General features: G+C 43.7%; 2 protein-coding genes and 1 long non-coding RNA gene across 3 annotated transcripts; all 3 read right to left on the reverse strand.

Moving 5' to 3' along the window:
• Positions 1-39,198: 39,198 nt before the first annotated feature.
• MRPS6 (mitochondrial ribosomal protein S6) lies at positions 39,199-106,297 on the reverse strand. The gene is made up of 4 exons (XM_052644526.1): positions 106,181-106,297; positions 105,292-105,510; positions 57,135-57,274; positions 39,199-39,763 (listed from the first exon to the last, which is right to left on the reverse strand). The coding sequence occupies exons 1-4, from the start codon at positions 106,295-106,297 to the stop codon at positions 39,574-39,576; spliced, it is 666 nt and encodes a 221-aa protein (XP_052500486.1). The 3' UTR covers positions 39,199-39,573.
• Positions 57,342-67,843, reverse strand: LOC128043749 (uncharacterized). The gene is made up of 3 exons (XR_008198973.1): positions 67,638-67,843; positions 66,440-66,532; positions 57,342-57,759 (listed from the first exon to the last, which is right to left on the reverse strand). It is a non-coding gene; the product is annotated as an uncharacterized LOC128043749 (long non-coding RNA).
• On the reverse strand, positions 80,358-82,514 carry SLC5A3 (solute carrier family 5 member 3). Its single transcript, XM_052636136.1, has one exon. The coding sequence runs from the start codon at positions 82,512-82,514 to the stop codon at positions 80,358-80,360; it is 2,157 nt and encodes a 718-aa protein (XP_052492096.1).
• Positions 106,298-144,179: the final 37,882 nt, after the last annotated feature.

Below are 144,179 nucleotides of genomic sequence, written 5' to 3' on the forward strand. Positions count from 1 at the left end.
GCATCAGAGTCTTTTCCAGTGAGTCAACCCTTCGCATGAGGTGGCCAAAATACTGGAGTTTCAGCTTTAGCATCATTCCTTCCAAAGAAATCCCAGGGCTGATCTCCTTCAGAATGGACTGGTTGGATCTCCTTGCAGTCCAAGGGACTCTAAAGAGTCTTCCCCAACACCACAGTTCAAAAGCATCAATTCTTCAGCGCTCAGCTTTCTTCACAGTCCAACTCTCACATCCATACATGACCACTGGAAAACCCATAGCCTTGACTAGACGGACCTTAGTTGGCAAAGTAATGTCTCTGCTTTTGAATATGCTATCTAGGTTGGTCATAACTTTTCTTCCAAGGAGTAAGCGTCTTTTAATTTCATGGCTGCAATCACCATCTGCAGTGATTTTGGAGCCCCAACAAATAAAGTCTGACACTGTTTCCACTGTTTCCCCATCTATTTCCCATGAAGTGATGGGACCGGATGCCATGATCTTCATTTTCTGAATGTTGAGCTTTAAGCCAACTTTTTCACTCTCCTCTTTCACTTTCATCAAGAGGCTTTTTAGCACCTCTTCACTTTCTGCCATAAGGGTGGTGTCATCTGCATATCTGAGGTTATTGATATTTCTCCTGGCAATCTTGATTCCAGCTTGTGTTTCTTCCAGCCCAGTGTTTCTCATGATGTACTCTGCATAGAAGTTAAATAAGCAGGGTAACAATATACAGCCTTGACATACTCCTTTTCCTATTTGGAACCAGTCTGTTGTTCCATGCCCAGTTCTAACTGTTGCTTCCTGACCTGCATACAGATTTCTCAAGAGGCAGGTCAGGTGGTCTGGTATTCCCATCTCTCTCAGAATTTTCCACAGTTTATTGTGATCCACACAGTCAAAGGCTTTGGCATAGTCAATAAAGCAGAAATAGATGTTGTTCTGGAACTCTCTTGCTTTTTCCATGATCCAGCAGATGTTAGCAATTTGATCTCTGGTTCCTCTGCCTTTTCTAAAACCAGCTTGAACATCTGGAAGTTCACAGTTCACGTATTGCTGAAGCCTGGCTTGGAGAATTTTGAGCATTACTTTACTAGCATGTGAGATGAGTGCAATTGTGCAGTAGTTTGAGCATTCTTTGGCATTGCCTTTCTTTGGGATTGGAATGAAAACTGACATTTTCCAGTCCTGTGGCCACTGCTGAGTTTTCCAAATTTGCTGGCATATTGAGTTCAGCACTTTCACAGCATCATCTTTCAGGATTTGAAATAGCTCCACTGGAATTCCATCACCTCCACTAGCTTTGTTCATAATGATGCTTTCTAAGGCTCACTTGACTTCACATTCCAGGATGTCTGGTTCTCGATGAGTGATCACATCATCATGATTATCTGGGTCATGAAGATCTTTTTTGTACAGTTCTTCTGTGTATTCTTGCCACCTCTTCTTAATATCTTCTGCTTCTCTTAGGTCCCTCCCATTTCTGTCCTTTATCAAGCCCATCTTTGCATGAAATGTTCCCTTGGTATCTCTAATTTTCTTGAAGAGATCTCTAGTCTTTTCCATTCTGTTGTTTTCCTCTATTTCTTTGCATCGATCGCTGAAGAAGGCTTTCTTATCTCTTCTTGCTATTCTTTGGAACTCTGCATTCAGATGCTTATATCTTTCCTTTCTCCTTTGCTTTTCGCCTCTCTTCTTTTCACAGCTATTTGTAAGGCCTCCCCAGACAGGCATTTTGCTTTTTTGCATTTCTTTTCCATGGGGATGGTCTAGATCCCTGTCTCCTGTACAATGTCACGAACCTCCTTCCATAGTTCATCAGGCACTCTATCTATCAGATCTAGGCCCTTAAATCTATTTCTCACTTCCACTGTATAATCATAAGGGATACAACCAAGCAACAAACACACTAGCGGATGGAAACAGGAGATGCTCCAAAATAAGGCAGGTACTACAACACAAGACAGTTAAGACAGTCATTTGAGTCCAGTTCATAGTTATCAACAGTGAGCACATGTTGGGTTAAACAAAATGTGTCCATTTTTCTTAAAGTCTTTAGAGTCTCTCAACACATTGGTTCCTGTTTAAGTCATTTCATAGTTCATTCACTAATTATAGGCAGAGAACATACTTTGCATGATTTCAGCTCTTTAAGTTTTTTTTGAGAATTATCTTACAACACAGGATCTGGTTTATTTTGGCAAAGGTTCCATGAGCACTTGAGAAGAATGTATATTCTGTCATTTTGGAGTGGAGCGTTGTATAAATGGGCTTCCCTGGTAACTCAGACCATAAGGAATCTGCCTGCAATGCAGGAGACCTGAGTTCGATCCCTGGGCTTGGAAGATCCCCTGGAGAAGGGAAAAGCTACCCACTTCAGTAGTCTGGCCTGGAGAAGCCCGTGGAAAGGGGAGCCTGGCAGGCTACAGTGTTCTACAAATGGCCATTAGAATCAGTGGTTCACAGTATGATTCAGTTTTGTATACTATACCCTTGCTTGTCTTCTGTCTGCCAGCTCCGTTGATCACGGCAAGAGGAATGCTGAAGTCTCCAGCTATTACTGTACATTTATCTGTTTCTTTTTTCAGATCAGTTAGTTTTTGCTTCATACGTTTCCAGACTCGTTTATTCGGTACATATCCGTTTAGGGTTGTGTGTCTTCCTGTGAACTGACCCTATTATCACGACATATTGTCTCTTTTTATCTCTGGTAGTTGGCTTTGCTGTGAAATCTGCTTTGTCCCATATTACTCTAGCCACTCCAGTTTTCTTCTGAATGTGCGTGCGTGCTAAATCGCTCCATCATGTCTGACTCTTTGCGACCCCATGGACTGTAGCCCACCAGGCTCCTCTACCCATGAGGATTTTCCACACAAGAATACTGGAGCGGGTTCCCATGCCCTCCTCCAGGGGATCTTCCCAACCCAGGGATCAAACCCGAATCTCTTATGTCTCCCGCTTTGGCAGGCGGGTTCTTTACCACCATTGCTACCTGGGAAGTCCTTTTTTTCTGGATAGTGAGATACATACATACATATATATATATATATATTTCCATCTTTTACTTTTAGGCTACTGAGGTCATTATATTTAAAATGAGTTTCTTGTAACAGTATATAATTAAGTCATTTTTGAAATCTGTTCTGATAACCTGTCTTTTTGTTATGTTCAGTCCACTTGCATTTTATGTAATTATTGGTATTTAGCATTTAGGTATACCATTTTATTATTTGTTTTCTCTTTGTCTCTTTATTTTTAGTTTCTGTATTTTCCCTTTTCTTCTTTTATTTTAGGTTCTTTAAACTTTTTTATTTTTGATTTTATCTATTGCAATTTTACTATTTTGTATAACTTTTAAGCTGCTATTGTAGGGATTAAAATATACACACTCAACTTTTCATAGTCTATGTAAAATCAATATTTACCACTCTAAGTGATACATAATCACTATATAGGTACCTTTACCCTCCCTTCTTTATGTTGCCATTGTTGTGTTTGTTATATCAATATACATTGAAATCATACTAGACAATGTTATCACTTTTGTTTTTCACCATCAAAGTTAAGGAACCCAAGAGGAGAAGAATCGTCTATCACATTTACCTAGGTATGTGCCTTTTCTGCTGCTTTTCCTTCACTTTTGATGTTTCAGCTTTCCTTCTGGTGTCATTTCTCATCCAGAAACCACAGAACTGGTGACAGTGAAGTCTCTTGTGTGTTTTTCACATAAGAATGTCCTTATTTCATCTTCATTCCTGAAGGATTTTTTTTACTGGACATAGAATTGTGTGTTGACAGTTTTTTTAAAATATTTCATTTCCTTCTGGAGAGATCTGTGACTCTTTGAATCATGTTCTCCTATAAGTAAAGTGTTGTTTTTCTCTGGTTGCTTTAAATGTTGCTTTTTCTTCCTTACTTTTCATCAGTTTAATAACGATGTGTCTGGGCATGTATTCTTTGGGTTTATCTTATTTGGGGTTTCTTGGACTTTTTGTGTCTGTGGGATTATGCCTTTTTACAAATTTGGCAGGGTTTTTAGCCATTGTTTCTTCATACATTTTCTATGCACCGTATCCTTTCTAAGACTTCTATGATAAGATTGTCAGACTATTTGGTATTTTCCCACCAGCTGATGATATTCTGTTCTTTTTCACCTTTAATTTTTTTCTCTGTGAAGGAAATGGCAAACCACTCCAGTATTCTGGCCTGGAGAATCCCATGGACGGAGGAGCCTGGTGGGCCACAGTCCACGGGTCACAAAGAGTCGGACATGACTGAAAGACTTCACTTCCTTATTTTTCAGATTTTATAATTTCTATTGATTTATACTGAAGTTCACTGACTCTTTCCTCTGTCATCTCCATTCTGCTATTGAGTCCTATCCTGTGACGTTTTTACACTGGTTGTAGTCTTTTTTCCATTCTAAGATTTCCTTTTGGTTCTTCTTTATATCTTTTACTTCTTTTCTGAGACTTTTAATCTCCTCATTCATTTTAAGAATATTTCCTCTTATGTATTGGGGTTCTTTTATAATAGTTGCTTTAAATTCTGTGTCATCTAAGTATTGGCTTCTGTTAGCTGTCTTCTCCCGTACAAATCGAGATTTTCCCAATTCTCCATATGTGTTGAGTAATTTTTAATTGTTTCATGAACATTTAGATGATTATAAGACTTTAGATTTTGTCTATTTTTTTTTTTAAATCGGAGCCTACCAGATTGAGTTCCACCCAGTCTTCCATGGGTTATGGTTCTAAAATAAGTCTTGTTTTCCAAGATTTCAGATATGAGCCTATGTACGCCACCCAATAACCAGTCTGAAACCTGGGCAATGGTCTATTTTGTAGTTCTCAGAATTTATGGTGTGCTATTTGAGGTCAGATCTATTCTTGTGCATCTCAGGGGTGAGTCCAGAAGTTCACAAACAACTTTACGGTTGCTTTCCCTAGCGCTTCCTTCTCTCTGGTACTTTCCAGTTCCCAGGGGCTTCAACTTTCTGGCCCCTTAGCCAAAAAGCTGGTGCTCTACTTAGCCTGCTCTTCTATGCATTTCCCACAGCTGCATGTGTGTCCAGGCACAGAAATGGGAGGGCAAAAAGGACAAAATGCATTGGGAGTTTGCTCCACTCTTGGGCCCACAGCTCTTCTGATCAAAGGGAAGATCCTTCTCCCTCAGTTTTAGGATCCTTTGAGCTTTCATGCCCCTGGCATGACAGGATAGCTGGAGGTCTGGGGCACAAGAGAAAGGAGAAAAGAAAAACAAAACAGGGGATTTCTCCACCACTTCTCAGTACTAGGAGACATGCTTCCTGCTCCCTAAGGCAGGACCTGAATGGGACTCTATAGGTGTGTGTGCACGCTCAGTCACTTGTCTGACTCTTTGTGACGCTATGGACTGAAGCCCACCAGGCTCCTCGGTCCCTGGCATTTCCCAGGCAAGAATACTGGAGTGGGTAGCTTCCTGACCTAGGGATCAAACCCGTGTCTCCTGCATCTCCTGCACAGCAGTAGGGTCTTTACCACTGAGTCACTGGGGAAGCCCCCTCTATTGGTACCAATGCCCATCTCTGGGTTTAGAGCTGTACTGAATCTAGGCTGGGGGTGTTCCGGAGGGGGGAAAAATGGTAACTCATCAAGAGTTTGGGGATATTTCAGATTCTGTCTTTTTATAGTCTCTAAACTACCATTTGCTTTTCAGACAGAGTAGAATGTGCTTCATTCCACACTGCCCCCAAGTTGGAGCCCAACTTGTTTTATCTCATGCACTTACTTACAACTTAAGATCCATAGGCCTCTTCAGCTTCCAAAGAGGTGCCTGGCTTAGTAAGGACTTTTAGTCAAAAGGGACAGACATATCAACAATGACTTGCAAATCAGCATTGTGCATGCTCAAGGGGAGTGGCCAGGACCTTTGGGAGCCCTTGGAGAGCACCTAGGCTAGTTTGGGACCAGGAAAAGCTTCCAGTGAGCAGGGGAAGAACAGTGTTCTCAGCAGATGGAAAGTCACACTCATGAGCCAAAAAAGAATCAGAGCGTGGAAAGTGTCAGTCATGGTGAGTAGTTTCGGATGGCCAGGACCTGAACTTCGCTTGGCTTTTGAGACCACGGCAGAAGAAAATCACATTGTTTCATTAAACAGCATTGGTAGACTATTAAATTCAATGAAACTCTAAGTCCATTGGAAGCTGTCATCTTAATAATATCCATGAGAGAGGCCAGTTCTACGTCTCCATCGCAGCTCTATACATAGACTCTGCTGTGTAGGCATTTCACATTTCAATAAAGAATCCATTCATTTTGTATGCTTGGCAACAAACTCTGTGGTGGGTATGTATACCTTTGGATAGCTATTTTAAGTTGCTGTTTCAGAGATCAAAAATTTGGTGAGGGAAAGCAAAATAGAAAAATTAAGAATGCAAAAGAACAAAAGGAGCCAAAGGAGAAAATTCCATCTTTTCATTACTATAAACTAGAAGAACAACCACAAATAACAGATACAATCAGTATAATACATTTCTCTGAGCTTTTTGAAAAATTCATATTTGTCGGAGCTGAGGATAGAGAAAGGAAATAAATATGATGAAACAGAGGAAGTGTGCTAAGAAATAAAAAAGGAACTAAATTCCCAAGGTAGGTAAATCCAGTATGCAATAACATGGATTCAAATCCCAAGAAAAACATAACACAGGCCTGTGATACGATGTTCAGCGAGTTTGCCACAGAGACTGGGCTGAATCTGACCTCAGGCTTAGAGTTCATTTCACTACCATGCAACAGCAGGATATATTTGGGGGGAGGGCAGAGAAAGGACCTCTATTCATACTAGAGAGTTTGCTTTTTAACACAAGCTATGTCAAACCTAGACAGCGTATTAAAAAGCAGAGACATCACTTTGCCGACAAAGGTCCATCTACTCAAAGCTATGGTTTTTCCAGCAGTCATGTATTGATGTGAGAGCTGGATCATAAAGAAGGCTGAGGGCAGAAGAATCGATGTCCTCAAACTGTGGTGTTGGAGAAGACCCTTGAGTGTCCCTTGGATAGCAAGGAGATCAAATCAGTCAATCCTAAAGGAAATCAACCCTGAGTATTCATTGGAAGTGTTAGAGGAAACCCACTGACTGAAACCGCCCATGCTGACCAGGCACCATAGTTACCATTTGCATGAGTTGTTTTATGACAGGAGGTGCTGGTAAGGGGCATGGAACTAATAAGCTACCACCCACCAGAAGAGTTCAGGAAAAGTCAAAAGGTGACACCAATGTGTCCAATCACCTCCCAGAATCCTTCTTGCTGGCGTCCATTTTGGCTGAGCAATGCGTGGGCCACCAGGAAGGACTTTGAATCAGAATACTTGGCCAAAGACAACCCAGAAACTAATCCCATCACCATAAAACCCGAGACTGTGAGCCACATGGCAGAGCAGTTCACCTGGGTTCCCTTACCCTGCTGCTCTCTGTCCGGGCGCCCCTTTCCAATAAAATATCTTGCTTTGTCAGTGTCTCCTCGGACAATTCATTTCTGAGTGTTAGATGAGAGCCCACTTTTGGGCCCTAGAAGGGATCCCCCTTCCTGCAACAAATGGTGACTCTGACGGGGACTCTTCTTCACTATGACTGACATCCTGATCACTCAGGGTACTCAGGGACCAGCTTGCCTGCTGATGGACCAGACCCAGTGACTGCAACTGGGACCCTTTTGTCCCTGGTCTCCTCCTGATGCAGACAACTGGCCAGAATGCCCTGACTGGGTAAGGAACAAGAGATTTTATTGACCTCTCTCCCCTCCTCTTTCTTTTCCTTAACCCTTCCTATCCTTCCCCTTTTTTCTAGGCCCCCAGTCCTGGACGCAGGAATCTGGTCAAAGGGCCTCAGCTGAGCTGAGGATTGGAGACTAATCACCTCCTCTTGGCAGAGAACTCGAATTTTGGTTCTGTTCTGGTTTCTCTTAGGATTGAGTTCCAGTCCTCCCTTCTCTGGAGGCCTAGAGTAAAGTTCCATAATGCCTGGGTTCTGCAGCTGGCAGGAGATGCCTGTAACACGCCTTTTGCCCCCCTCTCCCATCTCCTCCCCCTTCTTCTTTCAACCTGACTTCCTTTCCTCGCTTTGAAATCTTTGAAGACCTGAAATGTTTTCATTTACTCCGTTAGTACTTGAATCTGAAGTTCTGTGTCTCTTAGGTTTTCTCAGAGACTGTAATCTTGTATTAAGAGAGGCTCTGATGAGGACTGCCAGGTCTATGTGTGTGTTTATACTCTGTGTTCTGTGTTGTGATTTGCGATGGCCATTTTGCTTTGTGTGGCCACCATTTGGTTTAGACCTGCTGCCATTTTGTTAGAGCTTGATTTTCTTTCCCTGTGCCTTGAGACCAGGGCCCTCAGGAACACTTATCTAGCCCATCTCTAACTGCTGAGACTGAGGAAAAATGGAAAGCAGGCTTAAAAAATTTTATTGATTCCAACTGTTATTTATAAACTAATGAATTTTACATTGTAATATCTAATTCATGACTAAGCTTAGAAAATGAAGCTAGATCTTCATTGTGTCTGTCTATATACGTGTATGTCTCAGTATTTCTTTGTCTCTGGATGATATTTTTGAGATTAATTTGTAAATGAGCTCTATTTAATTGGCTTAAAGAAAAGTAAGTGCTTACAAATCAAATAATTCTAAATTAAACAATGAATTCCAGGTTCATGTGAACTGGGAAATATTCAGTATTAAATTAAACCTGGTAACATAGACATGTCTTTAGAACCATCAATAAATATAATACTTCTGTTGTACCTAGGTTTACTGGAGGTCAAATAAGACTGTATTCTGTTACAAATCTGTCAACAAGAAATGTACCTCATTGTAGAAAATACTTTAGGGAAACTAAGATGTGTTTTCAGTAGAAGAAGGTATGGAAAAAATACCGAAAAGAGTTATGCATGATAAGGATTTTCTAAAATTGGATTACAATTAGTAGGATAAATGGATTTTCTTAGGAATGACACAACCATAGGAAAACTAGTTAGAGCTAACTAGGTCAAAGATGGTAGAGTCATTTTCACTAGACATTAAGCCTCAGTATATACACTCATTGTGACATAACAGCAAGCTAAATGATATACCCATATACTAAATCTAACTAAATTGACTAAATGGTCTAAACCCTTTTGATTGATTTTTTTGACAAAACTTCCTAAATCGAATTCTGTTGAAGTTCTTTTGACCTCTAGCTAACTTTGGGATACTTCAGAGGGCCCCTGAAACATCCCAAAGAGAGATATTAAGCTAATTATGCTTATTTGGTTGGTTAAATTACATGGGAATTATTATCAAATGAGTGATAAGTCCTCTCAGGTTATAATATATGGTAAATATTACTAATATAGACATCCTAAAAATTTTATGGAATTCCTAACATTCTAATATGTCCTAGTATTCTAATGGGAAACCTGATGACTTCACAAAAGGTAACAAAAGGACTGAATGAACCAGTGAATATGCTTATAATTTTAATAGTTTCTATCTGAAAAAAATTACAGGTTTGAATCTGTGTTTTCCAAGAGTAGGGAAAACCTTCCCATCAAACTAATTTTGAGAGTAATTTGGTAAACATACACTATAAACAAATTAAAACAATTATATTTTCTATCTGACTCCTCCAGAGACTGGAAACTCTTAGGTTTCCAGTAACTTTGTCAGATGAGTTAGGAAGGTTATTTCATTAACAGGTACAGAAATCTCAAGGAATTTTTGAGAACTTGAAAAGGGAGGAATTCACTCTGTTAGGCAAAATCTGTGATAAGCCTTGGCATGACTTTCCTAGCCCTGGAAGGTTTTATTCTCAAAGTTCAGTCTGTGACTCTATAAAAGTTTCAGCAAAGCAAAAAGATCTATGATCAATTATGGTTATATAAAAGAGGAGATAAAAAGTTAGCTTAAAGCTCAACATTCAGTAAACTAAGATCATGGCATCCGGTCCCATCACCTCATGGCAAATAGATGGCGAAACAGTGGAAACAGTGGCTGACTTTATTTTTGGGGGTTACAAAATCACTGCAGACGGTGATTGCAGCCATGAAATTAAAAGATGCTTACTCCTTGGAAGGAAAGTTATGACCAACCTAGAAAGCATATTAAAAAACAGAGACATTACTTTGTCAGCAAAGGTCCATCTAGTCAAGGCTATGGTTTTTCCAGTGGTCATGTATGGATGTGAGAGTTGGACTATAAAGAAAGCCGAGCACCAAAGAATTGATGCTTTTGAACTGTGGTGTTGGAGAAGACTCTTGAGAGTCCTTTGGACTGCAAGGAGATCCAACCAGTCCATCCTAAAGGACATCAGTCCTGGGTGTTCACTGGAAGGCCTGATGCTGAAGCTGAAACTCCAATACTTTGGCCACCTGATGTGAAGAGCTGACTCATTGGAAAAGACCCTGATGCTGGGAAAGACTGGGGGCAGGAGAAGGGGATGACAGAGGATGAGATGGATGGATGGCATCACATACTCAACAGACATGGGTTTGGGTGGACTCTGGGAGCTGGTGATGGACAGGGAGACCTGGTGTGCTGCAGTTCATGGGGTTGCAAAGAGTTGGACATGACTGTGACTGAACTGAACTGAACTGAAATCATCAGGCCAAGTTTATTGAGACCAGACCTATATCACAAACAGTCTTAATTTGGTTATATTTGGTAAAAATGACAGTGATTTTAGGGAGAAAAGGGTGTTTCAATGAATGTTAAATCCCAGTTTGTTAATGGAGGTCTGTATCTAGTAAGACTCATTTCCTGGATAGTTCTTTGCTGTTATGTGATATTAATGCAAAATTTAATCGAATTCTTAAAGAACACCCTAAGTTTGTTTCTGAAGCTTATCAGTAATCTATCTTTGGATAAAGATCAGATGCCTCATGACCTGCAACCAGGACTGGAAAAAGACACAATTTAAGGAACTGTCTCCAACCTGGATGGAAGGACCTTTTTATCAAGTACTCTTAAGTGGTTCATGCACAGTGAAATTGAAGGGAAACTGACTCATAGATTAATTCCAACTTCCAAAGGCCCCTACACTGGACTGGTCTATAGAGAGGACAGCTGACCTGATCTCATCTTAAAATGGTGCTCAAACAGAGAAGAAATTGCACTACACCAGGATGAGAAGGATCTGACATTAGAGGCAGACGGCTTGCCCAAGATGCTGGACCTGCTTTGTATGATCACTTATAATGTTTTCTTTACTTCTTAGACCTTTGCATATAAATCAAATGCTTTTCTATCATAGGCCTGATCCTATGCTAGTTTTAGAAATCAATCCAGTTGTTGGGTCTGTGGCCAATTACCTGTGTCTAGTTCAGGGTTACCTTGGTAAGTTTCTCTACTACAAGGCTCTAACTGGTTGGCCCTGAGAAAATTTATTTTAAACAAAAATATATATAGTCATATTCAGGTCACTGTTGATATTACTAGACGGGATCCCCTCACCTGGACAATTGATAATGCCTGTTCTGGCCCTGGTCGTAAATTTGAGTTTTCTTCTAGTACTCAAACTCAATCAGAGCAACAAGCAAAGTTTCAGCAAAGGAAAAAATCTTCCACAGTTATGGGATGGATTTATATAAACACCAGGCTATGGTAATTTAAAGTCTCCTCTATGTTGGAAACAATTAAATCACACTAAGGATAATCAGTCTAATAACACTAGGAAACTGGGCTATGTGCCTTATAGACAGTGCCAATATATAATTTCTCTGGAAGATAAAGATTTGTACAGAATAGACTAAGTCAGATAAACTGGGATATACTGGGCTACGTCTAATGGAATTTCTTAGCTTAAGTCTTACTTATGACTTTACTAATACTGTTGGCTATGTTATTTGTATTTTGCCTGTTTTACAGAATTGCTGTTTCTTACACTGCCAAATGTGTGACTGAGGCCTCTGATAAAATAATATATAGTTCCATATGAGATCAATGATGGTAGCAGTGTAACTCCAGATATGGGAAGAAACAACAAGAGGGAATGTTTTCCTGGACCAAGAAGCTAGTAAGACAGGTTGTCCAAATAATTTTGGGTACTGGGTACTATTTTATGGCCTAGTGCAGTAATAGTACATTGCGTGGCCTGTCAACAAAATCTTTGCCTGACCTGAGAATGAACATTCTCAGCACTGTGGGATGAAATGGTCATGAAATGAGCCCCCACCCCCCACCCCGCACCCCCTGCCTCAAAATCATGGTCAGATTTATGACCAAGAAGGGGCCCTGTCAACTGAAAAGTGACACTTGCCATCTACGTCTACAAAGATTAAATCATGGCCGCTGCAGCTGCTGACCTTCAACACCCCTGAAAGGAGTTCAGGATTTAAATCAGGAATGAGGCACTCTGTACTCTGGGAAAAACGGGCAGAATAGGCCTTCAGATAGTTAGATCTTTTCAGGAGACAATTTTATGAGTCCCAATTCTTGCATCTTCTCATACCTAGAAAAACATTGACATTGTTAATGGTGACATCTGCTTTGGCTATTAAAAAGAATTTTACAATTAAAAGTCAAAAGAGTAACTATGGTTCAGACATCCAAGGAAATAACTAGGTGATACTATGGGTGCAATTTCAGACTAGACCTTGTATTGCTAAACACTTGAGTTTTCTGAGTTGTGTCAGGTTTGGATGCCACCAGACATTCTCAAAACAATGTCTGCTGGCAGCTAGTAACTGCAACCTTGCTTTTTATAAAACTAGGCAACTGCTACGTGGCTACAAGTCTCCCCGAAGTGCCAGGTCCAGACTGAGTTTCAGGACTATTCCTCTGAAAGGAAATGAGATTTATTTTGTCTATTAAAATGCCAGTTGTCACTCATCCAACTACTTCTAATTGGGTCTGTTACACCAAAATGGCAGACCAAGAGATTGAGATTTTAATCATAGAAGATTTAGATCTAGGACTTGGCACTGAGAAATACTTCCAATTCAGAGTCTATTCTCCAAGCTGAGCCAGTCCTATGCCCCATTTTGGCAGGAAGTTATCACAGTCATAGCTACCCAGTTCCCGGAATTAAAAATGTGCACGACTCTGTGGGGCTCTGGAGTAGAGATCTGTTCTGTGTTCTCCATTTCTCATCTGTAGGATATAGGCTTCTTTCAGCCTCCTTGACCTTCCCTGAGTTCCAAAGGGTGGATTCAAACAATTGCTAATCAGGGAAGGGAGGGGATACAGAAACAGAGGAGAACAATCAGATGGTGGTACAGCCTTGAGAGAGGGTCCTGGTTCCCACTCAGATAGATATTCATAATGATGTCTTTGAGTTCTTCTACAGAACTGGGGCCCCCACCCAGGCGGAGGATGGTAACATCAGAATGAGCACAAGATTCTGGAGCACAGCTCTGATGGCTCACCACCAACTAATCAGAACAAATTCACACACCCTACAACCCTCACCCCAAATGTTTCCTTCTGTTTCTGGGGCCTAGGGATGACCATGCTTTTAGGCCTCCTATTTGGCCCTTTCCATTTCATCTCTGACAGGGGCCAACACTTTCAAGCTAAACTGCATTCTTACAAGGGTGAATGCTGGTTTCAGGCACAGAATACCTCGACTTAGATCAGGTAGAGAGAGACTTCTGCTCTGCTAGGCAGGCCTAAGCCCAAGCACTATACAGTCAACAAAAACAAGACCAGGAGCTGACTGTGGCTCAGATCATCAACTCCTTATTACCAAAGAAAGTAGGGAAAACCGCTAGACCATTCAGGTATGACCTAAATCAAATCCCTTATGATTATACAGTGGAAGGGAGAAATAGATTTAAGGGCCTAGATCTGATAGATAGAGTGCCTGATGAACTATGGAAGGAGGTTTGTGACATTGTACAGAAGACAGGGATCAAGACCATCCCCATGGAAAAGAAATGCAAAAAAGCAAAATGGCTGTCTGGGGAAGCCTTACAAATAGCTGTGAAAAGAAGAGAGGCGAAAAGCAAAGGAGAAAGGAAAGATATAAGCGTCTGAATGCAGAGTTCCAAAGAATAGCAAGAAGAGATAAGAAAGCCTTCTTCAGCGATCAATGCAAAGAAATAGAGGAAAACAACAGAATGGGAAAGACTAGAGATCTCTTCAAGAATATTAGAGATACCAAGGGAACATTTCATGAAAGATGGGCTTGATAAAGGACAGAAATGGGAGGGACCTAAGAGAAGCAGAAGATATTAAGAAGAGGTGGCAAGAATACACAGAAGAACTGTACAAAAAAGATCTTCACAACCAAGATAATCATGATGATGTGATCACTAATCTAGACCCAGACATCCTGGAATGTGAAGTCAAGTGGGCCTTAGAAAGCGTCACTACAAACAAAGCTAGTGGAGGTGATGGAATTCCAGTGGAGCTGTTTCAAATGCTTAAAGATGATACTGTGAAAGTGCTCCACTCAATATGCCAGCAAATTTGGAAAACTCAGCAGTGGCCACAGGACTGGAAAACGTCCGTTTTCATTCTAATTCCAAAGAAAGACAATACCAAAGAATGCTCAAACTACTGCACAATTGCACTCATCTCACATGCTAGTAAAGTAATGCTCAAAATTCTCCAAGCCAGGCTTCAGCAATACGTGAACCATGAACTTCCTGATATTCAAGCTGGTTTTAGAAAAGGCAGAGGAACCAGAGATCAAATTGCTAACATCCGCTGGATCATGGAAAAAGCAAGAGAGTTCCAGAACAACATCTATTTCTGCTTTATTGACTATGCCAAAGCCTTTGACTGTGTGGATCACAATAAACTGTGGAAAATTCTGAGAGAGATGGGAATACCAGACCACCTGACCTGCCTCTTGAGAAATCTGTATGCAAGTCAGGAAGCAACAGTTAGAACTGGATATGGAACAACAGACTGGTTCCAAATAGGAAAAGGAGTGCGTCAAGGCTGTATATTGTCACCCTGCTTATTTAACTTCTGTGCAGAGTACATCATGAGAAACACTGGACTGGAAGAAACACAAGCTGGAATCAAGATTGCCAGGAGAAATATCAATAACCTCAGATATGCAGATGACACCACCCTTATGGCAGAAAGTGAAGAGGTGCTAAAAAGCCTCTTGATGAAAGTGAAAGAGGAGAGCGGAAAAGTTGGCTTAAAGCTCAACATTCAGAAAATGAGGATCATGGCATCCGGTCCCATCACTTCATGGGAAATAGATGGGGAAACAGTGGAAACAGTGTCAGACTTTATTTTTTGGGGCTCCAAAATCACTGCAGATGGTGACTGCAGCCACGAAGGTAAAAGACGCTTACTCCTTGGAAGAAAAGTTATGACCAACCTAGAAAGGATATTCAAAAGCAAAGACATTACTTTGCTGACTAAGGTCCTTCTAGTCAAGGCTATGGTTTTTCCAGTGGTCATGTATGGATGTGAGAGTTGGACTGTGAAGAAGGCTGAGCACTGAAGAATTGATACTTTTGAACTGTGGTGTTGGAGAAGACTCTTGAGAGTCCCTTGGACTGCAAGGAGATCCAACCAGTCCATTCTGAAAGAGATCAGCCCTGGGATTTCTTTGGAAGGAATGATGCTAAAGCTGAAACTCCAGTACTTTGGCCACCTCATGTGAAGAGTTGACTCATTGGAAAAGACTCTGATGCTGGGAGAGACTGGGGGCAGGAGGAGAAGGGGACGACAGAGGATGAGATGGCTGGATGGCATCATGGCCTCAATGGACGTCTGAGTGAACTCTGGGAGTTGGTGATGGACAGGGAGGCCTGGCGTGCTGCGATTCATGGGGTCGCAAAGAGTCAGACACGACTGAGCGGCTGAACTGAACTGAGAGAGAGACTTCTGCTCTGTTAGGCAGGCCTAAGCCCAAGCACAGCAGGAAGAATTTACGGAAGAAAGAGACCTCTGCCCTAATTCTCAAGTAGTATCTTTAGCATGAAGTCTCTCGGGGGGAGTCGTTAGGGGGAACACACTGACTGAAGCCACCCACGCTAACCAGGCACCACAGTTACCATCTGCATGAGTTATTTTATGACAGGAGGTCCTGGTAAGGAACATGGAACTAATAAGCCACCACCAACCGGAAGAGTTCAGGAAAGGTCAAAAGGTGACAACACGTGTCTGACAACCTCCCAGAATCCTTGCTGGGGTCCATCTTGACTGAGTAACGGGTGTGCCACCAGGAAGGGCTCTGAATCAGAACAACTGGCCAAAGACAACCTGGAAATTAATCCCATCACCGTAAAACCCGAGACTGTGAGCCACATGGCAAAGCAGTTCCCCTGGGTTCCCTTACCCTACTGCTCTCCACCAGGGCTCCCCTTTCCAATAAAATCTCTTGCTTTGTCAGCACATGTGTCTCCTCGGACAATTCATTTCTGAGTGTTAGACAAGAGCCCACTTTGGGGCCCTGGAAGGGGTCCCTCTTCCTGCAACAGAAGGATTGACGCTGAAGTTGAATTTCCAATACTTTGGCCACCTGATGCGAAGAGCCAACTCATTGCAAAAAACCCTGATGCTGGGAAAGATTGAGGGCAGGAGGAGAAGGGGACAACAGAGGATAAGATAGTTGGATGGCATCAGTGACTCAATGAACATGAGTTTGAGCAAAGTCCAGGAAATAGTGAAGGACAGGGAAGCACAGGCGTGCTGCAGTTATGGGGTCGCAAAGAGTCAGACACTACTTAGCGACTGAACAGCAACAAAAAAGACAATAAAGAGATAGTTCGTTTAATTTATCTTAGGAAAGCATTTGCTGTCTCTTGCATTACAATCTGCTTGAAAATGAATATAGGGAAAGAGAACACATTGGGAAACTTTCATTTAGCTACTCAACACACTTTTACTGAGCATCTACTACACAGCAAGCCTGCACTAAGCTCCAGGGGTATGTGAAGGACTGAACTGTGTGCTCCAAACTCATGTTACAGCCTCAGTATTCAATATGTCAGAATGTGACTCTTTAAGGAGGTAAGTGAGGTCATTAGGGTGGGCCCTGGTCCAATCTGATTGGTTCTTTAGAAGAAGAGCTGATTTGGACCCAGAGAGACACTAGGAGCACGCACACATGGGGGCAAGGTCATGCGAGGGTACAGCAAGAAGACGCCGTCTGCAAGCCAAGCAGACAGGCCCCCAAACCAGTCCTGCCAACACTCGATCTTGGACTTCCAGCCTCCATTTGTGAGAAGGTTCTGTTGTTTAAGCCACCCTGTTTGTGGTACTTTTGGAGAAGGAAATGGCAACCCACTCCCGTACTCTTACCTGGAAAATCCCATGGACGGAGGAGCCTGGTAGGCTACAGTCCATGGGGTCACAAAGAGTCGGACACGACTGAGTGACTAATACAGGTGGGAGGTGAATAGAGGTTACAGGATCAAGAGGAAGCTGGCCCTGGGACAAAGGATCAGAACACCCAGAATATAGGGCGAGGTGATGACCAAGCCCATGGACCCATAAACAGAGCACACAGGGAGACAAAACATGATTCCAGGAAATAACTAAGAGAATCAGAGAATAAACTCAACTTCAAAACTGTCAACACCACTACCTCCTCTAGAAACTGGATCCATCCTGGGCTTGGTCAGACTGAAAAATGCCATCTGAACCTGGAACTGTCCCCTTGCTGACATAAGTCTCCCAGTCAAGGGGTTTGAGATCCTCTTGCCTTCCAGGTGTAAACCATCCCCAAGCAAGTACTGTAAAAACTGCTAACAGTTTCTATCCCTCCTCAGCCTTGAACTTTCTCATGGTGGTGCCAGTAAACAAGTTGATCTGCATGCTCAATAATCTGACTGACCCCAGAACATAGAGCACAAATTCAATAAAATGAAAATCATGAATAAAATACGAGAGCTAGGGAGTACATCCTCAAGAATATTACGTACTGGGAGAATATTGGCAATTGAATACTGGGAATTCCAAAAAAGCAGAGAACAATAATATGGAGAAGCAAACTTGAAAAACAATTAGAAGAAAACAACTAAATAAAGACCAACTTTTGGACCAGAATGTAAGTAAACTCTAAGTACCAACTAAGAAAGATAAATAAAAATCACTTGAAAAGCAAAAACAAGAAAGAAAAGAAAGAATCAAACCTGGGGAAATCTGGTAAATTCCCAAACTCCAACTACTAGAGAACAAAAATAAATTATTAACATAAGGGATGTTATGATGCTAAAGCTGAAATTCCAATACTTTGCCCACATGATGCGAAGAGCTGACTCACTGGAAAAGACCCTGATGCTGGGAAAAATTGAGGACAGGAGGAGAAGGGATGAGATGGTGGGATGGCATCATCAACTCAATGGATATGAGTCTGAGCAAATTCTGGGAGACAGTGAAGGACAGGGATGACCGGCGTGCTGCAGCCAATGGGGTTCCAAAGAGTCAGAAACTACTTAGTGACTAAACACATAGGGAAGGGAATTTGAATGGTACTGGATCCTCCTGGAAGCAGCTGGAGCCCCCGATAGTGGAGCCAGGCTTACAGCTTTTGAGAGATAAGACTGATCCAGGATCCCTCTGCTGGCTAATATCACACACACAGGAAGCCAAGAAAAGAGACTTTGGCACTTTGCAAGGACTTAACAAATTTCTACCCATGTCCCATTTTTAAGAAAAGATTACAAGGACTCGGGATTAGGGGAAATCAAATTATCAAAAATGATACACAGGTGAGCTTCTGATTACCAATGAGGATGGTGGCAAAATGGGTAGAAGAGCTAAAGAGAAAAGAAACAAAAAAACTTGATTCATCCAGGAAAAATAAGGAGAGTAAAAATACACAAGAAGCTTTAGCATATGGTTTAAAAAAAACAGAGAGATAAGATGAAAAATAAGACCAAAGATATCAGACATCTTAATAAATGTGACTAAATCCTCCACTAAATGAAAAATATTCTGAAATAGTTTTTTAAGACAATTTTATTGACCTATTTACCATTATTTTTTGGCTTACTGATTCTCTGTTGCTGCGTGAGCTTTTCTCTACTTGCAGCTCCCAGGCTCCAGAGCACAGGATCAATAGTTGTGGTGCTCAGGTTTTTAGTTGCTCTGCAGCACGTGGGATCTTCCTGGATCAGGGGTTGAACCTGGGTCTCCTGCATTGGCAGGCAGCTACCTGAGCTACCAGGGAGGCCCTGAAATAGTTTTAAAACACTATTTTTTATATGCTCTTTGAGAAACAGCCAAACAAAATTACAAAGAAAACTTGAAAAGAAAGAGATGGGAAAATACACCAGTCAAGACTAAACAAAAGACGGAGACAACCTGAAGTTCAGATAAAGTGGAATTTAAGACCAGCAGCTTTAAATACGACAAAAAGCAATGTTTTATAATGATAATAGGTACAACTCAGAATGTTATAAGCCATTATATATTCTTTATGACATTATTTCTAAATATATAGGCCAAAACTTTCCCAAAATTAAAAAAAAAAATAAAGTAGGATATTTTAATGGCTCTCTTCAAAATTACCAGATCAAGTTGTCTAAGTGAAGACATGGAGACACTGGGTAACCAATAAGCTGCCTGTCATCTGCAGAGAAGTTCAGACTAAATTTAGAAAACTTCTTATAAATGATTTGACAAAAACGGACTGATGAGCGTATTAGTTCAGGCTGCTATAACAGACTGGGCAGCTTAAACAACAAGCATTCATCTCTCAGTGCTCTGGAGGCTGAAGTCCAAGATCAGAGGGCCAGATGGTCAGGCTCTTGGTAAGAGCTGATTTCTCCTTGTAGGAGGGGGAGAGAGACGCCAGGGGCTGTAGCGGGGGAGGAATACAGAGGGAGGCCTTTTGTCTCTTATAGAGGCACTAACGCTGTTCATGAAGGCTCCATCCTCATGACCTAATCACCTCCCAAACCCCCCTCCCCGCCCCTCCCCAGCCAATTAATAGCATCACACTGGAGATGAGAGCTTCAACATATGAACTTTGGGGGGACGCAGACATTCAGTCCATAACAATTAGGCCACAAAGGAAAAGGTAAAAATAGATAAAAACATCCTGTTCAGTGTGGAAGACCGAGATGATAAGAAAGGATGACCTGCTCCAAATGGATGGAAACACAACTGTATTTTATTACATAGCTGAGCTCAAAACCGAACAGAGACCAGAACAAAAGAGGGGTGACATAGAGCAGTGAGCAGTAGCTAAAATATTAAAGCAGTCCAAGGCCTCACAGAGTCAAACATGGGTCTGGACATCCGGGCTGGGATTGGGGGGCCATGCTGGAGGGTCAGGCGAGGTGGGGAGCCAGAGGAGGCACCAGCATGGAGCCACAAGTTACCAAGAGTGATCTGTCTCCAGAGACCAAACTATTAATAGAAGAACTCTCTACCCATGGATCCAGGAAGCTTATCTCAGGCCCAGACCAGGCCATGGCTGGAAAAAGAATGACCCATGAGTAACTGGAATAAATGAATGTATGACAGTTTCCTCCTGTCACGAGATCAGAACTGTCCCCACACTCATTATCAGGGTGCAGGAGCAAGACTACTTCTTGGTGCCTAAATCTTTTACCTAATTATCAACTTCAACGTGTCTATGTGTCCTGCTTCTTCACCCAAGGACGTAGTTGTTGGAGAAGGTGAAGCCACACTGTAACAGGTTCTTTTCATCATCACTCCCCACCCTGCTCTGCTAGCTGGGGGTCAAGCGCACCCTTCAGGAGATGGTATCTAAAGATGCCACCACTCCTGCCACTTCTGTGCTCGGCATCTCACGTTTTGGAAACTCTCAGGAGGCAGGGCTTTGGGGACAGAAGAGCTGGGGGCTGCAGAATATATTCTTTGAACCTCAGTTTCCTCATTTGAAAATGGGAATGATAAGAGCTATTTTCGAAGATTATCACGAGAATCAAATGAGATACGTAGAATAACTATAATAAACAAATGAATGCTATCATTATTATTATTTAGATATAAATAGTTTCCTTGACTTGAAGTAAAAATTGCCCCCGATGATTTATTTTTGGTTTACATAGCTTGTTAAAATTCTTTTTTACTGCCAAATTTTATTCCATTGTATGGATGTATCACATGATATTTATTCATTCATTAGTTGAAGGACATTTGGGTTGTTTCTACTTTTTGGTTATTATGACTAATGCTGCTATGAACATTTGTGTACAAGTTTCTGTGTGGACATAAGTTTTTCAGTTCTCTTGGGTAGATTCCTACAGATAGGGTTGCTGAGTTATATGTATGTATGTATATGGTATATGGTATGCTATGGGGCTCCCCTGATAGCTCAGTTGGTAAAGAATCCACCTGCAATGCAGGAGACCCTGGTTCGATTCCTGGGTCGGGAAGATCCCCTGGAGAAGGGATAGGCTACCCACTCCAGTATTCTTGGGCTTCCCTTGTGGCTCATATGGTAAAGAATCTGCCTGCAATGCGAGAGACCTGGGTTCAATCCCTGGGTTGTGAAGATCCCCTGGAGAAGGGAAAGGCTACCCACTCCAGTATTGTGGCCTGGAGAATTCTATGGACTATGGCTACTTTTTGAGGAACTGCCAGACTCTTTTCCAAAGCAGCTGCAGCAGCTTAAATTCCCACCAGCAGTGTATGAGGGTTCCAATTTCTCCATGTCAGTAGGACACTTTAACCAAGGCACAGCTGAACTACAGAAAAATGGGATATTCAGCATCCCCAACTCTTTCCTGGAGAGCATCACAAGTTGATAAGGATCTGCTTCCCTTTTATTTGTATAAATTGAAGCAGAAACAGTAAAGTTCGATCAAAGTCTTCCTCCTAAATTGTGCAGATTCCAGGCAAGGCAAGCACCCTCCTCTGTGATTCCATTTTCTCTCCCAGAAATGAAGACAGAGGCAGAAGCAGCTCATTAAAGTACCTGTTTAGTCCAACACAGCAGAAAATATGGTAAGAAAACGGTAGAAAACAGTTAAGAAATGCAGGTTCAAACCTAAGATTAGAACATGTTAACAAGGCTTCCTGTGACATACAGCCAGATCTTCTGCAAGTCTGCTTGAGCAACGAAGGAAGCTTCTTGGTTCCCAGGAGAGAGGTTTTTCTTATTCCCTTTCTAGGACTAAGAAAGCAAACACCAGGGAAATAAGCTGGAGAGCCAAGGTGGCTATAACCAAAGGGTGGTAGCAAAATGCCTAGTTAAGTGATGTCTTCAACTGGTTTCACTAGAAAGAAAAGCAAAAGGAATAGCAGGTCCAGACTTCTCTTAGCCAAAAACAAACAAACAAAAAAAACCACGCTTCATGCTCTAAACACTGTGCATCCTCAGAGACTATCACCAACCAAGGAAGAAATGGACTTTGTATGTGATGCATGAGGTCAGCCATACTTTGAACCGTATCTCTACTTGCATTGAATTGAAAGGGTTCATACAGAGAATTCTTTTGAGTGTAAAATGTAATTCCGTTGGTCACAGGCAAAAAACCATCCCAGTACAGAATGACTAATCAGATGCTACACTTTTTTTCTACAGTCAACTACAGGAGGGGGAATAAAAAAAAGACACAATGGAGTATTCTTTGATGCGTTCCTTCCTCTGTGCAATTCAAAACACAAGGTGGCAGAGTAATAAAATTACAGATGCCGTAATGGAAAAAGACATGTCACTATCACAAAGCTGTATTATTCCATCCAAGAAAGAAAATAGGGGGCTAGAGAGCCTGTGCCTCTTCCTTTCAAAACCGAACCGTCATCAAAAGCAAACAGGTTCCAAAACACAACAGAGATAAAACTGGAATTTGCAGCTGTGAAGAGGGATGCCCCTGGGGGTGAAAGAGCCCCCCCACAACGGGTGTGCAGAAGTGTGGCGTTTTGTTTTATTCGAGACACGACTACGAGGGGCTCGGACCCCAAACACTCCACAGTTGGGACCCACCGTGTGACAGGGCATCTGAGCCTTGGACCGGGGTCAGGTGAGCAGCCCCATCGTGGCGGAGGAGGAGTGTGTGGAGTCACTGAATCCTGTGTGACACCCAGGCCTGCAAGTCCGAAGCCCTCAGGAGCTGTGTGTTACCTTCTAAGGCCTGAAAGGGTGGGTCAGTGTCTCCTTGAGAGAGGGAGGATGTTGCTTTCTTTTTATAATTTTCTTTACTTTTAAATTTATTTATTTCAGTTGGAGGATAATTACTCTACAAAATTATGATGATTTTTGCCATACATGCGTGTCCTCTCTCCTGATCCCTCCCCCACCTCCCTCCCCAAACATTCCTCCAGGCTGCCACAGAGCACCGCCCTTGGGTTCCCTGCGTCACACATCAGACTCCCACTCAGAGAGGCCTTGGTTCAGCTCAGTCGCTCAATCATGTCCGACTCTTTGCGACCCCGTGGACTGCAGCACACCAGGCCTCCCTGCCCATCACCAACTCCCGGAATTTACTCAAACTCATGTCCATTGAGTCAGTGATCCATCCAACGATCTCATCCTCTGTCGCCCCCTTCTCCTCCCACCCTCAATCTTTCCCAGCATCACAGTCTTTTCAAATGAGTCAGTTATTCGCATCAGGTGGCCAAAGTATTGGAGTTTCAGCTTGAACATCAGTCCTTCCAATGAATATTCAGAACTGATTTCCTTTAGGATGGACTCATTGGATTTCCTTGCAATCCTAGGGACTCTCAAGAGTCTTCTCCAACATCACAGTTCAAAAGCATCAATTCTTCGGTGCTCAGCTTTCTTTACAGTCCAACTCTCACATCCATAAGTGACCACTGAAAAAACCATAGCTTTGACTAGACGGACCTTTGTTGACAAAGTAATGTCTCTGCTTTTTAATATGCTGTCTAGGTTGGCCATTGCTTTTCTTCCAAGGAGCAAGTGTCTTTTAACTTCATGGCTGCAGTCACCATCTGCAGTGATTTTGGAGCCCAAGAAAATAGAGGCCTAGAAAGTGAAAATGAATGTGTTAACTGCTCAGTCCTGTCCACTGTTTTGTGACCCCGTGGACTATAGCCCGCCAGGCTCCTCTGTCCATGGCTGCAGAGGCCAAGCTGGAGAATAGGATTTCAGAGGCAGAGGGGTCCAGGGGAGGTTAAGGTCCTCGTGTGAATGTGGGGGAAGGTGGCTACCGCCCACTGGGGTGAGGGGGGAGAGCAGAGGGTGGCCAGGAGCCACGCCTCTGTCTCCTCCAGGCATGATACTGGAGTGGGTGGCCATTCCCTTCTCCAGGGATCTTCCCGACCCAGGGATGGAGCCCATGTCTCCTGCATTGCAGGAAGACTCTTCACTGTCTGAGCCACCAGGGAAGCCTGCTGGCTGTTTCCTGAGAGAGGCCTAGAAGGAGATGTCAATGCCACACGAGGCGGGCCCTAGGTTTGCCTGTGTCTGTGCCTCGGGGCAGGGCAGACAGGGACCTTCCTCGGACACCCTGCCCCTTGGGTCACCTGCATAATTCGTATGATGCTTAAGCCTCTCAGGGCTCACCTCCTTCCCTCCTGCCCTCACCCTGGAGGCTGTTGGCACAGCCTGAGTTGTTGGTTCCTCGGCTCACCTGTTCTCTCCTAGACCCTCGGTGGCTCCCCTACAGAGCTCTGCCGCGACCCTGCCCCCACGCCGGCCCCACTCTGTTTAAAGGGGCCTTTCCTTGGCCCCCCCACGAAGTCATTCTCTGGCCATGGCCGAGGCCTGGCCCTCCTCCAGCCCGGTCCCCTCCAGCATCCCAGGACCGGTGCTCCTGTCGCCACTGCCAGGCTCTGTCACCGTCAGGGAGGAGCCGTCACTGGTAGCTTCTTTGGCTCCTGGGCACCCTCTGCCTTAACCCCTCACCCCAGTGAGCGGCAGCCACCTTCTCCCACATCAGGACCTTAACCTCCCTTGAACCCTTCTGCCTCTGAAATCTTATTCTCCAGTTTGGCCTCTGCATCCACCAGGGTTCTCACTCCAGGATCCTATTCGTCCTGTCACTTGGAATTCCCTCCTTTTGATTCCAGCAGCACCAACTTCACCCACACCCAGTCCTACAGACCTCGCTCTCAGGTAGCCTCAGTTAAAGCTGGAAAAAATCCAGTCATCTTTTGCTCACCAAGTATTGGCTCATCATCAGTTACACAAGAACTGATGAATCCTTCTCCTTCCGAGAATGACCAGAGAAAGCTCTATTCAGAGAGAATCAGCGTTATGCTCTTAAAGTTGTTCTCCTAGCGGGACTTCATCTCTTTCCTCTCGAAGTATTCATCTTCAAAAAGCAAAGCCTGGGTTCCCACAAAGACGTGAAAAGAACACGTGTCCAAGATGTATTTAACTTGTGAAAATGAGCCAATCAGAAGGATAGGAAAGATGGTGCAAAGGTCATTGGTGGAATTTCCTGACCTTTAAAAACAAAACAGAATGTCAGAAGGATGGCTGGATCATTTGATAGCTACTCTACCAAACTGGTGAATGCCCTAGATGCGAATAAAACCATAACCTTTGTGATTTTCGTTTCTAAGGGACAGAAATTGACAAGTTAACATGTCCCGCTACTGTGTCTGGGTTTCTCAACTAGTAAATAGTGACAGAAGACACAGGTAAATTCCCTCAAGTGATCCCTGGGTGAGCCTGTCCAACAATGCCCCTAGTTGACACGGGGAGGGCATGCCCTCTTGCCTTATTTCTGAGTGTTGGGTAATTTTTCTAGACCATCTCTAAAAGAAATTCTGAACTAGTTATCTCAAAATCTCCACATTTATTCCTTCTCGAATATAAGAAAAGGAAAAAGGAAAAAAAAATCCTAAGTGCATCACTCACACTCCATTGGGCTCTTGATGACCAAACAATGGTTGTCACTTGGTGGAGTTTCCGACAGCGTGGCTCAGCAGGGGACTGGCATGCTGGCAGCACTGGCATCACACAGATGGCCAGCAGCTCCCCCAAGACCAGTCCTGGCCAAGAGCACAGACACTGTGCGTCCCAGGGCAGGTTGTTCAGGAATGGACTCGGTAAGCTTATACTTTCATGGAGACATCATAGGATTGGAAATTCAAGGAACCTTCTGGAAAGTCTCCCCCAGATTTTCGAGGATGGATGGTGTTTCCTATATTTAGTTCTCCCAGGACTGAGCGAGCCCACAGTCAGGTCAGCCCAGGCCAGGCTCTCAACAGCCTCCCTAGCAAGGATCTCTTCTGCAAACTCTCAACCAATTCCAGGCCATTTCTTCTGCCCTCTGTGCAAATGATTTAGAAGTGATCAGTGGCTTCATCTAAAACCTCTTCACTTACTTAAGCTTTTTAAGCCCCAATTTCTTTTATGCTAAATAATCCAAACTGTTATGATCTTCTTAATTCTGTTATTAGCTGTGTTTTGCTGAGCCCTCTTGGGTCTCTCCTAAGACCTGGAAGAGCCTAATAAAGCTCCCAGGGACCATGACTTCCCAAACCAGGTCTACTATCCCGTGATGTACGAGCTTTCTCTAAATCACACGTTTGCAGAAAACACGGGAAAGTTGCTGTGATGACCCCTGGGGTTGTTTCTCCGGCTGTTTTGCTTGCTCTTTGTTGTTATTGGTAATATTTCTACTGTGTGCTTCAGCACATAACGACGGTTTTGTTTTGTTTTGTTTTAATTAGCAATTATAGTTGGCAGAAAGAAGAAAATTAGAAATACCATCATGACACTTCTCAGAGGCAACTGCTGCCGGGAGGTTGCTGCCGGGAGGTTGGTACTTCGCACTTCAATCTTTGCTGTTCAGTCACTTGTCAGACTCTCTGCGACCCCGTGGACTGCAGCACGCCAGGCTGCCCTATCCCCCACTGTCTCCCGGGGTGTGCTCAAATTCATGTCCACTGAGTCAGTGACACCATCTCACCATCGCATCCTCTGCTGCCCCCCTCTCCTTTTGCTGTCAATCTTCCCCAGCCTCAGGGTCTTTTCCAACGAATCAGCTCTTCGCATCAGTGACCAAAATACTGGAGCTTCAGCTTCAGCATCAGTCCTTCCAGTGAACAGTCAGGTCTTTCATCCTGATTTCTTAAGACGAGATCAGACTGGACTAGACTGCTCTAAAGCACCTTTTTTCATCCAGTAACAGCCGGGGTCCCATGCTCTCCTCCTGGTTGGGGCGGTCTCACTTATTTAGGGCTGTTGAGTCACCATTGCTACAACTCAACTTAAAACAAAAGCAGCTCCTAGTCTCGGAATCAGTCATAGCAGCAGTTCAAATTGGCTTAGGGGTCAAAATAAAATGAATCTACCAACACTGATTTATTTAACCTGAAGAAGAGCCAGCCCAGTAAGTGGGGAGAAACACCAGCAAACACTCAAGAAGACCTGGGCTGACATATTTATTCAAAGCCCAAACTCTCCTTAGTTCTGTCTTCTGAGTCCACCCAGGTTTACATGAGAGACCGTCTCTGGGGCACTGTGGCCCCACAGTGGGTGTTCTAGGCCGTCATGTAAGGGCCCCAACGCGAGCACCAGCAGGTCACTGCTGCTGTCCTAGACAAGCTTGCCAAATGCCTACCTGGTCCTTCTTTATGGATGACCCCCATGCTGGTTGCCCTTCTTCCAAATTGGTGCCAATCTAATGCCCTTTCTGTGCTCAGAATTAAACCAGACACTGATTTTCTATTATATCCATGAGCTCTCACTGATATTATTAATCCTGGCCCATCCATGTATTTTTTGCTATCTTTGTAAAGCTGTGTCTCTTTTTTGCTACAATTCTTCTTTCATGTTAAGTTTCTGTATCTAAGACACCATTTCATTTTACCTTCATTGAGATATCACTAATATTTTCTCATGCTGTTATATGTTTTTAATGGCAGCATAGTAAGTTGATAGGGCCTCCCTGGTGGCTCAGGGGTAAAGAATCCACCTGCAATACAGGAAACCCATGCAGGAGACAGAGGCTGAGATGGTTGGATGGCGTCACTGACTGGATGGACACGAGTTTGAGTACGCTTGGGGAGTTGGGGATGGACAGGGAGGCCAGGTGTGCTGCAGTCCATGGGGTCGCAAAGAGTCGGACACAGCTGAACAACTGAACTGAACTGATGCAGGACGTGCGGGTTCAGTCCCTGGGTCAAGAAGATCCACTGGAGAAGGAAACAGCCACCCACTCCAGTATCCTTGCCTGAAAAATCCCATGGACAGAGGAGCCTGTCGGGCTACAGTCCATGGGGTCGCAAAAAGTCAGACACGAGTTAGCAACTAACTAAGCTGATACACAATTTCTACAGTATCCTACTGTAGAACATTCAGGTGATTTTCAACATTTTGATTTTATCAAAGAACAATGTGGTGTCTCTGTGCCAAGCGTGATTCAAAGCAAATGCTCACAAGTGGAATTGCTGGACCACAAGCCACGCATTTATTGGTGGTTTTTGTAACCTACTGCCAACTCACCCTTGGTAGGTCACGATTTCACATCTAACAGCTATTTTGCTGGACTCATCCTTATGCAGTTTTGACCAATCCGTTCTTCCCCTGAGACATATGGGCGACAGGGCCGTTGAAGCTGGCTCTCGGGATGGGAGGTTTCAAAGTCCAGGACACTAACTTTAGATTCACATGTTCTCTTGGAAAATTCCTCTTCGTTCATCCAACTGCAACGTTCCAGGCACCACTCCATGAGCCAGCCAGATAAAATTCACACCCCAACAGAGCTTACATTCCATCTGGGAGGAGACAGTATGTGTGTGCTCGGTTGCTAGGACTCTTTGCGACCCCATGGACTGTAGCCCACCAGGCTCCTCTGTCCATGGGATTCTCCAGGCAAGAATACTGGAGTGGGTGGCCATTCTCTTCTTCTGGGGATCTTCCTGACCCAGGGATCGAACCTGGGTCTCCTACATTGGCAGGCAGATTCTTTACCATCTGAGCCACCAGGGAAGCCCAAACAAGGTGTGTATCAGATGGCAAAGTAAACACAGTGGTGAAACATAGAGCAGGGGAAGGAGGAGGGGAAAGCAGGCGTGGGAGCTGCATTTCAAAGAGAGGTGGTCAGGAAGGAGCCCACGGGGAAGGTGATGCTCGGCCAAGGCCTCCAGGAGAGGAGGTGCGATGCCCCCATCAGGACTGGGCACTCCGATCGTGCACACAAGACGTGCGGTCTTGAGACAGTGGCTTCACTCCCCTGTACCTGCATTTTCTCTACATGGCGTGAGGATGTTAAGAGATCGAAAAGAATGAAGTAAGTCAATGTTCATAAAATACTTAGAACTGGCATATAATGGGGCTTCCCTGGTGGGCCAGACAGTAAGAATCTGCCTGCCAGTGCAGGAGACCTGGGTTCTATCCCTGGGTCAGGAAGATCCCTTGGAGAAGGAAACGGCTATCCACTCGAGTGTTCTTGCCTGCCAGCAATTTCACGACAGCTTTGCTTGAAACACTGTAAATTCAGACACGCCCATTAAGAGGCGAGTGGCCACAGTTCTCTGCAGTCACACAAGGCACCTGATATAACATAAGAGATCAATGAACTAGAGCTCCATGGCAGGGCACAAGATGATACTGTTGAAGGAAAAAAAAACATGTTGCTGAAGCCTCCATATCCAGTCAGTTCGTTAAAAATCTAGTTGGTTCATTCAAAATCCACAAAGAAGTATTATGAAATTATGATAATATATATGTACATATGGGATTCCCTGGTGGCTCAGAGGGTAAAGACTTCACCTGCAATGCAGGAGACCAGGGTTCAATCCCTGGGTCAGAAAGATACCCTGGAGAAGTGAATGGCTACCCATTCCACTATTCTTGCCCGGAAAATCCCACTGACAGAGGGTCCTGGCAGGCTACAGTCCACGGGGTCACAGAGTCGGACAAACTGAGCAACTGTGTACATATACATATATATATAGTAAAACATAAAAGATGGATATAACTGATACACACTGACTTGAGAATGATGGCTACTTCTCGGGAAGGAAGGAATAGATGAAAAGAGATACAAAAAAAAAAAAAAGGACTTCAACTACATCTAATATTTTATTTCTTGAAAATAAAAGACCTGAAAGAAATATAGCAAAAATACATCTGTTCAATCTGAGTGATAAGGACCTCAAGTCTGTTATAGTATCTTCTGTTCCTTTAGGGATGTTTGAATTTTTTAAAGTAGATTATTTCTAGTGTATCTGTCCATGTACAAGTTTTAAGAAAGCAAGCAGCATATGGATGGTGCCATAAAGTGAGGGCAATCATGATTAGAGCATCATGTTTCATGGCAATGGAGATGCAACCCAGAACCATCACGGGATGAGGAGGGGTGAGGGAGCGTTAAGTAAACAGAGACTCCCTAGCCGTTTTGCAGATGAGACTATGTAACTCATTCCACATTATTATATTTACACTTGGAAAGAAATAAGTGGAAGGGCTTCTCTGGTGGTCTGGTGGTTAAGAATCCACCTGCCGATGCAGGAGGCACAGGTTTGATCCCTGGTCCGGGAAGATCCCACATGCCTCTGAGCAACTAAGCCTGTGCACCCCAACTACTGAGCCTGCGCTCCAGGGCCCAGGAGCCGTGGCTGCTGAGCCTGCGCTCCAGGGCCTGGGAGCCACGGCTGCTGAAGCCGTCACAATCTAGAGCCTGCGCTCCACAATAAGAGAAGCCACCACAATGAGAGGCCTGTGCACCACAGCGAGAGAGGAGGTATCAGGGGGGATAAGGGATAAGGGATAAGGCAAGCTCCCTGCTTGCCACAAGTAGAGCAAACCTGCACACAGCCACAAAGACCCAGTGCAGCCATAAATAAATAAATAAATAAATATATATATATATATATATTTTTTTTTTTAATAAAGAAATAAACAGAAGAGGAACAAGCTTTCACAACACTGGCTATAATTGCCTACTTTACAAAATCAGCACCTTTAAAACTTGTGCTGTTGCTTTGTGAACAAATTTTTGCAATTGTTTCAAAGGTAATTAAAACGTATTTGATTCGGAGCATGTGATGAAAACCCTTGAGATATCATAGAGCCCAAGGAAGGGGGCAGGGGCTGCTCTACTGCCGATCTAATTATCCCTTTTCATGGCCTTAACTAAACCCACCAAATTGCCTGCTTCTAAGGCTGAGACACAAATGGACAGTGTCCAGGCTCTTGCTGGCCACATTGCCAAACCCTTCTGCCAAGGTTCTTTTCTAAGTGTTCCTTTCAAAGAGCAGGTCCCTGGCACACGTAGATGTGTGGCACTCTAGTGGATGGAGGCTGGTGAAGGAGAATGCGAGTGTAACGAGAAGGGAAGGAAGGACAGTGAAAGACGAGCCAGACACACAGAATAAGGACAAGGGTGGGAATAAAAATCTTCAGTGCAGATAAAAGTTGGAGAATTACTGGACGACCGAAGAGGTGCTCAGCAGAAAAAGCACAAACCCGCATCAAATACAGTCCATTCTCATCGTCCATGCTGATTTAGAGACTTGGAAACCTCTGTCCCTAGGGCAAATGCAGGGCTAGGCTCCTGTGAGCCTTTGGTCACAACAGCTGTGTCACCCACCCAATAAATAACCTTGCTTTATGTGTGTTTCTTTTTAATGGCATCTTCATAGGAGTAGTGTTCATCATTCAATCGTATTGCAACCCCACTTACTGTAGCCCGCCAGGCTCCTCTGTCCATGGGATTCTCCAGGCAAGAATACTGGAGTGGGTTGCCATGCCCTTCTCCAGAGGACCTTCCTGACCCAGGGATCAAACCTTGGTCTCCTGAATTGCAGGTACATTCTTTACTGTCTGAGCTACAAGGAAGTCCCTTAATGACATCTTACTTAATATATGTTGTTGATCCACATATAGGAAAAGAATTCCCCCCTAAAAAAGTGGATATACAGATACGTATAACTGACTCACTTTGTTGTATACCTGAAACTAATACAACATTGTAAGTCAACTATATGCCAATAAAAGTTAAAAATATTAGACAAAGCCAACAGCACCATAATTTGGGCCTGAGCAAAGCCACCCTAACACATACATTTTTTACTATAAGGCACATCCCAGCCTTTTTGTGCTTAGGGACACTAGACAGCATTTCTGCATTAATGGTGGATGGAGGGGACATTTGACACAGCAAAAGCACCAACAAAAAGCAGGTAAACGCAAGAATCACAACACTAAATTGACTGAGGAAGACACTTATTCACAGCATAAGAGCTGAAACAAGAAGTCACTTGTTCATCCTTGCCTGGGAACAGACACACTGGGAGACTCAAAATTTAAATTCACAAACAGAATCTTTGAATAATGAACCCCCTTCTCACCTCCCTCCCCGTCCATTCCTCCAGGTTGTCACAGAGCACCATCTCTGGGTTCCCTGTGTCATACATCAAACTCCCACTCAGAGAGGCCTCGGTTCAGTTCAGTTGCTCAGTCATGTCTGACTCTTTGCGACACCATGGACTGCAACACGCCAGGCCTCCCTGTCCATCACCAACTCCCGGAGTTCACTCAGACTCACGTCCATTGAGTCAGTGATGCCATCCAGCCATCTCATCCTCTGTCGTCCCCTTCATCTCCTGCCTTCAATCTTTCCCAGCATCAGGGTCTTTTCCAAGGAGTCAGTTATTCGCATCAGGTAGCCAAAGTATTGGAGCTTCAGCTTCAGCATTGGTCCTATAAATGAATATTCAGGATTGATTTCCTTCAGGATTGACTGGTTTGATCTCCTTGCAGTCCAAGGGACTCTCAAGAGTCTTCTCCAACACAATAGTTCAAAAAGTATCAATTCTTTGGCACTCAGCTTTCTAGGGAGAAGGCAATGGCAACCCACTCTAGTACTCTTACCTGGAGAATCCCAGGGACGGAGGAGCCTGGTGGGCTGTCGTCTATGGGGTTGCACAGAGTTGGACATGACTGAAGTGACTTAGCAGCAGCAGCTTTCTTCATGGTCCAACTCTCACATCCATACATGACTACTGGAAAAACCATAGCTTTGACTAGACAGACCTTGGGTGGCAGTTAATAGTAGCAGTTACCCTCCATCCAAAAAGCAAAATCTCATCTTCCACAGAGGTATGTACACTTTGGGACCCACAGGGACACACAGTGCTCCATCCAAGTCAGATCAATACGAGTTTATGGACACAGTGGAGTCTCCCACTTGGCATGGAGAGCTCAAGAACCCATTTTGTATTAATACAATCCTCACTTCTGGCATTATCCACTGGACAATGCATCCTTATCTTTTCCACTCACAAGGCAACCACAGCTTAGGGTGAAATCTCCAGGAAATGAAGTGAAATCACAATTCCTGCCTCAGAAGGGGCAAGCTTAGCCCCAAGTGTTCTGGAGAAAGCAGTTCAATTGCAACATGCAGATGACAACTCTGCTCCCTTGCAGCACCCGAAAGGTCTTGAGGACTCTGGACACTTGGTCTGGCTTCAGGAGCTCAACTTTTGCTAATCTTCCTGTTGGGTCAAGAGGAGCTGGAAGCATACGAGGTTATCAAGCTATTGCTGCTGGTACTATAAACAAGAAATCAACCCTGTATTCATTGGAAGGACTGATGCTGAAGCTGAAGTTCCAATACTTTGGCCACCTGATGCGAAGAGCTGACTCACTGGAAGAGACTCTGATGCTGGGAAAGGCTGAAGGCAAAAGGAGACGGGGGCGGCAGAGGATGAGATGGTTCGATAGCATCACTGACTCAGTGGACGTGAATCTGAGCAAACTCCGAGATAGTGAAGGAGACAGGAGCCTGGTGGGCTGCAATCCGTGGGGTCACAGAGAGTTGGACACGACTTAGTGACTGAACAACTATCAATTTAGAGGCTGATTTAGGTAGTCATGGGGCAGCTCTCCCCAAACCAGACCTCACCACCACCCAGGGACTTGCTGGTCACACCATTTTCCTCCCATGGACTAACGGGATGTCTCATATTTGTGTTTGGGTCTAAGTCACATGCCTTAAAGCTTTGTTCTCAGAGCAAAAAAGAATGCTGGCAATTTAAGTGCAGCCAACGGCCTTGCTGGCCTCGGAGTCTCCGTTGGCTGTTTCCCCGTGGTCAGGTACAGCTCCTATTCTGTCTAGAACTAGAGCGACAGCCCTACTGAACCCCCTGGCAGGCTACGGGAACAACAGTCATCCTTACCCGAAGACGAACAGTGTGCAAAGAGGCCTCTGAGAAACTCTCCCCATCTCTGCAACCCACCAGTCAGCAGGTTGTCCAGTTGCAGACCGAACACCCCAAGCCCCAGCAGACTGGGCAGTGGGACCTGGGCCGGGGCTGGACAGACTTGGAAAGACTCTTCAAAAGCAGCTCACGCAATGGAGGCTGGAAGAAGAGACGGTCTGTGATCACACAGCGCGTGCGGGTCTCTAAGCCCAAGTGCTCTGCTCATGCCACTACTGCGTTTGCGTTTTCTCCACAGTGACAAAAGTCTCGCCAACAGGCCTGGACACGTGCCGCCACCGGCGCACCAGCCTGTTCCCAGGCCCACTGTCCACTGCTGAAGGACATCCGGAAACCTTGGTCAGCCCTCCTGGCACTTCTCCGTGAGGAACTGGTAGAATCATTCGTTTCTCACCGAAGTGTGGGCGGGGGACTGGCCCATCGGGAGGCTCATTGCCTAAGAATACGCGCAGGACTCATTCGTGGCTCTTGGAAGTGGTCCCTCAGTTCGAGAGACCCTTGGCATCCATGAAAGGCCTCTCCACCAGCTGATGGCAACTCGGAGCCTCCCTCAATCTGCAGGGTGTCCCGCACCCCACGCCTCTCTTGCCATCACACCACACCTGCCCACTCCCACGTGTTTCCAAAACACATTTTTGGCACCTCCCATCTCCACCACCCCTGCTCCACACGAGACGTCCCCTGCCTGCTCAAAGGCCATCTTTGCTGGAACCACCCCCACCACCGGCCCCCCGCCCCACCACCCACACTGCCACCCAGGACTAAGGAATCCAGTTCTTTAGCACTGTTTGCATCTCATATCAGGGTGGAATAATTTCCACCTTCCCCAATCTGTGAGAGCCTCAAGGTTAGGGTCACGGCCCACTCATCTTTGTATCCTGCCCAGGGCAGCGCCTGCCCTGCGCGTCGCCCATACACACACCCCTCAGGGAATGTGGAGAGGAAAAAGCTCTGTGGGAAATGACAGACCAGTTTGGAAAAAACAGGACAAAGGGAGGCCTGGTCTCCAGGGTATGCACTAACTTGCTTCCAGTGTTCTCAGGACTTCCCTTTGAAGACCTGAGATTAAAACCAGGTCGCTGGAGTCCCAGCTCCACTCTCCCCTCCTGCAGTGATGAAGCCAGGGGCCCTGGTCTGGTGGTGGGTTGAGAAGGGCCCGGGGCGGAGGTCATTCAGAGCACAGTCTGGGCTGCAGGGACTGGCAGTGTCCACCTCTGGACGGGTGTGGTGTGCCCAAAATGGACGTTCAAATGACCAGCCCCAACTCTAGTACTAATCACCTCAGGGTGTGCGTGTGCGCGCGCTTAGCTGCTCAGTTGTCTGACCCCATGGACTGTAGCCCACCAGGCTCCTCTGTCCATGGAATCTTTCAGGCAAGAATACTGGAGTGGGTTGCTATTTCTTCTCCAGGGGATCTTCCCCACCCAGGTAATGAACCTGCGTCTCTTGTATTGCAGGCAGATTCTTAACCTGCTGAGCCTTCGGGTCGCCTCGGAGTCACCTATCTTAGCACTTGGGTGCCCCATCTGCAAAATGGGTATAATATGCACGTTAGGGCGTTGAGGAGGGTAAGGGAATAATACCCACACTAGGCTTTTGCTGAAACTGTGTGTTGTGTCCCTCAGGTGTGTCAGGATGGATGGATCACTGCTCTTCTGGAGTAGCTCATGCTTCCAACACTCCTCTTATCATCAGCATTTCACCTTAATCAACACAAACCTGGTCTTTCGGCAAAAGGCTCGCTTGGGCCCAGTGGTTCTTCCTTGCGGACACTTCAGGGTACAGGACTTGATTGTCTCAAGCTCAGATGCTTGCCCAGTGCTTCCCTGACTCGTGTCTCTGCGAAGCAGCTTCCAGGGCACAGCTGGGACTAGCTTTCTGGCCTACCGTCTCCCTCTCATTCTCCACCTTCCTGAGCCCACCTCGTGCAAAGAAAACAAAAAACAGTGCTTCTAGAAGTTCGATCCTGTTCAAAGTGGACCACGAATAGGGTGACAAGTGTGAGAAAGAGGCCCCCAGAGGCAGCGCTCCAGAACTGTGGAGTCACCCCCAGGCCTGGCTTCTTTGGCTTCTGTGGTTCACTTCAGATGGCAGACTCCTATCCCTTTGCGTTTATTCTCGAGGGTGTGCTGTCAGCCTCCCAGATCTGGCCCCTGACTCCTCATCACACCCCCTCAGCTCAGAGGTCCAAGTGTCTGCAGGCGCTGTGCCCTCTGCCAGAACCACCACATCACGCGACTAGCTCCATATGCCGCGGGTCTCAGTGCCCCCCGCCCCCTCCCACCCACATCCTCTGCCTTTCCCTTCACGGCAGCACCCACAGTTCTCTGCCTTCCCAACTATCAGCCCCCCAGGACTGTCTTTTTCACTGCTCCGTCCCCAGCACGCTCCAAGTCACCATCCACTGAAGGGGGTGGGCCACTCAAATATCGCCCTCACCCACCACCCACCTGAACAAGAGGACCCCCCACCCCCAGCCCGGGGACAACCTGCACACAAGCCCTGCTGCAACAGGCAAGGGTCGCCCTCAGCGCTGAGGGTCCAGCTATGAATCAGCGCCTGGGGGGCAGGGGGGCGGCGGCGGGGAAGGGACAGTGGCTTCATTCTGGAGCTTCCCAGGAGGGGAACTGGCACGCGCACAGCTGTCCTACTTAGCCACCCTCCTTCCGAACACTCTCTAAACTGTGCCACGAGATTCCACACACCCGATGACCTGGAATGCCCAACAGCATCCATCCATCTTCCTGGGGACCAGCAAGGGCAGGAAAAGGAAGTGGCAGTGCCACCCCCAGGCCCCGAGGGTGGCCGCTTACCACCTGCATGGCGCGTAGCATACGCTCAGCCCAGACACCCAGGTGCCTTGTTTATAACCAGAGAGGACAACCTCCACGCTACCAGAGGGATAAGACGACACGGTGTCAGGGTCCCCAGCTCAAGATCTGAGCAGTCACTTGAAGTTGTGGGGGTCAAGGTCAAACCTCTTGGGAGTCTTGTTTCCTCATCCAGATAACAAGGGTACTGCTCCTCTATCACCGAGTTGAAGAGGCTAAATGAGGTACACACTGTGTGTGTGCAGCATGAAGCACACACGTAACAAACACACTCTAGGAAAATGCAAGCTTGCACCTCGGTCATTAGCATCTGAGCAAAACTGCATCGAGACCCAGATGGTTTGGTAGAGAATCTGTGCTCTCTCCAGCCTTGGCTGAGCGCCTGCGCTTTCAGGAAATTCCTAATAAAACAGGAAGTAGCCCATTTTTCCAGATAATCTCTACTTTATCCCTTTTATTTCCAGTGTCCAGTTCTTAATGACCCTTTTTACTGAACTATTGCTCTTCAAAGAGACTTTCTTATAGCTTTTTATGCCTCTGGAGGAAGTGGAAGCTGGATGCCGTCAGGACCCTTAAGAGAAAGCCACGTGAGGAATCCGATGATCCAGGGCGGCATCACTGAGGGCGGCAGCCCCAGGCGAGTTCAGAGCTGGGCGAGTCAGGCACCTGTTTGCTCATCTGCCAGTGCTTCAGCGTCACTGCGGTCAGAAGAGGCAGAGGCCCAGTTCCCGCCCTCTCCACCCCTAACAGGATCTGTCTGTATAATCAGTACAACTGGAAATCTACCTTGGTAACTGGCGCTTCTCCCAACAACCTAGGTGCAGAAGCTTTGGGTTGCGGGCAGACACCCTGTGCAGGGCCCTGCTCTGTGAAGATCGAAAGGCTGGGCAACTTCTTCCAATGCACCAGCCGCTGGGAGGAGATAAGAGAGACTCTTTCATCTTCACCCATCCTCACTCGCCACGGAAGGTATCCCACTGCCAGGGAACCTGGGGCTTCAGCTTGCCAGGCCTGGGGCAGAGACCAAGGAAGTCAAAGTGTGAGTTGCTCATACATGTTCCACTCTTTGCGTCCCCAGTGACTCTAGCCGGCCAGGCCCCTCAGTCCATGGGATTCTCCAGGCAAGAATACTGGAGTGGGTCGCCATTTCCTTCTCCAGGGGATCCTTCCTGACCCAGGGCTTGAACCTGGTCTCCTGCGTTGCAAGTGAATTTTTTGCCGTCTGAGTCACCAGGGACGTACGTGCAACTTGGTGAAGGAGAATTCTCACACTGGGGTGTAAATCCAGGCTCAGAGAACAGATTCTCTGGGACTGGCCAGACGTGAAATCTCAGTTGGTCTCCTGATCGGTTTTCTGGTGGGTTCAGAGAAGCGGTTGAGGCGAATTAGAGCACGCCTGCTGTGTTCTCGCCTGTCATTTGCCTCCCTGCCAGAGAAGTCAGAATGCTGGACGCTGACTTCATTTGCTTCTGAGTTCTACTAAAGCTAACCACATAGAATATACAGGACACCCAGGTAAATCTGAACGTCGAATAGACACAAATAGACAATGCATCATTTTTTTTGGTATAAGTGTATTACCATGTAATATTGGGGGCATACTTAATGTGAAAGCTGACTTGTCATTTAGCCGAAATTCACGTTTAATTGGCCATCCTGCTTTTTTATTTGCTAAGTAAATTAATTTAATCAATTTCAAGCAAAGACTGGTTGCTTCTAAGTCTCAAAGTATAACATTTCAAAAACCCAACTTCTCCTCTGCCAACACAGAGAAACTCTTCAAGCTTGTGTTTTTATTTCCAGGATTTTTTTTTTTTAAAGGTCTATAAAGTATCAAATAAAAACAACAACAACGAAAAAGATGCATCTTCTAATAAATGCCCCAGAATTAAGAGTTCAGCGTGCCATACCACAGGCACTGGCACCAGCTAGCACTTCAGGCATCTCCAACTCAACAGCAATCAGCCTCCAGGTCATCAGAGCGGCGGGGAAAAGCAATGGGGTGCAGAACTCAGAGGTGACGACTTCCCCAAAGAGGTCTGCAGTGCTGAGGGGTGGGGAGCGGGCAGTGCTAGTGGCAGAGGAATGACAGGACGCAGTGCCACCGCCAACTGCCACACGGCACGTGCCCCTTCACCAAGAGCAGCGCCCACCGCAAGGACGAGGAGAGGAGCAGGCACTGCCCAGGGGTCAAGGAGCAGACGCACCCCACCTGCCCACACCCTGGCTTCTCCCAGGCTTGAACCTGGGCTCCTCCCAACACTGCCAGCAGTCTGGGCAGACTGGAGCTGTGTGTGAGGCCTCAGCTGGTGCATGGTGCCGTGGAGGGCCAAGAAGCCAAGGGTCTTTTAAAAAATCACACAATTTCACTCAGATCGAAAGTGACGCATATAATACAGTGGTCTTAAATTTTTATTTTGCATGGGTGTATACAGTGTGAATAACGACCATGCAATCCAAAGTAGTTTTTATAAGCTTTGCTCTTCAAACTGGGGTTAGTGTTGCTGTTGGGCAGGAAGTCCTCACTGACAAATTATACTCATGAAGTGCAAGCGAGGAGGACGTGCTGGTGCCAAAGATTACCAAGTGGCCCTAAGGAAGTCAGCCCCCAGTTCTCACAGCAAAGAGGACCAAGAGCTAAAAGTACCTCGGGAAAATCCAACAGCGCCAATAGCATCCTCAGATATAAAGATCAAGCCTGTAAATTATCTATCTGTGGTGCTCAAAAGTGAGAGAATTAAACAGAAGGCTGAAGTGTGGTGTGCCTTCTCACTTCCTCTTCTTGGTGGAATACAGCTTTTCTTCGAGTGGCACCGGGACGATCCCTTCACATTCTCCCACTTCCCGGGTCAGAGGGTGTTTCACAACATTTGGGCGAATCACGTCAATGTCTCGAGACAAGTGCTCCATTATGCTTTCAACAGTCGCTGTTGGCGCATAAAAGTCCACCAAGAAGTACCTGCAATAAAACAAGCATGCGTGAACGGGCTGCATTCCGAAATACAGCGATTTCACTATCTTGGTCGATGTTCTCATTTTACTTTTCCCCACATGAAGACATCAACTACCCACAAACACAAATATCCATCTTTGTCACAACAGAAACTGCCAGCAGACCAGTTAAACACAAGTGCAGCAGCATGCCAGACCTCCCTTTCCCATTCACTCTACTGAATTTTCCAAACCGTGAGTTGACACTTTCTTTGAAAACATCTACAAGTCTTCTAATTTTCCAAAGAATTTTACAAGTGACTTGATGCACCTATGAGAACCATGAGCCATATTCACAAACAAGGAGAATGATTAAGAGAGGCGTAGGACTCATCATTCGGTACCTTCAAGAACTGACAAGGAACAAAAAGAAAATAACTTGAATCTTGTGGTGAGACAAAAGAATTTAACATTTATCTACTCAGACCAGACTAACACAGATAAGGATCTCTTACAGCTCACTGGTCTTAAGACATCAATAAAACTTTATCAGTGGTTGTCTGTACTCGGACACAAAGGAAGACACGTCTCTATTCCCTGCCCACCCCACCCCTCAGTTCTAAAAATTTATGCCTCCCTTGTGCTGTTTAGTTTGGACCACAGTGCTGTTAAAGGGACAGTTTTCAGGGCGGTATTTCAGAATTCTTCAGTGTTCCAGCTGGCTAAGATCACCTCTGACATCACTTACTTGGTTCCGGCCACACTCTCCTCCCAGGCATATTCCTATCAGAGGTCTCTGCAGGTGCTGTGCCTCTGCCGGAAATGCTCTTCACCCAGGTCCACACGGCCCGTCCCTCACTTTCATCGCATCTCGGTCCAAGAGTCACCTTGGCAGAGAGGCCTGCTGCCCCACCCGCCGGCCTCGGTCGCTCTCCCCTCCCTTTCTTGAGGCTGTGGTTCTGTTACCCCCGCTGACTGTGTGTGTTTACAGTCGGCCTCACTGCACTAAAACAGAATGGCCCTAGGAAGGACTTTGTCACTATACCCCCAGCACCCTGAACACAGGCTAACACTCATCAGATCCACAGAAATATCTCACTGTGATGTGTGAGCCTGAAGGGTGGAATTCTCACAGAAAGCAGGAAAGACCAAACTGAAAATGAACAAACTCAGCAAGGAAGAAAGTTATTAGACAAACTATGGCACTTTGTGTAATTTTACAAACTCAGCATTCAAAACTCCTAAGAAAACTTCCTAACTTCGCGTGTGACCATTCACAAGCCTAGTGGGAAAGTCAATCAAGTAAAAATAATTAAAAGTTAGAGGACAGAAAAACATATATCATGCAAAAACACTAATCAAAAGAAAGTTCAAGTGGCTACAGTAATATCAGACCAAGGAGACCTCTGAACAACAACAAAAAATTATCAGGGGAAAAAGGAGACAATACAGAAAGACGGGTACACCAATAAGACACAACAATCCTACACGTGCACGTGGAGATAACAGCTTCCACACAGTGAGCAAAAACTAACAGACGAAGAAAAGAGACAAACCCACAACTAGAGCTGAAAACTGCTACCATGCATCTCAGTGACTGACAGATCGAGTCAGATACAGAAAGAGCGAGCGCACCCTCAACCAACTGGATCTGATATTTATTGAACCCTCCACCCAACAACAACAAGATATTACACATACTTGTTCTCAGGGTGTATAAAACATTTACTAAGGATGACCATTTTCTGGGCCATAAAATGAGTCTCAGTAAATCTAAAGGGACTTGAGTCATGCAGAAGATCTTGAGAAAAATCCCCCAAATACTTGGAAACTAAACACACATCTAAACAACCTATGGGTCAACGAAGAAATCAAAAGGAAAATTACCAAGTACTTTGACTGAATGAAAATAAAACAACACATGAAAATTTGGAGAATGCCACTAAAGTAGTGTTAGCAATAAATTTACAGCACTAAACATCTAGCCAAGAAAAGAATAAAGATCGCAAATTAATGACTTCAGCTTCCACCTTGAGAAAATGGAAAAAGAAGAGCAAATTGAATACAAAGTAGGACCAAAAAAGAAAATAAAAATAAAATAAAAATCAGAGCAGAAACCTCTGAAACACGAAAGAGAACATTAGTGAAACCAAACACTAGCTCACTGAGAAGATCGATAAAACTGATACAACTCCAATCAGATTGATTAGGAAAAAGAGTTAAGATACAAATCACTGATATTTGGGAATAAGAAAGGTAAAATAACTACAAAGTTTACAGATACTGAAAGGATGATAAATGAATATCATAAAAAAATTTTACAATAAACTTGATGACCTAGCTGAAATTTCTTGAAGAAATACTATCAAAACTCACTCAAGAAGAAACAGATGACCTGTCCAGCCCTATATCTATCAAATAAATTAAATTTGTAGTTTAAAATCTTCCCATAAAGATTACAGGCACAAATGGTTTCACTGGTGAGCTCCACCAAATATTTAAGAAAAAAATATCAATTCAAACACAAACTTATCTGTGAAGTAGGAAAACACTTTTGAACTTGTCCTAAGAAGTCAGCATTACCCTGGAACCAAGATCAGACATACACTTTTTTAAAAGAAAAGAAAAACAGACCAGTGTCTCTCATAAACATAAATGAAAAAGTTCTAAATAAAACTCTAGTAAATTGACTACTATAATAAATAAAAAGAACAATATATCCCAACCAAGTAGGATTTAGTCCAAGGCAAGATTGGCTTAAACATCTGAACATGAATGAAATCAATCATATTAACAAGCCAAAAAGCCATGTGATCATTCCAACAGATGCAAAAAGGATTTAGCAAAACCCTATATCCATTCCTGATAAAACCATCAGCATACTACGGAAAGATGGAATCTTCTACGACCTTCTACAGAGCATCTGTGGAAAACCCCACATCCACACCATACTAACTGGTCAAAGTCTAGGTGCCTTCCCCCTAAGAAAGAGAACAAGCAAAAGTGCCCACTCCCAGTGCTTCCGTCCCGCATTTTACTGAAGTGCAGAAGAGCGAAAGGCATCTAGATCAATAAGGAAAAAGTGAAACCACCTTTTTGCAGATGTCACAACTGTGTATACAGAAAAATCTGAAGCTTATAAAAAAGATGTCAAAACTCCAGTTTAGCAAGACACAAGATCAATAAACAAAAATGAACTGTATTTCTCTATTCTAGCAACAAATAACCAGACCTTGAAATTATAAATGAAATATTTACCAATAAATCTGACAAAAGATGTGCAAGACTTCTACACTAAAATTACAAAACACTGCTGAAAGAAGTTAAAGAAAATCTACATAAATGGAGAGGTATACTTCGCTCATAGGTAGTCAGTTCAGTTCAGTTCAGTCGCTAAGTGGTGTCCAACTCTTTGCAACCCCGTGAATTGCAGCACCCCAAGGCCTCCGACTCTCCATCACCAACTCCAGGAGTTCACTCAAACTCAGGTCCATCGACTCGGTGATGCCATCCAGACATCTCATCCTCTGTTGTCCCCTTCTCCTCCTGCCCCCAATCCCTCCCAGCATCAGAGTCTTTTCCAATGAGTCAACTCTTCACATGAGGTGGCCAAAGTACTGGAGTTTCAGCTTTAGCATCAGTCCTACCAAAGAACACCCAGGGCTGATCTCCCTCAGAATGGACTGGTTGGATCTCCTTGCAGTCCAAGGGACTCTCAAGAGTCTTCTCCAACACCACAGTGAAAAAGCATCAATTCTTTGGCACTCAGCTTTCTTCACAGTCCAACTCTCACATCCATATATGACCACTGGAAAAACCATAGCCTTGACTAGAAGGACCTTAGTTGGCAAAGTAATGTCTCTGCTTTTGAATATGCTATCTAGGTTGGTCATAACTTTCCAAGGAGTAAGTGTCTTTTACTGTCATGGCTGCAATCACCATCTGCAGAGATTCTGGAGCCCCCAAAAATAAAGTCTGACACTGTTTCCACTGTTTCCCCATCTATTTCCCATGAAGTGATGGGACCAGATACCATGATCTTAGTCTTCTGAATGTTGAGCTTTAAGCCAACTTTTTCACTCTCCTCTTTCACTTTCATCAAGAAGCTTTTTAGTTCCTCTTCACTTTCTGCCATAAGGGTGGTGTCATCTGCATATCTGAGGTTATTGATATTTCTCCCGGCAATCTTGATTCCAGCTTGTGCTTCTTCCAGCCCAGCATTTCTCATGATGTACTCTGCACAGAAGTTAAATAAGCAGGGTAACAATATACAGCCTTGACATACTCCTTTTTCTATTTGGAACCAGTCTGTTGTTCCATGTCCAGTTCTAACTGTTGCTTCCTGACCTGCATACAGATTTTCTCAAGAGGCAGGTTAGGTAGTCCGGTATTCCCATCTCTTTCAGAATTTTCCAGTTTATTGTGATCCACACAGTCAAAGGCTTTGGCATAGTCAATAAAGATGTTTTTCTGGAACTCTCTTGCTTTTTCAATGATCCAGCGGATGCTGGCAATTTTGCCTTTCTTAAAATCAGCTTGAGTATCTGGAAGTTCAGGGTTCATGTATTGCTGAAGCCTGGCTTGGAGAATTTTGAGCATTACTTTACTAGCATGTGAGATGAGTGCAATTGTGCGGTAGTTTGGGCATTCTTTGGCATTGCCTTTCTTCGGGATTGGAATGAAAACTGACCTTTTTCAGTCCTGTGGCCACTGCTGAGTTTTCCAAATTTGCTGGCATATTGAGTGGAGCACTTTCACAGCATCATCTTTCAGCATTTGAAATAGCTCAACTGGAATTCCATCACCTCCACTAGCTTTGTTCGTAGTGATGCTTCCTAAGGCCAGTTTGACTTCACATTCCAGGATGTCTGGCTCTAGGTGAGTGATCACACCATCGTGATTATCTTGGTCATGAAGATCTTTTTTGTACAGTTCTTCTGTGTATTCTTGCCACCTCTTCTTAATATCTTCTGCTTCTGTTAGGTCCCTGCCATTTCTGTCCTTCATCAAGCCCATCTTTGCATGAAATGTCCCCTTGGTATCTCTAATTTTCTTGAAGAGATCTCTAGTCTTTTCCATTCTGTTACTTTCCTCTATTTCTTTGCATTGATTGCTGAAGAGAGCTTTCTTATCTCTTCTTGCTATTCTTTGGAACTCTGCATTCAGATGCTTATACCTTTCCTTTTCTCCTTTGCTTTTTGCTTCTCTTCTTTTCACAGCTACTTCTAAGGCCTCCCCAGATAGCCATTTTGCTTTTTTGCATTTCTTTTCCATGGGGATGGTCTTGATCCCTGTCTCCTGTACAACGCATGATCCTCAGTCCATAGTTCATCAGGCACTCTATCTATCAGATCTAGGACCTTAAATCTATTTCTCCCTTCCACTGTATAATCATAAGCGATTTGATTTAGGTCACACCTGAATGGTTTAGTGGTTTTCCCTACTTTCTTCAATTTAAGTCTGAATTTGGCAATAAGGAGTTCATGATCTGAGCCACAGTCAGCTCCCGATCTTGTTTTTGTTGACTGTATAGAGCTTCTCCATCTTTGGCTGCAAAGAATATGATCAATCTGATTTCGGTGTTGACCGTCTGGTGACGTCCATGTGTAGAGTCTTCTCTTGTGTTGTTGGAAGAGGGTGTTTGCTAAGGCCAGTGCGTTCTCTTGGCAAAACTCTGTTAGCCTTTGACCTGCTTCATTCTGTATTCCAAGGCCAAATTTGCCTGTTACTCCAGGTGTTTCTTGACTTCCTACTTTTGCATTCCAGTCCCCTATAATGAAAAGGACATCTTTTTTGGGTGCTAGTTCTAAAAGATTCAATTTATTTAGATGTCTATTCTCCCAAACTGATCTAAAGAGCCAAATATATCCCAGTCAAAATCCTAAGACATTTTTGTTAGAAATTTACAACTGATTCTTAAGTTCATACGGAAATTCAAAAGACCAAGAACAGCCAACACAACTTTGATAAAGAATAAAGTTGAAGGACTAACATTACCTGATTTCAAGACTTACTATGAAGCTATGGTAATCAAGGCAGTATGGTATCTGCATACAGATAAGACAAACAGATCAACAGAAAAGAGTTCGGAATTAGATCTATACACATAAGTATATAGATTTGTGACAAAGGTGCCAAGGCAACTCGAAAAATAAAGGACAGTCCCTTTCAACAAAAGGTACAGGAACAACTTGATATTCACAGGCCAAAAAATGAACTCTTTGATCCATACTTGTACCATATACAAAAATTAACTCAAAACAGAACACAGATCTAAACATAAAACATAACATTATAAAACTAGAAGAGAACCTGAGACAAAATCCTTGTGATCCTGCATTAAGCAAAGATTATTTAGACAAGACACCAAAAGCACAATTTCCATAAAAGAAAAATTTGACATTTTAGGCCTTGTCAAAATTAAAAACTGCTCTTTGAAAGAGACTCTTTAAGAGAGTAGAAAGATAAGCCATACACTGGGACTTGCAAATCTCATATTTGATAGAGGGCTTATCTCTAGAATATTAAAACCTCTCCAAGTTTAATTTAAACCTATTTCTAAAACTATTCTAAAAATGCACCAAAAATTTGAAGAAGCATTTCGCTGAAGATATACAATGGCAAAGAAGTGCATGAAAAGATGCTTAACATCACTACTCATCAGAGAAATACAAACGAGAATGGCCCAATGGACAAACCACAAAGAATGACCTATTAGAATGACCACAGCAAGTGCTGGTGAGCATACAGAAGAACTGACACTTTCATACACTGCCAGTGGGAATGCAGAAGGCTATGACTGACTTCGGAAAACAGTTTGGCATTCTCTTAAAAAATACAACATTTATCTGCCATTATGATCAAGCTATTCCATTCCGAGATTTGCATTCCTAGATAAGCCCAAAGAACAACTTGTATATCGATGTTTATAGCAGCTTAACTTTTAACAACCCCAAGCTAGAAATAACACAAATATTCATTAACATGTAAACTGATAAGCAAAGTGTGGTATATCCATAAAATGGCATACTACTCAGCAATAAAAAGGAATAAACTGTAAATAAATACCCGTGATGAATCTCATAATAATTCTGCAGAGTAAAAAAAACTACATCTTGATTGTGGAGATTTCATGGGTTTATACGTACGTGCAGTCCACTGTGTGTCATTTCTCTCTCTATAAAGCTGTTGAGTCAAGATTTGTTGAATGACTTGATGCAGAGTGGTGGGGGAGTGATTACAGCTGATGAAGATACCAAGTGTTTTTCAAGAAATGAAATATTAATAAAAACACCAATTCCTCCACTACCTGGGCAAACTTCTTGAAGCACTGCGTTGCACATTTGCTCAATGAGGAGACCCCCATTTGGGCTTACTCTGAACGTTACACACCAACCTGGCCACACTTTCCAAGGTTTAGCTCTACTTGGTTATTTCTACTACACATAGCAGGCACTAGTACTGCAATCACCCAACTAAAGAACTGCTCGTTTGTTCAACGGCTAATTACAGATTACTTATCTTGGTAAACCTCTGAATTAGAGCCTAAAAAATAAGCGCGGAAAGAGTTAGTCGCTCAGTCGTGTCCAACTCTCTGCGACCCCATAGTCTGTAGCCCACCAGGCTCCTCTGTCCATGGGATTCCCCAGGCAAGAATACTGGAGTGGGGGGCCATTTCCTTCTCGAGGGGATCTTCCTGACCCAGGGATCGAAGCTGGATCTCTTGCATCGCAGGTGGATCCGTTACCATCTGAGCCACCAGGGAAGCCCAAAGTGTAATCGACCTTAAACTACCTTCTCCTTGTCCACCCCCAGCACATCACCCACTCCTCCAACCCCCAAATAATTATGCCACCTGGAGGCCAGGGCTGGGAACTCACTCACTCGGCGTGGCCTCCAGCATCTCTTCCCTTGTAATCCATTCGTTCTTTCATCCTGTAGTCATTAGAATGACATGGGTGAGCTGTGACCTCACCCTCTGTCTGTCAATATCCCACCGTGCTTAATTCTACAGTGGGGAGTTTTACTTTAAATACATACGCATCCTCTCTGAGCTCCCTTTTGCTCAGGGTCCCCTAGAAGTGTCCTCTTTTTGCTTTGCTCCACTTAAAGCCCTGATGGCCTGCTAAGTGCACTGTGAACTGCCATCTCCTATACGGGGGTAATCTATGGAGGGAAATGCTTATGAGCAAGGGACTGACAGGCTCTGAGCACACAGCAACCCCCACAGCTACCACAACCAGATCCCTAGTGTCCCAAGTTCCCTCCCTCCAGAAAAGTACACAGGGGTCTCTTGCGCTTGTGAGTTAAGCCTACCCTTCCTTATGGTCAAGTCATTCAAATACCATATCTGGGGTTTGGAAGTATTGTTTTCTTCCGTTTTCCATTCTACTAGGCATTTCTGTGGGCTTGCCTCCAAGTCTAAACAGTTTCTGAGAGAGAGTGTGTTTACGACAGCCAGCAACCAGCCCAGCCGCCACCAGTCACTTCTCATGCAGGCTTCCTGGGCAGGGCTCCCCGTCCACCGGCACTCGTCAGATAATGCCGAGAAATAACCCCAGCCTTTGGATGCCACTCTGTGATAAGGGGAAAGAGGATCCCCAAGGTTGGAAACCAGAGGCCAGATGGATCAGAAACCTCTCATTTCACAAACGGAAAGGAAAATGTCTCAGGTAGAACTTTCTTTTGAACAGCTCCTGAAGAAGAGGGAGGAAGGAGACGCTCCACTCGGCGTGGCAACTCAGGGAGTGGGAGGAGCGGAAGCGTGCTTGTGCTGGCTGGGGCCCACGAGCCTCTCCCCAGCAACAACCGGCGCTCCAGCCGCTTTCAACATGGTTTCCTACGCCATACCCTCCTTTGAATTTCACACCAATTAAGTCATTCGTTCAAAGTCACTCGGCTTACTAAGTGGCCACTGCCAGAATTCTAACAGCCACTGAGAGCTTTGGAACCTGAGGGTTACAGAATCAGAGGACGGAAGGGCTGGAGGGGACCACGGAGACGATGCAGTCCAACCCCTGCCGCTGCTTTCCAGAGAGCTGAGCTGCACTGGGCCACAGGGTGAGAGGCAGGCTCCAGAGCCCCACGGCTCCCCCTCAGTCCAAACTACAGCAGCCAGCCTTTTGGAGGGTTCTCAAGGATAAAGAAAAGCCCAAGAAAAAGGCCTGGAGAGCCTAAGCTTGGCTTTGTGGGGCAGGGGGGAGGCTCTGTGACTTCCAAACCCCCAGCCTTCACCTTCTTTTTACCTATTCTGCCTTCCCTCTCCCGGTCACACGCACCCAGCAATCAACTCGACAAAAGCACTGGCCAAGATGCAAATGGGCTTGTGCCCACAACCACAGCTGTGACACTCATTTCACGCTTATCACCCTGCTGATCTACGCCCGGGGCCCACGTGGGCAAAAGACAGCTTCCACTCCCATGCTCCTTATTACATCATGGAAATTTCCACTAAAAGGAAACACCACCACCACAGGGAAGGGGAAGCGTGGCTCACAGATAGGCAGGTCTTACTGTAGTCAACACTCCTGGGCCAGAGCTGAACCTCTGATCTCCACCGTCTCCCCCTGACCCCACACCCTGGGAACCAAGGTGCCCCTCCCCACCACAAGGGAACCAAGCCAGGGTCCAGAACAATCTCTGTCTGTCTTAGCGGTCCAAGCTCATAAATCAACAGCCTAACATGGCTTCTCCACACAGGGGTGTCCTGACCAGTTCTTGGTGGCTGCCAGGACACACTCTTTTTCTCACTGATTTGTCTCAGGCAAACTTAACCTATCAGTAACCATCGATGATGGGCAAAGCTCAGCAGACTAAAAGATGAGGCAATCATGGCCTCGACCTGAGTCCACCTGGGGACAGAAGTCACAGGACAGAAGACCCAGTCTTCCACAGCCCGTGCATGTATTCCTGTCCTGCCGAAGGCTGTGGAAGGAGCGCAGCGGTCATGGACACTGAATCCTGGCTGCTGGGGTTTCTAACCACAGGGCACCTGAGGAATGACCGTGGGACTTTCCATCCGTGAGGACGTGAGGCTCAGCAACAGCCTACTCGGGCTTGTAGGCCTGGGCCGCTTCTGATGCCTGCAAGGATCCTTCTCCCATGAAAGCACAGGTCCAGGACAGACCTGTAGAGATGGGAGTGTGGCTGACAAAATGACCTCAGCACGCCCTACCTCCCACTGAAATCCGCCATGGAGAGGCCATTCTGAAATTCAGATGAGAAGCTGTTCTCGTTGTTCAGTTGTTTAGTCATATCCATCTCTTTGCGACCCCATGGACTGTAGCATGCCAGGCTTCCCTGCCCTTCACCATCTCCCAGAGTTTGCTCACACTCATGGCCATTGAGTCAACGATGCCATCCAACCATCTCATCCCCTGTCATCCTCTTCTGCCCTAATCTTTCCCAGCATCAGAGTCTTTTCCAATGTGCTGGGGTGTTTGCATCAGGTGGCCAAAGTACTGGAGCTTCAGCTTCAGGGCTGTTCTGAGGAAGGCACCAAAAGAGGGGCTCCGTGTCTCCAGAGAATCTTTGCCCCTCCTTTACCCACAATGAGATTATCCACGTGGGCTGCCTGCCCTAAACCAGCTAGGCAGAGTCAGAACGCAGACCCCCAACGTCACATCACGTGGTGACTCTTTCGTCACCTCCATCCTCACGATAAGCTCCTCACTCAAGGAAGTTCAGAATTATGACTGTAACTGCCCAGCCTAGATGGGCCCCAAAGCTGACATTTCACTAAGGGGGAAAAAGAGAAATCAAGATCTCCAAATAGCTAGTTCTCCCTTCTCCCCATTTACTCCAATCAGTGATTAAATCAATAAAATGAACGGATCACTTTGGAAAAATCCAGTGTAGTAATCTGAAGTCTAATCATAGTGCATAGTCCCAGCATCTTCAACCATGCGTTCAGTGGCACCAGGGAAATGGTTCTGTGTATCAGGGAGGCAGGTAAGTACTGCCCTTGCCTTCAACACGAAACCCGGTGGTGCTGGCACTTCAACGTGTGTTTTTCCCACGTGTGGTTCTACTTATAGGATCACTTTATCCGCGAGGCAGACACGAGCTTCATCCCAGCATCTTGCCTTTCTACAGAAAAGCACTAGGGTTTTATGCGGCACCAACTCTGCAGACGTAGAAGCCAGGAGATGACTGATATCAGGCAGGGAGAGAAAGGGGCTTCACTGGTGGCTCAGACGGTAGAGAATCTGTCTGAAATGCAGGAGACCTGGGTTCAATCTCTGGGTTGGGAAGATCCCCTGGAGAAGGGAATGGCTACCCACTCCAGGATTCTGGCCTGGAGAATCCCATGGACAGAGGAGCCTGGTGGGCTAGAGTCTATGGGGTCATAAAGAGTCAGATATGAGTGAATGACTAACACTTTCACTTTCAAGGAGAGAAAAAGCAAAAAAAAAGTCCAGTACAAGAGTGCATTTCTCATCACAGAGTCCCATGTTCCAAAGCTGGAGAAACGGGGGAGCTGTCTCGTGGGCAGAACTGCCCACGTCGTCTTGAAGGTGGTAATTCACCCTCTTGTGTATTTCTGAAGACACTCACTACAAAGCTCTCCACTACGAAACCCCACAGAGACCGGAGAAGACCCCATCAACAAGGGCTTCCCCAGGACGGGCTGAGCCCAGTGCCACCAGGACACTCCAGCCCAGCCCAGTTTCTCGAGGGAGCCAGCAGCCCCAAGCATGGTTTCGGCTCCTCCTCTCTATGCCACGAGCCCGGGGACCACTCATTCGTCTCCTCACACAAGGCTCAGCTGGCAGCCAGGCCCCGGCCTACCCAAGGGGCGCAGGGAAGAAACATGCCTTCCTGCCATGTCCTGGTATGGAAAGGGTGTATTTGGTTTTCATTTCACTTTTGTCTTCACCCTGCATTTACAAGTTTTCCATAAAAAGTGCCTGCTTGAATGTGAGTTACGTTCTTTGTCTGTCTCTCTCAGACACAGCCACACACGCGCTCACTGCCTCCCCGCCTCCACCCCCGGCAGACGAGTGGAAATTTCCACTGAAGCGCGCAGCCGCTCACAGCAAGTGGGGTGGGCAAGGGGGCGGGGGGAGGAGAGGGCTCTGCAGCCTAGCCGTGCAGCATCGTAAAGCCTTTCTGAAGAGAAGAAACAGATCCAAGTGAACAGCACTGCCTAGACTGCACGGGTTAAACCTTGCCGGATTCAGGCTTCCCTGAGGCAGTGGACTATTCGCCTTCAAACGACCCTCTGCGTGGAAAAGCCCCCATTTCTTTTGATGTCTATTGAGTCTCGTACATTTGAAAAACCACTAAACCTGCTGCAGAGCGCTTACACATCTTGGGACACTGCCACAGAAAAAGAGAGCGAGACCAGAGCAGTCCTGCCTTGAAACCCCGTCATGAAGCACCTACACGCAAGAACGGGGTCAGGATGCTGGCCTGGGCCTGATGCTGGCAGCAAAGCGCAAGAGCAGGGAAACATTAGCGAGCGGGAAAACTACAGGGGAGAATCAATCTCGAGAGAGAGAGGGTGCCGGCGCTCCTGAAGGACGCTGCAGACACATCTGGGGAGCGAGTCAGTAAAATTCCACTGATTCACCATAGAGCCAGTTATTTTTATCGTTCTGCTTACCCGTAAATAGAAGGGCATCTTATATGTAGGCCAGCAGATCTCTGCTGTAAGCACCTACTCACCTTTTACAGCAGATGAGAACAGAGAAAGAAGAGACAAAACAGGCCAGAAAAACCTCCTTCACTACTTAAGCATTCATATACACACGTGTTCTGGAGTCAGCCCAGTGGCACTGCAGGAAAATCAGACGCGGTAGAAAACAGTCAAAGCCGGCAGGGGCGTTGTGGGGAGGGGGGTTCTTTAACACACGAGCTGAGGCCCGATGCTGCCATACGGACCAGGGTTTCTTCTAAGGTTCCCTCTCCTGCATGAGGAATCGCTCTGAGTCTCAGTCCAGCCCCATCTAGTGGAAAGAGAGCCTTAGGCCAGGCCATGTGGCCCGGGAGGAAGACGCCGTGAGGCTGCAGGCGGAGGGTGGCGGGCGCACGCTACACCTCGGTGTGGGGCCTGCCTCTTCTGAACAAGGGTCTAAACGAGCAAGTACGCCCGTGGCTCCCTTCCGAGCATGTCACGCTGGACCCTTTTAGACACCAAGAAACACGGGTAAGAATTTTCTACAACACCAAATTTGCATTTCCCAGAAAGTCGACACGGGTACGAAAGTGAGCGTGTGAAGGCACGAAGCAAAGAGAATCTGCGCCCCCCGCCCCCACCCCCCGAGACCCAGGCAAAGCCCGAGCTGGGACTAAATCCCAGGCCTTCTTGGACCTTCCCCACCCAGCTCCTAACCACGCTCCCTCCAGGGGTTTCCAGACACTGCCTGGTGAAACAGGGCTGGGGGGCTGGGGGCTGGTGACTGAGGCTGGAAGCGGCCATCTAGAAAGCTGGTCCAGGAGACCCCAACTCCCCAACCATCCCAACCTGCCCAAACAGCAACAGGGTGTCTAGTCAACACCTCCCAGCTCCTAATTTCACATCACCAGGAGACAAAACGGATGCGTCCAACTCTACTGACCCTCAGACATGATGAGTTTAAAAGTTAAGTTCCTATGGATCAGCCTAGGGAACTTAACCATCAAGTTGTTCCAGTGAGAAAACAGGTCCCCAGTTATAAACAAAAAACACAAATTCCTGGAATGTAACCTGCTCCCAAAGTCAGGACTAAGTTAGTATTTGGAAAACAATGATTACATTTTGGGCATAAACTGGTAACAGATTTGATATAATAATAAACACTGGGTACCAGCTCCTCCTTTTGGAACACTTTCGAAATCACCTACAAAAGCCTACCTCTCCCACCTAAGCACTCTCTCATTCTTCTTTCAGGCCTACTTGGCATGTGTGTAGCAGGGGTGCGGATCTGGGGGAAGGAGGTGAGGGTGGCAGGCGATCACTCAGCATGAGGGAAGTAACTGGAAGAGGGACGGCTGGCAGGCAGCCTGGCCGGGAGGACCCTTCCATGCCGAGCCCCTGCCCTAAGGCAACGCTGGTGCCCAGGTTAGCAAGAGGCAGGCAAGTCCTCAATTCAACTGAAAACTCCCTGAGATGGGGAACCATGACAATCACAAGAACCATCCTGAGACCTAGGAAGACCACCAGGATGTATCACTTCTCCCCACAAAATGTAAAGGCAACAAGCCCTAAGACCCGCAGCACCACAACACAAAGTGGATCCTCGGGGGCATCAGGGCTAACTCGTCAACCAGCCAAAAACCTGGCTCTCACACACCAACTTCAGGGTTCAAATCAGCACGTGCGTGCTCCATTGTGCCTGACTCTTTGTGACCCCATGGACTGTAGCCTGCTCGGCTCCTCTGTCCATGCGATTTCCCAAGCAAGAATGCTGGAGTGGGTGCCACGGCTTCCTCCTGGAGATCTTCCCAACCCAGGATCAAACCTGTGTCTCCTGCACCTCCTGCACTGGCAGGCAGATTCCTTACCACCGCGCCACAGGGCCCCACGAAAGCTACAGACACCTTTCACAGCCTCCAGGGCTGTCTGGAGAGAAAAACTTAGGCTGATAAAACGTGTAACCAACAAGTCTGCTCTGTCTCTTCTCAACCACATCCTAAAAGCGAGCCTTGACTGTACCTAACACACCCTGGCACAAGGTCTACTAAGCACACATCTGTAACGCCTCCTCTGGCTACGCCAGTGCACAGAAAGAACTCTCCAAGTGAACACCGTGCCCACTACAAGTGTCGCTGGGGTCAAGCACTATGGTAGGGCTGGCTGCAGCAAAGAGCACAGCAGACCGAAATGAAGCTCCCCACTACAGACATCTGGCACGTCGCTCAATTCTAAATCACTGACCCGGGGACTCCAGACTACACGAGCCCCCCATCTCATTACTAAGAGCCACTGTGAAGAGTATCAGTGAGTGTTACAAAAACAAAAGAGACGCGGTCAAGTAAAACTGACACACGGAGGCACCTAACGGAGGAGACTCTTGCCATTTACACACTAAGGTATGCTGTCAGCCTCCAGGAGGATTAGATCATGCGAGGCTTCCCCTCTTTTTTTAAACAAACAAACAAACCTAGTGACATGTGGAATCTCGGCTCCCCGACCAGGGATCACACCCTTGCCCCCTGCACTAGAGACACTGTCTTAACCACCGGACCAGCAGGGAAGCCCCCGCCTCCCCCACCCCCTTTCTTTAAGGCTCCCCATATCTGACTGATCACACACAGCCTCCATTTTTTGGTGGAGTTTATCTGTATCACTAGAATTTCAGAGACCACACTTTGGAAAATATTACATCAGACAATTAAACCCCACATACTGCTTTATCCTCAGCAAAGCAATCTTAAAAAACATGAACCACCCCGCCTTCCCCTGACTGGAGCTGGACAACGCCTTTCTGTGGAGATGGGAAACAGACACAGTCTGATACACGTTAAGGATGCTACTTCTCCTTTCCTGAGGAGTTTGAAAGTAAAAACAAACAAACACCCCCACCCCCAACCCCCACCCCCAGAAATAAAGTCCTTAACTGTAAATGACCATGTGACCCCAGAGTCCTCAGGGGGCACAGGCACCTTGACAGGAACCCGGGATGTGGAGCCGCTGTTGTCAGCAGCTCTGGCTTAATTTCAGGTGAGCTCTTTTCAGAGCTGAATTTATTATACCCATGAAGGAGACAGAGAACCACCCTACCCCAGCACGGCACACAGAGGCCAGGAAACTGAGTCAGTGCCGTGGTTCTCAGAGCGTGCTCCGCAGCACCCTGAGAAATGCAAATTCTAGGATGCTGGCTGCACCAGCCCTCAACAAGGTCAGAATCCTCTACGTGGCAAGGGGTTTGTGCTGTGCTTAGCTGCTCAGTCTTGTTAAGACTCTTTGCGACCCCATGGACTCTAGCCCACCAGGCTCCTCTGTCCATGGGAACTCTCCAGGCAAGAATACTGGAATGGGTTGCCATGCCCTCCTCAACAAGGTCAGAATCCTCTACGTGGAAAGGGGTCGGAGGAAAGCATTCCTACTGTACATTCCTGCAAGTAAATAAGAAGGAAACTGGCTTCTCTCCCTGTTCAGTACCTCTCACCACAGAACCTTGCTAGTAAGTCTTGGCAAAGTTTTATCGGCTTCTCTTAAAAAAAAGTGGGGGGTGGGGTGGCAGCAATAGGCAAAAGGATTCATAGCCTGGCTATTAAGACCAAACTCCTTTTCGGTTAAGCTAAAAAAAAATTCACATACACAATCTCCATCGCTCACTGCTGTTATGATGGTGGAGAGGAATAAGCCACCGTGCATTTCCTGTTGCCTAGCAACGCCTCAGGCGCGCTCTTCAGAGGTGCTCTCCAGAAGCTGAACACTAGCACAGAACAAGGGGAAGCAATCAAAATATGGCACATGCCGTCCGTGCCACATCTTGGCAGAAGGTTTACAGGTGAGGAAGAACACCCGGGGAGAGATGAGGCTCCGCCTGGGCCCGTCACACGCAGCGCACCTGCACAAGGCCACGACATGATGCGCAGCGTGTCCCACAGAGCGAATCTTTCGAGGTCATCTCGTTCCACCCCTATGGCAGCGTGGACGGGAGAACGACCACCTGAGTTCCTTCCAGAGAAGCTGTGTGGCCTGGTCTAGGCCACACAGCTGGGAGAGCCAGAATCAGGTCTAGTCCAGAGCAGCTAAAAACTGATTCCCATGTCTCCGTCAACCTACTTCTAGGAAACACAACAATGTAAGATTCCTCCTCCAAACCAGAAACCAGGGGCATAACTTTAGAGACGCGTCAAAGCAATCCAACAAACAAATTGACCTCAGACAATTTCTCCAAGATAGTTACTGCTGCAAAATCGAATCCTTGACATGTTTGAGGAACTTGCTATATACTATAAGGAAAAAAAAAAAATTCCGTTACAAAATATTGTGATTAAAATTGGTTGGAGTAGGTAAGACCATTCTTCTATTGGGGATTTTAAGCTCTGGTTATATACATCGGTATTAAGAAGCGCATCTTGCTTGTTATCTGCAACCTTCGTAATTACAAAGGAAGCACTGAGTAGGTAGACAGCACATCACTCAACGAGGTGTTTTAAAGGCAAAAATTAAAGACCTGTCTGGGGAAGACAGTGCTTACGCTGACAACAAAGGGGTCCCACAATCAAAAGCTTATGAACGTCTTTTCCCTGGCATGGCCTCTTTTGGGGCTCTGGTTAGTTCATTGTGGGTGAGCGTACATGCATCCCATTTGCAACAGAACACTTCTGGGGTACACAACCTGCATGCCACCCAGCACAATGGGGTGGGACTGTGAGCGTCTGGTCACCTCTGAGATGAGCTCCACAGTGCTCCTGACGGGGCCCGTCAGAAGCATGGGTCTAGTGGCCCGCGGAGGACTTACCCTCCCCTGGTGTGTTGCTGACTGTGGGCCGACATCTTATACGGGAGCGTGCGCTCGCCCAGGCTCTCCAGGCTCCTCACCACAGCCCCTCTGTCCATCAGGGCTTCCAGAGTCCGCTTCAAGGCCACAGCGGTCTCAGGCTGGGTTTTGTTTTGGTTTTTAAAAAGAAGAAGGAAAAAAAAACACATGAGAATCAGTGTAAGGAGCAGAATGATTAAAGTCTGGTCAGTTCCGATCATAACAGCTCTATTGGAAGGGATCTTTGGGTAAAATCAACAGAAACTATTTCTGGCTAACTTAAAGATTTTTTGTTTTTTTTTAAAAAGAGAGACAGAGAGAAAGACACATTTATTGGAAGGATACGAATAGCTCACAGATACGGAGGAAAATCTGGAGAGGCAGGCCTCGGAGAGTTCAGGGACCACAGCAGCTCCAGGGGTCTGGGAGGCAGGGACTAACCAGTGGCTTCTTCAGAGCACCTTGGCCAGGGTGAGTCAGCACCAGTCACTGCCAGTCCTTGCAGCCCAGGACTCAATATTCAAACTCCGGGGAAAGGGCATCCTCTCGGCAGGACGCTTGGACTGGCTGTCCCACCAGAACCATAGACAGCCAGTGGGGAAAGGGGCTGTCTCCCAAAGAAAAAGTAAGAGACTGTAAACCAAAATGGGGAATGGACGAGTAAGACACAATCTCTGCCCACATGGAGCTTACAATCTAATGAAGACAAGAACACCAAAAACCCACGTTAAGAAGGCCAGAGGGCAAGACGCAGGAAGTGACACGGGGCCCAAAGAGCTCGTGAAAAGAGAAGACACACTCGGCTGGAAGAAGGGCTCCACTGAGGAAGGAGCTCTGGACGGAAGCCCTGAGAGACGGCCACGGGGGACGCAGGAGCACACCACGCGGGCACTAAGGAAAGCAGCAGAGACAGAAAGGAGCGAGGAGACAGCTCAGAGCCCCACCAGACAAGGCTCAGGACGAGGGCAGGTTGAAAGGCGGAGACTGCCGGCTGCGTCCAAGCACAGAAACAACTGAGACCTGCGGCCGGGACCCAAAACTGCAGCGATGGGAAGCTCCAGCATCCAGAGACAAAGAGCTTCAACACTGCGGTGAATTTCTTTTCAGGTTTCTATGCACATGTATATACCAAAAGCTTTTGAAAGAAGAGACACTTCACAGGGGTAAACTTAGGAAGGCACAACTAAATAAAGGAAGGTGGAGAATGGGGGAGAGATGAGGCCAAAGAGAGGCCCCAAACACAGTAGCTGGGAGAACGGGGTTACTGTTAACAGCTAAGGAAACAGCTGACCTCTCAAGATGCGAGTGTTCAGCTGAAAACCTCAGGGCAGGCTCTAAGGTTACATTTCAGCGTCATCAGCAGAGAAGGGCTACCCAGGAGCAGGGAGGGCACAAGAGAGGGCATGGGGCGAGCAGGAGAGACCAACAGCACCTTGGGAAGCAGAGACACTCAGGGGCCAAGACGAGGGTTCCAAGTGAGAGAAGCAAAGAGCAGCAGGAAAACCAGACCAGCCTTGCCGCAGAAACTAAGACAACAGGCCGCTGCCAGAGAAACAGCATGGAGAAGGAAAGGCCACAGTACGGGGCCCACACAGTCACTCGACAGTCTTGCCAGAAGCTGGACTGCCAAGGGTGAGACATGACGGAAAGAGAAAACACCAGAGTCTGAGGGGCAGACAAATTTGAGCAGTGTCTGAGGAGAGAAAGCAACGAGCAAGTCAGCAGTTAAAGGGGAATGAACCAGCCAAAGGATAACAAGATGGATGTTTTCATACACTGCCAACACGATGTGCTGCATAACTGCTGTACGACCTGTCCAGTGTTTTACTGTTACATATATTTAATCTTCATCAGGACCAAAAAAAAAGGAAGCAAAGAAGGTTTACAGATTTGGCAATTGGGCCTTTGAGAGATGCCATGACTTGGAGACCATGTGGCCATTAACAACTGAAAGAGCCTGAGGCGAAGAAAAGGAACACTGAGAAAGCTGAGTCAGAGGAAGAAGGTCCGAGGACGCGGACATGACAGTCAGACGTGAGTGAAGGAATGCAAGCAAAGAAATCTTGAAACGCAGGAGGGAACTTCAGAAAAGACTACCTTCCGGTGGCTTGTTTTGGATCAAATGAAAAGAAAACTGCAGAAAAAGTTTAAAGTGTACATCCTAGTAACTGAAGAAAACCCACCACGTACCTGTGTAATTTCTTTCTGACAAATACTGCTAAAAAGCTGTGAAAACACTGTTAATTCAAGGTTTAGAAATAAAATTTCTACTTGAATTTCGTATTGTAGCCCACTAGGGATTTTTTTTAAAATTCCTACTAATGAAAATTATGTGTATTTACATATTTTACCAACCTTATGATAAACAGAAATTTCCTGGAAAAAAAAAAGGGGGCCAAAATCTCCTTGTATTAATTAACACTGGGTAAAAATCTATGGCAATTTCTCCATAGACACTTTTGTATAGCTCTAATCAAGCAGAGCCTAAATTCTTCTCACATTTCATTAGTTCACAGACATTTCCATGTTCTGCGGAAACCTCATATCGAACAGGAGGGGAATATTTCATTTCATTAAAAATGCTATTTCTTGACTTGGTATTATATCAATTAACTTATGATAAGACAGATGAACAGTCTATACAAATTAAGAATGGGTAAGGGAAACACACACACACACTCTGACTAATTAGTCTTCTGACTAGCTCCTCAAATCATAAATTTTAATTCAGCTTTTCCTGATTAGAAAGGAATATATCTCAATGCCTCTTGCCTTGTTTAAACTCCAACTGAAGAGTTTACAGTATGAAACATGGAGCACCTCTTCTGAAGTAAGAGCTTGTAAAATCAAAGATTTTCTTCTGTCCAAAAAAGGGGAAAGGCTACCTAACAAGAATGTAGCTCGGGAAAACATCAAAACACACTCTAACTTTGGCACGTCAAGGTCAAATGGCCAAATGGCAGACTGCTTGAATGGCCACATTCATTTCACTGTAATTCATGTTACCAAAAGTTTAAAAAAAAAAAAAAGATGAAGGAGGGGTTAAAAGTCTTCTTGTTTGTGAAGAGAGTTGCTCAATTTGTCCTATATACCTGCCTCATCAACTGGAAGTCAACGGTCAGCAAACCAGGGCCTGAGGGCTAAATCTTAGCACGCAGAATTGCAAATAAAGTTTTAGTGGCCCATAGCCAGCTCAGGCATTTTACATAGTGCCCATGGCTGCTTCCAAGCTAAAGCAGCCTTGAAGTTACAGCCAAGACTGTATGGCCTGCAAAGTGGACGCTAATCTGGCTGACCTCTGCTCCACAGTGCTACTGGGCTGAGGGGAAGTGGGTAAGACCTCAACCCGCTCTCCCTAAAATGTGCGGCAGCCAGTATAGTGAGCCTGGGCCGCTGAGCTCCAGACCGCGGGTTCCCCGGGCCAGGTCCTCAGGTGGACACGCTAGGCACCAACGTGCTGAGGGACATCAGCCTCACCGCACAAGCACACCGGAATGCAGACGGGTTTCTACAAAATCCACCACTCTCCATCCACCGGCTCCTTATCTAAGCAACCCATGAGCCCAGGCATCCAACTTGCCTCATTTGGTGAAACTCAGGAGTCTATTAAAATAAAAATGTTAGGATTCTTAAAAAAAAAAAAAAAGTTCTGTTCAACAAAGCACAATGTTCAATTTGTAAAACAACAACAACAACAACAACAACAACAAAAACATGGTCTACAGGAAGCACGGGACCTTGCTGGCGTAATTCTCATTTCCAAGGCTTCTGAACCATTTAATTCCAACTATTCTGAGGGAGGTTGTGCGCACGCGCTTCTTGCGGCTTCTCTCACCCTATCTGTGAAGCAGCTCCTTAAGACTTTCCTCCAACCCACCATATGTCAGCGAGACACGGCTCTGTTACGGCACAGATTGGGGAGCCGAAAACGTTCACTTGAGAAAAAAAAAATATGGAAAAGAAACAGTGAATGAATGTGAATGGGAACTAGAAAAACTGAATTCCAGTCACAATTCCTTCACTAATGCTATGCAGCTCTGGATAAATGACTGAAATCTATCCATTTTAAAGCTGTGCGTCAGTCTCCCAGGTGCTAAGTTAGTGGTTCTCAACCACTTTTCTGTCTCTGTTGAGTTTCACACAAACAGTATTTCTGCCACAATTCTCAAAATATCCTGGGGGCACATAAAAGTTTCGTGTGTACGTGTGTGTTTTTACCAAGTCTTTTCTCCCAGTGTTCCTCCTTCTGATATCCTATCATCCAGAGGTGCCCATCCCAACCCCAGGCTCTCTATGTCATTCTCCTTCTTGCCTGGAGAATCGCATGGACAGAGAAGCCTGGCAGGCTACAGCCCACGGGGTAGCAAAGAGGAGGACACAACTGAACGACTCTCACTCACTCCGCTCATTGATTCAATACAGCAATGCAAGATTCAGGAGAGCACGCACATTTGTCCATCCTGTACACGACTGTTAACAACAGTCCGTATCGCTAGAACAGGCGCTAGAAACGGGCTGTTAAATAAATTAGCGCACCTCCTCCCAAGGGGGCCTCTTGCTTACCTATTCCCAGTTTTACCCCGCAGGGACACGAAGCTTCCTCTTTCTCTAAGACAGTCTGAAGCCGCTTTTCACACACAGCACAGCTCACTGTCAGGGCAGTGACTGTAACAGCGAGGCAACATGTCAGTGTTGGTGTTTTCTGCACCTGCCTCACGTAGCGCCAAAGTGCTGCTCACACTAATACTACAGCTTAAAAGAACCCAGGGTTCACTTAATAGAAGTGAAACTAAATAGCTCACGTACTTCAGGAATAGGAAGTTCACACGGACATACTCATAAATGTTAAACTTGGACTGTTCTAACAATCTGCTGGTAAGATATAGGATTATCCAAAAAACTTACACTAAACAATACTTTTTAAAAAGAAAGTTCATCCTAGACAAAATTAAAACTTAATTAAGTTAGAATTTTGAACTATTATTAATTACCGGAACTACTGGTGTTCAAGCTACTGAAAAAGACATAGGGAGAAACTTCAAATATTTACAGGGCTACTATGTAAAAGATAAGACATGTTTTGATTGGGCCCTAAGATTTAGACTGGAATCAAAAGATAAAAATTACAGAGAAACAGAGCCCTGATGTATAACAAGAACACATTTCTGAAAATTACAGCTCCATGAAAGTGAAACAGGCTGCCTTGTGAAGCACTGACCTTTCCATCACTCAAAATGCAAAGACATCAGGTGACCATCAGATCACTCCTTGGGCCAGGTGGAAGGCTAGACCTGTCCCAGGCAAGAATCCTGGAGTGGGTTGTCATTTCCTCTTCCAGGGGATCTTCCTGACCCAGGGATGGAACTTGCGTCTCCTGCTTCGCCCGGCTGACTCTCTAGCACTGTTGTCACCTGGGAAGCCCCCTAAAGCCCCTGCTGAGATTAAATTCCAATACTGCTCTGGCACCACTAATCATTCTGAAGGACACTATGAAGTAAAATGGCATTTTTAAAACACTCCAATTGCATGGTGATAAGGAATACATTGACTACGAGAAAAGTCTGGTGGTGGTGCCTAGATTTATACTAAGGCAACAGCTGTTTTACCCACTGTTGTCTTTGCACCGATCCCCTGAAAAGGTCCCTGGGATGCCCAAGGCTCCTCAGATCACAATTTGAAACCTGCAGCTCTAAGGACTCTGATGGGCAATGTTGCTATAATAAACAAAGAGCAAGGAGATGAGGAAAACAAAGGAAGGGCATCTCCACTTGCCATTCAGCAGCATTTTTTAAGCTAAGAATTCACGGGAGTACCATGAGCAACACCACCAGTCAATGGCCAGTGTTTAACCGGTTAATGGCCAGTGGGATGAACATATTTTCATCCCAAAAGAGAAGCCTGTCAAAAAAACCATCTCATAAATTAGACTCTCCGGCAAACACAGCTTTGAATCCGTGGCATACGCAGCTATCACTACAACACCCTCACGCCCCACCGGAAAACCATACAGAATATACAGTATTTTTTTAATAACATTTATTTATTTTGCTGCACCAGGTCTTAGTGGCAGCATGTGGGATCCCGTTCCCTGACCAGGAATGGAACCTGAGCGGTCTGCACCAGGAGAGTGGAGTCTTAGCCACTGGACCACCAGAGAAATCCCCGGGAATTCACAACATTTAATGGCGTACAGCACCCACTCATATCTCACCTTTCTCACTCTACAAAGAGTAGCCCAATTCCTGGGAGCAAGGAGGATTTAGGGAAGGCAGAGCCAAGTCAGAAAACTGGCAAAACCTGTGAAAATGTAAATGTAAAAGCCTTTCCCATCTTTGTTGCACCTTAATTCCAAGGTTTGTCTCCTTAAAATAAGTTCCTTGAAATTTACATTTCCAAGTAGAGAGACTTGTGCCTGGAAATTCTGCATTGAGATTCTCACAACAGTTGGAAAAACAAAATCTGTGAGCACCCTCCAACAGAAGAGCCAGGTTCCAAGGAAGCTCTGTCACTGGCAGTCCTGGGTTAGAAAAGAGAGCAGACGCCACTTACCTCCAGTGGGTGTGAAGGGCCAGCCCTGCCTAGCATCCACAGAGCCCAACTGTGGGTATGAGTCCATGCGAACTGTTTCATCAAATATTTTTTATGACTCAAGAAAATCTCTTTGCCCCACAATTTACTGCATCAAGAGCTGCAGTCCTCCCAGTAATTAAGGATTAAAACTGTTAAGTACAAAAGCTATTTTAAAAATCTGAATAAAATTCAGTAAGGACAAATGTAAACACTAAAAAAAAATTTTTTTAATGTAAAAATATATAAATACATGCTGAAACATGATTATACGTATCTCTAATGGACTATTATACACTATATAACTTGTAAGTTAAGTGGCTAGAAAAGTAACTCTTAGAGAACTTTTAAAGGTCAAAGACAGAAAACACTTTAGAGATCTTAACTGCTCTACTACTTTGTCCATGAATCATATTTAATAGACCATTTTTTTAAAATGTAAAATAACTATGAACAAAGACTCAACCAACTTTAAAAGGCAGAGGAAAGGATGGGAGAAGAGACGGGAACCAAAACACATCAAGTGTAAGAAAGTAACAAATACTGCAACGCTGTGAAAAACGATTTCTTTTCCTATGCCTCTGCTGTGTACTTCACAAAACCGAAAATACCTCAGAATTTTAAAATATTGTTAAATACATTCACAGTTCAGACATTCCAAGTGGTCATTTAGCCATTAAAGCAAAAGCGCCCTAAGAGCTGCTGAAGAATGCGCTAAGTGCAAAAGCCTTCATGATTACAAGATTCAATGTTTCACATAATCATCTTTTATGGGAAACAATTATTGTGGAGGGGGACATCTAGAGATCTCTACTGGGGAACAACTTTAAAATAATCTTAATGGCATAAATCAGCTGTAGAAGGTGCAGACATTCACATCTGGAAATGGAGTGAGAATAAATTGGATAGATCTCCCATACATACAACACTCTGTGGGTATCAGAAATATAGGTTGAACCTTGTGAAACTGCCGTCTGGGGAGGATCAAGCAGTCCAAATAGTGACTATTTCCTAAGGTTCAACCTCATATCTACCCACCCACATTCCTCTCCAAGTGTCTCCCTCAGGACAAGGATTTCCAAGTCACTCATCAGGTAATCCACCTCCAAAAGAAATGCCACAGGATAAGAGACACAGAGCCCCCGCCCTTCAGAGGGCTGTGAGGGGGATGTGCAGACACACACGAGTAACTAAAAGGGAAGGGGAAACACTTCTGGCGTGGCGGGGGGGGGCGCATGGTTTGAGCTGGCAGACTTCACCCAGACTCTGATGGCTGAGCACCTCTTCAAGAAGTGGGTGGAGGGTTAGCTAGGGTCCTCTCAGAGCACGTGTGGGATAACAGTTCAACAAGCAGCAGGTTCTGATGGAATCTGCATCTGGGACGGAATCCATGTGGGCACTTTACTCAGTACAGGTGGAAGCCTTGCTTTTGTCCACTCACAGCCGTTTTTTGCCTAGAACAATTAAGACTTCAGTTTCTTTGAACACACTTTTGGTAAAAACGTAAACTTTCTGGAGGGCCATTTGGCAATATATTATTAGTTTAAAATGTGTACACCTTCAATCCTACAGTCACTCCAAGGAAATTAAGAAAACTACGATACCCATGCACAAGAATTTAGCTACCAAAATACCACAAAATTATTAGGACAGTGAATAGATGGAAACATAGTTGTCCATTAATAGGAGTCTGGTTCAATAAACTATTTTCACTGACTGAACAAGTACTATGCAGCCATTTAAAAAGTGCTGACCCTAATATCCTTAAATACTGACATAAAATCATTTTAATAAAATAAAGAAAAAAATCAGCATGCAGGGTCAATACACAGCTTTTTCCAGAAGAAAAAAGTACTAAAATATACATATATAGCTTCTGGATGAATATAAACCTAAATTCTATTACTTTTCCTTAAGTAGTACGATAAGAGTATTCCAGTCTCTTCTTTTAACACTTCATTATATTACCTAATTTCTCTTAAAATGAAAATGAAAAGGTGTTTTAAAAACAAACTTTTAGGATGGGGGTGAAGGGCAAATTCAGTTTTAAGAAGAATTTCTTCCCCTTAGCCTATGCCAACTGCTGTCTTCTTAGATGTCATAGTTTGTGAATTCTGTGTCAAAGCCTTGAAACTATGCCTCAACACTGGGAACTCCACCGACTCCATATCCATACACATTTTAAATATTTTAACAATCAGGCTGGTACAGATAGCTTTTCCAGGTTTACTGGAAGAGTCTTGCAAACTGTACTTCAAGCATCACGAGTGCTTACAACTGGCTGCTCCGTCTTTGGGGAATGAGAGGGAAAACTGGATCTCTGAGATCTCTGAGTCTAGAATCAGGGCAGACGGAAGAGATGCGATGGGGAAAGACCAAGTGTCTTGAAAAAGACAACAGCCAAGGAAAGCGAGAGAATGACAACAGTTAAGACGAGCTGCCCATTCGACAGCCAGGCAGCCAGGACTGAGAATCTTGAGGATGTGAGGAATATAGAAAGAACCCAGGGAAGAATGGAAGAAAAAAAAAATCAGAGGGGTCAGTGTCCAACGACTGCCAAGTTCAGCACAGATGAACGCTGTGCCGACAGCAGAGCGCAAACAGTGAAGTCGGGTCACGGTCCGCGGCACAGTCCAACATGCGGCACAGGCGAACATGCGGGTGTAAAAGGGTGAGCCACAAGACTGGCACCATGCCTTTAAATCACAAACTGGACTTACCTTAAATGCAGCGGGCGTCCAAAGGACCCCTGCAGCTAGTCTGTGCAGAGACATCAATACCGGCACTGGTGTCAAAGGTTATAAATGAATAAACTTAAAGAACAAGCAAGAAGGAACCCATGATTACAAGAGAGCCAGAGAATGGCTACCCACTCCAATATTCCTGCCTGGAGAATCCCATGGACAGAGGAGCCTGGTGGGCTACAGTCCATGGGGTCGCAAAGAATCGGACACGACTGAGCGAAACACACGAAATGACGAGCTGTCGGCTATGTATGTGCCTGGGTTATCAGTAAACATGGGCTTCCCTGGTGTCTCTGACGGTAAAGAAATCTGCCTGTAATGCAGGAGACCCAAGTTCGATCCCTGGGTTGAGAAGACCCCCTGGAGAAGAGAATAGCTACCCACTCCAGAATCCCTGCCTGGAGAATCTGAACAGAGGAGCCTGGCAGGCCCCAGCCCATGGTGTCAGAGTTGAACACGATTAAGCAACTAACACTTTTCATTTCATTTACCAGTAAACGTGAATAGTTCAACCGCAATGTAGTTTTTGTTCCTTAATAAACCTACTTGTGTCCAAGGTCTCAACTCAAAAAAGAATGTCATTCAGAGGTCACTTTAGGGCCAAAGTGGGGGCTCATTTGCCCATAACCAACCATTCCCTTTGTGATTCGGGTAAGTCAAAGGAAAAGGGTGGAATCCCCAAGGCATTGCTCTAGATCTCATCAGAATCATCTGGGGAGTCTTTAAAGGGCACTCCATCTCACCCGCAGATATGCTGATTCAGTTAGACTGGGGGTTCAAAAACCTTGGGCATTACAATTCTTCAGAGCGCCCCAGGTGTGAACAAAGGTGAGAATTACATTCTAGTAGCAAGCTGGCTGGCTTCTCATCACTCCAAAGATGAATGATCCTGGCTGAACTATAGTTAACAGAGGATTTTCAGCAATGCTCTCCTCCAACTTTAAGAAGCATAAAAGCTCCACTTTCCTCACAGTAATAATGGAACCCTCCCTGAATGTGAAATGACAATTTTAATAGGTGACTACTTGTGGTTAATACTACCTGAAAAGGTAGGAAAATGCCAAAATTGAAGTATCCATGTTTGCTATTCTGAGAACATTCAAAACCCACAACCCTTTTAAAACTGGGAGATTTCCATTTTGGTCCTCCTCATTCCCCCTCCAGACGCACTTACAGATGAATAAAAGATGGGAATCAAGAAGACTGGCAGGAGTCCTGGTTACCATGGCAGCAAGCAGATGAAATGCCACAGCTCATGAAACTGATAGTAAGGGCAGGCATCAGGTGGACAGCATGGAGCGGCACCTGGCTTACTGACTGCTCTCCTTCATGCACAATTCAGTGCACGGCCTTCGCCTTATATTTCAACCCGTTCAGGGAGCAGGAGGGGATGCAGCACTGGAATGACAGGGAGATCAGGGAGGTAAGAATCAGCAAAGGGCTTTGACAGTAGAGAACAAGGGTTATCAGCAGAGTCAGTTTAGCTTCTGTGAATCTTCTAAGTGTCACTGTACGTATGGGTTTAGCAAAAATATCAGCCGACTGGTTTAAGGGAAATTTTTTAAAAATACACCTCGAGAAGAGGCGGAAATGCGGGCTTTGGCAAGAGAGTCACATCTGCGTTATCTTGGTGAACAACAGACCCAAACCGTGACTATCCTGCAGTGGTGCTTAATTCAAGCAGTGGGAGGAAGGTTCTTACAGGACTACATTGCTCTAAAGAGAAGACAAAGGGCTTACAAGCATGGAGGAATTCAAGAAATCAAAATACCCTTCAAGAGTCAGCTACTTCCAAGGAAAAGTGTGCCTCCCCTTCCCTAATCCTGCGTGTGTGTCTCACTCCACACGCATCTTGAGAGTGCCATCATTCAGGACACCCTCTTCCCCAGCCACGCCTCTCCAAGTGGCTTTCTGTTCCATCGTCACCAGATGCTGGAGATCCAAACAACCTGGCGTACAGGATGCAGTCAACAAATGTCTGATGAATAAGTGCTTCAGAGAATATGTGGAAAGACAGACGGAAGTTACCAACTGTACTTAATTCAACTAGAACGGAAAAATGGCTTCAACTAAAAAATGAAATAAAATTCAGGAGAAATAAGATCTTCATTGCAAAAAGGCAGACAGCACACACATACACATATATACAAATGCACATTATATATATAATGTATGTATATAAAGGTAGAGACGCATAAGAAAGTTAAGTATATCTTGTTAGTCAAAATCAGAGATGTACAGTCAAGGAACTAGGAACAAACAGGGGGAGGGTGGAAATAAAGACACAGTGGGAGACTCAGAAAGGTGCCTCCAAACTTCTGAAGATTCTTGGGATGCAATAAAACCAGTGGACATTTGACTCTTACAGTGTACCAGAGAAGATTACAACAAAACTGAGACTCCAAACACCTAAGAAAACGTCTGTTAATGAGTCAGCAAGGCCCATGTAGAGACAATAGTATTTTACAGCATGACAATAAAATCTCAAATGAGAGCCAGAAGGAGTAAAATCCAAAGTTAACGGCAGACCTCATTCTGTTCTACTTCCTTTTCCTGTCAGTCTAAAATCAGCAGCATCTACCCTGGAGCACTGCATTCAAACTTGGAGGTCACGTATAGAAGCTGTAACTCCCAAGGTAAGCAGAATTCCTCAGTTCCCACTGTGCTGCTGGTTGGCAACATGTTCTTTTAGGATAAGGCAGAAATAGGCAACAGGCCCTGAAATTTCGAGCTTCCAAAGCTAAGTGAAGAGTGGATACCAGGATTCCCCAGCAAGTTGGGAGGATTCAACAGCAGCATATTTCTCGCCCTCTTAAAAACCTACGAGAACTCCTGTTAGTGTTGCTGTTAACACACAAGTCTACAAGAATGAGGGAGAGGAGGGAAAACAGCAATATGATTTCAGGAAAAAAAAGAAAGCAGGTGGAGAAAAAGCACCAGTGGGGAAACCAAGAGTCAACCATATTTACACTGTAGAATTCCCAAGACCTGGGGACCGGCAACACTGAGTGCACCTCTGAAAATGCGGGTGAGTCAGGAACTAAAATACAGCTGCCTCAGAGTTTATGGAGTAGCTGGACCCCTAGATGCGTGTTTGGAGGCTGAGTCTCTGGAGTGGATAAAACAGAAAAATACAGGGACTGGAGGGCACAGACACAGCTGTAAGAGGCGATATCACGCACACTCAGTCGTGTCTGACTCTGCGACTGTGGCGTGGACTGCAGCTCTCCAGGCACCTCTGTCCATGGGATTTTCCAGGCAAGAATACTGGAGTGGGTTGCCATTTCCTCCTCTAAGGGATCTTCCCAACCCAGGGATTGAACCCACATCTCGTGTCTCCTGTACTGTCAGGCGGATTCTTTTACCACTGTGCCAGTAAGTACTCAAGAAACAATGAAACGTGCCACAGAGAACCCAAACTAGCCTGAAGGGACACCTGTTAGCTAAATCTGGAAACATCTGAGCAAAACAATGACAATAATGAATCATAACCTACTAAATAAGGCAGTACATGAGTTCAAACTGATAGACAAACGGGGAGAAGAGGAAATTCTTGATTTCAGTATAGTAAAAAAAGAAAGAAAAATCACTGTTTTACACCACCAAAGGAATAACTTGCTAAGGCAAGAAGTATCAATGGATGCCAAAACTATGGGCTAGTTTGATGAGGAATAATGAGTTATTTATGTGAACTCTGTGAAAGCCACTCAGTCGTGTCCAACTCTTTGCAACCCCGTGGTCTATACAGTCCACGGAATCCTCCAGGCCAGAATACTGAAGCGGGTAGCCTTTCCCTTGTCCAGGGGATGTTCTCAACCCAGGGATCAAACCCAGGTCTCCCACACTGCAGGCAGATTCTTTACCAGCTGAGCCACAAGGGAAGCCCAAGAATACTGGAGTGGACAGCCTATTCCTTCGCCAGCAAATCTTTCCAACCCAGGAATTGAACTGGGGTCTCCTGCACTGCAGGTGATTCTTTACCAACTGAGCTATCAGGGAAGCCCAAATTAGAGTTTATCAGGGAAAGTGAAAGTTAAGTCGCTCAGTTGTGTCCAACTCTTTGCAGGCCCATGGACTGTAGCCCACCAGGCTTCTCTGTCCATGGGACTTTCCAAGCAAGAATACTGGAGTGGGTTGCCATTTCCTTCTTCAGGGGATCTTCCAGACCCAGGGATGGAACCCAGGTCTCCCACACTGCAGACAAGACACTTTAACCTCTGTGCCACCAGGGAAACCCAGGGAGATAAACTCAATTATCTCCCCCACAACTTACTTATTACCAAAAGGGAAGATGTTAACTAGACAGTGGAGAGACACAGTAGGTACCACTTGAATCAAGTATCAAAGTCAATGTCAGCAATAATGAGACAACACATCACACACCTCCCGATGTGAGGCTTTGTGGACCTATTATTATTGCTTATGTTGTAGTCAAAACGTAACCAAAAATGCATAGTGAGTCAAGTCATGAGAAGAACAATCCTAAATAGGAGTGGAATTCACAAAATGACTGGCATCTAAACTTCAAAAATATCAGTACTACGAAAGACAAAAAGAACACTGAGAAACTACTGCAGATTAAAAGAGACAGACATTAAAGCTAAATGCAATGAACTGGTTTCCAAACTTAAAAATTAAAAAAAGTTGCTATAAAAGGACATTTCACAGAGTAACATTTGAATCAAAGCTTTAAATTAAAATATTGTACTACTGTTTTCAGATTTCGATAATTATTTTATGCTTATATGGGTGACTGTCCTTGTTTTAAGAACTATACCCCCAAGAACCTATACTTAAGAGGGTTAAAGGGGAGTGAGGTCTGCAACTTATGTTTTCAAATGGTTCACGAAAGCGTCTGATGAGAGAAATGACCAAGAAGCTGCGGCCAAATGTTAACTACTATAAACCTGGATGAAAATGTTTCCTGGGTTCTTCACACTATCCTCACAATTGTCCTACAATCTGCAATTATTTCAGAATTAGAAGTGAAAACACTGAGCACATTTTTATTCACTCTGTTTTATATTCTCAGTTAATACTTGCGACTCCATGCTTACCAAGGTGAAGAGCAATGAACGGTAGGGGAACGCACTGGAACTCTTCATGAGCCAAGAGAAAAGGAACTGAGGCACAACCTCGAAGACGGACGTGTGTTCGTACTGAAAATACTCAGCCACAGAAATGTAAATTTTTCATTTTATTCAAAGTTGGTACAGAAGTGCTAACGTTTCCATAAAATAATTACTATACTTCAGTTACAGGACAAAATACCACAGAAAGGAATATACTTTGCAAGAAATGTAGTTCATCTTAAGTTTCCAAATACTTTTAAAGGCTAATGCAGCAGCTGGCAAAATAACACACAGTACACAAAGAACAGTGTATTTTACAGAGTCAGTAATGAAAACTGACAGCTCTTTAGCAGATTTGCTTCATTTTTTTAAAATAATAACACTTTTAAAAACACATTAAACCAAGATCATACATGTCTACAATTTAAAAAATCAGATTGTATACAATAGGTTAGAAGAGTCAAGTTAGAACTGTCATGTATGGTTAACAATCCTAAATCTACAATTTCAATTGTATTCCTTTCAATATGGAAGTTACCTGGTTTATACCAAATTCTACTTTCTGTTCGGAACTAAAACGTTATACAATGAGATGGACTTGGTAAGTCAAACCTTAAAAAAAGAAAAACACACACGGCAGACAATGAAGGGTACACTGGAAATCAGTTTACAATTCAAAAAACTCACCAGTAACTCAACAACTTCATTTAACATCACGTTTGGTCTACAATGCATAACTGACAAAACAACCCATGTACACAATACACAGCCCAGCGCAGACTGGTCTCTCACAGAACGTGTGCACAAAGCTTTAAGAGGCAGGACACTGGGAAAGACAGTCTTCAATGCAGACATCTGTTAAAAATGCACTAATACTTACGTATCAAAATTACTAGACAGAAGGCAGCAGTACTCTGCTGACATTTGGCTTAAAAGTAAAGGAATGAATGAAGCAATTTCACAGGATATTAGAGAAGGAATTGGTTTTCTTCTTGAAGAAGACTACTAACTTTTGCACAGCAACTATTTTTGATATCCACCTTATCAAAAGAAAAAAAAAAAAGGAGAAGCAGCAGCAGCAGCACTGAGAACATAGTTCATATGTGATTGCCAACATAGGTCCGGGCAACAAAAATGGAACATTCAAGCAAAGAAAGGGTAAATCCTTGCTTTCATTTCTGAACTCTGTTGGCAATCCATCAACTGAAGCAATCGTGGTGGGGAGAAGCAGGGCAACAGATTCCATACCATCATCTGACACTAATGTAATATGTCATTATTTAAAAAGAAAATAATAAAGCTTTTGCATTTTAACAACCCCACAGAAAAGTCCATGAGCAAAAAAGACTAGCTGATCTGTTTGCCACTCAAAAGAGATCTCACAGTGAAATGAGAAGGTTCTGATTGTACGTATTTACACCGTGACAGCCACGTGCACCTAGACTAACTAAAGCAATCATTCATGGAAATTAGAAAGATATTCTGAAAGATATATCAGTGAAAGATATTCTGCCAAAGGAATCTTCAAAAGCATCCTTTAAGTTCTTAAAAAAATTGTAGATTTAAAAACAAAATTTAAAGGTACAGAGCACATTCTATATAGTATATAGAACTAACAGGTTACTACTGCTTTGCCTTATCACACATGGCTAAGCCAAAGATTTCCTCAAACCTCTCCTTTTCCCTGTATTTCTTGTTCCTCTCAACTCCACCAAAGCCTGAGGTGCTACATTCTTAAAAACTGCTGTAGGGACACAACTGCTGGCTTTTTGCTGTAGGCCATACTCTCTCCCTCAAAGTGCTCAGGTTAATTCTTCTAAACCATGTTGTAGTCTACACCAGCTTGAATCTTCATTCCACATTATTATTAAAGTTGACTATCCCTAAGATAAATATATGAAACAAAGGAGAGTGGGAAAAAGGTAGTCACTTCTCTTCATTCTTAGAGTTTTCCTATCTTTTGATGTATAGGCAAGATCCAAGAGAGAGATGTATTTATTCATTGCCGATAAACAGGGACTAACTATTCAGATGAAGAAAGTGAGGAGTAAAATAAGGGCAATGCCGAGTGCAAGAAAACACATTATTTTTTCTTCTTTTGCAGGCATATTCATAGATTTCATCTAACCTAGTCTTGTAACACCACAGGCAAAAGAATACAATCAATGTGAAAAGCAAAGAATAGTTCATTTGGCAGATGTCTCACTCTGTTTGATGCTTGTGATCCCTGGATCGAATTCTGCTCTATTAAAATGAAGGGTAGTCAGGCATATGAAAAAATAACTTCATTAAGATTATTAAACTTACACGAAGATTAAAGATTAGTATTTGCCCTATTAAAATGTGAGATTTCTCCATGCTCTCAGGGTGCTATTGACAGGAGGTAAAATTTCATACAGATTATGATTTAAAAAAATAACCCAAAGGCTCTACAGCTTAAAGCAGAAGTTTGTCAAAATGTTCCACCCACCAGAAACCTGGAAGCCTGTTCCTGTTTCTCCAGTTCAATGGTAGGGAAGAGCCCACAGGCCCCGCTGCAGCTGGTAACCCCCCAGTACAATTGCAGCAGTCTTGACACTAGTATTCTCTCCTCCACCAAAGCAGAACACAGGTCCTCAGACTAGAACACTGACTCTCATGACAGGAGCCCCAATTCAGGTACCTCTCCCTGTCCAGGGCTTGCAACACTGCGGTGCTCATCCTGACAACTCCAGAGACGACCCATGGTGGGCTTTTTAGGCCGGGCACTTGTGGGATACTGAGAACACTGTTAGCCTTGTGCTTTCCACACGTGGACTTACACACACGAGGGAACGTGGTTTGTGCTTTCTATAAAACTTACTTTAAGCTTTTTTATCATGGAATGTGAAACACTGTCACATATATGTTCTCAGACATGCCTACCCAACCTACACTGGAAAATGATAAAAGTTAAAACATACTCACAGATAAGTAACCTTAATCTTTAAATAAGGACATAAAGAAAGCAAACACAGATGAATAAATAACATTTAAGCTGCAACATAAGCTAGACCTACCTGGTTCTTTGAACCTAAATAAAGGCTACATGTAAAATATGTAAATATAAATGTATTTTCTTTACTAGTCATAGCAAAATTTAAAAAGAGGGATTATGTAAGAGTTATGTATCAAGAAAGGGAAAGGTGTGAACTAGCAGATATATCAGCAACCAAAAGGCACTAATCAAAACATAAATTTCAGAAGCTGATTATATTAAGGAATACCCTACAGAATGGCCTGTGCCAGTTTGGGTACTAAAACAAAAAAGTGAGTTATTAGTGAACACTCCACTTACAGAGGTACAGGCGACACTGATATACTGAAAAATTACCCAGACAAGTTTGCCCAGAGGCAATAAAAAAAGTAAACACTCCTTTATCCAGCAGCACTAGGGTACAAGGTGAATTTACCAGGGCAAATACAAGTCTCCAATAAAGATGCGGTTATCTACTCTCGCTCTGTGCTGTTGCCGAGACCACTGACAACTGTACTTCCCTCACTGAGAGGGTTCACTCTCTGTAAACTGTCTGGGGGGCGGGGGGCGCGTGGCTCCATTATCGGGGAAACAATTACAATCCAGGGCTTCTCTGAGGAGAAGGCACTGCACCTACACTAGCAAGAATCTGAGGCCACTGTGCTTTGTCGGATTTATTCTAGCATCCCTCTACCCAAACACACTATAAATCCAGGTAGCCAAATCGAACCTCAGAAGTCATTACGTAAATTAAGGTTACTGGTTTAAGTCAGGTCTCAGATTATGGTCCTCCCTCCAAAAAATAAAGTGCATGAGATGAGAAATGATGCAGACATACCAAACCTTTGTGTTTACTTCTGAACAAAAGCCTACATGCCAATGGTTAAGGCTATTAGTTACCAGACAAATGGGGTGCTTAACCCAAAACAAAAGGCTAAACCCTATCTTTTATAAAGGATCTGAGAAGGAAACAAATACATAAAATTATATCAATTCACATAACATTCCTTTAAAGGTGAATCAGTAGTTTAAAGCCTTATTCCCAGCATTGGAGAGAGAAGTTTAAATAAAAACATTTATATGACAACATGAATAATGGTGTGAGACTCAGCACTGGCAAAGTCTATCAATAATTTTGAACCTTAGCTAAATTCTGTTCTGCAGTCAAAGTAACTGAAAGTAACTCTTCCATCAGAGGTGAGAGTTTGACCAAAAAAACACACCAAATTAGGAGAAGTTAGCTTAATGGAGAAAAAGGGGGTTTGCAGCCCTGAGTTAAGCCAACCAAGAAAACCAAGCATAGTGATTAAAAGATTACTTCTTACATAATCCAGCTTCACACCTAACTAGTACAGAAGAGTTTCTCTATATGCCAACAGACTAGGTTCCAGCTTTTTACCTTTAATTGCTGCAACAAGGCTTTTTAGCATCAAAACAAACTCCATTCCTCTCTACATTGCGATACCATCATTTCCAAGGGACTGGTGTGAATTTTAACTACTTCTGCCGAGTTTTTGAAAAATGAGCTTCGAGAATAAAATTCTGATGAATTATTAGTATTAGGGCTTTTGTTATTAGTGAACACAAAGTCTGAAAATAAAACTCTGGAGCATTTACAGTTTAAGCTAATAGATATTTTAGTATATTTAAACACAACTACTATTTAGTGAATCATTCTCTGGATCCAGGCCTTCAAATCTGGGGCACAGCACCACTTGTGCACACCATGGCAATAAGCCTGAAAGTGAATTAAGCTGACAAAAGATCAAAATAGGAATATGTTAAGTGTTCAAACAAAGAATAGGTGAATAATTAAAGCAATGGGAGAGAAGACAAATCAAGGGGAAAACCAGTCTCTCTGAATGGTAGGTGGGCCAACACACAAACAGGAGTAAGTCCTATCTCTGACGTCTGCTCAGGCTAATGTCAACATTAAAAGGACAAGCAACTTAACACCCAGCTAATGAGAAATCTTATGAATACTGAAGCCTAGGGCTGCTACACCCAGGTACTTCTCAGCATCTCATCTAGTAGTTTTTCCGACTTCTTCAGAAAATCTTGTCCTGGCGGGTCTCTGTAGTCACATAATTTAACAGCAATGGTCTTTAAACATCTCTCAACCCAAAGTGGGAAATGCAGAGGTGTCACTGCTAAATACCTGTGTGGTCATTTTCAGCCATCATACCTCAGATGAAAATGACACAGGGGAGTACAGCGTAAACAAAGTAGTGCCTAACTTTTTAACAGCTAATAATATAGCAGGTCTACAGGGTGGTGAAGAATGAAAGTAACCTGTACCGCGTGATCTCTACAGAGAGAGGATCCACAAAACTCAATATAGAGAAGATAACAATGGACCGAGAAATGTAGAGACTTAAAGGTTCTAACCACCCTGGACAAGACTTTCAAGCCCCTACTCAGCCTCAGGTTAGAGAACTGAGTAGCAACTTTCCTCCTCAATTCTTAAAATGTGAAATTTCATCAAGCAACAGGCCCCTGTTAATTACTTCATGTGCCATCCCTAAGAGTTAGGGCTTTGTGACCCAGGCCAGCCTCTTTCTGCAAAAAGACAATGGCGCCTTTGAGCCAAGTGAAAAAGAAGCCTTGGGAGATCAGATCTGCTGGACCGAGGCCAAAGGACACAGCAGCACGGCTACTGCTTGATGCTGCTCTAACCAGAAGATAAGAGTGATAACCTCACTAGGAAAGACAGGCTGGGGAAAAGATTGGCTCTGCTGTTTCAAAAGCCACTTACTATCTCAGGGTAGAAGGACAAAATATTCTTCAACAGGGAAATGAGACGTCCCACAAAGGAACCCATAATCATTCTGCATGCCTGGGCAACAAGCTCTTCTCATCAGATCTTGAGACTAAGACTGCCCGAGAGGACAAAATCTAAGAACTGGGGATACCAGATGAGACAGTATTTTTCTCCACCTTTGAACACCAGTGTCCTCACTTCATTCTGACTCTTAGCTAACTATTTCAGTCAATCACTCTTAGCCAGTTCTCAACCTTAGCTTGAGCCAATAAGAAAATATATACATGTTAACATCTAGGTATCAATGTCATCACTTAGGACCCATTTAGTGTAAAGTATGACTATTTTGCTAGCTTTACGAGAGACTATGTATCATTCCATGATCATTCTAACGAAGTAAAGACTGAAGAATGGTCCCTTGAAATGAAGCGGCAATCAGGAATTCACATACAAGCACATTATCTATTACTGGGAAGCAATAAGAAGGGCAAGCTTCAGGGACCTCAGTCTAAATAAAGTGATGTTTACACTGGCAAGAATAAACAATCCTAATGGATATGCTAATAACCATTCCTTATTTACAAACATTAGTACTCTAAACTTGGCCTACTGCTATATACACACAAGTAAGACACAAGATGATGTATGTTATGTACCATACTAAGACAACAGCAGAGAGAAGGCAGGGGGATGCTAAGACCCCAACTACTAGGAGTCAACATTAAACAAAGGTGGGGGGGGGGGGGGGAAATCCACTTAGACACCACCTATTCATTTATGCTTTTAACAGAAGGGATGAGAAGGCTGCTCAGCCAATATGTCAAACCTCACTGCTGAGTTACACAGCAATGTGTTCAAAGAAAAATTTTAATTTCTACAACTTAATGGCAATTTGAAAAATCTAAGATCCTATTATTTCCCCAAATACCAAAAGGCTGTCTCAAAAGAAGAACAGTTCCTTTGAGAAAAGAAGAGGACAAACCACAAGTCCAGATTTGGACACCTGGCTTTCTGTTCTTCCCAACAGACTTGGTAACCTTGGATATGTCACAGCCTCGGCCTCCACTCGAGGACGGTCCTTACTCTCATTTGGCCCCCAGCTTATAAACCTTAAGAATGAAACTAAAAAAATTCCGCAAGGCACTCTAATAAGCTCTCAGAAATCATACTATTCAAACACAAATTATTTTTTCAACTACAGACTCAGCCCCTCACAAAGCCTCCTGGAGATGGGGAGACATTATGCTGCCTGATAATTTCTAAAAATCAACTCTGAACTAATCAAGTCCATCATAATGAACTTAGTTTACAAATACAAAAAATTTAAAGTCATCATGACTGAGTTTTGATTCAAAATCTACAAAAGTTTCTAAAAAAGTAATAATTTTCCCCTAAAGAATACAAGGTTAATAAAATCATGCAATTTTAAAAATATCAGAGGTTACAGAAAAGTCAAAGAAAGTAGATACAAAATTATTTTCCTTCATCTGCCATGGAGGAAAAAGGACAGCATGCACAAAGAAGGACATCATGTGGAGAGCTTTTCTCAAACGTCTTTTGTACCCTGTGCTCATGAAGGGGAATCCACCCGGGAAAAATGGATTCTCTTCCAGGAACGCTGAAACTGGATACAAAGCCATGCCAAGACAGAGGACCCTACAATTACACAAGTCCTGGACTCTCCATAGGACACACTACTAAATCTGTAGAAGTTCTCTTGAATATGCTATCCACTCTACAGAGAGACTATACTGCAACCCACCAGTGGCAAAGCATGCACTCTTTTTGAGTTTTCTGTTACTGATGGCCTGTTTGCAATGAAATATCCTCATGCTCTAAGTCACTGTAACTGTTTAAACAAAAATGCAGAGGCTGTGTACATATGTTGTCTTAAAAAAAAAATTGGAAAAAAACTTATGAAGGATATACATTATGATCTCAGAATGAATTTTCACTCTAAAAACTCAACTTCAATATATCACCATCTAATCAAGCGGGGCAAACCAACACAAAAGCAGAGTTAATTTTTCTTCAAATTTCTGGACATATTTTCCAAATGGATCCACTCAGGAAGGTTAACTAGTTAATAAAGAATGTTACCAAATGAAAAGAACAAAACTAGAGAATTAATGGTGTACAAGGAATCACCTGTTCAGCTTAGCTGATCAAACACTGCTTTAGAGGATGCTAATTTTCAAACTATATAAACAATCTTAACTTGGTCAGGAAATCTGGGGATCATCAGCAACGTTAACTTCATTTTCTCCCCCCCATAATCATTTACAATACAGTCATGACATACAACTTTATAAAGAAAAGACTACTTGGTGATCATTTGAGTGTGGTTCACTTAAACTTCAGAGAAGGAAAAAAAAGAAAAGAGAAAACAAAAAACAGCTGGAACTTTCTCCCAACATTCCATATACTGGTGGTACAGGAACAGCTACAAGAAACATTCCTCTTCCTTTCTTCCAGCATACAGAATCCATAGGCTCATGCTAACAAAACGAACCTGGCAAACAAACTTGCCCTGAAACAAGTACTCCACAAGCACATGTTAGATTTTCAGTACATAATGGATTATACAATGTACAAATTCAGTTCTTTAAAATGGGAGTAGGGATTACAGAGACAGAGAAAACGTTAAAATGAGCAAGTCTTCTATTTCAGGGTAAGAAGGCCTACCAAGATTTGGCAGTGTGGACAGTGTATCTTACTCATGATACCTTAGCATATAACTCTGCTCTAAGTGCTCTATGAGAATAATTGGTCTCTCCTTACTTTGGTATGCAAAATTTTAAACCACATTTGCACAATTCAGTCTGTTTAAACAAGTTTTACTTCATTTAGGTTGAAAATTTACTTTCATCCATCTCTGGGAAAATAAAAGTCTTGCAAATAGATGATTTTTCTGCTAAGTAAAATTTGGCTAAAACCTACAGCGTAAACAATGCCTGAGAGATGCAACAGTTACATAAGTTTGCAGGGTTTTTGTTGTTGTTGTTGTTGTTGTTTTCCAAAGACCAGTATTTTCCTAAGTTAGTGTCTCATCATATCCTTAAAAGTTCATAAGGAGAAATAAACAAACATGAAAATTCCAAGTGAACACACAGCAAAAAGTCCAATATTGAGTATTACTTTAACTTGTGGAGGTTCTTCCAACATTTGTAAACAAACAGCCTCCTCCTCCATCAGGTCTCTGAGACTCCTCTTGCTGAGGCTCTTACTTTTAAAGCCACAAAACCAATCGATGAACTTCCAGTACCGGCTTCCGTTCTCTGCTTCTTTCTTTCTCTCTTTCTCACCCATGAGAGCTGCCTGCCCGTTGGAATACGCATCCACGGGTGTTTCTGCCTCCGAATGACCTAAGGAAGCCACTGGGTTGCCCTCCTCTCTGCAGGTCACCAACAGATTAACATCTTCCGGCTGCAGGCCCTTGATGCTGTCCTCAGACTTTCCGTTGGGGATGGCGTGGTTGATGGCCTCGCTATTCTCACTGCATCTCAGAATGCTCTTCTCTTGCATTTTGTATGGTTCATCTTTCGGGGAGCAGCTCTCCTTGACCACCAGGCTCTTCTTAGACCAAAAGGTGGTGGTGCGAATCTGTTCCTTCGTAGGAGGTGGTGTGAGAAGGCTAACAATTACAGTAATGAGTCCTGTGATCCAAAACAATGCTGTGGCCACATACATGTAATGGATGTCTTTAATGAAGACTGGCCTGTTATCAGGTTGGTCACATTCCGGGGCACGGTAGGCAAAGGCCAGTGTCAAGCGGACTGCTCCAAGGATAAAGCCCGCCATTCCACCATAGAAAGCCCCTTGTTCATTGCAGCGCTTCCAGAAAATCGCCAGAAGGAACAGGGCTGCAACTGGGGGCGTCAGGTAGTCAGCTACCTCCTGGATGTAAAGGTACATCTGGCCTCCTTGCATCTCCACGATGATGGGCACCCACGCGATGCTGATCACCACCATGAAGGCCACAAATATCCTGCCCACGATCATTAGTTCCCGGGAGCTGGCGCTCTTGCGGATGAGTTTGTACACGTCGAGGGTGAATATGGTGCTGGCGCTGTTGAAGATGGAGTCCAAGTCACTCATCAGAGCGGCGATCATCACGGCCATCATCAGGCCCCGGAGGCCCACGGGAACCAGCTTCATCACCAAGCGCGGGTAGGCAATGTTAGAGCACCCGGCTCTGCTCCCACACACCTGCATGCAGTGCTCGGGGTTGATGCAAGCTATGTCATCGGCAAACAGTATCCGGGAAATCATTCCGGGGACCACTATGATAAACATTGGCAGAAGCTTCAGGAAGCCGGCCATCAGGGTAGAGCCTTTGGCGTGAGCAATGTTTTTGGCTGCTAGGACCCTCTGCACGATGACCTGGTCGGCACACCAGTACCAGACTGAAGCAGGGGTCTGCCCGAGGATGAATCCAGGCCAAGGAACGTCTTCATCTGTTGGGTTCCGCAACATTTTCAGTGCGTCTTTCTTGGGGTGGACATTACAAGAATTTGTGTTCGAAAGGTTGTACGTCAGCAGGATGGAAGTGACATTGGGTGAGGCCAACATGTACCTTCTCTTAACTTCCTCAAACCCACCAATCTCCATCATGCTAATCACCATAAGTGTGAGTGCCCCAACGATCATGAGCAGAGCCTGCAAGGTGTCTGTGTAGATTACTGCGACAAGGCCTCCGGTGACGGTCAGCAAAGCGGTCATGCCAATGAGCAGGATGACAGACACATAGAGGTTCCAACCCAAAGACTCCTGGATAAAGAGGGCACCCGAATACAGATCCACTGAGAGCTTGGTGAAGATATAGAGAATCAGAGACAGTGCTGCGAAATAGACCTGAATCCTATGGCCACCAAATCGCTTGGACAAGTATTCAGGCATGGTGTATACCCCCGACCGGATGTAAATCGGGATGAAAACCCATCCCAGAAGTTGCAAAAGCAGCAAGGCATTGAACTCCCATGCGCCCACTGCAAATCCACTTGCCGCTCCAGATCCTGCCAGCCCAATGAAGTGCTCACTCCCAATATTGCTCACAAACAGAGAGGCACCAATTGCTACCCAGGTCATAGAGCGCCCCGCCAAGAAGTATCCACTCACGGTGCTCCTATTAGATTTCCACATGGCAAAAAACCCAATGCACATGACCAGGATAAAATACAGGGCCACTATGGCAATGTCTGCTGTCTCCAGGACAGCCCTCATGTTTGGTAACTTTGCGAATAAAAGCGTCCAATGACAGAAGTGTCCGACTTTTTATTTACTCATGAGTAACCCCAGCCAAGTCTGGAAACCATACGTGAACTGGACTACACAGAGCAACACAGCAGGTCAAAGTCTTTGTCCTTTGGTTTGCTGTCTTGATGGTGGTGGTTGTGATAAACTTTGAAGGAGACAGTTTAAATTTTCCTCCGCTTCTTAATTGGGATTGAGAACTTAGCTCGTCCTCTTAATCCACTCTCCACAAGACCATCAGCATTTACTCAGGGGCTGGAGGAGACATTCTGAGTTGCAGCTAAGTCTAGTGAAGCCTACTGTACCAACCCTGCAAGGCAGCAAAGACAAAAGACAAAGATTGAATTAGAGGAGGGGCTCACCAAGCGATGAGGAAACTTTCAGTCTAACAAAACGGCGCAACAAGACATTATTTAAAAAAAAAAAAAAATTTTAATATATATACTTCAGTTCCACAGGAAAGAGCAATCCATGCTATCACTTAATTGCAGGGAGAATATTTATCATTTTGAACTGAAAACAAAAATATACTGTCCTAAGTAAGTAGTCTAACTTCCCTGGCAACCGACAACTGCCCACCGTGACACTGCCCTTTCTTCTTTTACTGTGGTAGTCTCAGACTGGAAAAGCACCGAGGTCGTAAAGCAACCTGGGGGAGGGGGACTCTAATCATTCATAATAAATAAGGTCACCTAAATGAATCTTCAGTCTTCCCAGGTGGCTCAGTGGTAAATAATCCGTCTGCCAGTGCAGGAGACACAGGTTCGATCCTTGCGTCGGGAAGATCCTCTGGAGGAGGAAATGGCAACCCACTCCAGTATTCTTGCCTAGAAAATCCCATGGACAGAGGAATCTGATGGGCTACAATCCACGGGGTCGCACAGAGTTGGACACAACTTAATGACAACAAAATGAATCTTCAGACACTGCTGCGTTCTAAGAGTAATATATTTTGTAGCTAAGTTAGGGTCCTAGATAGAACAGGTATCTACTAGGTAGTATCATCCACTCCCACACGCAGTATCAAGTACTGCTTACCCTAGGTAGACTACTGTCACAAAATCTCCCTGAGTTCCTACTACAAAGGTCCATCTGTGCTAGTCATCACACATTACCCTAGAAACTTGACGTGGCTCCTGCCTCAAAGGGAAACCAGATGTTCCATACAAAGACAGGAACATACAATTTATAAACAACCCTAAATTTTTATTCTGCTAGCTAGAAGGAAGACACTGAAAAAAGTATTTTTTCTTGTTGAACGGTATACAAGGCAAGGAGAGGAGGGAAAAAGAGAAAAATTTTCTGGAAGACTGAAAAACAACATCATTATTGTTGTATCTCCCAAACCTAAACAAAATAGACATCTGTAAGCCATTAGGGAACAAATTATTGTCAATATTAATCAGATTTTTTTCAGTCCTGGATTAAGAAAATCACCAAAAAACCGACATTTAAATTTACCTAAAATTGAGTTTATGAATATGACAGGTTTTCTCCTGGAAAAAGAGATAAATTCTGAACCTTCAAAGTAATTATAATTGGAGCTGAGGAACAATATGAAAAACATTTTGTTATTCAACCTAACGCCTTCCACATGTTAACTCCTAAAGTGATTTCTCCTTTTGAGGTAAGGCAACCTCAGAGTGAAATGTTTTTATATGCTTGACAAAGCAGATGCTTTTTGATGAACCTAGATTATTTTCCTGTAAAAATTAGTAGCAAAGTCATCAAGTCCTATAAATGATACTAAAGCCATCTCTCTTTTCAAAACAGACCACGGTACTAGTCACTTGGCAGCACACCGCTTAAGGAGCTAGAAAAAAAAGCTGAAATATAAATGCTCTACCATATTAGTTATTCAGTCTAACTAATAATAGTGCCACACAGAAATGTCTTAAACCCTTCTCTATGCCTTTTTGAAGCTTAACACACTAGAACAATTATACTTTAAAAAAAAAAACTGACTAAAATCCTTCGTCCTAAAACGCGGTGTCAGTAATGACTGGCATGAGTAAAACTGCCACAAACAAAAACAAAAATACGCTAAAAGCTGGGACTTGTATCACTTTATTCTTGCCAAATCCTGAAACTGGTAGTATTTCTATGACTACTGTCTCTGACCCTGAAACATTCAAGTTATTAAAAAAAAAAAAAAACTGGATATTATTTAGGAAGAATTACCTAAATTTCAAACAAAATCTAATCAAATAACTAATAAGCAATTATCTATAAACGGCACCTTTAGTGTTTCAGTGTAAGAATTAGGTCCTCAAATACAAACAAAACTGTAGCTGGCAGTTATGAGAGTCTTCCCTGTCGTCAACAGAGCTCCCACTGCCGCCCAACACCCAGCCATACCCCCGCCATTCTCTTCCAGCTGCACACAGGTAACCCTAGCTCACTGGTCCGAGGGCCCTTTCAAGTGCCTCTCTTCTCAACAGCAGTCACTGGCCATCTCCTCAAGAAGAGACAAACACCCAGTGTGTTTATTTTTGTTTGGAGGGAAGGTGGAGTTGGGTACGCATTGTAGTGGCCACTACAGCAGCTTATTCGTTCAAAGAACAAAGCGCTCAGACACAAAATAAGCCCTTCCTTCTCCGATCACTAGGAAGCACTGCAAATCGACCACACTGTTTCCCGTTGTCAAACATGATGCAAGTCAGACATCTAACCCATACTCCGCTCCCTGATGAACGCTTAGGCTGGTCTAACCCCTAACTTCCCGAGAACAGCAAGCGGGTCAGCTAGAGAAAAGATGTTCTTTCTGCCCAGAGCAGGAGTGGAAGGAAGAGGTAAACCCTAGCTCAGGGCTTGAGTTCTCAACACTTTCTGCCTCCTCAGATCCTTCAAAAGCCACTGCCGGCAGCCCCCATGTCACAGGACACTGTGACAGTCTGTGGACGGATTTAAGATTTCTCCAATTTAAACAAAAAACATCCAGAAATCAGCACCTAGTAAAGACTGGAAAAGGAAAATAAAAATAGGTCAAATCAGTTTATAGAAAGATGTAAAATAGGACCCCCTAGACTTTAGGACTTTAGACTTTAGGACCCCATAGACTTTAGACTTTAGGACCCTATACAATGCAGCCAAATTCATATCTAGTCATTTAGAGATTATCACAGGCTTGAACTTCAGCCTTTCAGAAAATGAACTGTGCAATTCCTAAAAATGGTCTCAAATAAAACATACAGTATGTTTTGCATATTTTTTTCTCACTCTTTTTAAAAACCAAACATTTCTACAATAAAAATATAATGAACACTATCCAGAGTTCCTTTACTGTTAGAGAGAAGCCACATGGAAAAATTTTTTCTCCAGCTGCTAAAAGATGCCTTTAAATTTATGTTTTCGTATTTCTAGGACTAAGCTGGTTCACAGTTGAGATAAATCCCTTAAGTGAGAAATGTAGGACAAGGAATAAAGTAGGTACAGTGATGATAAGCATGTGAGCTGGGTCCTTTGTAGTGCATTTTTAAGAAAACAATCATAATGTAAGTAATAGTCACAGAATGTATAAAGAAATAGTCCCCTAGTTATAATGGCCACTGTAATAAATTTAGCCAATTTCAATCAAACACAAGGGTGTCGTGAAACAGAGAAACTCCTGCCAACAGGAGGGGGTTTCCTTCTCAGAAAGCAGTGTTTTATTGGAAGTTCTGCACAAAATTAGAATACAATCTTGGTACATGAAAGCACTATTTCATGTACTTGGATGAACTAAATTACAACTGAAGAATTAATCCAGATAGAGAAGCATACATAAATATTTGCTGTTTGAACTAGAAAGAGTCAAATAGGAAAGACCAAATTAACATCAGCTATTAAACTTCTTCATAATATATCAAAACATAATGACCAAATCTAACATCTCTCTTCTATTATCTAGGGAGACCATACAATTTATCTTCCAAACTAGGAAGTTATTCTGGGACACTCTGTCCAGAATAGGATGTATGGTCACTCTAGAAAGAAAATCATCTGCCATAGAAACCAAAGAACAACTAAAACAATTCCTAAAGCGGTCAGGGCTCCAAGTCACAATCAACTCAATGAGGCCTGTGGACTGACAAGGAGTAGAACACAATGACTCTCAAAGTGACCAAACCACAATCTTTTTAGCTTTGGGCTCAAAAAGGACAATCTGGCAGAATCCAGCACTGTCAAAAGTAGGCGTGCCAAGTCTTGTGCGTTTTCTGACCCAACGGTTTGATAAAGAGTAAGTAACACCTAGAACGTATGTCACCTTGCCCAGTGCAACAGACAGACAGGTGTTCAGTAAATGTCACTTCACCATCTACAACTTGCATAGACTGGAGGTGGTGCTGTAAGCCTCTTTCAAAGTAAACTGCCAACGATACCCCGGGCATCTTAGCAGCTTCTCCTGCTGCGCCTGCCACATGTTCAGGCGCTCAGTTGTGTCCGCCTCTGGCAACCCCGTGGACTGCGGCCCGCCAGGCTCCTCTGTCCATGGGGTTCTCCAGGCAGGAACACTGGGGTGGGGTGCCATTTCATCCTCCAGGCCAACTCTTTAGGACCCCATAGACTGTAGCCCTCCAGGCTGTTCTGTCCATGGAATTTTCTAGGCAAGAATACTGGAGTGGGTTGCCATTCCCTTCTCCACAGGAGCATCTTAGAAGTTATTTATTGATAAAAAGAAATAGATGAAATAATGTATTAAATATGCAGTTCTCTCACAAATATTTTAAACTGACTCCCAACCACCTCATCAACTATTAGTGCCTATCTGCATCACTTCATTCAAATAAAACTCACTCAAGTAAAAGTCAAGAAAAAAAAGCTCACTAAATTAATATAAAAATCTACTTTCCAAACATATTTTTCACTTTTGTCATCTTGATTAGAAGTCCAATAAAGCCAATTCCACTAGTGGAATAGGTTACTCATGCTTGGTATGTAAATACTTGTAACAGGACCTTCTGTTGCCCAACCCCTGCTTACCTTAAAAACGTAGAGCTTGGCTATGAGAGCAGTTTATCAGTGACACCAAAACGAAAGTTGAGTGCTTCTAATACAACTTAGATCAACTCCAGCCAATTCAAAATTACAAGTGGAGCTGGAGATATTATATGTAGTCCTATGCTGCTGCTGCTGCTGCTAAGTCGCTTCAGTCGTGTCCAACTCTGTGCGACTCCATAGACGGTAGCCTACCAGGCTCCCCTGCCCCTGGGATTCTCCAGGCAAGAACACTGGAGTGGGTTGCCATTTCCTTCTCCAGTGCATGAAAGTGAGAGGGAAGTCACTCAGTCGGGTCCAACTCTTTGCGACCCCATGGACTGCAGCCTACCAGGCTCCTCTGCCCATGGGATTTTCCAGGAAAGAGTACTACAGTGGGGTGCCACTGCCTTCTTCGATGTAGTCCTATAACAGTCCCTAAAACTTTTAAGGAGTCTGCCCTTAAATTTCTTTGGCAAAGTATTTCAACTATGCCTACAATCTCGCTGAGCTTTTGGAAGTATATAAGAAATGTTCGAAGCCCTGAATTAAACTCAAATGGCTTATTCTGAGGGTTTATATTCTGAGGGTTCCTAGTCCCCGTGTCCCATCACAGGGGAGGGAGGTGAGGCAGAATGAGCAGGGATTAAAGCCCCACTCCAGCAGCCTCAACCAAGCAGAACAGCTCTACTTTCAGCAAAGTACTGGTGGGAAGGGGATTAGGAGGTACAGCTTCCCAAGTAAGTAAACGAATTCTTCAAATAAAATCTTCTTCACCTAGCAAAGTTCATAAACCACCAAACGTATCACTTGATCCATATACAAAAATCCCCTGAGATGTAGTCATTTTAATTTGCTTCTACCACTGCAGAAGTGTGGCTCACAATGGGTCTTTTTGGTTTTGTTTGTTCTTCTAAAGAAGTCTCAGAGAATGAAGGCCTTTTGGGTATGGGAGCAACTTTGAAACTACCACTGGTTTCAACCTTTATTGGATGATACTAGAACATGTGTATGGAGCAAACTCCAATAACCTATTTCTTTGAGAGAAATGAAAACGTAAAATAACAGAGTTGTAGTGCCTATGGTACCATATCATGTAATCCCAATGACTAAACATTGGTGTTAACTTTGAATGGGGAAGAGTTCAAGAGGCTCAGCGTGGTTTGCTTATGAAAAAAAAAAAGACTGATTATCATGTAAGTTATACATAATGGAGATTAAAAAATAAAAACTTGGCACTAAGTCCTGACACCTTGCAGGTACTGTGCTTAAAGTGCTGTCGGCATTACTTTAATCCTCACAGTAACTGTCAGAGAAGTACAATTATTACGATATTACACACAAGAAGCCTGAAACCAGTGAGGCAGTTTAACCCCCAGATACAGTTATTCATGTTTACATCTGGATTTGCACTCCCGTCTGTGTCTAAACTGCTTCTTTCGCTTAATCACTACACAGTACTACCTTTAATGAAAAAGAACAATTTATTAACAGAAACAATATTAATAAAAGATCATTCAACATCATCATCAAAAAGTTTTAAAATATTTGAGCTTGCAGAGAAAACACCTGAGGTGTATAAATAACAAATGCTAACAGAAGAGACTGCAAAAAGTGCATAGGATAAAGTCCAACTTAAATATCTATGTCTGATCATACGTGATGGATATATATACAAAGAAAATAAAGAGATTAAAACAAAAAGAAGTCCCAGGTACAGGCTTCCTATGTAAGTAAAAACGTGCAGATCAGAAAATCCAGCTAGAAGACCAAGGTTTAACCAGTTTCTCGTCCAAGACAAAGGCTTTTGCCTCTATTCTCTTTTTCAGTGTTAGAATTTAAAAATTAAGTCTCAAAGTCTGTTCTACACCTGACCTTGTTACCATGGCTATATGAGTCTCAGTCATCCTTCTTCTGCTAACTTCCTTCCTCTGCTAACTTCCATCTTTAAGACATTAGATTGAAAGAGTCAGCTCTATGATCTATAAACATGAGTTCTCATAGTAAAACCTACGGACCACTTTTCTTACTGAATGAACTGTTTGTAACCACCTATCCTTTTCCCAGGGAGTATATATAATTTGGCTCATCGACTCTGAAACTATTCCACTGAATTCTTCCTCATCTCAGAGACTGTCAATTCCATCCTTACTCTTATTGCTCCAGTCAAGAATTAACAGCAATCCTTGAAGGCTTGGGCTTCCCTTGTGGCTCAGATGGTAAAGAATTCAGCTGCAATGCAGGTGATCCAGGTTCAATCCCTGGGTTGGGGAGATCCCCTGGAGAAGGGAAAGGCTCCCCACTCCAGTATTCTGGCCTGGAGAATCCTATGAACTGCAAAGACCACGGGGTTGCAAAGAGTCGGACATGACTGAGCCACTTTCACTTGAAGGCTTGCTCACTTTCCCTCCACCCACACACAATCAATCCATCAGCAAAATCTGCTGACTTTATCTCAAAAGTTGACCCACAATCAAAACAAATAATCTCAACTGCTAGCACCCTGACCATTTCCCTAACCATCTCCATCTCTCCTTATCCTGATTTATTTCTTCCCCCACAGCACGCATCACCTCCTAACGTACTTTAATAAATCTTCCTTATGTTTACTGTCACCTCACTCAGTTTAGTTCAGTCGCTCAGTCGTGTCCGACTCTTTGTGACCCCATGGATCGCAGCACGCCAGGCCTCCCTGTCCATCACCAACTCCCGGAGTTCACTCAGACTCACGTCCATCGAGTCCGTGATGCCATCCAGCCATCTCATCCTCTGTCGTCCCCTTCTCCTCCTGCCCCCAATCCCTCCCAGCATCGGAGTCTTTTCCAATGAGTCAACTCTTCGCATGAGGTGGCCAAAGTACTGGAGTTTCAGCTTTAGCATCATTCCTTCCAAAGAAATCCCAGGGCTGATCTCCTTCAGAATGGGCTGGTTGGATCACCTTGCAGTCCACTCACTACCAGAATGTAAATTCCATGACAGCAGAGACTAGTCTCTCAGGTTCACAGATGTGGCTGGTCTGTGTCGAACATCATCTTACACACTATACGGCTCAAATGTTTGTTAAATGAATCCAATATTAATGAGTAAGCACCTGATCAAGAGTGTTAAACTTCCAATAGTCTATACAGTCATCAACAACTGGGTTTTAAAGCAGTAACAGAAGGTAGATTAAAAGGCCAAGAAGTAGGTGAGCATTTTCTCCTTGAGCAAAGTGATTTGCAATCTCAAACAGCACTGGTTGAGAGTGTACAGAATGACAAGGTAAATCAGACTAGGCAAGCATGCTGCCCTTTGTTCAGATAAAAACCTCAATGGGCCATGACACAATAGAAATCTGTCTGGAGTCACCATCTCATCTACCTACCTACATTCCTTCATTGTGCTAACTCCACTTCAGAACGTGTCCCAGATCTCACCTCTGCAGCCATCAACGGCCACTTCACCGAGAGCAGTGACATGTGCTTCGTGTGTTACAGCTGTTTCCATGCTGGCGTGGGCAAGCAGCACCTCCCTCAGCTCCCTCGACACAGGCCCCAGCGTCCTGCTGATGTCAACGCAGGAAGAATCTTTCCCATCTCTGCCTCTCCACTAACACTTGAAGGGTTCATTAAAAACTTACTTTAATAACTAGCACTTCCCAACTCGAGTGCCAGGCACCACTTTTATACAACATGCACCCAGATCATTTAATCCTCACAAAATCCCCCAAGAGGTAAGCATGATAACTGCTCCCAATTTACAGATGAGAAAATTTGAGGACACAGTAAAAGAATTACTAAGGAAGTCCAGAATCATCCTCTGTGAAGTAAAGATGAAGAATGTATCCTTTCACAACATTCCCCAGGAAGATATACATAAAAAGTAGAAATAAATACAACTCAGAAAAAAAAAAAATCTGCTAATCAATTCAGAGGAAATGATGCAATCTGGGAATCATCTTCTGTAATCCCTAATGAAATAATGTCCTGAGGCAATGGTTATGGTTGATGCTAACAGGTGAAAACGTCTGACGGGGACTTCAGAATGGATGGATGAAGTTGACAACAGCTGCCTCCTGACATGATGCTATACCCCAGAATTCTTGCAAAAACATCAAGTAAATACAACCTGTCGACTCTGCTGGGATTCAGATTTAAGCAAGTCAATTGTAGTGACACATCTAAGACAATTTAGGACATCCATATATGGATATCAGATGTTAAGGAATTACAGTTAGGTGGCAAAAAGGCACTGGTTTTTGTTTTTAAGCCCTTACCTTTTAGATATATACTAAATATTTACAGGTGAATTTTTATATCTGCATTTGCTTTCAAGGACTCCAGCAAAAACTGATTTAGTATTTGCATGCACATACACACGTGTGTGTGTGAGTTGCTCAGTTGTGTCCAACTCTTCGTAACCCCAACTGATTCAGAATGATCAATAAATGCTAAATCCAATGGAAGACTGCTGGAGAAAAGAATATTCAGTCTCAAGTTTGTCACTCCATAAACCACTTAATGATTTCTAAAGGAAGAAAAGTACATTAATAATAGAACAATCTGGTGGATATCACCCATACCAAATGATTGTGTGACATCCTCAGAGTGGGACAAACTGACCTGTCTCCTGGTATAATACTTTGATATCCCTGTGTAAAATTCCTGCCAACAACGTTTAACCTATCTCTAATCATGAGAAAGCAACTAGACAAATTCAAATCGAGGGACTCTCCAGGCCAGAGGGCCTGGACTCTTCAAAGTGACAATGTCTTTAATGACAAAGAATGGTTCAAGATCTATTCAAGACCAAGGAGACTACATAACCAAATGCATGAACCTTGATTGAATACTGAATTAAAGACGTAAAGGCTAACACTGGAATAAGGTAAACTTGAACACAAACTGAACATTCTGCAATTGCATTGTAGTAATGTCAAACCTGATTGTAATGGTCATGCTATGGTTAGAAAGTCCTTACTCCTAAGAAAGGCATGTCAACAATACCTGCAACAAATGGTACAGATAAAGAGCCAATAGGGCAAATTTTAATCCCTAGTGATCTAGGGGAAAAGCATGCAAGTGTTAACTGAATGGTTCTTATAACTCTTCTAAATGTGTAAAATTTTAAGATGAAAAAATATTAAGTACTCCAGCAAAAATAAACGAATAAAAGGAAGGGGTGGTGGAGATAAAGCAAGAGTGGTAAACATTGATAACTGTTGAAGCTGGGTGATAGGTACAATACAGAGATTCGTTAAACGAGTTACTTCTGTGTATGAGCCCAGGTCTTAATTCTCACTTCTACAAAACGGAAAAAAACATGTACTTCAAGTCAACATCATCAAAACAGATTACTAATCAAGGTAGATTACTAGGTAAAAGTCCTGTGAGAGAGAAGTAAGCATTCAACAACCATCATATACTGTCAATTCTCTCGGGAAAGGCTTGGAGACGACCTATAGAATAGAAGCCTGCTAGACTGAATGCATGTTAATATAATCACTCCAACACGTGTGCACTCATCTCTGCTCTTCTGCCCACAGCTAGTGGCCAAGGCTCGCTCCCCCACTGAAGTCTCAGCCTTGCCTGAGCACTGGAACAGAAATACCTTACGCCACACTTTGTCCCTTTATCTTGATGTTTCTCTTCACAGCACCTACTCCTCCGTCTCCCTCATTAGAATGCAAGCCCCAGGAAAGCTGCAACTTTTTCCTATAGTTTACAACACATGGTAGATAACACATGGTAGGCACTCAAAATAGATGTGAAACACTTCCTTTGGTCTAAAGCAACTTTTTAGCTCTAATACTATTACAATGGATGCAGTGATCAAAAGTTTAGCTTCTAGCTTTGAGACTGCCTTTAGAATCCTAACTTGGCACCTTACTGAGCTGTGTGGTCACGAGTACCTTTCTGCTTCAGTGTTTTCGTGTGTAAAATGGAGAATACACACGCATACACACACATATAACACACACACACACACACAATACACACACCTTGCTTAAACCAGCCACTGAGGATTAGGTATTACAAGCCATAAGTTTGATAGATGTGGGGCATCCAACCATGTCAACTTGTGGTGGTTTACCTTCATGCTTTCCGTTCGTATCTTACTTGGTTTCAATTTTACATTCCTAGAAAAACTGTTCCTAGAAGAAGAGAGGCCAAGAAGTTTCTCATTTTTCCATGAGACTGAGGCCAGAAAATGTAAACACAAGAGTCTTCCTGGTAAACCAGATTCTAACTCCCAGGAGGCCAAGTCATAAAACAGAAGATCCTGAAATTGGGATGATTCCTCAGGCAGATGCTTTTGGTTAGAAAACTTTTAAATCTTCTAATCTTCTCAAAGGTTTGGGGAATACAGGATTTTCAAGAAATAAACAACAGGACCACATTAACAGTTTTTGGAAGGAATGGTCGAGATCATGCCCTGAACAGAACCTAATAAGTGAACATAAAACTGAGGCATGGTTTTGTAGATTACAAATCCAGCTGATTTTTCTCTTACATTTCAAAGACAGAACAAGTAAAATACAGAGAAATAAGATCAGAAATGCTTTCCTTGGATGTCAGAAGGCAGGAGATTTTGAAATTGTAAGTAGCTTCCAATTATTTCATCCAAATCAGGTAAAATATTTAATAAAGGAAAGGGTATTAGGAGGAATTTCTTCACTTTAATCTTCTTAAACTGGACTTGCACAAACTCCTGGTCCTCAGAGAACGCCTCATAAGAACGGCATTCCTGAAACCAACGAGGCTACTCGAGTCAATGTCACAAAACTGCACTCTCATGTCACTGCCAACAAAACAGAAAACAAACAGTATACCGGCACGAAAGGATGCGAATCGAACCACCTACTACTGGGCCATGTATTTACCTTGGTCGAAGCCAACTTTTTTAAATCCACGCTTAAGTGCACCTTCCCTGTAATATATGCCTGACAAAGATCCTACCTCCAAACTTAGTTGACCACCACACAGCCAAGGTGTTCTCGTACTAAACTGCTGCTGCTGCTGCTAAGTCGCTTCCGTTTCCAACTCTGTGCGACCCCATAGACGGCAGCCCACCAGGCTCATAGCAATCTGGCTGTTATAGCTGCCCTCAGGTTTCTACACCTGACAAAATCAAAGCATTTTAATGGCCAAGGAGACATTTTAAACATCGAAGTCTAAACAAAGACAAAACCAGGAATTTTTTATTTTTTTGGCAGCACCATTGGGCTTGTAGGATCTTCATTCCCTGGCCAGGCATAAAACCCGCACACTCGGCAGTGATAGCTCGGAGTCCTAACAACTGGATCGCCAGGGAATTCAAAACCAGGAATTCTTGATGCTAGGGCAGAAACGGGCAAATGCCACTTTATGAGCATTGAGTGCTTCAGATGGAGGTTTTAAGAAGCCTCTGCTTTCACCTGCGATTCCATTTTTAAGCTCTCATCCATGTCAATCTCTACTGAAATGTTCCCAAAGTGGGTAGGGATTCCCTTAACTAGGGCACTGTAATCGCAATAAAAATGATGAGGGAGATGAGTGGGAACAAGTCAATTGGACCCTGGACTTGAAAGGTAGGGAAGAACCAACTGGACCCGAGTTTATTTGCAACCTGCTGTAGAGTACCTGGAGTGGGAGTGGGGAAGCTACAAAGACACAGAGGGAAAGTCAGTCAGGGTAACGACTTGGCTTCCGTTCTATGGAAACATGAAGACTGGCCAAACATTGTAACGTCACATCATCCCCTGATCTACACTCTGACTAGAGGAAACACCTAATTTTTTTTCATAGTGATACTATATTCCAAGGGTCATGTGTCATATAAGCTAACGTGAATTTCACAGACATACCCTGAGGAAAAATGTCATCTTCTAGATAAAGCAGACTCTTTCAAGTAGCATTATTTCAAACCTGTAGGACTTCAGTACAGCAGTTGTAAACCAAACTGTACTAAAGCATCCTTAAAATAAGCAATCACCCAGCTGTCTAAAGACAAAGTGGACTATGAATACCAATTTCTGACAGTTCACACTAAGTCATACCTCAGTCTTTGTGTGACTCTGAAGTCTGTACGCTTGGCCGAAATGGGCATACATAATCCACTAGTCCAAATAAACTGATCCTCCTTTTAAAGACCTGGATGTGTTTGCCATTTACTATTAGTCCTATTTTAAATCAATGGTCAATTAACTAGATGGGTTCTGTCAATGTGAGCGGCAATTTCTGTAGCCTAAATCCTGAAAGAGGTCCAAAGGCAATTAAGGATGTCTTTAAAGAACATCTAAAACCCATTATCTAAATCAGAAATTATAAGATGTTAGCCAAACCTGACCAACAGACACATTTCCTTAGATCCATGGTGCTTCAATACCATGGTGCAAACATCTAAAAATGTAACAAAGACAAAAAGTAACCCCCAAAAATCAACTTCCTGTAAATGGAGTTGTGGCTAAGAACAGGATAGAAAAAGACAAGCTGGCACAACCAGGCCCGCACTCCCCATGGCAATAATACACAGTGGTGGTAGGCATCAGCACCACCAGCATGAGCAAGCATGCACACACACGTGCATGCGTGCACACACCCCTGTAGCAGCTCCACCATTTTGCCACAGGCCCACTAACCCCTTTCAGTCTTTGAATTACAACATTACAAACTCCAACAAAATAATCTAAGCCTAATTCATACTTACCAGTTTTAACATACCGAAGTCAAGAGAATTCAACACATAACCTTTCTATTTCTCAGACAACTTTGTTAACAGTTTTTTTTCATTGACTCATGGACATATTTACTTCACACTGCCATCTCCAAACACAATGAAAATGATTTTTAAATTACCAGCATTACTATTCAATCTTAGTCACATTCTTCTCTCTTCATCCACTATTATACACTCACACACATTTCTCAAATCTGCTTCATAAGTGCTCGATATTCTGTATCATCTAGTATCTCATTATGGAGCTTCAGAATAAAATAATCCAGTACAAAAAAAGTCACAAATTAAGTCTGAAACAAAGTTGGGCTTAAGAGGCTGATAGTTAAATATACATCAAAATAAAATGTGCATTCTCTTGTAAATGGTCTTGACGATTTGGATCATAGGTACCTCTGGCTTACAAGATAATTATTTAAAATTCAATCATGTTAATGACATATATACATTCCAGCAACATATACTATAATGCAAAATATTGTTTTAATTCCTTTATAAAATCTGTACCAATAGGAATGGAAAAAAAAACTCTTTAAAAAATCAACTATTAAATGGAAAGATGTAGTCTTATGATACATTGCTCCATCAAAAATTAAAAGTTAGAAAAAAAATAAATGAAAAGAAAAATACTAACTTAAGGTATCACATGGCAACAGAAATCGATTAGGCTATGATCCACCAGCTCCATGTGTCGATTTTACTGAAACAGGGTCATCCCTGAAGTTTCAGCAGCAATTCAGCAAACAGCAATCAAAATTTACTTGAAGATTAAGATACTAAGCTTTCCCCTCACCTGCCTCAAATCATTTTGAGACTTACGAGCCTATCTAAAGTAATTCTTCTCTTTAGATTTTCTTTGCTTTCTCCAACCTTTTCCTCACTTAAAATACACCTAAGTCTAACTAAGTTCTAGTTATGCAAGGTCAGATGAGAGACAGAGATGAAACAACGTCCAGCTTCAAATAGTTTAGTTCTTGATGAGGAATCCCAGCGCACTCAGCCTGGCAAAGGCTGGCAGCTGCTGAATCAACACTGCACATCTGTCTGACAGAGAGGCTGTTCCATGCAGTGGAGTTCATTCACCGGACGCCTCACATACAGTCTACATTTCACGGATGCAAAAGCTCAACCTTACTTAATTAGCATGCAAGCTATTAGGAAGCATGGCTCATGTTCACTTCTAAAACTTTCATGTTCAATTCAAAAACTTTTGAGCAAGTGCTATATGTCAGGTTTGACTCAAGTCTTGGATTCTGGTAGCTTACACAAAATTTATCTTCTGGAGTCTCTTCATTAATAAAGTGGGAATAATGGAAAATTACAATAAAGTTTAATACCTTGCCTGAGAGCACAAAGGTACCTTAATGACATACTGAACACCTACTGCCTCCAAGGTTATGTTACCAACTTATCTTCAAAGACCCTCCAACTGACAGATCACTCCCATTTCACAGACAGAAATGAGGATCCAAGAGGGTTACGATTCCTTATAGGCAGGTGCCAGGAACCAAATCCAGGTTCATTGTCTAAAGCTCTTTCTGCTGCCCCACTGTCAGTTCTTTGTTTATTCCAACATAACACAACCAGGACCTTCATTTCGGATCTTTTGCTCTTCTATTTATTGAGAAAACAAAAACTGGAGCACTGACTGAAGCGGAAGCATCTGTATCCAAAACAATCATACACAAAAGTATTAAGTAAAAAAGGGATTAAAGCTGCAAGAGGAAATTTAAAAAAAAAAATCATACATACCTTAAACATTTTACCTACATTTAATACATAAGTGTATTTCCCAATCTTAGTATGAAGTCAAGCCCTTGAGAGAATGGGACTGATGACGTAGAGCTCCTTGCTGAAGTTCCTTCTGCTTGATCTAAACCGTTATCTATAAATCCATCATCTACCATCTCCATTCCAGTTTCACCAAAGTGCAAAGCTTTAAGGAGTCCTTGTAACACAGTCTACATACAGAATCATCCTGGACTATTGTTATCTTCTCTCCACCACTTTATGACAGCTACATCTGATTCTACAGCCATTATTTTAGGGACTCACCTTCAGCTTGTTTTTCCAAAGAATCCAACTTGGTTTTCAGGAGAGGGAAAAAAAAAGTTTGTACTCATTTCATCAGTTTACATATTTAAATTATTATAAGAGCAAGATTACCTGCCATGAAATAGTTGTGGAAACCAATACAACTTCTGGTAAGCATACAACTCCCTCAGTGCAACGTGCACTGATCCGAAAGCAACTTACTAGCACCAGAGGTCAGCATGCTGTCTCATAGTCAAGAACTGCTTTAGACTCATGGGAACAGGAAGCCCCAAGGCAGCTCAGTAAGCATCAACCTTGTGGGTAAAGCAGAGCAGACGTGAAACAGACCTGTCCCTCAAGCACATGTAACCTACCAAAGGGGATGTGAAACATTCACCAATAAACTGTAACACTAACAAGAAAGCTGTCCACAGGATAAGACACAGAGAAACACCATGCAAATTCAAAGGAAAGATTACAATTCATAACAGTGCAGGTCCACAGTATTTGTTTCATACACCAACTGAGTCAAAATGAACTTGAGGTACGTTTTCTTGGAGATGATCATTCCAAGAAAAGCAGTGTCACATAGGCACCAAAGGAAATTAAAGGGAATGATATTTACAGGGATATACAGCAATTTTCTTTACTCAGTACTGTACAAAAATGGAGAATGAAAGAAACTAAAGGATAAGGTTAAAATAAAAGACTAGAGTCGTATCACAGGTGGCCTTGGATGCCAGACTTCATTCCGAATATCTCTGAGAAAGAGCACATTTCTGAACGTGCTGTAATTTGGCAATGGTGTTGACACAGTCAACTGATATGGGAAGGTGATGAAGTAATCAAAAAGGCATCACCACAATGCTCTGTAACAATGGTTTGTATTATTTCTCTAAAAATGCATCCCAATTTAACTCTTTCAAAGTATTTCAAGAACTTGTATCTCTGCACCCCAGAAAGCATATTTATAGGCATGGATTACCCTCCCCTCAGCAGTATGTTAGAGATCATCTAAGAAACTGCAAGAACCCAAGCAAGAAACCTAAGTAGCTCAGCTAGGGCAGAGAAGAGACTATATGGGAATGAGACTGCAGGAACAAAGAGTTGGATTGGTTTAGCCCCATGTGACAGAAAACAGGAGCCACAAACAGAAACAACTCAGGCAAGTTTGGGGGTAGGTGACTCATTAAGTTTGAACCAAACTGAGTTAGCAGCGCCATGGGAATATACCAGCACAGAAAAGCACCAAATGCCAGAGTTCTTGGCTTGTTACCAAAGAAAAGCAAACCATATGAAGGTCAAACCATACGAAGGCAAAGGTACAGTATAGAAAGAGGAGGGAAAGGAAGGGATCAAAGCAGAAATCCCAGGATATAGCACCGTAAGAAGTTAAGACAAATGGTCAACCTAGGAAATCATGTCTGTTTCCTCTAAATCAGGGGTCAGCAAGCTTTGTTGTTGTTGTTGTAAAGGACCAGATAATAAATATAAACAAATGAATAGGGTTATGTTCCAACACACCTGTATTTATGGACTCTGATATTTGAATTTCATATAACTTCCATAAAAACTTTTAATTTTTTCCCAACTACTTAAAAATGTAAAATCCTTCGTTAATCCTACAGGCCACACAAATGCAGGCAACAGGTCAGATTTGGCCTGTGAGCCATACAGTTTGCCAACTGCTATTTGGAGCACAACAAGGATATTAGGACTGGATTAACTGTCTTTTTCCAAACTTCTGATGGTAGTTTTTCCTTCAGATAAATTAGTAACTTACCAGATAGTCATTAAATGTTAATGACTTCTTTAAATCTGACTACTTCCTTCAATTTGATTCCCCTGAGAAAGATTAACTACATGTGTTGGCAAATAGTCCCTGTTGGTTAAGAATTGCCTTCCACTGAACAGATGCATTCCTCATGATGAACAGATAAATCCTACCTGTACTACAAATACAGTGAAGGTACTAGATGAAAAACATTACTCTAGAATTTCTTCATTGCTTTCAAACTTAAAGTTTTCCCTGGAGTGATTTTATAATCTAAAGGTTGAGAAGCTTCAATGGTAGTCTGCATTGTGAAAACATCTAGATTTTGAAAGGCAATAAACATCTGCATTGAATGTGCGAATCACAAAGAAAAAGAAGAAAAGTTTAGTGCAGAAACTCAACTTATGACCAGCAGTCTTCACACATACAAACCATGTCTGGTAAGGAAGGCTTCCTCAGCCCCCAGCCACTCCTTGTACCTTAGCTGTAGCTCAGGGGCAGAGACAGCATTCCTTCTTCAATCGCTTGCTGCAGCAATTAACTGGAAACCCAAGAAAACTTTAGTACCAAGTCAAAGTACGACACTGCTTGCCCACAAGGCTCAGTTCTTTCCTTACTGGGTAACTGTTTTAAGTGATCTGATTGCAAGTAGACAAAGCACAAAGGGTGGTTACTGAAGATAAAGGTACAAGCTAAGCTGTTATGGGCATGCTGGTGAGGAGGGAGGAAAAAAAAAACAAAAAACAGTCATCTGACAACTAGAACAAGGATGTTTCCATTTGAACTTGTCTGCCACCACCTGACAGCAAAAGTACCACTAGTTCCTAGTTATCAAATATTGCCAAGCAAGCCAAGCTACAATGACCTACGGGTGGCCAGTCTCATACTGAGTTCCTGGTTAGACCCTACGCCTCCAGAATGTATCTAAAATGCTAACAGTTTGCGGAAACTACTTTCACAAGACGCTAAACTTGGGATACAACTCTAGAATACACTTTTGCCAGGTCTTCTAATCAAAAAAGCTTGACTGAAGAAAAATATGACAAACTCTTTCCTGCATTATCAGAAAACCTATTGCTTTGTACAATTATAGAAACTAGAATATAACTATACTTCTATTTCTAAATGTATAAAACCCAAGTCATAAACTCAGCACATCATAAAACTCTTTACTTGCAAAGAACTATTTCAATAGGCTACCTTAAAATTTTAAATATAATCTGACTTTCAATGAAATTAAATATGAAAGATACTGAACATAAACCTGTGAAATCTGTTTTAATGAAAGATTTTCAAAGTAGCCATCTGCTTTTACTTCTATTTGAAAAAATATACAAGAGGATATATAAATGCTATTTTATTGTACACACCTGTATTTACTTAGAATTAAACTAAAAATTAGAACTAATTATTGTTTAAACCATTAACCTTTAATTCTTTGTGGAAAAATTCCTGAGTAGCAATGAGAAGAGTTCAGGAAAAAATATTTTCTCCGGGATTTTACAACTCTAAATATTCCAACTGGTTATCATCCTTTGGGCAAACATGATAACACATGTTAAGTGTTCCTAAACTAAGTAACCAAAAAATATAAATGTTCTGCATAGATCTCTTTCTAACCTCAAAATTCCTCTTCCTGAGCCTATCCCAAATGTACAAATTTTTCTACAAAGTTCAGTTTTTCAACACAGTACATGGCTTTAAAGTTAAAAAACTGTTGATTCATTCTTTTACCTAGCTTAAATGAAGTGCCAATCTTTTATATCAAATTTCAAACTGAACTCAACAGACATAACCCATTTCTCAAACTCTCAAAGAGAAGGGACCTCAGAAATCAGAGTCATATCTCACCCACCAAAGTGATGACCTCTCATCTCCTCTACCTACCTAAACTTCCCACAGTAAGAGGTCAGCGGGAACGTGGAGAAAACTCATCATCTCACAGGTACTTTGTTAATTTTTCATTTGTTGGAAAATGTCTTCCAGAGGCTGGACTGAGACTGCTTGCAGTGTGGGGTCTTTCCTCTGCAGCTGTGTCCTTCCACACTACAGCCTTGAATACTGTGTTTGCAAGAAGTGAATATAACTCTCACAATGCTAATCTATGACAAGCTTCTCAAAACCTTTTTATTCTGGAGACCCTTCTACATAATGGTCTAATACTGGTCTAAGCATCCACCTTCTCAAATGGCTTTAATCATGACCTTTAAAAGTCTAACTTCACCACATCCATGACTTTACTGCATCAATTTTCAGAATTAAAGTTATCTACTTTTCACACCAGATTATGGAAATAAGACAACTTTATATATACGTGTTTAATAAAACTCAAGCTAAATGGTACCTGCAAATAAATTTCTTCTTGGGAGGTCTGGCATCTGCATTCCTAAGTGCACAGACTTCCAAGTGCAAAAAAAGCAGACTCACACTGACTCTCAACTGCAAACAGAGAAAACGTCTAAGTGACTAGTTCAATAAGGATTCATTCTACGTATTACACCCTGAAATCTTCCAATAGGGACTCGTATAGAGACTGCTACAATGCAGTGGGGCTCCAACACAAGAAATGCTATGAAAGCCTCAACACAGTATCTGCCTCTTAAATTCAACACCTCTTCTATGCTCAATTTTAAGGACTCTGAGCTAGGGAGTCAAAGGAAATGCAAGAGTTGGAGAAGGAAAAGTAATACACCCTAAAGAGAGGAGGAATGCTCTTCAGGCCTACGGGGGTGGTTTAGTCACTAAGTCAGGTCCAGCTCTTTTGCAATCGCATGGACTGTAGCCCACCAGGCTCAAACACTCTTCAGGCCTATAGAATATCCCCACCCCCCAAAAGAATCAGAAAAATCTCTCTGGGAATCCATGAAAAGACTGCAAAAATTAGTCTCAACATCCACATCTAAGAATTACCTAGAGTATTCCCTCCATTCCAAAATACATAAATGACTTGAGGGAGGTGGAAATTAAGTCATCAAAAAGGTACACCGTAAGAGACATACACATTTCAGAATCTAAAAATATAAAAGACATGCTACTTAAAATTGGAGTTATATACACTACCTATAGCAGAACCACAAAACTGCTGCATGTCAGAAAGGTTTCCCTGAAGCCTGTCAAAGCTCATCATATCATTTTTCATTTATTTCCCCCAAAGTATTGATCTTATTTTAGAACTCAATTTTCCCAAATTGAAAGCAAGCAGAACTTGGAAGACAGGAAGTTTTGTGTTACTCAAATTGACAACCTACTCAAAAGCAAGTTTTATGAATACAAAAAAGAGAGGCTTTTTTTTTTTAATCGTTTAATCTTACTTTATTTAGGTCAAGGATCTCTTCAACACAACTTCATCATCATCGTTACAATGTCCTTATCTGCAGCCGTGGAGGCCTACGCCTCCAGGCAGGAGTTCACCTTGATTATCTGCAGAACACCCCCCCACACACACACACACACTTGCCAGGATTTCAAGAAAGGTTAATTGAATTATTATTTTAAACTGCACTATGTAGCTTATCTGGAATAAAAATATGTGTGCTCCACACCACAGATGATTGAATAGTGGTTGTTACAGGATACAAAAAAAAAGTATACAATAAGTACATTTAACATACTAGAAGCTCTGTGAACAAATGTACAGTACTCGGCAGCTATGCTAAAGACAAAGAAGAGTTCTGAATTTTCATTTCAAAGGTTTATAGAACAAACAAACACTATACACATTGACTCATGATACTTGCTTTCTCCCTAAAACAAGGTGAAACAAAAGAAATTTCAATACATTTCCTAGGTTCTGATACCTCCTAAAAGGGGTAAGTTAAAAGGAAGATTTTTTTTCATTGTTCCTATTCTCTTAAGCACTACATTTTAGAGCGAAGTGGGCCAAGAAAGCGGTAATACTTCAGAGGCTAAACAATGCAACCTTATCGTCTCCCAAATTCAGGAAGAACAAGCTTGAGGCCACAACAGCATGCCTGACCAGTCTCTCCAGACCTGATCCAGAGACACTGGTGCCTTCCCAGCTCACAGTGTGCAAAGAACGTAAAAATTTCCTAATGCTCTGGGATTGGTAGTTTTCCAATAGCCCCAAATTTATGTACCACCTAACTTTCTAACAGGTCGTTTTCAAAACTGACCCGAAATATAAAATGGGCCCAAGTCTCTGGCGCTGTTAAGAAGCTAGCTATGTTCTCTAAGTCCAAACATCAATATTTTGTTGTTGTTGTCGTTATCTATACCTGGAAGGGAAGGGGGGGGGGAGGGGAAAAAAAAAAAAGCATACACCACACGCTACGTTACCAAATTCACAGAAGAATGGGGGTTTCGGCGACGGCTTGAGGAGCACCTGACCCAGAACAGAGAACGAAGAGCGGCTCCGGGCTGCGAGGTCCCTGTCCTTGGCCACACCATTCCCTGGAGTGGAACGGGCTTGCAGGATCGCTTAGCATCCCTCCAAATCTGAAATCCCCTACCTCAAGAGCAATCAAAAGCAGGGCGGGGGGAAGGGGGGGGAAGACAAGTTTCTTCCGGAAGGCGCAAAAACAAAAAATAAAAAAAATAAGGCCACAACTTGGATGAATGAAAACTGGGCTAAGGGCACCCGGAGTAGGACTGCCGCTGAAGTCAGAAAAAGAGAAAGTCAAAGAATTTTTTTTTTTTAACGTGAGAGCCGGTTCTACGCGACCGTAGTCCAGACACAACCGCGCGCGCACGCGCGCGCGCGCGCGCACACACACACACACACACACACGCACACACGCTTTGGAGAAGGTTTTATTGAGCACGGACGGTTCTGGGGCTGCCGGCGGGCGCTACAGTGGAAGGCGGGCGGGCGGGCGGGCGGCGGAGGCAGTCTGAGGCGGCGGAGCGGGGCCGGCGACGAGGCAGCTTCGCGACGGCGGGCGCGCGGGGGCCCCGGGCTCCGGGCCCGCGCTGGCGCGTGTCCTCCCCGCGGACCTTCTCACTGGGATCCCGAGGGCCGGCCCGTCCCCCCACCTCCCGTCGCCCGCCCGCCCGCCCGCCCGGCGAGGCCGCGTGCGAGGCACACACCCTCCCGCGCCGGCACACCCCCGCCTCCCGCGCGCACGCGGCCTCGCCGGGCCGGCGGGGGCCTCCCCCCCTCCACAAGCGCCCCCTCAAGCAAGAACGCCCGCCGCCCCGGTCCCCCCGCCTCCCCCCTCAACCTCCGGCCGCGCGGGGACTGAGGGAAGGGGCGGCGGCGGCGGCCTAGCGGGGAAGGCGGGCTCTGAGGAGAGATGAGGTGGTGGGGGAGGCGATGGGAAGGTCACTTACCCGCTGCATGGCTTTCAGGATCAAAGCCAGCTCGTAGCGGGGCATGCCCGAATGGACGGCGCGTGGCTTCCGCACCGAGCCGGCTCCCGGGACACCGGAGGGCGGGGGTGGGCTGACCCGCGCGGAGAAGCTGACGGGCTTGACCGACTGGGCCGGAAGGCTCCCGGGCGGCGACAGCACGCTCCGGCCGCGCGAGCCCGGGCTTAAAGGCGCTGGCAGCTGCGCAGACGGGCTGCCACGCCCCCTCGGCGGGCCACACCCCCCACACGGGCGCCAGGCCACGCCCCCGCCTTAAGGCGGCCGCGCCGCGCCCCCATCGAAAAGCCCGGCTCTCAGCGGCGCGCGGCCCCCACCGGGGACCCTCCCGCGCCCCTCTCCCGCCCCACCCCAGCCCCCAGTTCCCGGGCAGGGCCCGCGCGACTGAGCGGAGACGCGCCGCGGGGTCTCTCCGGCCGGAAGCCGCCAGCAGCCACCGATCGCCACCCCCCCGACCCTGCTGCTGCCGCGCTGGCTACGTATGCTTCTCGAACCAGCTGGAACTTTCCAGGCCTCCCATCTCGTCCTGGGCGGCGGGCGAGCTTGCCCCCCCCTTGTGCGCGTGCGCTGCGGTGCGGTGCGGTGCGGTGCGGTGCGGTGCGGTGAGGTGCGGTCCGTGCGCGCGTGCGTCCCTATTCCGGGGCGCGAGGGGCCTGGTCCACGGCCACGCTTCTCCGCGCGGGAATGTCTGTGGGACACGGGGTTCTCTTTCCCCGCACCCCCGCCCCACCCCCGGCCGCTCACCCAGACTCTGGAACGTTCTGCGGCTTGGATCTGCGCCCCCCACACACACACCACCACCCCCTACTCCGCAGGGGGAGCTACCTGGGTGGGCTGCCCTAAGCGCCCTTGCCTTCAAGATCTGCTTTTCCAGCGTGGCTGCCCAGGGGCGGCTTCCCGGGACCCCTTCGCCGGGGAAAGTGGGCGCCCGGAGCCGGTAGTGGCTGGAGGGCTTCCCTATTCGCCCCATCCCTCGCGGGCTGCCTGACCTTGGGGCCGGCTCCTGGATAAAAGGGGGCTGTGAAGGGCACCTACTTTCTAGGGGCCGTGATAACCTGCGAGTGACTTGATGCTCATAAACCGCTGAGAACGATGCCTGGCACACACTGGCATTTGTTGTTGTGTGCGCATAGCCTGACCCACGTGTTGTTGCTAAGGACAGGCTAATACTCCGGCTCAAACCGATACTCTTTTCAATGTTTACTGGGCGTTCACTTACAGAACTCAAGCTGAAAGCTTGGACGGCCATTTAGTAACCGTCTGGGATCGTACGTGCCCTGGACGCAGTGCCACCCCCCCCGCCCCCAAACATGCACACAGCTCACTGCCCAAGAGCCTTGGCTGTGCTCGCCCTGGCACGTGGTGGTGGTGGCGGTTTAGTCGCTAAGTCGTGTCCAACTCTTGTGACCGCATAGGCTGTAGCCTGCCAGGCTCCTCTGTCCGTGGGATTTTCCAGGCAAGAATACTGGAGTGGGTTGCCATTTCCAGACCCAGAAATAGAACCAGGAAGGGAACCGGGGGTCTCCTGCATCACAGGTGGATTCCTGCATTGCGGGCGAATTCTTTACCAACTGAGGCAGGAGTTGGACTCAGTGCATCTTTCTCAAGCTGTGCTCCTGATACCCCTGCAACTGTCGCCCCTGCCCATGCTTGCCCCATTAAAAGGGTCTGTAGGCAAGATGTTTGTCAACATTTCAGTGCTTTAATAATAGGGAAAGCTTACTGAGCACTTACTATGCGCCAGGCACCACAATGCGGCTTTTATATGTGTGTTATTGGTGCAGGCTACTATCCATGGGGTCGCAGAGTCGGGCACGATTGAGCGACTTCACTTTCACTTTGTCAGTCTCCTAACAGCTCTAGCTCTATGAGGCAAGAACTATTATGGTAACCCCGCCTTAGGGATTTAGAAACGGGCACGCAAGACCAGCCCCAGGTCTGATAGGAACAGGGGCCGAGTTTGGAGCCAAACTATATGGAGGCTGAGCTCCTGCAGTTTTGCAGTAGGTCTACTAGGTACTCTGTGTAAACCAAAATTGAGATTCCATTTACCGCCTTATCCAGACATCTTATTGGTTCTTATCCCCAACCTCCCATCCACCACTAAAGATAAGCATGGTTTGAATACAACCGCTTCTGTGATACCTGGATTTTGACATTTTCTTTGACCTCTCCATCACCTTGTCCTTTCAAAGAGAAACCGTGGAGGCAGTAGTACAAATTACCTGGTTAGTGTAATTTCGCCTTTGGTTAAAGAGAGTAGGATAGTGTAAATATATAAAAAGAAGGAAGTAAGAAATTTCTGAACCTTCAGAAGTGAGTCAGGTAGATTTCCCAGGATGGTACCTACCTCAGCTGTTCCTCCTGATAACAACCGCATGTCCCAGTTTAAATGAGAAAATGTGGATCCCCAAAGGAATATGCCAAGCCAAAGACCAGGGCAATACCATGAGCTGACTTCAACTTTTAGCATCTCCTCTAGAGTCGCTAGAGGAGATTTCCTCTAGGGAAATTTCCCATAATGCCCAGGGTTGCTTGAGAATCTGGTTTCCTCCCTTCCTCCTCCCTCTAACCTGAAAAGTAGCATAAGGAAATTAGCCTGATTGAATAATATTTCAACAGTCGGCACCCCCAACTCTCCCAATCTGGTGACTGCCTGAGGGCTCATTGGTTTCTTTTGAAAAGGAGAAAAAGGAGTTGTACTCCTTTAATTACTTGAAACGTTGATTAAAACATGCTTACTGCAGTTGAAACATGTAAATAATACATTCAGTAGCTGTTTACTGTTCCTTCTTTTTTGGTTGTTAGTAAATTTTCTGCTGTGTGCTCAGTCGCTTTGCTGTGTCTGACTCTTTGCAACCTCATAGACTGTAGACCGCCAGGCTCATCTATCCATGGGATTGTCCAGGCAAGAAAGTTGGGTTGTCATATCCTCCTCCAGGGGATCTTCCCCACACAGGGATCGAACCTGAGACTACTGTGTCTCCTGCGTTGCAGGCATATTCTTTTACTGCTGAGCCACTGGGAAAGTCCCCATTAATACATTTTCAGTTCAGTTCAGTTCAGTCGCTCAGTCGTGTCCGATTCTTTGTGACCCCATGAATTGCATCACCCCAGGCCTCCCTGTCCATCACCAACTCCTGGAGTTCACTCAGACTCACACGTCCATCGAGTTAGTGATGCCATCAAGCCGTCTCAGCCTCTGTCGTCCCCTTCTCCTCCTGCCCCCAATCCCTCCCAGCATCAGAGTCTTTTCCAATGAGTCAACTCTTCGCATGAGGTGGCCAAAGTACTGGAATTTGAGCTTCAGCATCATTCCTTCCAAAGAAATCCCAGGACTGATCTCCTTTAGAATGGACTGGTTGGATCTCCTTGCAGTCCAAGGGACTCTCAAGAACCTTCTCCAACACCACAGTTCAAAAGCATCAATTCTTCGGCACTCAGCTTTCTTTACAGTCCTACTGTCACATCCATACATGACCACTGGAAAAACCATTGCCTTGATTACAACCCTTCAAAAAAAATTTTAAGCACAGTAGCAGAATACTGGTGGGTTCATTTTAAAAAAATAATAAAATCATAGAGAATGCTGCTGCAAATTGAGTATCTTCCTATGATAGCTGTGTTAATTCACCAAAAAAGATTTTTTTGAATTTTGTACTATTTGTAGACATTTAGTGGGCTTCCCGTAGTAGCTCAGATGGTGAAGAATTTGCCTGCAGTGCAAGGAATCCAGGTTCAGTCCTTGAGTTGGAAAGATGCCCTGGAGAAGGGGATAGCTGCCCACTCCAGTATTCTTGCCTGGGAAATCCCATGGACAGGGGCACCTGGTGGGCTACAGTCCATGGAGTAGCAAAGAGTCAGACACAACGAAGCGACTAATACACACACACAGAGAGTCATTTAGAGTGATAAAACGTTTCTGCAGTATTCATTTATTAATTTTAAAAATTGCTCTGATACTTAGAAATAAGCTTAACCAAAAAGGTGAAATGTCAATGTACTGAAAAGTACAGAACACTAATGAGAGAAATTAAAGCAGACACAAATAAATGGAAAGAGATCCATGTTCATGAGTTGGAAGAATTAATATTGTTAAGATGCTGGTACTACCCAAAGCAATCTACAGATTCAATGCAATTTTTATCAAAATCTCAATAATAATTTTAGAGAATTTTGGAAAAACAATCCTAAAGTTCATATGGAATTTAAAAAACAAAACCAAAAAAAACCTGAAAAGCCAAAGCAATTTTGAGCAAGAAGAACAAACCTGGAGGCATTGTACTTCCTGATTTCAAACTGTATTACAAAGTTATAGTAAGCAAAATAGTACTAGCATAAAAACAGACATATATACCAGTAGAACAGAATAGTGTGACCAGAAATAAACTCACAAGTATAAGGTTAACCAATGACCTTCAACAGGGATCCAGGAATACATAATGGGAAAAGGATAATTTCTTCAGTATATTGTGCTGGAAAAACTGCATGTCCACTTGACTTGTCTTATACCTTTCATTATAGGGGACTGGAATGCAAAAGTAGGAACTCTAGAAACACCTGGAGTAACAGGCAAATTTGACCTTGGAATACGGAATGAAGCAGGGCAAAGACTAATAGAGTTTTGCCAAGAAAATGCACTGGTCATAGCAAACACCCTCTTCCAACAACACAAGAGAAGACTCCATACATGGACATCACCAGATGGTCAACACCGAAATCAGATTGATCATATTCTTTGCAGCCAAAGATGGAGAAGCTCTATACAGGCAACAAAAACAAGACCAGGAGCTGACTGTGGCTCAGATCATCAACTCCTTACTACCAAATTCAGACTTAAATTGAAGAAAGTAGCGAAAACCGCTAGACCATTCAGGTATGACCTAAATCAAATCCCTTATGATTATACAGTAGAAGGGAGAAATAGATTTAAGGGCCTAGATCTGATAGATAGAGTGCCTGATGAACTGTGGACTGAGGTTCATGACATTGTACAGGAGACAGGGATCAAGACCATCCCCATGGAAAAGAAATGCAAAAAAGCAAAATGGCTGTCTGGGGAGGCCTTACAAATAGCTGTGAAGAGAAGAGAGGCGAAAAGCAAAGGAGAAAAGGAAAGATATAGGCATCTAAATGCAGAGTTCCAAAGAATAGCAAGAAGAGATAAGAAAGCCTTCTTCAGCGATCAGTGCAAAGAAAGAGAGGAAAACAACAGATTGGGAAAGACTAGAGATCTCTTCAAGAAAATTAGAGATACCAAGGGAACGTTTCATGCAAGGATGGGCTCGATAAAAGACAGAAATGGTATGGACCTAACAGAAGCAGAAGATATTAAGAAGAGGTGGCAAGAATACACAGAAGAACTGTACAAAAAATATCTTCATGACCCAGATAGTCATGATGATGTGATCACTAATCTAGACCCAGACATCTTGGAATGTGAAGTCAAGTGGGCCTTAGAAAGCGTCACTGCGAACAAAGCTAGTGGAGGTGATGGAATTCCAATTGAGCTGTTTCAAATCCTGAAAGATGATGCTGTGAAAGTGCTGAACTCAATATGCCAGCAAATTTGGAAAACTCAGCAGTGGCCACAGGACTGGAAAAGGTCAGTTTTCATTCCAATCCCAAAGAAAGGCAATGCCAAAGAATGCTCAAACTACTGCACAATTGCACTCATCTCACATGCTAGTAAAGTAATGCTCAAAATTTTCCAAGCCAGGCTTCAGCAATACGTGAACCGTGAACTTCCTCATGTTCAAGCTGGTTTTAGAAAAGGCAGAGGAACCAGAGATCAAATTGCCAACATCTGCTGGATCATGGAAAAAGCAAGAGAGTTCCAGAACAACATCTATTTCCACTTTATTGACTCTGCCAAAGCCTTTGACGGTGTGGATCACAATAAACTGGAAAATTCTGAAAGAGATGGGAATACCAGACCACCTGACCTGCCTCTTGAGGAATCTGTATGCAGGTCAGGAAGCAACAGTTAGAACTGGACATGGAACAACAGACTGGTTCCAAATAGGAAAAGGAGTATGTCAAGGCTGTATATTGTCACCCTGCTTATTTAACTTGTATGCAGAATACATCATGAGAAACCCTGGAGTGGAAGAAACACAAGCTGGAATCAAGATTGCCGGGAGAAATATCAATAACCTCAGATATGCAGATGACACCACTCTTATGGCAGAAAGTGAAGAGGAGCTAAAAAGCCTCTTGATGAAAGTGAAAGAGGAGAGTGAAAAAGTTGGCCTAAAGCTCAACATTCAGAAAACGAAGATCATGGCATCCGGTCCCATCACTTCATGGGAAATAGATGGGGAAACAGTGGAAACAGTGTCAGACTTTATTTTGGGGGGCTCCAAAATCACTGCAGATGGTGACTGCAGCCATGACATTAAAAGACGCTTACTCCTTGGAAGAAAAGTTATGACCAACCTAGATAGCATATTCAAAAGCAGAGACATTACTTTGCCGACTAAGGTCCATCTAGTCAAGGCTCTGGTTTTTCCTGTGGTCATGTGTGGATGTGAGAGTTGGACTGTGAAGAAGGCTGAGCATCGAAGAATTGATGCTTTTGAACTGTGGTGTTGGAGAAGACTCTTAAGAGTCCCTTGGACTGCAAGGAGATCCAACCAGTCCATTCTGAAGGAGATAACCCTGGGATTTCTTTGGAAGGAATGATGCTAAAGCTGAAACTCCAGTACTTTGGCCACCTCATGCGAAGAGTTGACTCATTGGAAAAGACTCTGATGCTGGGAGGGATTGGGGGCAGGAGGAGAAGGGGACGACAGAGGATTGAGATGGCTGGATGGCATCACCGATTCAATGGACATGAGTTTGAGTGAACTGCAATTCATGGGATCACAAAGAGTCGGACACAACTGAGCAACTGAACTGAACTGAAGACTTGAAACCATAAAGCTCCTAGAAGAAAACATGGAAGAAGCTTCTTAACATCGGCTTTGGTGATAATTTCTTGGGGACTTCTGTGGTGGCCCCATGGTTAAGAATCTACCTGCCAGTGCAGGGAATGTGGGTTTGATCCCTGGTCTGGGAAGATCCTTGGGATTATCATCTGGGAAATGCAAATCAAAGCTGCAATGAGATGTTACCTCACACCTGCTGAAAGGACTGTTACCAAAAAGCCAAGAGAACACAGGTATGGCAAGAGCCTGGAGAAAAGAGAACCCTATACACTATTGGTGAGAATGTAAATTGGTGCAGCCACTATGGAAAACAGTATGGATGCTCTGCAAAAAAAAAAAAAAAAAAAAAAAAAAATATATATATATATATATATATATATATATATATATATATATATATATGTACCATATGACCCAGGAATCCTTCTTCTGATTCTATATCTAAAAGAATTGAAATCAAAGTGTTAAAGAGATATCTCACTCATGTTTGTTGTAGCATGATTACAACAGCGAAGAGAAGAAATAAAATGTCCAGGAATGGGGCTTCCCTGATGGTCCAGTGGTTAAGAATCCAGCTCCCAACACAGGAGGTATGGGTTCGATCCCCACTCCAGGAAGATGCTGCAGACCAACTAAGCCTGGGTACCACAGCTACTGAGCCCACCCTGGAACTACAGAAGCCCAAATGCCTGCAACCTGTGGTCCCCAGCAAGAGAAGACATCATAGTGAGAAGCCCAGGCATCACAATAAAAAATTGTCCTGGCTCACCGCAACTATAGGAAGTCCATGCACAGCAACAAAGACCCAGCACAGCCAAAAAATAAAATAAGTAAATAAATCTTTTTTAAAAAATGTCCAAGAGTAGATAAAGAAGATGTGGTAAATGGGATATTATTCAGCCTTGAAAAAGAGAAACTTTGCTGTTTGTTTGCAAACATGAGCTCAATAAAGGACAGAATGTTATGGACCTAAAAGAAGCAAAAGATATTAAGAAGAGGTGGCAAGAATACACAGAAGAACTGTACAAAAAAGATCTCCATGGATGAAACTGGAGGATATTATGTAAGTGAAATAATCCAGACACAGAAAGACAAATGCTATACGATACCATGTACATGAAATATCTAAGGTAGTTAAACACATAGAAGCATACATGGGAAGTGATTGGCAGGAGCTGAGACAAGTGAGGAACCAGGAGGCATTAGTCAAAGAATACAAAGTCTCCGTTTGACAAGAAAAAAATTTTTTTCTGTAATTTAGAGTTTCCTCAAAATTCTCCAAGCCAGGCTTCAGCAATACGTCAACCATGAACTCCGAGATGTTCAAGCTGGTTTTAGAAAAGGCAGAGGAACCAGAGATCAAATTGCCAACATCTGCTGGATCATTGAAAAAGCAAGAGAGTTCCCGAAAAACATCTATTTCTGCTTTATTGACTCTGCCAAAGCCTTTGACTGTGTGGATCACAATAAACTGTGGAGAATTCTGAAAGAGATGGGAATATCAGACCACCTGACCTGCCTCTTGAGAAACCTATATGCAGGTCAGGAAGCAACAGTTAGAACTGGACATGGAACAACAGACTGGCTCCAAATAGGAAAAGGAGTATGTCAAGGCTGTATATTGTCCCCCTGCTTATTTAACTTCTATGCAGAGTACATCATGAGAAATGCTGGAGTGGAAGAAGCACAAGCTGGAATCAAGATTGCCGGGAGAAATATCAATAACCTCAGATATGCAGATGACACCACCCTTATGGCAGAAAGTGAAGAGGAACTAAAAAGCCTCTTGATGAAAGTGAAAGAGGAGAGTGAAAAAGTTGGCTTAAAGCTCAACATTCAGAAAACGAAGATCATGGCATCTGGTCCCATCACTCCATGGGAAATAGATGGGGAAACCATGGAAACAGTGTCAGACTTTATTTTTGGGGGCTCCAAAATCACTGCAGATGGTGATTTCAGCCATGAAATTAAAAGACACTTACTCCTTGGAAGGAAAGTTATGACCAACCTAGATAGCATATTGAAAAGCAGAGACATTACGTTACCAACAAAGGTCTATCCTGTCAAGGCTATGGTTTTTCCTATGGTCATGTATGGATGTGAGAGTTGGACTGTGAAGAAGGCTGAGCATCGAAGAATTGATGCTTTTTCACTGTGGTGTTGGAGACTCTTGAGAGTCCCTTGGACTGCAAGATCCAACCAGTCCATTCTAAAGGAGATCAGTCCTGGGATTTCTTTGGAAGGAATGATGCTAAAGTTGAAACTCCAATACTTTGGCCACCTCATGCGAAGAGTTGACTCATTGGAAAAGACTCTGATGCTGGGAGGGATTGGGGGCAGGAGGAGAAGGGGACGACAGAGGATGAGGTGGCTTGATGGCATCATCAACTCGATGGACATGGGTTTGCATGAACTCCAGGAGTTGGTGATGGACAGGGAGGCCTGGCGTGCTACAGTTCATGGGGTCACAAAGAGTCGGACACGACTGAGCCACTGAACTGAACTGAATTGAAACATTTTATATGGTATATGTTTAAGATTTGATTAGCCAGAAATTGTAATTCATTTTCAACTAAGTTTTTGTGATAGGGAATAAGTGGTGCAGTGGTAAAGAATCCACCTGCCAATGTAGGAGATGTAAGAGACTCAGGTTTGATCCCTGGGTGGGGAAGATCCCCTGGAGAAGGAAATGACAACCCACTCCAGTATTCTTGTCTGGAGAGTCCCATGGACAGAGGAGCCTGGTGGGCTACAGTCCACAGAGTCGCGAAGAGTGAGAGACACCTGAGCACACACACTGCATTACATTTTTAGAAAAGAAAAAATAAGAAGGGAAGTCAAGAGAGTTCCCTGGTGGTCAGGGGCTACTCTGTGCTCTCAGTGCAGGGGAGGCAGGTTCAATCCCTTTTCACGAAGCTAGATCCCACGGGTCACAACTAAAGATCCACGTGCCACGACTAACACCTGGTGCAGCCAAAAAGAAGCCCAGATGTCAAAATCTGATCCTTTTCCAAAAAAGTAACTTCAGTAAATGCCCTAGGCCAGTATAATCACCTTTGCCTTCTTCTTTTATATTCCTGTGTAAGGAGACTTGACCTTAAGTTCACATGAGATCATTAATTCTCAAAGATACCTCAAAAATAGACCTGAGTTTGTAACTACAGCCCTTAGAAAATGAAGAAATGTGAATGTTTTCAATCAATGGAGAAAAAAAATCCCATGGTGTCACCAAGTCATATTTAAAACTGTCAATCATTGCTCTCATCAGCCTATCAGCTTCTCCATGGTGAAAAAGGGAGCCACCATTTCTGGCAAATTCGAGCTCCATCTCCCAAATCCCTCCTCACTGAGACCTGGGACTGTTTTCATCACTAACTGCTCAGAGCCAGACTGTGGCCCTGTAAAGTTCTGTATCTCTGCCTGGCTGCTCAGTACCACCTTTGTTCCTCATACAGTGGCTCACACCCAAGTCTCAACATTTCAAATTTATCTTGTTCCTAAATGTTTTACCAGTGATCCAGTGAAAGAAAAAAAAAAAAAAAGTGTTAGTCATTCAGTCATGTCCTACTCTTTGTGACCTGTGGACCATAGCCCACCAGGCTCCTCTGTCCATGAATACTTGTCTCCCAGCAAGAATACTGGAGCGGGTTGCCATTCCCTTCTCCAGGGGGATCTTCCTGACTTAGGGATCAAACCCAAGTCTCCCGCACTGCAGGCAGATTCTTTACCGTCTAAGCACCAGGGAAGCCCTGTGAACTGGTAATGTTTCCTGTCCCCCACTCCCCACACCCTTGCCCCCACGTTTAGATCCTTTTAGCCATGTTGATTTTCCTGCAGTTGTCTCTCTTCTCAGCAAGCCTCCTGGAAATATCTAGACTAATCTTTACCTCTCTCAGCCTATCAACTTGCATGTGCTATTGGTTGTGTGCCTTGCAGAATGAAACCCTGTGGGCAACGTACATTATTAGGTCGGACATTAGGCAGTTTCCTAAACATTTTCCTCCCTTTTGATATACCAATTTCAAGTTATTTTTTAATTTTGAAAAAATAAGGGTTTTTTTGTTTTTTTGTTTTTTGATTTTTTTAGAAAGAGGGACAGCTCACCTCTGGGCTTCACTTACAAGGAAAGATAAAAAGATAAAGCAAAAGTTTGCCTAAATGGAATATCGGAGAAGGCAATGGGACCCCACTCCAGTACTCTTGCCTGGAAAATCCCATGGACGGAGGAGCCTGGTGGGCTGCAGTCCATGGGGTCACAGAGTCGGACACGACTGAGCGATTAAGCAGCAGCAGCAGCAGCAGCAAATGGCATGTTCTCTCATCTTCACCTTTGCCTGCCCTCCCCTGCACATAAATTATGGGATGTTTGTGGGAGACCTTCTCCTTAGCACAGGATCTTTTCTTTAGGAAACAAATACTTAATGTATTTTTTAATTTTATGACTATAAAGAGACAATACTTTCTGTATCTCCACTTACTGAAGCAGTTAGTTTTTCTTCTAACTTTATTGTGAAATATCCTCAACTGCCTATTGGAGGCCTATAAGTGTTCTTAATGTTAAACGGCAATAATGTGGGAGGTATTAAACAGCTTTGTGTTCTTTCTCCATAAGTGCAAAGTCCAAAAGAACACATATAGGAGGATTTTAGATTAACAATAGTAAAATGAGCAAAGGCCATGAGCTGGAGAAGGTTGCAGATGGATCAGACAGCATCTGCAGGGAGCTGAGTGGGGCCAGGCTTCCGGGGTGAGGTGAGAGCACCCGGAAAAATAAACTAGGGGGGCAGTCATTCAAGGGGAGGCCTGCTCAGCACAGAGGAGTTTCTCAGCTGGAGGTAATTGGGGCTAAATGGATTCAAAGGGAGCAGGTGTACAAGTGTGCACCTGTGTAAGCAGGAACACACTCAGAGGTCACCGTGAACTGGGCTTGTGGAGGCTGAAGGAAGGAGTATGAGGGGTGGAACCTGCCAGATTGGGAGACCGATAGGCTAGGGGCAGCTAGAAAGGCAAGGGTCAAGAATAGCAAAAACATTCTAGACTGACTTTCCCTTGTTCTGGTCATACTCGCGGGTGATGTTTCCTCAGCTCCTAATTCATCATGCTTATATTACAACTAAGTGTGTTGGTGTTTTTTCCTCTGGTTGTTTTATCTTCATAGCAAGTGTATATAATCTTCTGTAGAACCCAGGTGATGTCTTTTACTGCTCAAAATAGTCTCCCTGTTCAGAGAACTTTAACCAAAGGAAGGAAGATGCTATTCCTGAAGCCTGCACGAGAAGCACCCCCGAAATGACCTGGCCACCCGAGGAATGTCGAAAGGTGGATGTTGTGACACCATGGGTCGGCACTTCCCGCGGTAAGAAAGCCAACACGCAAGCACCGTCTCAAAGTCTAGCCCTCTGGGAGGAGCATCGCCCCGTATGTTGCTTGGGCTCTGTTGACGGACACTGGAGAGAATGTCCCCATTATCATCAGACAGGACTGAAGAGAGATTTAGTAAAAGAAGCAAAGCACATAGGCACTAGATTATAAGTCATAGCTATGCAGCTCCCTGCTGACTCAGGGTCTAGTTTGCCTTGGCAAAACAGATCTATGCCCTTGATCTGAACTTCATTGACCATCCTTTTACAAAGGAAGAAGAGGACAGCCAGCTGAGAGGGTGTAGGAGGCAGAGGGGATTCCAGCAGAGAACATGTTCAGAAGGTAAATGATTATTTTTACTGGAGAAGGTATATAGTAAGTAGCCAGCTTCCTCAAAAGCTGCTATGAGGAAGATTCTGTACTTTAGAATGTATCAAATCTAGATAGAATATTTTCCTATTAGATAGTATCTATTTTTTCAGATTGCCCATATTTTTTGAGAGTCTCCAAAAGAAACTCATTAACTTTATAATGCTTGACGTTATTTTCTTTGAAAGTGAAAACTGCTCAGTTGTGTCCAACTCTTTGGGACCCCATGGACTGTAGCCTGCCAACTCCTCTGTCCATGGGATTCTCCAGGCCAGAATACTGGAATGGGTAGACATTCCCTTCTCCAGGGGATCTTCCCAACCCACAGATGAACCCAGGTCTCCTGCGTGGCAGGCATATTCTTTACCACCCAAGCCACCAGGGAAGCCCAAGAATACTGGACTGGGTAGCCTATCCCTTCTCCAGGGGATCTTCCTGACCCAGGGATTGAACCAGGGTCTCCTGCATTACAGGCAGATTCTTTACCAGCTGAGCTACCAAATACTGGAGTGGGTTTCCGTGCCCTCCTCCAGGGAAACTTCTCAACCCAAGGATCCAACCCAGGTCTCCTGCATTGCAGGTAGATTCTTTACCGTCTGAGCCTTATAAAATCATAGCATATTATTAGCTTCTACACATAAACCTCATTCCTTGTGCTGCTGTGCTGTACTAAGTCTTTTTAGTCATGTCCAAATCTTTGTGACCCTATGGACCATCAGGCTCCACTGTCCATGGGATTCTCCAGGCAAGAATACTGGAGTAGGTTGCCTTGCTCTCTTCCAGGGGATCTTCCCAACTCAGGGATCAAACTCTGCTGTCTCTTAGGTCTCCTGCATTGGCAGGTGGGTTCTTTACCACTAGCGCCACCTGGGAAGCCCAACCTCTTTGCTTACAGAACTGTAAACCAAAGGTTGGTTTGCAAACCCTAAGCAGTGGGCCAAATCTGTTCTGCTGTCTGTGTAAATAAGGTTTTATTACAAGAATACAGCTAAATGACTTTTTCACACATTTTCAAAGGGCTGCTTTCATGCTATAACTGCCGAGTTTAGTTCTCAACAATTTTACAGGCCACAAAGCCTAGAACATTAAGTATCTAACCTTTAACAGAATGTTTGCTGAACACTGTTACAGATAAAAAGACACACAAGAAACATGCCAACAGGATACAACCTGTGGAACTTTTCTGAATCCTGATTTGAACAAACCAAAGATAAGAAAACATTTTTAAGACAGGAGAATGGACATGGGCAGATAGATTATAATAAAGAAATATTGTTAATTTCATCAAATTGGCCATATTTTAAAAAATAAATAAAATGGCAACAATAGCAACCATTTATGCTGCCAGAAGGAAAATAATTTTCCTCACATGCAATTAAGATTACAGGATAATTGGGAGCCATTAGGTGGTTCCTCCCACATTGCATCAGCTTGAACTTTCGGCCTAGGTTTACTGAGGTCTTAGAAGAACATGCAGGAATTTGGGGTTAGCTATAAAGTTCATTCAGGTTTTTCCATAAGATGTTACCAAAAAACCCAAGGAGACTCTTTGGATTGGCCAATATCTTGGGAATTCAGTTCCTGACTTGAATAAAGAAGTCCACAACTGACCTTAAAATCAAATACATAATCACTAAAAAAAAAAAACTTCCCCATGTTAACCAAACACTCATCTATAATATTATTGCAGATGGAACAAGTCTTTTTAGTGATAAAGAATCATTACATATAGCACTATTATTAAATGATTCCTACAAAGGGTGAACTTTTGGGATGATTCAGTTCAGTTCAGGTCAGTCACTCAGTCGTGTCCGACTCTTTGCGACCCCATGAATCGCAGCACACCAGGTCTCCCTGTCCATCACCAACTCCCGGAGTTCACTCAGACTCACGTCCATCGAGTCCGTGATGCCATCCAGCCATCTCATCCTCTGTCATCCCCTTTTCCTCCTGCCCCCAATCCCTCCCAGCATCAGAGTCTTTTCCAATGAGTCAACTCTTCACATCAGGTGGCCAAAGTACTGGAGTTTCAGCTTCAGCATCATTCCTTCCAAAGAAATCCCAGGGCTGATCTCCTTCAGAATGGACTGGTTGGATCTCCTTGCAGTCCAAGGGACTCTCAAGAGTCTTCTCCAACACCACAGTGAAAAAGTATCAATTCTTCGATGCTCAGCCTTCTTCACAGTCCAACTCTCACATCCATACATGACCACAGGAAAAACCAGAGCCTTGACTAGACGGACCTTAGTTGGCAAAGTAATGTCTCTGTTTTTGAATATGCTATCTAGGTTGGTCATAACTTTTCTTCCAAGGAGTAAGCATCTTTTAATTTCATGGCTGCAATCACCATCTGCAGTGATTTTGGAGCCCCCCAAAATAAAGTCTGACACTGTTTCCACTGTTTCCCCATCTATTTCCCATGAAGTGACGGGACCGGATGCCATGATCTTCGTTTTCTGAATGTTGAGCGTTAGGCCAACTTTTTCACTCTCCACTTTCACTAACTTACAAATCCTTTCACTTGTTTTTCTTTACCCCTCTCCACCAAAATGTCCAGCATGTAAATGAGAGGGCCCTTAGGACCCAGAATTACAGTTCACCTGCTGCTGCTGCTGCTGCTGCGAAGTTGCTTCAGTCGTGTCTGACTCTGTGCGACCCCATAGACGGCAGCCCACCAGGCGCCCCTGTCCCTGGGATTCTCCAGGCACGAACACTGGAGTGGGTTGCCATTTCCTTCTCCAATGCAGGAAAGTGAAAAGTGAAAGTGAAGTCATTCAGTCATGTCCGACTCTTAGCAACCCCATGGACTGCAGCCCACCAGGCTCCTCCATCCATGGGATTTTCCAGGCAAGAGTACTGGAGTGGGGTGCCATTGCCTTCTCTGACAGTTCACCTCCATCAGTAATATTCCTGATTGACGTTGGAGAGCAGCCAGGTAGGGACTCTCCTCGGGTTACAAATGATTCTGTGATTAAGAAATGACAAGTGCCTGGATGCAGCAGAGCAGAGCAGTTGGCCTGATGGTGAAGAAGACCAGCCACTGGCTACAGCAAGGACCAGGCACCCTCCTCCTTTCCCCAGCTCATCCCCACTCACCTGGATCTCTGAGGCACATCCTCACGCCAGGCCGAAGGATCTTTCTGGAAATAGATCTCATTCCGTTTCTCCACAGCTTAAATACTTCAGTGGCTCCCTATTGCCCTCTGGTTCAAACTCCTCCATCTGCGGGGGCCTCCGTCTACCTCTGTCACCTGCCACTCCTCACCTCGTCACCCCACTGGGTTTGCAAGTCCCTAACCCCTGCATGCACCTCCCCTCCTGTCCTTTGCTCTCTGCTTGGAACACACTCCACTTCCTCCACGTAGCCTACTCTTATCCTTCTTCCTTTTTTTAAAAAAAGAAAAAGCTACGAGTTATACAAACAGAGATTGTATGAAGCACATATGAAGAATTTAGGGAAAAATTATTCAAGACAAGCATCCTGGATTCCCACATCCCAGAATCCTCTTCTATGCCTCTCCAGATCTCTATCACTGCAGATCTTAGTTACAGGGCTCAGGCGTAGTTACTTTGAGGCATGTGGGGTCTTGGTTACCAAACCAGCGATCAAACCCTGCACTGCAAGCACTGCAAGACAGATTCTTAATCACTGGACCACTGGGAGCGTCCCTCCTTGTATTTCTTTATGGTCTTACCATCTATGCATACATTTCCTAAGCAGTATCTTATTTCTGCCTCCTTTTAAAATGTTGCGTTCGTGACTTGATTTCCAGCCCCCAACATTGTGTTCGTGATCCAGGTTATTGAGTGTAGCCGTAAGTTCACTTCCTTTCCTTGCTGATATTATTTCATTGGCCCACAAGTCTTCTGTGCTGCTGATGGATGTGGACTGTTTGCTTTGTGGGTGCTGAGTACCAGTGATACTGCTGGGCACATTTTTGTACACACAGACCAGAGCATCCATGTGCATGGGCAAAGCTCTCCTCTAATTGCCATCCTCAGGGGTGGAGCGCTACCCGCCAGGGCATGTAAAGACTTCCGCTTCCTACATACCACCAGTGGCTTTCACAGGCGGTGGTACCAGTAGGCACCTGCATTAGCGGCACGTGTGGATTCGCTAATTCCTCTCTCGGCTCCTGTGTCAGTTTTGACCGCTGCACTGAAGAAAAGGAAAGGAAAGTGAAGTCACTCAGTCATGTCCGACTCTTTGCTACCCCATGGACTGTAGCCTACAAGGCTCCTCCGTCCATGGGGTTTTCCAGGGAAAGATACTGGAGTGGGTCGCCATTTCCTTCTCCAGGGGGTCTTCCGACCCAGGGATTGAACTCGGGCCTCCCCCATTGCAGGCAAATGCTTTACCGTCTGAGCCACCAGGAAGCGCTGCAGAAAGCTTTGCCCTCACCCTAAAGGTCTGGATTAGATGCCTTTGTGCTCCTTTAGCACCTGTGCTCACCTCATGGCCACACGAATCTGACCCTATGGCATATGCCTGACGGATGTGAAAAGATGCGGCTCGGCTCCTAGCTGCTGGCCCCTGGGACCCCCTGCTCCACTAGTGCTAAGACCACACGTCCCTCAGCCTGCTCTCAGCCGAGGACTGAGCACAGAGGGGCTACCATTCCAGGCTCAGTTCTATTACCCCCAGCACTCCTGTGATGGATGACACGGGCTCAAGGACTTCTCAGTGAGCTGGCACGTCCTTTCTTGGAATTGCACTGCAGCACAACGCTCTGTCCCCACCTCCTTCCCCCGCCTTGCACAGCTGTCCTGTAATGCAATCTGAAAGCTCTCCCGCCTTCTCTGGTTCCCTCCTTCATAAGTCTGTCCTTGACAGGCATTTCCTCCAAGAAATCTCTTACGTGAACATGTTTCTAGTGTCATCTGAGGGCAGAAGAAAACTGCTCGACCCAACCTTGATACCTCTTTTATTTCCATGGGTGTAGTCCGAAACTGTACTTCCTTGATTAAAAGGTGTGGCCAATGTGCAGCAGTGAACGAAGGAGCTAAGGTTCTCTTTCTTTTCAGGAGGAGAAAGCAAAGTCTCCTCCTAGGTCATTGGCTTGGGAATGCTCTGACCTCTCATTCCACAGTTCAAAAACCTCTGAGCACAACCCCACCTATCAGACTTGTGAGAATCCTAGAAAGGGGAAGGGGCCAGTCATCAGTGGCCTCTCAGCTGGTCTCCTGTGATCCCCACCTACTGGTGTTATACTTCAAATAATTCCGTCCTTGAGTGTGAGCCAGATTTAAAGACTAGCTTCTAGAGTAGCGAATACCGCAGAAGTGACAGAAGATGACTTCGGAGATTAGGTTATAGAAAGACTGGGGCCTCCATTATAGTCTCAGAGATGGAGTAGAAAAGATGCTAGGTTCTGTATCAGAAGACTTAAGTGCAGTTTTTCTCTGTGTGGCATGGCCAATACTGATAATACCCCTTTTCATCTTAAGTTCTTTATCTGTTAAAAGGAACAATAATACCTAACTAGCTCCTATGATTGTTTTATACAGGAAGTTATATAAGAGAAAACTCACTGAATGTTGCTCTATATACCTTTTTTAGACCAACACAATGATCACAGCAATCTGATGAGTGGATACTCTCATCATCCCCATTTTATAGATGAGTAAACTGAGGCACAGAGATATTAAAGAATTTGCCTAAAGTAATATCTGAAGAAGGGAAAGGCTACCCACTCCAGTATTCTGGCCTGGAGAATTCCAAGGACTGCATAGTCCATGGGGTTGCAAAGAGTCGGACACGACGGAGTGATTTTCACTTTTCAAAGTAATATAGCCAGTGGGCTTGCCTGTTGGCTCAGCAGTAAAGAATCTGCCTGCAATCCAGGAGCTGCAGGAGACGCGGGTTTGATCCCTGAAGAAAGATCCCCTGGAGGAGGGCATGGCAACTTATTCCAGCATTCTTGCCTGGAGAATCCCATGGACAAAAGAGATTGGTGAGCTACAGTCCATAGGGTCACAAAGAGTTGGACATGACTGAAGCAACTTAGCAGCATGCACAATAAAGCCAACAGTGCTAGAGCCAGGATTTGCCCAGAAGTAATTTGGCTCCAGAGTCCACATCATGAACACAACCCTAAGTATTTTATCTAAAACACTACAGGAATATAAATCCTGTGTGACATATTGGTGTAAAGATAGACACAACAACTGGAGCAGATAGAGTCCACAAACAGACCCACACACATATGGTTAACTGATTTTCAACATGGTTGCAAAGGCAATCCAGTGGAGAAAGGATCCTATTTTCAACAGATGATTCTGGAGCAACTTAATGTCTTTATTTGAAAAAATGAACCTCAATCAGTACCTCACACCATAGGCAAAAGTAACTAAAAAAATTTATCATAAACCTATTTAGGTAAAACTTAAAGCTATAAAACTTTCAGAAGAAGAAAATCTTTGTGCTGCTGCTGCTGCTAAGTCACCTCAGTCGTGTCTGGCTGTGCGACCCCACAGACGGCAGCCCACCAGGCTCCTCTGTCCCTGGGATTCTCCAGGCAAGAATAATGGAGTGGGTTGCCATTTCCTTCTCCAACACATGAAAGTGAAAAGTGAAACTGAAGTTGCTCAGTCGTGTCTGACTCCTAGCGACCCCATGGACTGCAGCCTACCAGGCTCCTCCACCCTTGGAATTTTCCAAGCAACAGTACTGGAGTGGGGTGCCTTCTCTGAAAATCTCTGTGACCCTGAATTCAAGATTTCTCAGTTGCAACACCAAAAGCACAACTCATAAAAGAGAATAGTGATAAACTGGACTTTATCAATATTTAAACCTCCTACAACTTGAAAAGACATAGTTAAAAAGGAAGCCAGGGACCATGAGAAAATATTTCCAGGTCATATGTACGATAAAAAATTGTGTCCAGAATGAACAGAGAAACTTGAAACACAACAGTAAGAAAACAACTCAATCTTAAAAATGGACAAAAGATACGAACAAACACTTCGTCAAAAAAGATGATGAATGAGCTCGTGAAAAGATGTTCTTCATTAGTCATTAGGAAAATGCTAATTGAAACCACAGTGAGCTACCACTCACTACAATGGCCTAAGCTTGTTTTTTGTTTTTTAAAGCAACTATTGGTTAGGAGAAGAAGCAACCGCAATTCTCCTACATTGCTGATGGGAATGAAAACGGTGCAATCATTCTGGCCATTCTTTAAAATGTTATACATAGACCTAACCTAAGGCCCAAGCATTCTACTATTGGGTGTACCTTAGTACACTGTACCTCAGGTGTAAATACCTAAGATGAATGAAAACATGTGTCCACATAAAAAGACTTGTATAAATGTTCATAGCAGCTTAACTTGTAATAGCCAAAAACTCGAAACAACTAAACAACTCAAATGACCATCAACAGACAAATAAATTGTGGTATGCTCATGCAATGGAATACTACTCAGCAATAAAAAGAATAAGAGTGAGCTATTGAGCTATTCAACAACATAGGTGAATCTCAAAATAATTATGTGGAGTGAAAGAAACCAGACAAAAAGAGTACATACTGAATGATTCTGTTTATATAAACCTGTAGGAAATTCAAACCATAGTGACAGATAACAAATAGCAGTTGCTTGAAGGCTTGAAGTAGAAGTGAATGAGTCTATGAAGGGGCATAAGGAAACTCTGGGGAGGAGATAGATATATCTATTATCTTGATTAGGGTAATGGTTTCGTGGATGTATACATATGTCAAAACTTAACAAGTGTGTGCAGTTTTGCTTATCAATTATAACCCAAAAAAGCTGTAAAGCATAAATCACTCACAACATTACTATAGCCTAAGAAGTAATTGTAAGTCATTGCCTGACTTACCTCTTCCCTCATCTTCTGCTTCCTCTTCCCCGAATTCCTGGATAAGGAGTCAAGACCATATTTACCTCTGGTATTCATATCAATTAAGGGAGGAAAAAGTCCATGTGGAAAGAATTTTGTTAAGTTCTACAGGAGATACAAAGTTGGATAAGAAATAGTTCATGTCTTCAAGAAGTTATAATCCAGATAGAGAAAATATAAGAATGTTTAAAGTTAAATTAACAAAGTATAAATATCAATTCTAAAAAATAGAAAACATTTAAAAAGCAAATGATTAAATGCCTTGTGAAGCATACAGGCAAACAATTTCCAAAGAGTTACTTTGGGCTGGGATGGTTCAGGAATGTTTCGTGTAGGATGTGGGATCTGAGCTGGAATGTGAAGAATGGATAACATTTAGATAGACAGGAGAAGTAAAGAGAATAAACATAAGATGTTTTGATGGGGTCAGAGGATGGTGACATTGAGTGAATAAGTTGGATGGGAAGAAAGGCTTTTATAGAAGAATCACAGAATTTAACCGTTCAAAAGTAGAACCAGAGTTGGAGGGTCTTGAGGATCAGGCAGTCTAAACTCCCAGCCTTTATTTCATCTTAACATGAAGAAGAACGTGTGAACTAGTGAATCTTTCAGGGTTGGAATCATTCAGCAGAGAGTATACAAGCATATGTGAGGAATACAGAGATAACTTCCCTGAACAGACAAGTTCTTCCCAATCACAAGACATGGGTCACAAATTCACAGGCTTCGCAAGAATCATTAGGGGTGGCCCTGGAAATTTGTCTGATAGTATCTTGGTTTCCTGGAGGTGGTGCCTGACTTCCACGTGAGAGTCAACATGATTTTTCCCCTAATCCACCCTGCCTTCCTTCAGCCAGGGAATGGATGATCTAGGTGCAACCATAAGACTCTCTCGCGTGATTCTGACTCCTGAATGAATGACTCAGGGACATGAGCAGCAGTTAGAAGTCATTCATCATTCTGGTCAGACCTTGGTGTGCTCCAGGGCTGTGGCTATTCTTCCTGCAAACCAGCAGTCCGGATACTATTGATCCCTGGCCAGCACTCTGTGTGCTTGTTGCTCTGTCATGTCCAACTCTTTACCACCCTTTGCGCTGTAGGCCACCAGGCTCCTCTGTCCTTGGGATTTTCCAGGTAAGAATACTGGAATGGGTTACCATTTCTTCCTGCAGGGGAATCTTCCCAACCCAGGGATTGAACCCTCATCTCCTGTGTCTCCTGCATTGTAGGCAAATTCTTTGCCTGCTGAGCCACTGGAGACAAGTACTCTGGTATATGGTTAATTCTGTGATTCACCCCCAAATACCATTCCAGCAAGTTTTGTTTTTGCCTACGACATTAGAGTCTGTTTCTATTGCTTAAAGCCAAGAACCGGAACTGTTGCGGAAACCTTTGGATCTTAGTGCTTCACTTCCCTGCATGCTTTACTGGCCTTACTTCAGCCACCTGGGATCATATGGAGCAGATGGAGCTATTCTCTCTTCCACACGAGTTCTTCCTAAGTCTTGTGACAGCTCTCCAACCTAGCCTAACCTTTTCCCTCCCTGGGCTAAATGGTCCATGTTCTTTTGGGCGCATCTCATTTCGTATGAGCTGGATTGCTTCACTAGCCTGCACACTTATTCCAAGGGTACTTCACATTCACATTCAGACCTCTGTGATTCAATAAATCTTTGTTGAACAAGTGTTTCACGAATTTAAAGTTTTACTTTTGGCTGCACTTCCTTTTGTAGAAAACTATGTAGAGACTGTGTTATACTTAAGGCACCGGCTCAGCTACTGAAACAGAAGTCAAAATAATAGGGACTTAAAGAAAATGGTTTATTTCTCTCACATGGAAAGGTCTATACGTAAGTAGGTCTGGGGACCCTAGCTCTTTCTAGATTTTTGATCTCTATTTACAATACATGACTTTCATCTTGAGTTCCAGCATGGCTGGACCTGCTGCCAGAACCACATTCCAATTCCAGGAGAAGGAAGGGAAAAAGAAGAAAAGGACATTCCTTTAAGGAATGTTCAGAAAGTTACTCCTGTCATGTCCACTCCTTGTTTATGGGTCAGAACTTAGTCTTATCACCTTGCCTTGCCTTCAAGAGGGGCTGGGAAATGTAGTTTCTCCTGGGAGGGAATGGTGAACTAACAGCTTTAACTGCAGACTATGTAATGCAATTTGGGGATCTCCCAGTAGACTAAGTATAATGAGATGCTATACAAGTCACAAGTGGTTAATTGACTGTAACTTTCATACACCAGTTCTGGGCATTTTGTAAGTGAAGAACTGACTCACTGGAAAAGACCTTGATTCTGGGAAAGACTGAAGGCAGGAGGAGAAGGGGACAACAGAGGATGAGATGGTTGGATGGCATCACCAACTCGATGGACATGAGTTTGAGCAAGCTCCGGGAGTTGGTGATGGACAGGGAGGCCTGGCCTGCTGCGGTCCATGGGGTTGCAAAGAGTTGGACACGACTGAGCCACTGAACTAAACTGAACTGTCAGAAGTCACAAGTGGTTAACTGACTGTGACTTTCTTATACTCAGCATTGGGTATTCTGCAAGAATTATCAGGCCAGAGTTGCTCTAATAGATTAAGTTTTAGGCAAATACAATTTTGTGAACTTCTCAGGGGACACACCTTGGACCAGTACTTATAATCCTAAGGTCAGATCCACACCAGAAAGTTCCTCTCATTGAGACAACCAAGTAGCTATTTCTTTTTAAAATAAAACCCTTGAGTTTGCTTCATATGAAGAGTTTAATATCTTTTCAGGCATATTAGATAACATTTTTTGGTTACAAATAATAGAAACTGACTCTGTTTTGTTCAGAAGGGAGAGATGAATTATTATTAGTGTACCAGATGTCTTCCAAGACTCAAGGCTATGTGCAGCTGACTGGGCTTCAGGAACAGACTAGAACCCAAATGCTCCCCATCTATCTTTGTTTCAGTTTCTCTGCCATGAGCTTGATTCTTCTGTCTCTAAAAGGACCCTTTGCCCCTGCTCTCCAGTCTCCAAGAGTAGACGAGAGCTAGTCCCAGTTCCTTCTTCTACATATGATCCTTCTAGCCACCTAGAGAGAGTCTGAGGCTCTCTTTCACCTGGCACTCTTATTAACCTTGCTTAGGTTAGTGGTCACCTTGGACCAAGGTGGACAAAATCATATCATTATGACAGCTAAGATACCTCTGAACTCTGTAGATCTGGGGATTTGGAGTGGGGAGAAACAATATGCAGCCAAGAGAAGCCTAGACAAGCATCCCAATAGGCATCTTGTCCACCCATGTGTGCGTGGAGGGTTATCATAAGCTGAATGAAATTTAGAAATATAACCATGAGATCTATGACACTGAGACAAACTGGAAACATGATGTAATGAATGGGGTTAGGGAAGAATCTGATTCTCCCTCAAGACGTTCTTGGTTGTAAATGACAGAACCTACCGAAAGGTTCGTAAACACGGCACTTGAGATTTCTTTAATGTCTGATGAAGGCTCTTACGTGCCAAGGATCAGGCTTCCCTGTGGCTCAGTGGTCAAGAATCTGCCTGCCAGTGCAGGAGACATGGGTTCAAGCCCTGATCTGGGAAGCTCCCACGTGCCACAGAACAACTGACTCTGTGCCCCACAACTATTGAGCCTGTGTCCTAGCACCCGTGAGCCGCAATTACTGTGCCATGTGCCTCAGCTACTGAAGCCTGAGTACCCTGGAGCCTGCGCTCTGCAACAAGAGAGACCACCACAATGAGAAGCCCACGCAGCACAGCTGGAGAGCAGCCCCCTCTCGGTGCAACTGGGAAAAGCCCACCTACAGCAACGAAGACTCCAGTACAGCCAAAAATAAAATAAATAGATGCAGAGAATCACCTATACCTACTTGTTTTAAGTAATATTCAAGTTGTTGGATTTTTTAGATTCCTGGCACTTATTAATCTTAGATTCCTTATGCTTTGGAGAAGGAAATGGCAACCCATTCCAGTATTCTTGCCTGGGAAATCCCATGGGCAGAGGACCCTGGCGGACTGCAGTCCACGGAATCTCAAAGAGTTGGACATGACTTAGCAAATGAGCATGCCTAGTACTTATTTATCTTATAACTGGAAGTTTCTGCCTTTCGGCTATCTTCATCCAATTCAACTCCCCCCAGCAGCCACCCCCGGTAACCACAAACCTATATTTTTGTCTTTGAGCTCGTTTGTTTGTTTTTGAGGTATAATTGACCTACAAAACTGTGTTATTTCCTGTTATACAACATAATGAATTGATATTTCTATCTATCTCAAAGAGATCACCATAAGCCTGGTTATGATCTGTCAGCATATAAAAATGTTACATAATTACAAAGATATTATAATTATTCTCCACATTGTACATTTTATATCTGTGACTCATTTATTTCATAAATGGAAGTTTGTACCTCTTAATTTCTCTCACTTATTTCTTTCCTCCCTCACTCTCTCCCCTCTGGCAACCATCTGTTTATTCTCTATAACACTGTTTCTGTTTTGTTCTGTCTGTTCATTTGGTTTATTTTTTCAGATTCTCCATATAAGTGAAATTGTGTAGTATTTGTCTTTTTCTGCCTGATTTGTCTCACTGAGTATAATACTCTGTAGGTCCATCCACGTTGTCATAAAGGACAAGATTTCATCCTTTTTAATGGCTGAGTAATATTTCCAACATCACACACACGCACACACACACACACACACACACACTCCATATCTTATTTATCCATTCATCTACTCATGAGCATCTGGTTGCTTCCACAACTTGGCCATTGTAAATAATGCTACAATGAACATAGGGGTGCATATACCTTTTCATGTTAGTGTTCTTGTTTTCTTCAGATGAATACCCAGGAGTGGAATTGCTTGATCACATGTTAGTTCTATTTTTAATTTTGGGGTGGTCACCATACTGTTTTCCATAATGGATGCACCAATTTACATTCTCACCAACAGTGCATGAGGACCCACCTTACTCCAAATCCTCTCCAGCACTTGCTGTTTCTTGTTTTTTCTGATAATTGCCATTCTGACAGGCATGAGGTATTCTGCACTAATGGAAGTTCAAAGAAAGCTGGAGTAATAATACTTACATCAAGCAAAATACATTTTAAAACAAAGACTGTGACAAGAGACAAAGAAAGATATTATATAATGATCAAGGGATCAACCCAAGAAGAAGATACAGCAACTGTAAATATATCTGTACCGAACACAGGAACACCTAAATACATAAAGCAAGTATTAACAGACAGAAAGAGAGAAATTGACAATAACACAGTAATAATAATAGGACTTAACACCCCGCTTACATCAATGTGACAGATCATCCAGACAGAAAAATTAATAAGGAAACACTGGTTTTAAATAACACATTAGGACTTCCTCAGTGATCCAGTGGTTAAGAATCCTCCTGCTAATGCAGGGGACACAGGTTCAAACCCTGATGCAGGAAGATTCCACATACCGTGAAGCAACAAAGCTCATATGCCACAGTTACTGAGCCTGCTCTCCAGAGCCTGCGAGTTGCACGAACTACTGAAGTCTGCGTGCTCTGGGGCTCATGCTCCACAGCAAAAGAAGCCACCACAATGAGAAGCCCACACATTGCAATGAAGACCCAGCACACAGCCTCCTCCCTCATGTTAGACCCAATGGACTATGTATATATAGAGAGAGAGCATTTCATTCAGAAGAATACACATTCTTTGCAAGTGCTCCTGGGAATATTCTCCAGGATAGATCACATGCTAAGTCACAAAACAACTCTCAGTAATTTTTAAGAAAATTGAAATCATATCAAGCATCTTTTCCAAACACAATAGAAATCAACTATAGGAAAAAAAAAAAAAAACCCGCAAAAAACACAAACAATTGGAGGCTAAAAATGTGCTACTAAACAAGCAATGTTTCACTAAAAAAAACAAAGAAGAAATTCAAAAATACCTGGAGAGAAATGAACATGAAAACACACTGATCCAAAATCTAGGGAACACAGTAAAAGTAATTCTAAGAGGGAAATTTATAGCAATACAACCCTACCTCAGTTCAGTTCAGTCGCTCAGTCATATCCAAATCTTTCCGACCCCACGGACTGTAGCACACCAGGCCTCCCTGTCTACCACCAACTCCCAGAGTTTACTCAAACTCATGTCCATTGAGTCGGTGATGCCATCCAACCATCTCATCCTCTGTTGTCCTCTTATTCTTCCACCTTCAATCTTTCCCAGCATCAGGGTCTTTTCCAATGAGTCAGTTCTTCACATCAGGTGGCCAAAATATTGGAGCTTCAGCTTCAGCATCAGTCCTTCCAATGAATATTCAGGGCTGATTTCCTTTAGGATGGACTGGATCTCCTTGCAGTCCAAGGGACTCTCAAGAGTCTTCAACAACACATTTCAAAAGCATCAATTCTTTGGCGCTCAGCTTTCTTTATAGTCCAACTCTCACATCCATACATGATTGCTGGAAAAGCCATAGCTTTGACTAGATGGACCTTTGTTGACAAAGTAATGTCTCTGCTTTTAAATATGCTGTCTAGGTTGGTCATAACTTTTCTCCCAAGGAATAAGCATCTTTTAATTTCATGGCTGCAATCACCATCTGCAGTGATTTTGGAGCCCCCCAAAATAATGTCACTATTTCCACTGTTTTCCATTCTATTTGCCATGAAGTGATAGGACCAGATGCCATGATCTTTGTTTTTTGAATGTTGAGTTTTAAGCAACTTTTTCACTTTCCTCTTTCACTTTCATCAAAAGAGGCTCTTTAGTTCTTCTTCGCTTTCTGCCATAAGGATATGGCTTTCTGTCATCTGCATATCTGAGGTTATTGATATTTCTCCTGGCAATCTTGATTCCAGCTTGTGCTTCATCCAGTCCAGCACTTCTCATGATGTACTCTGCATATAAGTTAAATAAGCAGGGTGACAATATACAGCCTTGACGTATTCCTTTCCCAATTTGGAACCAGTCTATTGTTCCATGTCCAGTTCTAACCGTTGCTTCTTGAGCGGCATACAGATTTCTCAAGAGGCAGGTCAGGTGGTCTGATATTCCCATCTCTTTAAGCCTACCTCAGAAACAATAAAAATCTCATAATAATTTAACCTTATGCCTAAAAAAACTAGAAAAAGAATTACAAACCAAAAACAAAGTTAGAAGGAAATAGATCATAAAGATCAGAGTGGCAATAAATGAAATAGAGGTTAAAAAAAATAGAAAAGATCAAAGAGCCAGTTCTTTGAAAAGTTAAACAAAATTGGTAAACCTTTAGCTAGACTCTTCAAGAAGAAAAACAGTCAAATCAGTAAAGTCGGAAATTAAAAAAAAAAGAAGTTACAACTGAAACCTCAGAAATCCAGAGAATTATAAGAGATTACTACAATTATGTGCCAATAAAATGGACATCCTAGAATAAATGGATGAATTCCTAGAAATGTACAATCTCCTGAGACTGAACCAAGAAGAAACAGAAAATACGAAGGGAGACTAATTACCAGTAATGAAACTGAATCAGTAATTTAAAAAATTCCCAACAATGTAAGTTCAGGGCCAGAAGACCTCACAGGTAGTATTTATTATTTCTTCAGAGCTGTTTTCAATTCATAGAAAACTTGAACAGAAGGTACAGAGATTCCTCATAGACTCCCTGACCTCACACATACATAGCCTCCAGCACAGTCAGCATCCCTCACCGGAGTAGTACTTCTGTTATAACTGATAAACCTGTGTTAACACATCATCACCCAAAGTCCAGGGTTGTATTAAAGTTCACTCCTGGTATTACCCATTCTATGGGATTGGACGAATGTGTAATGCCATGTTTTCACTGTTACACTATCATACAGAGTATTTTCACTTCTCTAAAAAGCCTCGTGCTCCGCCTATTCATCCTTTCTAACCCAGGGCAATCACTGATTTTTTTTACTGTCTCCATAATTTTACCTTTTCCAGAAAGTCACATAATTGAAATAATACAGTGTGTAGCCTCTTTAACAGAGAAGGCAATGGCACCCCACTCCAGTACTCTTGCTTGGAAAATCTGATGGACGGAGGAGCCTGGTAGGCTGCATGCAGTCTGTGGGATCGCAGAGTCTGACGTGACTGAAGCAACTTAGCAGCAGCAGCAGCCTCTTTAAACACAATACCAAAGGCACAATCTATGAAAGAATAACTCAGTTGTGAAATAGGCCAAAGACCTTAACAGACACCCTATCAAAGAAGATGTACACACGGCAAATAAGCATGAACATACGCTCTCCATCATGGGTTACAGAAAAATGCCAATTAAAATGATAGGAAACTATCACAACACACAGATTAGAATGGTCAAAATCCAGAACACTGAGAGCATCAGATGTTGGTGAGGATATGAAGCAATAGGAAATGTAGGAATTCAAAATCATACAGATCACACAGCCAGTATGGAAGACAGTATGGTGACTTCTTATAAACAAACACATTTTTAACATATAATCCAGTAATCGTACTTCCTGGTGTTTAACTCCCAAAGGAGTTAAAAGCTTATATCCACACAAAAACCTGCACATGAATGTTTATAGCAGCTTTATTCATAACTACCAAAATTTGGAGCAACCAAGATGTCCCACAGCAAGTGAATGAATGAAGAAACTGTGAAGTAAAATGGAGCCACTTTTATAAAAAGGTTTTTAAATGAAGCTGAGAGAACATTAAGATCATACATACTCATCCTCCGCAGGTGGAGCCATGAACTTTTGAACTAGGCCAAAACACAATTATTCCAAGGACTCTGCAAAAACACCTGCAACTTATCACATTAATGACCTTTTTCTTCCCTCTAGCAATCAATCATGTCTAGCCAAGACTTACTTCTGCTTCCAACTCCAGATAAAATTCTTTGTAATGCAAACTTCTCTTCTTTACCTTTAAAAGCCCCTGACTTTTACTCCCCACTGGGACTCTGTTTGGATTGCTACCTGAATTTATGTGTCTCGAATTGTAATTCTTCAATCCCAAATAAACGCTTTTTGTTTGATTATTGCCTCCTAAGTTTATTTAGGTTGACAAAACTATGGTACATCCAAACAATTGGATATTATTCAGCAATAAAACATACATGGACTGTGAAGCCACGAAAAGACATGGAAGAAATGTAAATGCTATTAGTAAGTCTAAGACGTCCATCTGAAAAGATGTTAACATCTTTAAAAGGTAGGATTTTTGTAACCCTTTACGTTTAAGTGGTTTTGTAACCATTTATGATTGAAGGGAGAAATATCAATAACATCGGATATGCAGATGACCCCACCCTTAGGGCAGAAAGCAAAGAGAAATTAAAGAGCCTCTTGATGAAGGTGAAAGAGGAGAGTAAAAAAGCTGGCTTAAAACTCAACATTCAAAAAATGAAGATCATGACATACGGTCCCATCACTTCATGGCAAATAGATGGGGAAACACTGGAAACAGTGGCAGACTTTATTTTCTTGGGCTCCAGAATAACTTTGGACAGTGACTGCAGCTATGAAATTAAAAGACGCTCCTGTGAAGAAAAGCCATGACAAATCGAGACCATGTATTCAAAAGCAGGGACATCACTTTGCTGACAAAGGTCCGTCTAGTCAAAGCTATGGTTTTTCCAGTAGTCATGTACGGATGTGAGAGCTGGACAATAAAAAACACTGAGCACCAAAAAATTGATGCCTTTGAACTGGTGTTGGAGAAGACTCTTGAGAGTCCTTTGGACTGCAAGGAGGTCAAACTAGTCAATCATAAAGGAAATCAGTCCTGAATATTCATTGAAAGGACTGAGGCTGAAGCTGAAGCTCCAAAACTTTGGCCGCCTGATGCAAAGAACCAACTCATTGGAAAAGACCCTGATGCTGGGAAAGATTGAAGGCAGGAGAAGAAGGGGACGACAGAGGGTAAGATGGTTGGATGGCATCACCAACTCGATGTACATGAGTTTGAGCAAACTCTGGGAGTTGGTGATGGACAGGGAGGCCTGGCGTGCTGCAGTTCATGGGGTCACAAAGAGTTAGACATGACTGAGCGACTGGACAGCAAATGTTTAACACATATTTTTTTCTTAATTAAAATAACATTAATTGCTTCCACTTTTCTCTGATCAATGTTGAACTGACTCTTAAATTTAATATAGTTCAGTTCAGTTCATTTGCTCAGTCAAGTCCAACTCTTTTCGACCCCATGAATCACAGCAAGCCAGGTCTCCCTGTCTATCACAAACTCCTTCGAGTCTGTGATGCCATCCAGCCATCTCATCCTCTGGCGTCCCCTTCTCCTCCTGCCCCCAATCCCTCCCAGTATCAGTCTTTTCCAATGAGTCAATCCTTGGCATGAGGTGGCCAAAATATTGGAGTTCCAGCTTCAGCATCATTCCTTCCAAAGAAATCCCAGGACTGATCTCCTTCAGAATGGACTGGTTGGATCTCCTTGCAGTCCAAGGGACTCTCAAGAGTCTTCTCCAACACCACAGTTCAAAAGCATCAGTTCTTCGGTGCTCAGCCTTCTTCACAGTCCAACTCTCACATCCATACATGACCACTGGAAAAACCATAGCCTTGACTAGATGGACCTTTGTTGGCAATGTAATGTCTCTGCTTTTCAATATGCTATCTAGGTTGGTCATAACTTTCCTTCCAAGGAATAAGTGTCTTTTAATTTCATGGCTGCAATCACCATCTGCAGTGATTTTGGAGCCCCAAAAAATAACATTAGTCACTATTTCCACTGTTTCCCCATCTGTTTGCCATGAAGTGATGGGACCAGATGCCATGATCTTCATTTTCTGAATGTTGAGCTTTAAGCCAACTTTTCACTTTCCTCTTTCACTTTCATCAAGAGGCTTTTTAATTCCTCTTCACTTTCTGCCATAAGGGTGGTGTCATCTGCATATCTGAGGTTACTGATATTTCTCCCGACAATCTTGATTCCAGCTTGTGCTTCTTCCAGTCCAGTGTTTCTCATGATGTACTCTGCATAGAAGTTAAATAAGCAGGGGGACAATATACAGCCTTGACGGACTCCTTTTCCTATTTGGAACCAGTCTGTTGTTCCATGTCCAGTTCTAACTGTTGCTTCCTGACCTGCATACAGATTTCTCAAGAGGCAGGTCAGGTGGTCTGGTATTCCCATCTCTTTCAGAATTTTCCACAGTTTATTGTGATCCACACCGTCAAAGGCTTTGGCATAGTCAATAAAGCAGAAATAGATGTTTTTCTGGAACTCTCTTGTTTTTTCAATGATCCAGCAGATGTTGGCAATTTGATCTCTGATTCCTCTGCCTTTTCTAAAACCAGCTTGAACATCTGGAAGTTCACAGTTGATGTATTGCTGAAGCCTGGCTTGGAGAATCTTGAGCATTACTTTACTAGCATGTGAGATGAGTCAGTTGTGTGGTAGTCTGAGCATTCTTTGGCATTGCCTTTCTTTGGGAATGGAATGAAAACTGACCTTTTCCAGTCCTGTGGCCACTGCTGAGTTTTCCAAATTTGCTGGCATATTGAGTTCAGCACTTTCACAGCATCATCTTTCAGGATTTGAAACAGCTCAACTGGAATTCCATCACCTCCACTAGCTTTGTTCATAGTGATGCTTCCTAAGGCCCACTTGACTTCACATTCCAGGATGTCTGGCTCTAGGTGAGTGATCACATCATCATGATTATCTGGGTCGTGAAGATCTTTTTTGTACAGTTCTTCTGTGTATTCTTGCCACCTCTTCTTAATATCTTCTGCTTCTGTTAGGTTCTCCTAAATAAGCAACCCTATTTATAAACTTATAATTTAATTTCCTGAAACATTTTAAGTTCATTTAAAATTAAAATATATCTGTCTCTCTAAAACACTTCAAACATCTGCCATGACAAACATATAAAACTGACAAGTGAAATCTTTCTACGTTTTTAAGCAATTACTGAAATTTAATAATTTAATCTACTGAGTGAAGTTTCTTAAGACTCATGGTGGATGACTGCCAAATATTTTCTATTGGTAATTCTGTCATTTCTTCCTTTAGCTAAAATCCCTGGGTTTCAGCTGGACACATGTCCACCCAACAGTAGGGTGCGTTTTGCAGCTAGTGTGACCATGTGGCCAATGAGCCATGAGCAGATATGATGTGTGCCCCTTTAACATTCTTGCCCTGGACTCACTTCTTTCCCACTTTCCTTGGATGTAGTGGTGTGCCAACATTATCCAGGTTGATAAAGATAACCCCTCAGGCCATGGCAGTGCCAAAGTACAGCAGGACCCAATTTCCTAGAGCCCTCACATAGCAAAGTTGCTTGGTCCACCACTCTGGACCACACACCACCTGACTGTTACAGGAGCATGAAGTATACTTCTATCATGTTTTGGCTATTGTACTTTAGGAAGCCCCTTCCCTGATAGCCTAGCTTATTCACAAATGAATGGCTTCCCTGATAGCTCAGTTGGTAAATAATCTGCTTGCAGTACAGGAGACCCTGGTTTGATTCCTGGGTCAGGAAGATCCGCTGAAGAAGGGATAGGCTACCTACTCCAGTATTCTGGCCTGGAGAATTCCATGAACTATATAGTCCATGGAGTCGCAAAGAGTTGGACACAACTGAATGACTTTCACATACACAAAAGAACAAAGTGTTCTAAAACATTTATGTCATACAGTATTACAGTCACAGTCATAATGCAGTATTGGAAACATCGTTACATTCTTTAAAAAACACTAACCTATGAACATAGGTTGATACACAATTTCTCCAATTACAAAGGAGAGGGGTGTTCTGTAAGATAATGTAATTCTTTTGAAAGTAAAGTGGTAAAACAGGATTAAAACTAATGTATTACTAACTTGATGTTCGCTATCACTCACCCTATGTCCATGTAAGGAGAGGCTATCCACTTCTATATTAGTCTTGTCCGTGATGTTCTACATGATGAATACTTAGGCCGTGATCATGGCATGAAAGTGTTCCACACAGTTCTTGAGGCACAGTTATTAGATTTTCATACAAAGACACTCACACACAAAAGATATGTTCATGAACTGTATGGCTTGATGATTGTTTGCTGTACATTAAGTGGAAGTGGATTATAAAAGTCTTTGTCCTTGTCTTCATTTTCAAGAGGCCAAGAAGAGGAAGAAGAGGCAGCAGAGGCAGAAGAGGTGGAGAAGTGGGGAGGGGAGCAAGGAAGTACAGACACACACGGTGTAACTTTTTGGAAATACATCCTAAGTTCTATCTGACTTCTTTGCTTTTTCATTTCTCTAAAAGTGTTTCTACCTGGTTCCGATCATGCTCCCACTGTTTGTTTTAGTTTTGTCCATATCATAAGAGGATACACGTCGCAAAAGAAGTCAAAAGCAGTCTTCAATAATCAGAACTCTTCTATTCTTCTGCCAGATTATCTGACATCAACTTGTTTCCTGGCGCTGTCTTTTCTGTCTTCATCATCTGGCACTCTTCTCCATCAAGTCACCTTCCGTTCATTCCTCTGGTGTGGTGCCTATTAGCACTTGAATTTCTCCAAGACCCATATCTTGGAACCCTTCATCCCAACTTTTAAAAAAAATTTTTTCCATATCCACAATCTCTTTCATGATTTCCTTGATTGGCTCTGTCATAAGTCTTGTGAAGTCATACACAACATCTGGACACAGTTTTCTCCAGCAGGAATTCATTGTTTCAGGCTTGATGGCTGTCACAGCTTTCACTACAAAAACGATGCCATCTTCGATGATGTAATCCTTCCAGACGTTCATGATGGTCTTTCTATTGGGGGTCTCTTCTACAGCATTGACAATCCCTTCCACAGAGTACTAGATGTAATGATCCTTCTAGGTTCTTATGATCTAGAGGCTGAATTAGAAATACTGTGTTTGGTGGCAAATAGACCAATTCAGTACCTTCATGGTGAATTCATGGCATTATGGGTGGCCAGGAGCATTGTCCAATAACAAAAGAATTTTAAAACGCAGTCCCTTACTGGCAAGGTAACTTCCTAACTTTAGGGATAACACATTGGTGGAACCAATTCCAGAAAAAAGGGTGGTTGTTCAAGTTTTTTTTGTACAACCAGCAGTCCTGATCAGAAACCCAACTGTATTTGCACAAAACAATAAAGTTGGTTAGTCTATCACTTCCTACCTTAAATCATGGTGCTCACTTCTCTTCTTTACTAATAAATGTTCTTTGTGGCATTTTATCCCAGAAAAGGGCACTTTCATCTGCATTTAAGACCTTCTCAGGCACATTTCTTTCTCCTCAGTGATGTCTGGAAGGTCATCTGCCTCTTGGTCAGCAGAAGTTGCTTCTCCTGTTATCTTGACCTATCTTGACCAAAGTCTCTTTCTAAAATGATCAAACCATCCTTTGCTGGCATTAAATCCTCCTGTTTTAGATCTTTCACCTTTCTTTTGCTTTAAGGTGTCATATAATGACTATGCCTTTTCTCAAACTATGTTAGAGTCCATAGGAATGCTAATTGTGCTTTCCCACAACAGCTGCATTTTCAATACCAGATAAAAAGATACTTCATAAACCTCAAGGTTTTCACACGTACTGATGTAGCTTCTTTTTTTTTTAAAAAACCAGAGTCCTTACATTGCATTCATTTATCTTGAGATGGTGGGCCACTGCCATCTCCATGGCACATGTCAAGCAAGCCAGTCTTTTCTTGTAATGTCATGGCTTTCCTCTGCTTCTTGGGAGCACTTCCAACATCACCAGTGGCACTTTGTATGGGTCCCAGTGTGTTATTCAAGGTTTACAGTATTACACTATACCCAATGAAAAGTGAGCCAGAACCATGGTGACTTTTTACTTTGAAACACAATATATTGGAGAGAGGAACTGCTCACTTGGAGATGATAAGCATCACATGGTGTTTTAACCAGATATCACAGCTCTGAGCTCACATACAACAGAAGGTGGCTATGAAACTGTTACAGGAGCGCAGTATGTACCACAGTTCATTTTATGCAGTTATGATTTTTTACTGTATCTTTACATTTGTTTATATTTCTCTTAGCAGCAAATGGTACCATGTGTGGTCTGTAAGTGTTGGTGTACATGCTTTGATAAAATTTAACTCTTTATAATAGATTTTTGCATATTTTATAGTAATAAATGATCAAATCGACTAGCATCTATGTGTATTTTGTACATTCATGACTTACCTTTTCCTTTCTGTCTTTTTTTTTCTTTTGGCTATGCAATTTACAAAATATTATGTAAAATTTTCAAGTTATTGCAAATATCAAGGAAAATCTTCCAATGTATTTATTGAAAAAAACCCGCATATAAGTGAACCTGTGCAGTTTGAATCCGTGTTGTTCAAAGGTCAACAATATTTCACAGGATCACAATAAACTGTGGAAGATTCTGAGAGAGATGGGAATACCAGACCACCTAACCTGCCTCTTGAGAAATCTGTACGCAGGTCAGGAAGCAACAGTTAGAACTAGACATGGAACAACACACTGCTTCCAAATAGGAAAAGGAGTACGTCAAGGCTATATATTGTCACCCTGCTTATTTAACTTCTATGCAGAGTACATCATGAGAAATCCTGGACTGGAAGAAACACAAGCTGGAATCAAGATCGCCGGGAGAAATACCAATAACCTCACATATGCAGATGACACCACTCTTATGGCAGAAAGTGAAGAGAAACTAAAAAGCCTCTTGATGAAAGTGAAAGAAGAGAGTGAAAAAGTTGGCCTAAAGCTCAACATTCAGAAAACGAAGATCATGGCATCCGGTCCCATCACTTCATGGGAAAGAGATGGGGAAACAGTGGAAACAGTGTCAGACTTTATTTTTAGGGGCTCCAAAATCACTGCAGATGGTGACTGAAGCCATGAAATTAACTGAAGATATCTTCAATTATAAGATGCAACATTATTTTAATATCATTCAGTTCAGTTCAGTTGCTCAGTTGTGTCCGACTCTTTGTGACCCCATGGACTACAGCACACCAGGCTTCCCTGTCCATCACCAACTCCCAGAGTTTAATCCTGGAACTCTTAATATCATTAAGAAAGAAGAAATAGCACCATTTATAATTATATGACATCATTGATTGTAGAATACACTCCAATTTCCAAGATGCTAAAATGGAGAAAATACAGGAGTACTCTGGTCTTGATTAGTTCATTTTCTATTCTGATCTCCACATTTTCCAAAGGTTACAAAATCACTAACCCAACAACCAAGAAGAGGATATTTGCTATCTCAAGCCAACTGAGTCTAGTTGTGAAAAATTCAGGACCTTGAAGTAGTTACAGATTCAAGTTTTTGGTAGAGACGTGAAGACTGGTAGTGGACGTGGGAGTGTGGTAATTCTAGAATGATTCTTCCTGAGCAGCTGTGAAAACTAAGGTTGAGATATTAGAGTTGGAATCTATCTGCTGGGTCAAAAGGAATTTCCTTGCCTACACCTTTCACCTACAATTTTGTTTTCATTAACACTATATCATGTATTCTCCAGGTGGCTTTCAAGTTTCTCATTTATACTATTTTAATTGAAGCCTCTTTCAACTTTTTGTTCCCTGATATGAGTAGACTTACCCTATAAATATATGCAGACTCACACCTACATACAGATAGCAGATTGCAGCTCATCACTTATCTGTAAGATGAGAGTTAATTGAATGCTGACATTCTTTTCATGTTTTTGCCTGTCTCATTGACCATCATTTCATAATTGTTACAACGAAGAAGCAAAACCCAGGAATTTACTAAAGGATTCCAGAGTATATCCTAGAATCCAGAAACAGAATGTGAAGCTGAGGCTACTAGAGCTAGATGAGGCTAAGAAACTAGACGTGACAGTCTTGGTGTCTCTGGGACTACATATATCCTCTCTGCTCCAGAAGTATCTGATGCTGTCTCCCCCTTCCCCCACCCCATTTTGTCTCTCTGCTTTTCCACCCAGCCCCAACTCCCACTGTGGAAGGTGGCTGACCCATAGCCCGACTTCCCTGAGCACACGTGTGCTGAGTTCAAGTGACTGTTGACATTGACCATCATCTCTGTTCTGAAGAAGGAAACTCACTTGAGATCCACCTTGGGAGATACCTCCACCTTGAATCCAAGGGAGTGTGGTCATGAAGTTCAAATACTTGATCCTCAGGAAAGAGCTGTCCTCGGCGGTTTGGGGATAATAGAACTTGCCGGCACAGGGTATGGCGCCAAAGCTAGACTTTCTGAATCCAAACTCATGGTCCCACCACTTCATGACTGTGTGGCCTTGGCCAGGTGGGTGGATTTTCTGGGTCTCAGTTTCCCCATCTATAACACAATCAGGCCCAAGGCAAAGGATGGTGTTGAGGATTATACGGTAGCATGTGGAAAGCATGGGAAAACCTGCCTGCCATGTAGGAAGTGTTTCATAGCTGTTTGCTGTGTATTCTGATCAAAAAGACAGACAAGAAAACAGATGGATATTGCATGAATTTACTCCCCATCACAGGCTCTGGAATTACTGCATTGACTAAGTAACCTATCTACCTACATTCAACCTAAATCAGATTCTCTGGTTTGGCTCCCACCTACCAAGCCTGACGAGGGACTCTATCTCAGTCATGATTTGCCCCTGGGATGTTCATTCTCCAACTAGAGCAAAGGGATGCATCCAAAGGGAGCAAAACCCCAGGCCAAGCACTAGTGTGGAGTTCATTGATGGACTCACTATGGAGTGGTCAGTATACATGCTGGGGGGCTGGACCCAAAGATGACCCAAACCACACACCTTTCTGCCTCCTGAAGAAAAACATAAAAGTAAAATCAGCAAGGCTTATTGATTGAGTGGACGTGGAGGGTGAGGCAGAAGAAGGTGTCAACAGGGACTTCTGGGCTCTGATTCTCTCATTAGATGGATACTGGTGACATTTAGGGAGATGACATGAGAGGGAAATCACAATTTCTATTTAAGGGAAAAAAACAGGCAGTTTGGTAGTGTATAGAATCAGGCTGCCCAGGTTCCAGTCCAGTTCTGCGCCCACTAACTGCACATCCAGGCAAGCCCCTTGGCCCCTTTCTCAGGTTTCCTCTCTGACAGTGAGGAAGACAGTGTCGTGAAGATGAAATCTGTGTCCATGTGCGAAGCCTCTGAGACAGAGCCTGGCTCCGTCAGCATCGGCCTACAGAACATAACGGGTTGGTGGTGCCTCTGGGACGTCAGAAGGATGCAGGCTCCCCGGAGCAGGGGCTTAGTCTAACTGCTGCTGGTCCTGGCTCCTGTAGGACGCCCAACACACAGAGGGCATCCAGTAAGTATCTGTAGGCAGCACAAGGCAGCGTTTCTCACATTTTGTCCAGGGGAAGGCTGTGGGTGTCAACCTG

Source organism: Budorcas taxicolor, chromosome 1 (assembly GCF_023091745.1).
Source record: "Budorcas taxicolor isolate Tak-1 chromosome 1, Takin1.1, whole genome shotgun sequence".
NCBI classification, from domain to species: Eukaryota; Metazoa; Chordata; class Mammalia; order Artiodactyla; family Bovidae; genus Budorcas; species Budorcas taxicolor.

Bases quoted from the DNA above. Each gene is read 5' to 3' on its own strand.
- SLC5A3 (XM_052636136.1), bottom strand. From the start codon at position 82,514: ATGAGGGCTGTCCTGGAGACAGCAGACATTGCCATAGTGGCCCTGTAT.
- MRPS6 (XM_052644526.1), bottom strand. From the start codon at position 106,297: ATGGGGCGAATAGGGAAGCCCTCCAGCCACTACCGGCTCCGGGCGCCC. The intron at 105,511-106,180 runs GCAAGGGCGCTT...CCGTCTGCGCAG, and splicing joins TGGAAAAGCAGATCTTGAAG to CTGCCAGCGCCTTTAAGCCC. The intron at 39,764-57,134 runs GTAAGTCCTCCG...GTTTTATTGCAG, and splicing joins CAGCAACACACCAGGGGAGG to GTACTTCTTGGTGGACTTTT.